This window comes from Brienomyrus brachyistius, unplaced genomic scaffold (genome assembly GCF_023856365.1).
Source record: "Brienomyrus brachyistius isolate T26 unplaced genomic scaffold, BBRACH_0.4 scaffold46, whole genome shotgun sequence".
Taxonomy (NCBI): domain Eukaryota; kingdom Metazoa; phylum Chordata; class Actinopteri; order Osteoglossiformes; family Mormyridae; genus Brienomyrus; species Brienomyrus brachyistius.
In genome coordinates this window covers 2,609,717-2,742,066 of record NW_026042321.1, presented here as the reverse complement: position 1 = coordinate 2,742,066, position 132,350 = coordinate 2,609,717, and the positions used below count along the sequence as shown (strand labels likewise).

At 43.5% G+C, this 132,350-nt stretch overlaps 3 protein-coding genes and 2 pseudogenes across 6 annotated transcripts; 2 read left to right on the top strand and 3 right to left on the bottom strand.

Annotated features, from left to right (window-relative positions):
- Positions 1–18,655: 18,655 nt before the first annotated feature.
- LOC125723239 (pantothenate kinase 3-like) lies at positions 18,656–132,095 on the bottom strand. 4 transcript variants are annotated; one of them, XM_048999654.1, is made up of 9 exons: positions 131,900–132,095; positions 131,625–131,699; positions 21,257–21,594; positions 20,887–21,131; positions 20,630–20,806; positions 19,962–20,085; positions 19,430–19,555; positions 19,055–19,189; positions 18,656–18,974 (listed from the first exon to the last, which is right to left on the bottom strand). In XM_048999654.1, exons 1-8 carry the CDS (start codon positions 132,021–132,023, stop codon positions 19,139–19,141), a joined length of 1,260 nt encoding a protein of 419 aa, XP_048855611.1. In that variant the 5' UTR covers positions 132,024–132,095; the 3' UTR covers positions 18,656–18,974; positions 19,055–19,138. The 4 variants fall into 4 exon arrangements, with proteins under 4 accessions (XP_048855611.1, XP_048855614.1, XP_048855613.1 ...); XM_048999657.1 differs by lacking the exon at positions 131,625–131,699 and adding an exon at positions 22,183–22,257; XM_048999656.1 differs by lacking the exons at positions 131,625–131,699; positions 131,900–132,095 and adding exons at positions 22,183–22,257; positions 22,463–22,596.
- Positions 40,676–41,765, top strand: LOC125723211 (uncharacterized protein C18orf19 homolog A-like). Its single transcript, XM_048999620.1, has 3 exons — positions 40,676–41,004; positions 41,372–41,483; positions 41,595–41,765. The coding sequence occupies exons 1-3, from the start codon at positions 40,676–40,678 to the stop codon at positions 41,763–41,765; spliced, it is 612 nt and encodes a 203-aa protein (XP_048855577.1).
- LOC125723209 (uncharacterized protein C18orf19 homolog A-like) lies at positions 45,907–46,996 on the bottom strand. Its single transcript, XM_048999619.1, has 3 exons — positions 46,668–46,996; positions 46,189–46,300; positions 45,907–46,077 (listed from the first exon to the last, which is right to left on the bottom strand). Exons 1-3 carry the CDS (start codon positions 46,994–46,996, stop codon positions 45,907–45,909), a joined length of 612 nt encoding a protein of 203 aa, XP_048855576.1.
- Positions 64,921–72,808, top strand: LOC125723242 (pantothenate kinase 3-like; annotated as a pseudogene).
- On the bottom strand, positions 96,417–107,353 carry LOC125723208 (pantothenate kinase 2, mitochondrial-like; annotated as a pseudogene).
- Positions 132,096–132,350: the final 255 nt, after the last annotated feature.

Here is a 132,350-nt window from a genome sequence, read left to right as displayed (position 1 = left end):
GCCGTGGTCCCCTCCGACTCCCTCCTTGCCTCTCCTGGTGCCTCCTCTGACTCCCTCCTTGCCTGCTCCATCTGTCCCTCCACCTACTTCCTCACCCTCTGTGAGGTCTCCTTTGGCTCCAGCCTCACAGTCGCCTGCAGCCACTCCTCGCCCGCTGCGGTTGCCTCAGGCTTCTCTTTGTCCGCCAGCCTTTGTTACTTTCTCCAGCCCCTCCTTTCGTCCCTCCTGTGTCTGCTCCTCGTCCCTCGGTGTCTCCTCTGTTCTCTACTTGTCCTTTTGTTCCTCCATTCATGGTGCCCTTTGTGTCTCCTTTCCTGGTCAGTCTGTCTCCATTCCCTGTTTTGTGTCAGGTCCTGTCTTACTTCCTGTCCCTGTTCTGTGTTCTGTTCTGTTCCCGGTCTCCCATTGATGGTTGTAGGAATTATTAGCTCAGGCAAATTTTAATATCTCCACCAATATGTTTTGAAAATAATTAAATTTTAATTAAGTATTATTTAATGCTGATTAATTATTAACCAATTGTTATGCTGAACGGTTGGCTTCTCCAAACTCAATTGTGGTATCCCCGTGAGTCGGTTAATGTGAGACTTTAATGGGATTTACTAATTACCAATATCACTTAGTAACCTGGGTTAAAAGGCTCGTGCACCGAGCTGCATCACCAGGTAATGTAAATGATCAGTAGCGAAGCTCCACTCTCGGCCGATGAGAGAGAGTCTCATGATATTTCAGGCGAGTTTGAGGTTTCAGAGGATGTAGCCAGATCGCACATAGGCAGGGACTATTGTGAGCACTCAATGAACGGAGGCTGAAGTTGTGTAAAAGATATGCATTTATTCCTAACTAACATAAGACTGACACTATACTTAACACAAACAACAAACACAAAATAACGGAATAGAAACAAACAATGTAATTATGGAAATACAATGACCGGATTTCAATGAGTAACCTTCAAAGCTTTGTCTTGGTTGCAGTTCTCTGTCCAGCTGGGCCTTCATTGACAGGCTTCAGGAGGGTTTCTTCTGGGCTTCTCTTCTCCTGGGCTGATGTTCTCTGTCTCTCTTTGGGCTGATGTTTTTCTGCTACTCCTCAGGCTTTGTTCTGAGGTGCCAGGTTTTTATGGTCTAAAGTTCATGAATAAGGATGACCAGGAATTCGACTCCTGGACCAAAGGCTGACCATCCATTTGGTGGGCTTTCGGAAGGGGGTCTTTATCAGTCTTTTTGGGATTTATGACCAGACTGATTCCCCTTTACTGATGATTTTCATTAAGCTGGTGTAACTTTTGATACATACACTTTTATGGTAACCAAGAGTGAATTTCCATCAGTTTGATACCAAACATGCCATACCAGCCTAGCTGTTCACACCTCATACCATCTGTATCAATTAATTAACAATTACTTATATCATGTACGTTACTGACTCACATCAGTATATGGTATAGGTTTTTTGGGTTACACCTCAACAGATGTTACACTTTATACAGGCATTACATGACATATTCACATTCAAACAGCACATCTTACCCTTAGATAGGCATGGATAATGTATACATTGATTCAATTCTGTTAATATACTGTAGCATGGTGGAACACAAAGAGCTTACTATCGGCCACAAAGATAAGATAAGGTCCACAGAGCACTATGGAAGAGATGGGGGGGGGGGGGGTTGTTAAACAAAGAAAGAAGAATCTCTGAAAGTTAGGACATACTGGTTACACTATTTTGATTTTCAAGATTCTTCTGGTATAACCCTGTGAACATATATGCAGTAGTAGCTATACATGTTTGTTTATTGAAATTTGTATAAGTGTTAAAGTGTGAGGGGTAAAATAGTTGATACTCCGTGAAGATGGTTATAAGGGTGGTACACAAAACACTAAGACTGTCTAAGGACACATACTGTACAAACCTAACCTGTATATTGAGATTAGCAATCATAAGCAAAGAAATATACAGGGCATACAAAAGCCGACGTAGAAGGAACTTTCTTTAGGGTGTTGGTCTGTTGGGTGAGTGGTATGTAAGGCAGGATGTCTGGGGAGGGGGTTGTGTGCCAAGTCGAGGGACCCCTGTCCTTGAGGTCCTTGTCCTTGAGGTCCCTGTCTATAGGTCCCTAAATCTTTGGGCAATAAAAGTTGGAGTGCTGGCCTCCCTTGTTATCTGTGTGTTTAAGTGTGTTTGTGTGTGTGGGGTCACTTACCCAATGTGTACCTGTCGTACCAGGCTAGGCCTTGTCTCAGGCCACCTGGGATTTAAGCTCTGTGATATGTGCATGTGTGATCCTACATGGTCTTGCTTTTGTCTTCCAGGTCCCGTGTCCTCGGTTTCGTCTCGTCCTTCACTTCCCCTGAGACGCGTAGGGAGTGTGCCCCTTGGGGGGGGGGGGGGGGGGGGGTTCTGTTATGACCTGCTCATCCAATCCTCCTGTGTGCCACACCCCCCAGAGTCATGTATATTTAGTCTGCGTTCAAGTCAATTTACCCAAGTCTGGTCATTGAAGTATTGTGAAATATTGAGAAGTGTTTCACCATGTTGTGCTCTACCAGCATTAAAATCCATTGTTTTGGATCTCCGTGTGCCTGACCCTGATTCCCCGCTTCCTGTTCGCTCGCCCTGCACACGATCATCACACACGCCATAAGAGCAATGCACTAAATGGTTAATAGCTCTGAAACCAATTGAGACAGCCATACGAAGGTGTGCTTTCATCAGTGGACTCTGGGGGACAATGCACACCCCTTGGATTTTCAAGATCACGTTCTGTCTAATAGTTATTAATTATTACATTGTATCCATATTGACAGTTAACTTATGACAGTTAAACATTTGAATCCTAGCTTCTTATATGCAAACATAATTACTTTACTTATAAAAATTAATCTGGAATAATGAAGACATCAAATTTAAGAATTAATAACCCTTTTGTGTAAAAAAAAAAAAAGATAACTGTAACGACCGTGTGCGGGTCAAGCGAGTGGGAAAATCAGGATTGGGCAGACGGAAATCGAAAAAGACAGGGTTTATTCAGGCAAAACACAAACATACGGTGAACTACATCAATGACAGACCTAGTCAAACAGACTTGAATGCGGACTGAAATACACAAGCCGAAATAACAGGAAACAGGTGATCACAATCGGGGCAGCACACGCGGTTAATAAGGGGGCGTGGCACACACGAGGATCAGACGAGCAGGTCATGACAATAACATTCTATTAATCTCCCAGCTGATCAATCGAGAGGGCATTTGCTCACATAGTCTGAATTTTTAACTAAATTTAGTGCTCCAATGTCTCCTACAGAGTACTCTTTTGTTTTTGACACAATTCTTTTACGTCTTCTTAAACTAATGCAAGATAGCAGCACACCTGACAGGATGCCAGCATGTTGAAAAGATGTCACAATAAATTTAATTAACAAAAGATTAAAAGTGGAATAATAAACACGCCAGAATCCTGATGCATAAAGTTGCCACTTTGTGGAACATTATAAATATGAAAATTACTAAAAAAATATCAATTGCAATATAGCCTTTACTTTAAGTAACAAATATTGTATAACTAACAAAGTAAAAGTATTTATCCCTTATAATTTTTATAATAACTACACATATACTTTTAAAAAACATATATTATTTATTTAAAATGGCTTCTCAAATGTTGACATTTAGTCATACACTGAGCTGTTTTACTAGTGAAGAGCAACTTTTAAACATAAAAATTGAAAGAAGAAAAAACAAATCATGAGGGAAATTAGCATATATGAATATATGAAAGTACATGCTCACATTTGGAGATGTGCTTAATTGTTAAGCATGTTTTTAAACCCTGCAATTTCTGTAACATGGGTCTAATTGATAGTTATAATGTTCCAAATGAACTCGGATAGGTTCCGATATGTCCGGGATTCTCTTAACAATTCAAATCATTCACAGCTTTTCTGAAAGCGGCATTTATTTATGTCCTTAACATAATTGATTTTGAATGATGGATGAAATAACTTGACGGTTGTAACAGTCACATATGCAGCACTGACCCTTCACAAAGCAAAAGCTTCCATGTCCAAAATAAGCGCGTTTTTCAAATACAAATTACGCTACGGCGATCTGTGCTGACTCATGTTGCTTGATATCATTTAGGTAGTTTTTCCCAAGAAAAGGTCTGATTATTTATATTGATGTATAATAAAACCCACTTTAGTCAACTGTCACGATCGCCGTAACACGGGTGATCGCTCGGGCAGGCGAGCGGGCGGAAAAGCAGGCAGGCAGGCAGGCAGGATCGGGGGGAAAACGAGGGTTTAATCAGGAACGGGGAGCAGGAAACACCAGACATCGACTAACATGAATGACAGACAATGAACTCTGGCACGACATGGACTCAAATAGACAGAACTGGGCGAAAATAAGTGGACACAGCTGGGCACGATCGGGGAAGCACACGTAAATAATCAGGGGGGCGTGGCACACACGAGGATCGTAGGAGCTGGGCGTGAAACCAACTTTATGTTTAAAAGATTAAAACAATTGTGTGACATTGGATGTTCTTTGTTTCATTTACAGTTTTGGTAATGTGGGTGTGTAAGGCTTGCACAGAAAGCTTGCCAAGTAGGTCCAAACTTTACAGAGACAGAGGACATTACATTATTTAAATGCATTATTATACAGTTATGCAGCATTATAATGAACTAATATGTTTCATTGTGCACAGTAAACCCCAACAGTTCTACCAACTCATAAACATTATGGGTATAGCAATCAAAACCTGTCTTTTAGTTAACCCAACAATAAACGTTTGCATGTTTATAGTAAGCCATACTGTATTCATTTTACCTGAATATATGTTTTTGAGTTAACATTTCTCACTACTATTTTTTATAAAGTATTTAACATGTGGCCCATGTCTGTTTTGTGACATGTGGGCCACATTTGTCTAATCACAAGTGGTCCACTTTCGGCATGTATCCATTTGCCGATGCCGGAACCGGGCCAGCAATGCCACACATTTGCCAGAAGTGGCCCACATCCGCATGGTATCTGGGTTTGGTGCTATTCCATCAGGGATATGTGCATTATATAAACAGCAGCCACAATTAAATAACACACAACTTCCATCCCTTACTCCAATACACCCTTCTGTTGGTAAGATTTGTTTCTCCTCCTATCCTTTTAAAACTAATAAATCTGTTAAATCTGTATTTCAAAATCATGTGGTCACAGTGCCGTATGTAATATCAGACTGGAACAGATTAGTAGATAATATTGAATGTAAGAAAGTTTTGCGTATTCCTGATCGTTATTTAATTGCAAATAAAGTAAATGAAGTGTCACTTAAGCTTATACATAAAATGTACCCAGTAAAATTTATTTTTCTAGATTTAAAAAAAAAAAAACATTGATATAGATTGTACATTTTGCAACAATTATCCAGACTGTTATTCATTTATTTTAGGAAATGTCCTTATATAATTTCTTTTGTACCTTACAAATTATAGTTCATTGTTGTGATTTTACATAAATTTGTACGTAATCTGAGAAAGTGGGAAACATACACTATAAATTAAACAGAATTTTTCCTTTTAAAAATGTGAAATACATGTAATTTTTCATTACTGGAGTTATGCGCAAAATGAAAGTTGGTTTATTAATTTAGGGATAATTTCTGTAATTTTACAGAGTTTTGCAGGCAGCTTTTAAAAAAAAGAAATTACTGTAAAAAATGACAATTATTTTTTGTAAAAAAAAATTTTTGTGTTGAAAAAACGACCCAAATATCTTTTTCTGTGTATAGAGGGTGGATGTAATGAATTAGAACTACTCACATTACTGGAATTAAGCATACAGTATTTCAGATACTTGCATTTTAAGTATATTTTTAAGTAACTTAACCTGTTTGAGTCATGTAAGCAATATGCTTCAAAGTTTAGTTAACTTCACTGTCATGAATAGTAATGTTATAAAACCATATATGGTACAACTGAATACTCAAATGAAATCTGGAAACCAGGGGCCGGTTGCACAAAACACCTTAAGTTTCCCCCTTAAGTATGACGCTTATGGTTTAATATCTCCTTAGCTAAGGGATTTATTTAAGGGTGTTCCAGAGAACCCCTCAAAAGGTTTCCTTAGTTAAGGAAAATCATTAAGGGATTTACAACATTGAAAGACGTTTTACAGCAATAAAATTGTCCCATTTCCATGGAGACATGCTTGCACTTGCAACTGCTTGTGACACCTGTTATTGCCTCACAAAGTAAAAAAAAAATTGGGGAAAAGAAGACAAGAAAACCAAATTGGTCAGAGGAAGAAAATATTATACTTTTTGAGGAATACAATAAAACAAAGAACATACTGAAAAGTACATTTGATCCACAAAAAACATAAAACAACAAATGTGGGAGGAAATTGCAATGAAAATTAATTCAAAAAGTCTATTGAAAAGGTGGGTGGGGCGTTATGGTGGTGCAGTGGTTGGCACTGTTGCCTCACACCCCTGGGACCCGGGTTCGAGTCTCCGCCTGGGTCACGTGTGCGGAGTTTGCCCCATGTCCCCGTATGTTCCTCCAGGTACTCCGGTTTCCCCCCACAGTTCAAAAACATGCTGAGGCTAACTGGAGTTGCTAAATTGCCCATAGGTGTGCATGTGTGAGTGAATGATGTGTGAGTGTGCCCTGCGATGGGCTGGCCCCCCATCCTGCGTTGTTCCCTGCCTCGTGCCCATTGCTTCCGGGATAGGCTCTGGACCCCCCGCGACCCAGTAGGATAAGCGGTTTGGAAAATGGATGGATAGTGAAAAGGTCCATCCAAGAGGTCCAAAAAAATACAAGTTATCTCTTCTGGCCAAAGAAGAGATCACTAATTACAGGAGAGATTGTGACAAAGCTGGCAGGATAACTCTTACCAGTTGACCTTCACTTACAACTTCAGATAGGTTAAATGACTAACATGACTTGAGGGAACTGTTAACATTAGTCTGTGTTGCTGACAGTGAAATGGATCTCTGTACATAAGTTGCTCATTTTCTTTAAACAAGTTGTTATTACACATTAAAGTATTTAAGGTATAGATATAATGTAGACTGTAAGGGTGGGTAACGTTATAGGCCATGGTTAGTTAGTGAGCTCGGCTGAACGTGAAACAGGCTTAACGTTCTATGACACTCACGTATAGACCGCAACCTAATGTGCTAGAAAATAAATAATTGATTATCAGAATTAATTCTATACAAAATGTGATTTTCAAGGTGGAGGTCCACCTCCAAACCCTCTTTTTCGAATGAGGCAGCGATGGTAGCGGACTTGAATGACGCAGCACACTGTTGACTTGTGGACAGGAAATACATCCCTTATTACAGCCTGGAAGGAGCCCATAGCATAAACCCGCAAAGCAAACATTAACTGCAATGCAGCCGGGGGAGCACAGCTTCAGATTGGGGGGATTGATCCAACTGCAGACGGTCGGACAAATTTATAAAGCAAAGTCAATTGCTCATCATTAAGCGTATCTAAGGGGTTCTCCCGGTCACTCTTTTGGGGATGCGTTCATTTTTATTTGTTCTCATAACTTTGGCCATGTTGCAGTTAAGGTACGGTTAGAGGTACCTTATTTTTTTCCCTTAGTATGGTTGCTAAGGACTTTTGTGCAACCATTAAGGGATTCCTTAAGTATAAGAGCAAGACAAGGAGAAAAACTTAAATACTTAGAAAATTATAAGGAAACCTTAAGGAGGAGACTTAAGGGTGTTTTGTGCAACCGACTTTATTTTAAAGAGACCTTAACTCGGAGTTTTAGGAACATCTTTACTGAAAGTGTTTTGTGCAACCGGCCCCTGGCTTCTCATTCACACCTTTGTGCACTATAGTATGACATGCCTTGTTTCCATCTGATTTTTAGAACATTAAATAAGTCTGGGCCAGGACAATGTCACCTTTTCTATATAATGAGGTACCTGACCTGTACCGCGAAATTGATATTAGCCTGGCACAGAGAGGTTTAAGGTACTAAAATGGTCCCCCTACAGGCAGAATCGCATCATTGTATTGGGCTGTGAAGCATTTAAGATGGACCGGAAAATCCGGATAAGGAGCTGCGAATAAGGAGCCAACTTCAGCCTCGTGTTTATACTCCACCCCTGCAGCCGCCTGCAGATCTCGCTCCACATCATGTCAGCTGCAGACAGACCTAAGCCCAAGTCGAAGGCACCCCGCTTTTCTGAGTGTAAGCATCCAAGATGTAGTTCAGTGTGCAAACTGTTTAAGGCGTCGCTCCATCACCAAATATGACGTCAGCATCACAGAGACCATCTATGAATGAAGGACATTTAAAATATTTTGCGAGAAATTTAGCAGATAACCTTTAAAACACAAATGGACAATTCCTAGTTTAAAAAAATCTAAAATTTAATACCTCGTAATACCTTTTAATACTTTTTAATGGCCTTAATTTTTGCTTATGTGATTTACTACCTTTTAGCACCCTGGAATTCCATGGAAGATTGGAGCCCAGGTCATCTTAACTGGCATTAGAAGTTCTTCCAATTTGTATGTCAGAGTTCACTAGATGCCCATGGACAGTAAGTGAATGAGGTGAACTAAACTCCTCATGCAAATATCCAGAATGGTGTGTGCCTGTGAGAGCAGGTCTGGCTGCATCATTTTCACCTTCAGAATATTGTCTGGTCAATGTGCTCACGAGTTCCGTCTGCATTTTCTTCAGAGGGTTTTGAATAATGGACGATAGCAACACCTATTGTTTTAGGAGAAGACTTTTCTGGTTTTCTGCTTCTTTTCCTAGCCTGTTGAGAGAATCACAATATGTATTCTTCTGTTATGAAAAGCAACACTGATATCCTGAAAACAAGGTTTTAATGCATGCACTACTATAAAAAAGTGCTGAGTGCTTTGAGTCTTCAAATGTGAAACAGAAATGTGAAACAGTCTAAGTTTTATTCATATAAAATAAAGCAAAATAAATTATATAACATTCTTTAAAAGTTCTATTTTTGAAAAATAAAAATTACACATAATGAAAGTGAAAGTACGAAAATTAGACTAGAGAAGTGTAATTTACAGGAGAAAACAAAATATAGTGCAGTCGACGGTAGTAACTGCTGGTTTGGATATTTGAAAAAATAGCATTGTTGCAGATAGTGTATTATGACACATACTGTATTTTAGCAGCAAGACAGCAATAAATAGTAAATAAAGTGCAAACAATACTAGCCGCAGGACCGAGTATGTAGTATATAATAAATGGCATGAAATACAGTTCATGATTCACTTCTGATTCAGTCTAATGGCCTGAGGGAAAAAATTCTTTGCCATCCTGGCAGCGAAGGTTTGTGTGCTACGGAACCTTTTACCAGATGGAAGGAGAGAGAAGAGGGTGTGGGATGGGTGTGTGGGGTCATCCACAATGCCGGTGGCTTTGCAGATGGACCTCACGTCCGTCGACCAACCTGGGAGGAGGAGGAGGCAACGCAGGAGAACCCAGGGGACTGACTACATGGGGTTTCAGTATGGAAACATGGAATGTAGGATGGACTCGCCACACGGTCACCAGAAGACAAAGACGAACTGCCAAGGGACTTATCACCTCGATGATGGGAACTCATAGAGGAACCCATAGAGGAAGGTTACTAGTATCCAACCACACCTTCTGTCCCACATGGAGAGTGGGAGGCCGGCAGTTGGAGTATTTCTCCATGCGTTTAGGGACACATAGCAGGAAAGACCTGGCCACATTCCAGGTCCGTTGACAATGACGAAGAAAGCGGTGGACAGACGGGACCAGGACCTCTTACTCCACTGTTGGAAATAAGGGAGGTTGATGACCAACACAACACTGAAATGGGGACATCCCCGCAGAGGATACAGGCAGATAATTATGGCCGTATTACATCCAAGAAAGGAAACCACTCCACTATTGGGGCAGCATGTGGAATGAGGCAGCGTGTGGCTCAGTGGGCTAAGCCTGAGTCCTTGTAATCAGAAGGTCACAGGTTCGAACCCAGCCTCAGCACGTCTGCGGCTCCTTGAGCAAGACCCTTAATCCCCAGCTCCCTGGGTGCCACTATGGGACTACTTAGAGTAGCTCTCCACTATTGTGAGAAGGCCTGTCACAAAATCCTAGGATATATAAGACCAGGGAACAGCAAGAGGTTGCAATAGGCTTGCTGGAGCACGGGAGGGATTATTATTACATGCACACACCAGGCAGGCTGTGACGTAACCATGGATGTCCTGCAGCATGGTAGGCCGCCAGAAGCGCTGTCCAAGAAGTGCTCGGGTGCGATGCCCAATGGAGGCAGACTACGTGAACGGAAAATCTGTCCATAGCCTAAGTATGTAGAGTATGTACAGGTATGTAGGTTTGGAGAAACTCTATACAATATCAGGTGAAGGGATTTAGCACTGAATAGGATTTAACATTTTATACAGAACAATGAATGCTCTGACAGGCAAAGTGTGCTGTATAACTGAATCCACTCTCTGTGTTTAGATGATCTCTGATGGGAATTGCCTCATTTCTAATGCTGAGGCAAAATGGCCAGGCTCTGTCCATGACTCCAGGATCTTTAAAGCATCCTCACTGGCACACAAGTTTGCAGAAGGCAAGAGAATATATCAACCACGTTCACTGAACATGTACATTTCATGGAAACTAATGAGAGATGTAGTCATCTTACAATCCAAACAAATAGTTTTTAAACTTTTTTTGTACACATTGCTTTCATGTTGGGGGTGGGGGGTATTTTGAAGGGTAGGAATGTCATACACAGCATTTCCTTCTTCTACAGGGAAGTTTAATGGAGTCCTGCTTGGGGATAGGAGTTATGCCTGCCTGCCGTACCTTTTAACCCCTTACCCATAACCTCAAACTGAGGCAGAGAAGGCATTTAACAATGCCCACAATAGAACAAGGACACGAATCCTTTGGCCAGCTAAATTCATATACACCACATTTCTTGTAGACCAACTTTTCAGGCTGACATATTTCTCCCTGTAGATTTAGATGCAGGAAAGGCCTCAGAGTAAGGCCAGACTGTGCATGTAACATTGTGGTTGCCTGTGCAGTCCTACACAACATCGCAAATTTACGCCAAGAGAGACTGTCCACGCTGATGGCAGAGGAGCAGTGGGAGGACATTCCTGCTCCTGAAGAGGGAATACATGGAAGGAGTGTGAGGAACCTTTATAGAGAAACCTACTTCACATAGCCATTGGTAAAGGTCATGCCCCCACCTTCCTGATTTAAACAAACCCCACATAAGCTGAGAATTGAGATTCTTTATTCAGAAGATATTTGATTCAATTAGACATTGTTTGAAGCTGTGGAGGGAGGGAGAGAACAGAAAATCAAACTCAAACCATATAACTTTGCGCCTTTAGTATGTACTTACATCCTTCTCTAGATTATTGATCTGCAACTTTGTTTTCTTTATCAGAAGTCTTTTGTATTCTATGCCTAGCTTTTCCCTTTCAACAGATAAAATAGGAGCGGCCTCCTTTTAGAAATAGCACGTATATCCTGTAACAAAAGATAATGGGTCACAAAGAAGTTTAGCATTTTGTTAGTAATAAGTAGTTACTCAATTCGCTCCTTGCTGAAAGGGACCGTGGTCTGATTAAATCCTGCAGTAAAGTATATTGTTAATAAAAATTTCATTCTTCAGACTGCAAACGCATGCAAAGCATTTCATATGTGGTCGTACCTCTGGCATGTCCGTGTCTGCTGACACCGTTTCTTCATCAGTAGCCCTAGATGTACTAGATGTACCTAGATGCCATCAAACTGCAAAATGAGGAACCCTAAATTTGTTGAAGAAACAGAAAATTGCATGGTACTATATCCTTTAATTAAAAGAACATTACATACTTAAATATGGGTCAAGAGTGATATGCACTGATGTGACTGTGGGATCAGCGAGAAATATTACATCCCCTCTCACTGCAGAGACAGGCATACCAACAGTTATCAGACATCAGTATTAAGGGATGGACACTGTAGGATCACACATGCACATATCACAAAGCTTAAATTCCAGGTGGCCTGAGACAAGGCCTACCCTGGTACGAGAAGGCACACATCGACCTAGGCCCCAAAGGGGGGTTTGTGACCCCACACACATAGATAATCAGGGAGGCCAGCACTCCAACTTTTATTGCTCAAAGTTTTAATGACCTACAGATAGCAGAGTGGATCCCCAGGGACAGGGGCCCCTCGACTTGGCACACAACCCCATCCCCCGACATCCTGCCTTACATACCACTCACCCAGCACCCCACAGAAAGTTTCTGTTAAGTTTGGTTTTGTATACCCTGTGTAGTATGATGCTTATGTCTCAATATGCAAATCATGTTTGTGTGTGTGTCCTTAGACAGTCTCAGTTTTGTGTGCCACCCTTATAACCATGTTCACAGAGTATCAATTATTTTACCCCTCACACTTAAACACTTGTATAAATTTGGATAAATAAATAGGTATAGCTACCACTGCATATATGTTATACCAGAATAATCTTGGAAATTGAATAGTCTAACCAGGGACCTTAGTGTGCCCTTACTTTTGAAGATTCGTTTCCTTTGTCTGACAAACCTTCCCCCCCCCCCCCCCCTTTTTTTTGCTTTGCCACATTCCTCGGCAACCCTTATCTGATCTTTGTATTTCACCATGCCTATCCAAGGGTAAGATGTGCTGATGACAAGAGAATGTCATATAATGTCTGTATAAAAGGGTATACATCTGTTGAGGTGTAACCTATACTGTATACCATATATACCACATACTGGTGTGAGTAATAGAACATAACATAATAGCATAATATAAGTAATCATTAATTAATCATCACAGATGGTATTTGGTGTGAACCGCTAGGCTGGTACGGCATGTTTGGTATCAAACCGAAGGAAAATCACTCCAGTTTCCAAATCTGGTCAATGGTTACCACAAAAGTGGACATATCAAAAGTTACACCAGCCTAATGAAAATCACCATTACCAGAGAAGTCAGTCTGGTCATAAATCCCAAAAGGACTGATACCGACCCCCTTCTGAAAGCCCGCCAAATGGATGGTCAGCCATTGGTCCAGGACTCGAATTCCTGGTCACTCCTAATCACGAACCTTATGCTATAAAACCTGGCACCTCAGAACAAAGAGCGAAGAAAAAGGGAAGAAAAAGGAGAAACAAGCAGCGTTCTTGAAGCCCGTCGGTGAAGACCCAAAGAACTGCAACTCAGCCCAAGCTTCACCAGAAGAAAGAACCGGAGGGACTCCACTCCAACAACCGCTGCAAACACCGCGCCTCCCTGAGAGCCATCACCCATCAGCTCATCAGCCACTGCAACCAACTGCAAAGACCTCCCTCTTTCCTGCATCCAAGTAAACCAACTTCCTTTCCTTTCTAACAACCTAAACTGTCCTATTCACCTGCTATATTCCTTTAGGTTTATATTCCTACAAACTGCTTGCTTTGCAGAACAGTTTTTCCCTTTTCAGGTTAATCATTTTAAATCTGGTCACTGCATTTTCATGATTACATCGTTTGTGTCTTTTCCGTTATTTCATGTTTATTGTTTGTTAGGTGTAATGTCTGTCTTATGTTAGTTGTAGGAATGAATGCATGTCTTTTTACACAACTTCAGCCTCCGTCATTGAGTGCTCACAATAGTCCCTGCCTCTGTGCGATCTGGCTACTACGCTCTGAAACCTCTAAACTCGCCTGAAATATCGCGAGACTCTCTCTCATCACCGTGAGGGGAGCTTCGCTACCGATCGTTACCTACACGGGTTCTTGAGACCCGCCGTGGTTTCAGCACCATTTGCGACGAGATATAGTGCACTCACTATTTAGATCCGTCGCCGTAACGCGAGCGCTGCCTCGCTCCAGTAATTGTCTTAAGGGGTTAAACTGCGCAAGGCGCAGAAGGCCGCAAGCGGCATGTGCATGCATTAAACGTGTGTGGCACTCATCGATCGTCGGCAATCGCCTAGCTATCTCTTTGGTTACGAGTGCAGTCTGCGAACGCCACTCTAACCACTTAGAGGTCAGAGCCCTGAGGGCCTGCCTGACGCCAATTTTTTTTTTGGGTCACCAGTGACCCTACCCCTTAGGCTCACTTGCCTGGGACCCCCCACAAAGGGAGCAACGCCCCATTGAGCCTCTAGTGGTCAGTCATAGAACTACCACTCCATTTCGAAATTGCGCCTCTAGTGGTCAGGCCTAGAACTACCACTCAATTTTGAGATTGAGCTTCTAGTGGCAAGCCATAGCAGTGCCATTCCATTGAAATTGCACCTCTAGTGGTCAGCCATAGTAGGTTAATAACATCTGAGTTGGGTCTCTGGTGGTCATCTGCGGTAATACCAACACGCATAATCGGACACACAGGTTCTTGCCTGAAAGCCTTAATCAACTTTTTAATCAACTTGATTACAACACATTAACATCTAATTAGGTTATTGCTGCATAACTAATTGATGTTTTCAATTGAATAAGAAACACAACTCATTGGGTTTGATTTCTGTTTTACCTTTTTGATTTATTTTAGGTTTTATTTCACTTTATGCTTTTATTCACTCCCTCTCCCCCAACAAGGGTACTTGCATAGAAGTTCAACCATTATTAACAACAGTCAACATACACAATCACATCGAAGAGTCGTTTGGGTGTGATCAGTTGAGCTCTTCCTGTGCTAGGTGCTTACCATTCGCTCTCTGTTGGTTGAGCTTGTCTGTGGCTCTGCTGTTACTGCTTACGATCATACAGTTTGTCTCTCAACAATTGGACGCCCAAAAGCGTGCCAGCCCGGCTGCACCCACTGACTCATTAAGGGCAAGGCTGACAGGTACCTCAGGCGGTCATTACAACTTTTGAGCAGGACCTCGTCTAGGGTGAGTTCTGAGAACGGCCCTAGCTTGGACTCTCACTAGGGTGGGTGATACCTGAAGCCTATTTTGCCAGCCTTGGTCAAGTCAGGTCTCAGGTAGTGCAGCCGATAAGCTGAGCCCCACCTGGGTTGTCTCAGTTGTGCGTACAGAACACTCCCTTCCAAGTTGACATTGCTGGGGATCGGGGGAGTGGGAGCCGGACTCAGGCCTGCTTGGCTGGGATTGAGCTAGTGGGATGTGCCCTGTTCAGGAGGGACACCTGACAGCGTTCAAACCTCTCCACCTGCATCACTAGCTTAACACCACAACAATTCGGATAGGGACAAGTAAAGCAGAACCTGCTTCTGGTCCCCCTTCTGGTCAAAGCGGAGTTGTTCAACAGAGCCCAACCCAGGGGTAATCTGATCTGCAACAGCAAGCTAAGTTTGAATGCAGTCCCATTGCTTTTGAAGCTCTTGTTTTCCACTTTCTATTCCCAACTTCTCCTGTCATCTTCTGACACTGTCAGTAGTCACAGACCAACAATTTCCAGGATAAGGTTTTATCCTTTATCCCTGACTAGGGCATCTCTCAAGCCCTAGAGTAACTCACACTGTTCTAACCTGCAACAACTTTTCCCAGGGAACAATTTTTGTTTGTTTATTTTGTCGTGGGTAACTATTCCCATGGTTCACTACACCCTTCCCGTTACCCATTGACAGGCCCCAGTTCTACTTTATTTTATTTTGTTGGTTTTATTTGTTCACCTAGATTTAGGTGTCAGGCCACCCACATAGGCAACACCCAGCCTGAGTGTAACAGATTTCTGCGGCCACCCTGCAGTTGACCGAGTCACAATGATCCACATGGAAAGCCCCCTCAACAAGTGGGAAGATTTGGGTACCTGGCCTGATGTTGTGACTTCCGACTTCCTGCCCAGTCATGCCGATCTCATACGGTCCAAAGCAGCTGACCAAATTGAGGACGACATCGCTGAACTAATGGCCATGCCACCCACTCAGAAATGCGGGAGTAAAAGGCTAACCAAAGTACTCGGCTCCCTCGCACACAAACTTCTAGCCAGGCTGAAGACAAATGAAGAGGAAACGTCCTGTCTCCAGCAAAGGGTGCAAGCACTCCAACAGCAGGAGAGAGACACCCAACAACCTCTGGCAGAGACACAGGGAGATGCAGTCCAGGCCCAACATCACATTGAGAACCTCGAGCAAGAACTCCAACAAAGAAGGTCTCCGTCCCATGAGGAAGAGGATTACCTGGTGACGCAGCTCGCTGGACGAGCCTACTAACCCAGGTTATTAAGCGATACTGGTTATTAATGAATCCCATTTAAGTCTCACATTAACAGATAGCGGGGATTCGCAATTGAGTTTGGAGGAGCCGACCATTCGGCATAACAATTGGTTAATAATCAGCATTAAATAATAATTAATTAAAAGTTAATTAATTTCAAAACATATTGGTGGAGATATTAAAATTTACCTGAGCTAATAATTCCTACAACACCTAGAGAGAAAGAAGTGGACAGTACCTTCTACATATTTCTCCCGGGCACCTGGGAGGATGATCTCTGACAATATCCCCCCTTCTATTCTTTCCACCTGAGGCCGTCCTCGATTGACGCTCAGTGCCAGCTGCTCTGCTGGTGTGAGGCCCTCAAGTGGAGGCCCCCCACCAGTAGCAGTGGCCTGGCTCTTTTTCTTCGTGGCTACAGTTACATTTATGAATTTTGTAAACTATTGTTATCAAACTGATATTTCTTCGTAAGATATTTTTATATTTTGTTTTACTTGCTGCCAGGTTCTTCGCTCTCCACTGAGAGTGCTTCTGTTGAGATATAATAGTGAAGGATGGATATGCAAGTCAAGGGTTAGACAAGTGGGTCAGTGGAGCTCACACACACATCTAAGTCAGTAGAGCTGTAATTAACAACCTAAAGTCTTTGTAGTTATGGGGATTACACATAGGCTTAAATTGTATTTACTAGACCACTGCCAAGTCACATAGATCAACAATCTAAGTTTATTACGAGCAGTTTATTTTTTATTGTTTTATTTTTTTAATTATTTTTATTATTAATATTATTTTATTATTTTAAGTTTATTACGAACAGCCTCCATCACTCTCAGCACTGGAGCCCCCCAGGGGTGTGTTCTGAGCCCCCCGCTTTACTCTTTGTACACATATGACTGTGTGATCACTACCAGCTCCACCACCATCATTAAGTTTGCTGACGACACCGTCGTGGTGGGCCTGAGCCCTGATAACAATGAGACGGCCTACCTGAAGGAGATTAGGAATCTGGAGAACTGGTGCCAGAGGAACAACCTCCTTCTAAACGTCAGTAAGACAAAGGAGTTGATAGTGGACTGCAGCACTAAGCAGGAGAGGAACTACCAGACCCCCGTCATCAACGAGAGCCCAGTGGAGAGAGTGGACAGCTTCAAATACCTCGGTGTTCACATCACGCAGGACCTCTCATGGTCCTGTCACATCAACACCGTGGTGAAAAAGGCCCAACAGCGTCTCTACCACCTCAGACGATTGAGAGACTTCTGACTGCCCTCCAAGGTGCTCAGGAACTTTTACTCCTGCACCATAGAGAGTATCCTGACAGGAAACATCTCAACCTGGTTCGGGAACAGCACCATGCAGGACAGACGAGCTCTACAGAGGGTTGTGCGATCAGCTGAGCGCACCATCCGCATCGAGCTCCCTGACCTGCACTCAGTCTACAGCAGGCGGTGCTGGACCAAGGCCAGGAAGATCGTGAAGGACTTCAGCCATCCCAAAAATGGACTGTTCTCTCTGTTGAGGTCAGGAAAGCAATTCCGCTCCCTGAAGGCCAACACAGAGAGACTGAGGAGGAGCTTCTTCCCGCAGGCAATACGGTCTCTTAATCACACCACCAATTTTATTCTTTCCTAGTTAAATTTACCTTTTATTTTAATTTTCATATTTATTTCCTATTCCTATTCATAGTCTTTTATTTTTAGGTCAGGAGCAGTTATCTAAGCATTTCACTGCATATCGTACTGTGTATGACTACGTATGTGACAAATAAAATTTGAATTTATTAGTAACATGGAAAGATGAGATAGTTATTTGTACAATTTCAATGCAATTTAAAGTACTTCATGGAGATCAAAGAATAAAGAATTACACAATAAAGTAAAACGAACATATAAAACCAAAAGAGAGAGGAGTCTGTTGGCCAGGAGGTTCAAACTAGGAACCTTCTTGTTGCGAGGCAAGTGTTAATCACTGTATCACCGAATCACTAGTCACACATACTGGTAACATGTACATGACTTACGCATTTAGTCTGTCTGCAATATTCTGCCAAGCCATCACTCTGGCTTTATTGATAGCTACAGTATTGCCTTTTTTTGTTATAATATTTTTGTATTTTTCATATAGCTCCTTCAGAAGTATTCGTTCTGCTGCGAAAAAAAAGCTGCTCTCGGTTTGCTCTTGTTCTGCGTCATTTTATCTACCACCTAAATATCTCGGGTACGTGCACTAAGTGAGACTATGCAAGTCTGTCTGAAGTAGCCTTGATTAGAAAAGTCTCGTTCTGCGTTAATGGAATGACTTCAGGCTTAATTGGGAGATGGGGCTAGTTTGAGTCTCACTTTTTCAGTGGAGTCTGACCTTCTTTAGCTACTTTCATAGAATACCCCCCTGAACTAGCTCTAATCTTCCTTCAGGAAATAAGCTTAGTTTATTCAGGAATAAGTGGTACAACACACTCTCAGAAATATTTTTAAAGGTTTTTATTATAAAACAAACTTTTTGGATCTGTTTCTCTTCTTCTCCATCAGCTCCTCCAAACTCGATTGTGAATCCCCGTGAGTCTGTTAATGTGAGACTTAAATGGGATTCACTAATAACAAGTATCGCATAGTAACCTGGGTTAGAAGGCTCGTCCAGCGAGCTGCATCACCAGGTAACGTAAACGATCAGTAGCGAAGCTCCTCTCACCGCCGACGAGGGAGAGTCTTGCGATATTTCAGGTGAGTTTGAGGTTTCAGAGCTTGTACCTGGAAATTAAGCTCTGTGATATGTGCATGTGTGATCCTACAAAAGAAAAGCTTAGTTAGAAGACAAAAATGAAAACAGAATGCATAGTATCTAAATTAGACCATAGAGTACACTACCTGATCACATGGCAAAGATGTAGTTACAGAGGTACAGGAGGGCGGTTGAATTTCATGTGACCCTGGTTATTTAAACTTCTGGGCTCAGGAGGATTTTAATAGTTCCAGAAGTGACCCGACAGCGCCAAAGTAGCCCTGTAAAAAAATAAAAACCATTATGCACATTATAAACAGTATACATTCATTTTGTGGTGCTCATAGCAAATAAATAACTGTTTTATGAGAAAAAAAATAATAAATAACGGAAATAAAAATCGCATCAACAAAATGGCTGATTCTTTAGCAGCTTATAGGAAAAGTTCATAAGCTAGCAGCCATTAACATTCATTAACATTCAAGACGTCAAGGGAGGCTTGAGGTTAAAATGACTCATACCTCATGCTGAAGAAACAGCGCTTTCATTTGTCCAGCAGACCAGTACTCCATTGAGTAGGCCAGGAGCTTCATGGACAGCATGTTACCCCTCAGGAAGTTGCCCACAAACACCACTCTCTCTATATTCTTCAAAGAATAAAGAAAGCAGTAAGCAAGCAGTTTTAAACAAATACCCCCGTTTAAAACAAAAATATACTTGTTGCCCGGGTGGTTACTGAACAGCATGAAGGAAAGGCTTTTACTACTATTGGAATTTGGGTTTTATATCATGGGAGACACTAGAGAGTAACTGCATTCTGATGCTTGTTAGACATAAAAACTGTAAGAAACTTTTAATATCTTGACAGAATAGAGGGCAACATTGTTTATTAGGGAAAAGCCAGAATTCTGTCTTTGTTCTGGATATGGATTTGCTCAACATAATGGCAAACTCCTTTAGTAATGTGGTTCGTCCCATTCTGCATCACGTATGTGAATCATATATGAACAGAGCACACAGGCACGATGTGTGTAAGTCCTGATAAATGTTTACCTCATTCCGGGCACACATCCTGGTGATGGAGCCGATGTTATTAGTGACGGCAACTAATGCTGCTCTGGCCAGATCTTCTTTGGACACCGAATCGCGCTGCTCCTTGGAAATCATGTTTCCAAAACTGAAACAAAGAGTACACATCTATAAATAAACCCTATTTTTTTCTTCTCTGACATGTCTTGGTTATTCCTGCAGCATCAGGTATCATGCAGATTATTGCTGACACCTCTGGGCAGTGGTGGCTTAATGGTTAGGGAAGTGCACTTGTAATTGAAAGATTGCAGGTTTGAATCCCCGACCAACAAGGCACCACTTTGGTACCCTGAGCAAGGTACCGTCCCCAAGCACTGCTCCCCGGGCACTGAGTTAGCTGCCCCCTGCTATGTCACATTGTCACATATGGGTTAAATGCAGAGGACACATCCCGTTGTTGTGCAGTGGTGTGTCAACACTGATCATTAAATTCTAGGTTTAAACATGACTGAGGGTTACTGCATGCCAGCTGATTTTCAGATTACTCAGCATCCACCACCTCCAGACATCCTTCCTTGCTGTAGTGACTTTTTACAGTATTATATTGTTTAAGCACAATTTTAAGCCTTGATTCAGGACCGGGGATGCAGCTCATTCTAGGCTGACTTAAATATTATATGACTACATCCTACCTGGAGGCCACAGTCCAGCCTGGGAGACCAAACCTGTCATAGTCTCCCCCATAAATGTCCTGCACAAGCTTGTCCACCCGTGTGCTGTCCCCATGTGAGGCCATCTCCAGTGCTTCCTCAAACGTGGAGCAACCCGTCAGCAGACAGCACAGTCCATGGAACGTTCCTCCACCAAGACTGAAAGCCAGACAGTTTCAAACTGTTATATCAATATTAGCTTTAGAAGATTTGAAAATTATCACCAGAGGCTAGCTCACCTTGTTCCAGTGACACGTCTAAAATTGTCTCTGCCATGGACTGCCAGAATGCTGACCCCAGATCCGATGTTGACTAGTAGGAATGGGAAAGGGTTCTCCAGTTGGAATGGTTTGAGGAAGCACTGCTCTGGATGGTTAGGATTTTCCAAATAGAAACACTCGGAGGGTCCACTGGAGCTCATGAAAAGGACCCCCCGGATGACACAATCCAACTCATCCAGTTGCACGAGCTGTAGACCAGCAATCTGAAGGGGTTACGGGGAAAAAAAAGTCATAATAGGATTTGTGATTTCCTCTGGAAATTTCACATTTTCAAAGACAAAGTGAATTGCATTATATTGTAATGAAATGTAACATCAACAGAACTCACCGTTCGGAAATCAGCCTCAAACTTGTGGGCTCCACCACCTGTGGCACAGAGTGTGGTATGGAGCCCGGAGAACTGCTTGTCACGGGTCATTTGCAGGAAGGTAGTCAGGTCTTGGGTGGGGAAACGAATGAAATGCAGGTTCCCCATTCGGCCACACAGCTCCAGACCCTTCACTTCCAGCTGCACATCTCGAATGCCAGTGGAGCCATAAGCCACATTAGAGGTCAGACAGGAGCGGATGTTTTTCAGGTTCTCCGCTTCTGCCTGTTCCTCCTCTGGTTCGAAGTAGACTAATTTTACAAGGGTCCCACCAATGTCTATTCCGAACCAGGGAAATGCTTTAGCAAGAAAAAAAGGAAAGTAATTACAATCCTGTTTGATATGTACAAATCTCATGAATAGAATAACTAAAGACGATTAAACAATTTATCCATCCATCCATTTTCCTGCTTATTCAGCACACTGCTTATTCAGTACCAACTGCAGAGACCACAGCACTTCAAATGACAATAGGAAACGTCACAACATGAACATGAAACACCTAAAAATCATCAGGTAAAGTTAGGCCGGTAACTGATGATATGAAAACAGCAGTAATCAGGGCAAATGTGGTGTTACTGATTACCTGGCAGTTTAAGTTTCTCTAGGTAATAAACAGCACTTACCCAAGTCAAAGTATCATCACAAATATAAGCAGATGCGATAGATAAATAAACCAATCTTAAGTCGGTCCGGCTGCCTCGTGCCCATTGCTTCCGGGATAGGCTCCGGACGCCCCACGAGCCAGTAGGATAAGCGGTTTGGAAAATGGATGGATGGATGGATGGAAATTGGTCCGGACCAGCATCTCTTATGTTACATTAAAACGGGAAGCCTGGCAAATAACATGACAAAGGTCTTTGGACGGGAGTGGCGGGGACACTTACAAGGCGGCTCCACGGTGCGTACGGCAGGGCTGGGCGATGTGCAGGGGTTGGTTGGCTCCTCTGGTTCTCTGGGCACTGCCATTGTTAAGTGTAAGTGATACATTACTACACATATATTTAATCAAAACGAATTATTATTGTTTGAAGTGTTAATCCGTGAAAACAGTATTACTCTTTCAAGTGTGTAGCACAGCACATACGTGTGTAATTTTAAAATGTGTTTTTATCTAAATGTGAAATGCATATATGTTACACATATAGACGATAATTATCCAGGTACCTTCCTGGAGCTCCGCCCTTTTACGGAGTCGCCGCACAAGGTACGCTGTACCGGCTGCTGCAACCACCAGTCCGGTTGCGCAGAGCAAATGGCGCGGCTGGAAATAGCGAAATAAACTGGCCATGGCTATCACCTGATGCGTCCTCCAATAACTACTAAGACGAAATGAGAATCGTTTGCCCGGCTGCGGTATTTATTCTCTCCCACGTCACACTGGTATTCTAGAACGTATTTTATGTTAACGTCACTGCAACGTAGAGGGGGAAAATGCGTCATCGGGGGCGGAGCTTATGGAAGGGCCAAAGCGTCTTAAACCTTTCATCTAGAAACGGATTATTTCAAGTCTGCAGACTTAGGAAAAGTATGTATAAAGACGGCGATAATTCACACGATAATATTTCAGCCTGTCGACGTTACATTTTAAACAAAGTACGTGATCCTTCAAAATAAAAGGACAATCTTCCACAGTAATTTGTAAATTCTTTCATACCTTCCCACAATGAAGATAACTGACAGAACTGTGTTTTTGCCTGGACACACTGCACTTTGATGTGCTTAGTGAAGCTGCAGTTATATATCTTAGCCTATATACCGTCCGTTGGGAATGGATTTTTGCCACTGCTTAGAAATTTTAATCACTTCTTGTTATCTACTTAATTGTAATCTTTCCACAATTTCCCTAAATTGACTGGCAACCACCAATACATTGTGCGGTGTATACACCCATGATTTCCTTATATTTCTTATCCAGCGTTTAATATTTCAGTGCAAAATACTCTGTATTTGTGCAAAATATTTGTTCTTTGGCGCCTTAGCATTTAACATTGTCTGAGCGATCTTAAAGTTATCATGGACTTGGTTACAAAGAAAACGGAATTTTCTTCTATAGAACATTTAATTATCAATGTGCGCGTCAAAAATCCCGTTACGCAATTCGCGCACGGGTGAACCATTAATTAACGTACTAACATGTTCACCGTTTTAATCTGGCTTAGATGTAAGTTATAAAAGCCAACATATAAACACATAACCAACGTGTGCTGTTATTTTGTATTACAGAAAATATGTAATCAAGAGTTTCAACCTACATCTCTGTAATGTACTTTACTCTTACTGCATCGTTCCTCGTGTGTTCAAGTCCTAGGAACAAAATAACATTATACAAACATGAAGTATTACGAAATTTTGCGTATTATAAAGTAATGAATAATGTGTTATTAGCTAACAAAGCTAGTTGCAATCTGCCAAAATAAATAATGTTTATAAAAATTGATCGACGTGAGACGATGAAATGCAATTTCACACGGTCTTTTATTGATTAACTGTTGGTTTTTGTTTGTTTTTATTCAACCCTTTATTGCTGTTGCAATATACCATATTGGTTGCCATAGGTCTTCAATGTATTACAGTATGTTCACGTTAAAGCCACATTCTGCCGATCGCTGGCCGCTCCCTTGTCCATTTGCTCACAGGTGTGGAAGTGAACGTCAGCCGGAATGGGAGTTTAGACTAAACCATTTTAATGGAGGGTAGGGGTTCTCTAGGTAAAAACTGTCAGGAAAAAAACGTTAAATTTAAAAATGTGATGAGAAACATTAATCATTAGTGTTTTTGTCAACTATACATTATAGTTTATATGATATTATTGAGGGGAACGATTCCGCATCTCAACAATGGAGGGGATGTGTCCCTCCGCCCCCCCTCCAAATCTATGAGTGTTCATCACTTAAGAAAAAGAGGATGTTTAATTTTGACTGTATTTTCCTGTTATCATGATAAAAAAATAAAAATCATATCATTCGATGTCGATAATTCTCGCAGTGAATGTGAGATTATTTCCAGTTTAAAGACTGCTTTTGCTCCTGAGTGAAAGTCGAAGAAACCAGATGGTTAATTACCAAGCTGAAGCTGGCTTCTTTATTGTCAGAATAGTCAGTGTGACATGCACTTGCCACACAGTGTTTCACAAAGACAGAAGTTGAACAGGATATTTTAGTCAGCGCTGACTAAACACACCGCTGGCATACTTCCTAGCTTCTCCAAATTCTCTGTTCATTATATTACTGTCTAGATTTTTCCATGCTGGAATTATGGAATATTATTTAGCACTATATAACGTAGAATACAAGTACTGTGATATTATTAAAAAGTATGCCAAATATCCATGATGTAATCATTACAATGTAAACATACTGTAATGTAATCAACACAATGTAATCAACTGAGTATCTATTTGCACCTTTTGTTAGTCTGAGTGTCTGTTAGCTACTTTATGTTAGTCCTGAATCTATGAATACTCACTTTTATTGACATATATTTTATCACTATGTTAAAGGACAAATATATTATCAACCTTTTAGTTAGACAATGTGTAAAAGGCTGAAACTGCCTAGGTTTTCTACTCAGGGATTCGCCTGAGTTCACCAGAAGTTCACGGCTGAGCATTTAAAAAAAAAAACGAAGTGGAGCTGCTCGTGCCACCATTATGTTCAGCCGAGAGACCAAACGGTAAAAGAAATGATGGACAAACTTATCACCTAGGGGTGTGGATTAAGGGAAAACAATTATTGTGAATGGCTGAAGGAATGATGATGCTTAAGTGACGAGATATTGTTAAATGATAAGAACTTGTATAAAACAGTACTGGACACACTTTTCCGTGCCCGGCCTTGGTTGTAACTTCATTGTTGCAATAAAGACTGAATTCTGGATACTACACAAATGGACCTCTGACTTCTGATTTGGCGGGGAAGGAGAAAAAAAAACCACGACATAAATTGGCGTCACGAACAGGATCGGAGAAGAGACCTGGGGAGGCGACCACCTGGCGGAGAACAGGGAGACACCCGTCTGCATTTAAGCGGCGCGCCCTAAACATAGGTAACGAAAGGTTTTTATTATTGTTTAATAGAATAGGGAAATAGAATAGGGAGACGGAGACGGGGGTGTCTCGGGGACATACGCCGCCAGGCAGGGCATCCCGGTAAGGGTACTCACCGATTAAAAGAACTAAAGATAAGAGAGCTGTTTGTGCAGTGTCCAGTGGGCCCAGTGTGTGTGTGATGTGAGAGAAATCCCTAAAGGAAGGGTCACGTGTGGATATTCCCTCAGAGACAAGCCTTGAAGAAGGGGAAAGTTGACCCTGAGGGCTTGATATACTGTTGCGAGGCGTAGAAGCCTTGAAGGTTTAATAGTGATTTAAAGGTATTGCCCTGAGAGAGGGCCAGTGTTTGTGCTGTATGTTCTTGGATTAGTGTGAGTCGGAGACATCGCCCTAAGAGAAGGGGGTCTTCTTGTTCTGATAAAGTAAAAGTTGGGTTGCCCTAAGGGAGGGGCCCGTGTGTTTCAAGTTGTGGGGGAAGAATGCTGTTATGTCGTGATGCAAAGATATTGCTAAGTTGCTAAGGAATTGTTTTAAGCAAAGGTTATATTGTGTTGCAAATAAAATATTGGTAAAGTAATAAGGCCAGAAAGAGCCTAAGTATTAGAAGTTGTGTGGATTTTAAAGGTCTGCTGGACCAGACTGGTTTTGTTATGCAGAAGTGGGGGAAATGATCATATATGCAATTTTGGGTTAAATCAGAGAAAAAGCACATATATTTTTGACGGATAAGTTGAGTGATAAGGTGCATAAAGCAGAAATAAGTACCCCAGAGGTAAAACCGCTTAGGAGACTAAAATTAAAAAGGGATCAATCAAGCAGGGGACTGGATAGAGCATTTGTGCATTTTTATAAAAAATCATTTATAGTAGTGGAAGTGCAGGTAGGTGAGTCTAGAATTTTGACAAATCTCAAAATAAAGTTTTTGAATAAAATGTGATTAGAAGATTCTACGGACTATAGAGACTAAGTTTAGAGATAAAGGGTATTAAAGCACATCTTTGTGAGAGAACAACAGGTCATAGACAAGAGGTTTCATGACTTCCCATGGAATTAGGGAGTTTAACAGAGAAAGCGTGAGGAGGCTCGTGTGCACGGTGAACAGACAAATGTAAAATCAGGCTGAAAAAAGAGAGACGGGAGGCTTTGGTATATGTGTGCTCATAGATAATTGGGTGCAACATTAAGAGTAAGTAGAAAATAATTTAGAGTCAGTGACACTTTAAGGTGAAGTAGGTTCAGTCAGGGAGAAAATTCTTATTAAGGAAAAGAAAGGAAAACAATAGAACACGGGTTGGCTGTGAGGAAATTTGTTAATTTTTATATCAGATAGGAAAACAGCCCAAGTGACAGTAGAGTGGAGGAAAGCAGTAAAATGAAGGGCCCAGTAAAGGCAGCAGACACACCAGTACAGCAGTTGGGGAGGGAGCACCCCCTGCTTAAAACAAAGATAGAAAAGATGTCTAAAAAGTGGGAGAATAGAACAAAGGCTCTGGTAACTAAGTGGCCTAAAGGGGGCACATGGGATGTAGCAGTGAGGAGATGGAGACTCTGATAAAGTATCATAAGGCTAATAAGAACACAGAAAGGCGTAAAAAAAGGCATAAGGAACTGGAGGTTTTGAGGTTGTTTAAAGTAAAGGGAGAAACCTGGAGAAGGGACCAGAAAGCAATGAAAAAGGCATTAAGCGAGAAAGAAGAGATGAGGCAGGAAGGAATATGGCCACCGTCTTATCAAAGGCAGTACCCGTTAGTGGAAGCCCCACCTCCTTCATACAAGAGTCAGTTTCCAGTAATAGAGGGGAAGGTAGAATTCAAAGGCGACACAGAAGGATGAAGGAAGGGAGCAGAAAGGAACGGCAAGTTGTCTAGATGGATACAGGGAAGTGAGTGCATTGCTGCGGCAGGCCGTGGAAGAAGGACTGCGAGGAAGTGAGCTAATAACAGAAGGCCAGGTATGTGGGTCTGAGAAAAAAGGAAGTGCTAAAAAGGTGGGGTATGGAGTAAGTAGTTGTAGTGATGCAGAAGGGCTGATGCACCTGCTGGACACCCCTAACCCTCCATTTAAAGGATGGAGTCAGTTTCAGGAGAAGGAGATAGAAACGGAGAGTGAGGAAGGAGTAGAGGATAGAGTAGTGAGAAGCAGGAGGGCTGTAAGGCCCCCCCCCCCCCAAGGTACACCAGGTACTCCGATGCTTCCGTTAATGGTGAAAGGAGCACAGACACAGTATGTGCCGTGGGCAGGACAGGATCTGGAGGGCCTGCTTCTCAGACTCCCAGTTCTGGCAGAATGGGCCGGAAAGTAGATAAAAGCATTAGAGGAGGTAACTATGGGTCGGCTCCTGGCTATAGGGGACATAAAGGCAGTTATGGCTCGCGCTTTGGGGGTGGATGCAATGGAGAGACTGCTGCGAAGCAGTGGCCTGGCAGTGGCGACAGGGACTCCTGTGAATGATGCATGTCCCTTTGATGGTTACCGCGCTAACCTCTGGCACCAGCTGCGATGTTTCCTCCACGGCTGAGTGTGGTTGAAATGAAGGTGGAGCCCATAAAGGAGGGGGAGAGCCCTGCTGCCTATCTGCAAGCTCAAGAAAAGCGGTGGCGCACTGAGACAGAGCAGGACCTGCAGAATCCGGCATTCAGAGGTCTGTACCGGAGGGCACTGCAGGACGCGCTCCCTAAGCCAGTGAGAAGCAGGCTAAGGCAAGTTGTGGGACTTATTACTATGCCTGAGCAGCAGTACCGTGAGCAGCTGATTCACGCTATTGACTTGTGCAGAGAGGAGGAGGACTCTGCTAAAGAGCGTGAGAGGGAACTGACAAAGAAACTGAATCAGATGCAGCTGGAGGAGCTGACCGCTAAAAAGAAAAAAGTCCAGGCACCAGTGGTCTCTCCGGACCCCAGCCCCCGGGGGCAGCCTGTGGACAGCCGGCAGTCTCCTGTCGCTGGGGCCCCTCAGAACACTAATTGGCCTTCTCTCCCTGATTGGAATAGAGCGAATAGATATGATAGGTGGGGGGGTGACCAGAGAGCACCTGATTTCCCACAAATTAGATGATCCCAGTCTATGGGAACACTGGGGAACAGGCCACTTCAGCTAGTGTGCTGGAACTGTAACCAGCCCGGACACACCACTAGAGTCCGCCCAATTCTACCCTTTCAGGGGGTGAACCCAAGACGCCCTATGGGCCCGGTTAATCCAGGAGGCTCTGTAGGTCCAATGCCAAATAGAGGCAGGGGTGGCAATCTGCAGTTGCAGAATAACAGACCACGGGGTCCGATCAACCCGTGGGCCCAGGGACGTTTATTCTAGGGGTGCCCAGAGAATCCTAAAGGGGGACCTCAGATGCCAATGTTGAGTAAGGGGTCTGAGGCTGAGCCGATGCTGCAGGTTCAAATAAATGGCAAAGTAATACCAATGATGATAGACACTGGAGCCACCTACACTTGTGTAGGACTAAAAGATGCCAGTCATATCCCCCAGTCCGCTGAGAAGGTTAGGACCATAGGATTCTCGGGACAAGTGCAGCATATTCCTAAATCTGCTCCAGTGGAGATTAAGATAGGGGACAAAAATGTAAATATGCCCATACTAATATCAGAGCACACCCCAGTGAATGTTAGGCAGAGATGCTTTGTGTCAGCTGCAGATAGAAATAAAATGTACAGAGGGGGGTGTAGAGGTGCTCAGTGGACAGTACAGCCTTATGCGACGAAATTTGTTGTTCCATAGAGGGCAGTGTAGTTTATATGGGATTGACGATATTACTGGAAAAATTTGGGAAATTTTAGAACAGTGGGGCCCATTTATATAGGAACAATATAGCAATAGGTTAAATTGGACACAGGAAAAACATATTTGTTTATTGCGATGGAGAAAAGTCTGTGATCCTGAAGTAAAGGGTGAGTAGGATCAGCTGATAGAGTCTCTGCCTGGCCGGGAGAAAGAAAGGATGTGCATGATAACAGACGGGATAATATTAGGCCCTGAGGGAGTAGCCATCCCGATACGGAAAACGGGAATAGTGGGAGAATGGTACAACATACCAGACACAGAGCCCCACATAGCGGTGGCTTTTAATCAGTCTATGCTGGATCTGGGAAAAATGATGCGGCGAGCAAAGCAGGTGGTTTGGGTGCCGACGGTGCATGAAGGCGTGCAGGCAGCGGCAGGGGAAAAGCTGTTGAGGATTCAGGGGAGTGCAAAGGTTGTAGGTGATTTGAAGTTAGACAACAGAGATTCATGGCTGTGGAGCATGATAGGAGTACAGTGTGATGCAAAAGAAAGTACAGAGGAATGCTGGCAGGAAATGGAAAGAGAAGTGCCTGAGCAGGTGTGGACTGCTCATTATACAGATGTAGGCCTAGTAAATTCAGCTAGCCCAGTGGAAATTTATCTTAAACCAGGGTGCACACCACCCTGGAAAAACCAGTACCCCTTGAAACCTGAGGCCGAGGAAGGTATAAGGGAAACAATAAAGGGATTACTGGATTCAGGGGTGTTGTTGCCTACCATTAGCTGCTGCAACACCCCCCTCTTGCCTGTGCCAAAGGCAGGAGGTGAAAAGTGGAGGCTGGTACATGATTTGCGTGCAGTAAATGAGGTAGTGGAGGATCAGACAGCAGAAGTTCCCAATCCACACACACTGTTGACAAATGTGCCCCCCAATGCAAAATGGTTTACAGTTGTGGATTTGTGTTCAGTGTTTTTCAGTGTGCCCCTTGCAGAACAGTCACAGTTTCTGTTCGCTTTCACCTACAGGGGTCAGCAGTATACTTACACGAGGATGCCACGGGGATTTAAGCATTCGCTGCATGTTTTTAATCAGGTGCTTAAGGCAGACTTAGATGGACTGAATTTAAAAAGTACAGTGATACAGTATGTGGATGATCTATTGTTGTGTGCTGAAACGCTGGCAGACTGCCACCAAGACTCAGTGCAGTTGCTGAAGGTCTTGGCGAAAGGGGGGCATAAGGTGTCCAAGGCCAAATTGCAGTACTGCCAAGAGCAGGTTACGTACTTGGGGCGTGAGGAAAGCTATAGCAGCAGAACAGCTAAAGGGGATCACTAAGGCTCTGTTAGCCTATGACTGTGTCACAGATGCTGACTTTTTTAGGGATGACAGGATTCAGCATGGACTGGATTGAGGACTATGCTGTGAAGGTGGCACCATTGTGGGCACTGATAAGAGGAGGGCCACACTAATTTGAAGGCCTCCTTAATTTGGACAAATGAGGCCTCAGTATCATTTGAATCTATCAAGCAGGAGCTACAGAATGCACCTGCTCTGGGCCTCCCAGACTACAGCAAGCCATTTTATCTGTATGTCGGGAACAGGAAGGACAGCTTTGGGACAGCCCTGCTGACTCAGGACTTGTGTCCTGGCAGACGGAAAAGTGATGGGTCCCCCATTCAGCATTATAATCAGATTTTGGAGTTGCTACACGCAATGATGCGTCCTAAGCGTTTGGCTATTGTTAAGTGTCAGGCCCACCGCAGAGGTCGTGATTTTGTTATTCAAGGAAATGCGGCCGCTGATGTGGCAGCCAGGGCAGCTGCCCAGGTCAGGACTGCTCATCTTTTGCCTATGGTGACTGTAGAGCCGGACCTTACTGTTTCTGATCTGGTGGCCCTGCAGGAGTGTGCGGGCCCCTATGAGGCCTCTGTGTGGCTAAAAAGGGGGGCCTCTAAGGATGCTAATGGTCTGTATTGCAACCATGAGGGACTTTTGGCTGCACCTCTGTCTCTGGTGAACATTTTGATAACAGATGCGCATGGTCTTGACCATTGCGCAAGGGGGGAGGTGTTACGGAAAATTACACGACAAGGTTTCTGGGCACCTCAGATGCAAGCAATGGTGGATGCAAGGTTGTCAGAATGTGAGGTGTGCATTAAGAACAAGGTATGCAAAGCACCGGAGGGGGGAGCGAGGCTGGGCGACGAGGCCGCGGAGGGGGACCCGCAGGCGATGTCCGACCCGGAGGGCCTGGACCCGCAGGCGCCCCCTGAGCCCCAGCGCAGGCGACGGACGGCGAGCCAGGGGGCAGGGCGGGAGGGATCCTAGCCCGGCGTCTGTGTCCCCTCCCCTCATGGGACACGGACAGGAAGCCCCGGGGCCGGGCTCGCCGGGGTGAGGGCACCAGAGTCACCAGCAGGGTCCCCGAGGGGTCCCACTCAAGCTCCTCCACCTCCGAAGAGGGAGGAGCTTCGGTGGAGTCCTCAGGGACCACCTCGGGAACTAGGGCCGAAGGGATTGGAGGGGGATCGGGAGCTGGAGTCACAAAGGAAAGGGGATTAGGAACGGGGCCAGGGACCGGAGCTGCAGGCTGCTGCAGCGGGGGCACCTGCCCGGGAGCTGCAGGCTGGGGGAGCGCCTCGGGCGTGGGCGCTGTAGCTGCAGGATGGGGGAGTGCCTCGGGCGTGGGCGCTGGAGCTGCTGCAGGCGGAGGGGGCGCCGCTGGAACTGCTGCAGGCGGAGGGGGCGCCTCGGAAGCTGCTGCAGGCGGAGGGGGCGCTGCAGGATCCGCTGCAGGCTGAGGGAGTTGAGCTGTCTGCGCAGTGGACAACAGAGGCGGCTGCTCCGGTTGCGCAGGAGGCTGCGTAGGAGGCTGCGCAGGCGGCTGTGCAGGCGGCTGTTCCGGTTGCACAGGGGGCAGCGAAGGCGGCTGCCCGGGCTGCCCTGGAGGCAGTAGAGGCAGCTGCTCGGGTGGTGCAGGCGGCGGGACCGGCAGGTCCCGTGAGGGCAGCATGGGTACGGGCCCTTTAAGACGTCGGGGCACTCACGGAATCGCGTCTCGTACAGGACCGGCCCCCTTATTGGCCAGCCGCTCAGGCCGGAAGTTATACCGCTCCAAGGGAGGCGGTAGCTCCGTGGCGGCGAGGAGCTGAGCTGCGATGGTGACTTCCAGGTCGGCCAGGGAGTCCTCTCGTTCCCTGGTCGGAAGAGAAGCGGGGAGGAGCGTATATGCTCCCAGAGCGATCATGGGGGCGGTCGCTGGCTTCCTTTTCTTCTTCCTCCTGGCCGTCACGGCGTTCGCGGAGGGTTGCTCCCTCTCCGCTAGATCGGAAGGCGGGGGAGCCACCTCCGCAATGCTGGGTGCGTCCAATCCCAACCTCTTTACCGTCAGTCTTTGGACGAGCTGGTAGAGGTGGGAACGCACTTCCTCCAGGCATTTCCCGTCCCCCGCAGGGGACATAGTCAGCAGGAGGTCGCAGCTATGGGTGGCTAGGTCCATCGCGACGGGGTCCTCCATCACGTCGGGCTGGCTAAGCCAATAGTGGGTCTCATGCAGCAGACCGAGCCGATCGTTCGTGGTCTGCCGCTCTGCCTCTTTGGTTAGTTCTGCCATTCTGTCACGCGACGTGTGTGCAGGTAAGGCTCACGGACAGGCAGGCAGGCAAGGAAGCAGGCAAGACAGGCAAGGTACGGGGAAAACGGGGATTTAATAATACTACGGGGAGCAGGAAACATCAGACGCCAACTAACATCAATGACAGACAATGGGAACAGGTCAGACCAGGACTTAAATACACAGGACTTAATCAAAATAACTAGATACAGCTGGGTACAATAGGGAACGAACACGTGGGTAAGCAGGGGGGCGTAGCACACACGAGGAGCGGACGGGCCGGGCATCACAGAAGGATCCAATGTATACAGTATATAGATGCGACTGGCCAGCCGAGGGGCATTCCAGAGAAATATAAGGCGAGAAGTGAGATAGCTGCTGATTTCGAATGAATATTTATTTGGCCTACTCCTAACAAAAATGTGGAATGGATAAATTATTTGTACTATAATCAGCAGAGGTTTACCAACTATACTCAGGAGGCACTCGCATCTCTGGGGGAGCAGCTTCAGGCCACCAGTCTGATGACCTGTCAGAACAGGATGGCCCTGGATTGGCTCCTGGCAGAAAAAGGGGGAGTGTGTGTGCTGTTTGGGGATCAGTGCTGTACGTTTATTCCTAATAATACAGCCCCGGATGGTTCCTTTACTGAGGCTATGAGAAAGTTGCAGGGGTTACAGGATGAGATGGCAAGTAATGCAGGACAACATGACGGGTTGTTTGACTGGTGGTATGATATGTGGGGAAATTGGCAGCAAGCCCTTATGAAAGCACTCTGTGTGGGTGCTGTGCTCATTTTTGCTCTGCTACTAATCTTTTGTTGTGTAGTTCCTCTTGTTCGCTCCCTAGTGGGGAGAGCACTGTCCCGGCAGGTGACTATAGCTGCAATGTCTAGAGTGGTGGGAGGACCGTTTGGAGCGGCATCCTCCTGGACCAACACGGAAACGGATGGCGACATAGACACCTTGGATGCAGTCCTGTCCATAGCTGAAGTTCCGCCGTTCCGTGTGTGAATACTCCGAGCAGGAGACGTGCAGCATGCCTGCCTCCCACGACATCTGGGATTTTTTCTGATTAGGACAGACTGTCCGTTATAATTGTCTGCAATGTTATTAGTTAACCTTTTACTTATCTTTGTATTACATATATCTGTTTTTGTATTGGGTTTGTAATAGATTTTGTAGTCCTGCTGTATATGCAATATATCCAGGGGAGGTCATTGTATGGCGATCCTCCCCTCCCTTCTTGATGTACCCCCAGTGCTGCTGTTGGTTGATTCTCAGTGTTAGTAGTTTGTGAGCCATGCCTGCCATGGACCCCGAAGGGGGGCCGTGCCTGTGGCGGACTGGGAGTGGAATTTCCCTAGGCTGGATGGACAGGATTGTGTGTGGGACCCCTTGGAGTCACAAAGGGGGGAAATATCCATCCATCCATCCATCATCTCCCGCTTAATCCGGAGTCGGGTCGCGGGGGCAGCAGCCTCAGCAGGGAGACCCAGACTTCCCTCTCCCCGGCCACTTCGTCTAGCTCCTCTGGGGGGACCCCGAGGCGTTCCCAGGCCAGCCGAGAGACATAGTCTCTCCAGCGTGTCCTGGGTCTTCCCCGGGGCCTCCTCCCAGTGGGACATGCCCGGAATACCTCCCCAGGGAGGCGTCCCGGAGGCATCCTGATCAGATGCCCGAGCCACCTCATCCGGTTCCTCTCGATGCGGAGGAGCAGCGGCTCTACTCTGAGTCCCTCCCGAATGACTGAGCTCCTCACCCTATCTCTAAGGGATAGCCCAGCCACCCTGCGGAGGAAACTCATTTCGGCCGCTTGTACCCGCGATCTCGTTCTTTCGGTCACTACCCAAAGCTCATGACCATAGGTGAGGGTAGGAACGTAGATCGACTGGTAAATCGAGAGCTTCGCCTTTTGGCTCAGCTCTCTCTTCACCATGACAGACCGATGCAGCGCCCGCATGACTGCTGACGCCGCACCGATCCGCCTGTCGATCTCCCGCTCCATCGTTCCCCCACTTGTGAACATGATCCCGAGATACTTAAACTCCTCCACTTGGGGGAGGACCCCATCCCCAACCCGGAGAGAGCACTCTACCCTTTTCCGGCTGAGAACCATGGTCTCGGATTTGGAGGTGCTGATTCTCATCCCAGCCGCTTCGCACTCGGCTGCGAACTGCTCCAGTGAGAGCTGAAGGTCACGGCTCGATGAGGCCAACAGAACCACATCATCCGCAAAAAGCAGAGACCTAATCCTGAGGTCACCGAACCGGACGCCCTCAACGCCCTGGCTGCGCCTAGAAATTCTGTCCATAAAAACTATGAACAGAATCGGTGACAAAGGGCAGCCCTGACGGAGTCCAACCCTCACCGCAAACATTCGACACGGTCGAATGCCTTTTCCAAGTCCACAAAACACATGTAGACTGGTCGGGCAAACTCCCATGAACCCTCCAGAACCCTGCTGAGAGTATAGAGCTGGTCCACTGTTCCATGGCCAGGGCGAAAACCACACTGCTCCTCCTGAATCCGAGGTTCGACAATCCGGCGGACCCTCCTTTCCAGGACCCCCGAATAGACCTTACCAGGGAGGCTGAGGAGTGTGATCCCCCTGTAGTTGGAGCACACCCTCTGGTCCCCCTTCTTAAAGAGGGGGACCACCACCCCGGTCTGCCAGTCCAGAGGTACTGCCCCCGATGTCCACGCGATGCTGCAGATGCGTGTCAACCAGGACAGCCCCGCAGCATCCAGAGCCTTGAGGAACTCTGGGCGAATCTCGTCCACCCCCGGGGCCCGGCCACCGAGGAGCTTTTTGACCACCTCAGCGACCTCCACCCCCGAGATAGGCGAGTCCACCCCCAAGTCCCCACACTCTGCTTCCATATCGGAAGGCGTGTCGGTGGGATTGAGGAGGTCTTCGAAGTACTCCCTCCACCGACCCAAAACGTCCCGAGCTGAGGTCAGCAGCGCACCATCCCCACCATAAATAGTGTTGATGCTGCACCGCTTTCCCGCCCGGAGCCGCCGGATGGTGGACCAGAATCTCCTCGAAGCCGTCCGGAAGTCGTTCTCCATGGCCTCACCAAACTCCTCCCACACCCGAGTTTTTGCCTCAGCGACCGCCAAAGCCGCATTCCGCTTGGCCTGCCGGTAGCCGTCAGCTGCGTCTGGAGTCCCACAGGCCAGAAAGGCCCGATAAGACTCCTTCTTCAGCTTGACGGCATCCCTTACCACCGGTGTCCACCAGCGGGTTCGGGGATTACCGCCGCGACAGGCACCGACCACCTTGCGGCCGCAGCTCCGGTCAGCCGCCTCCACAATGGAGGCACGGAACATGGCCCATTCGGACTCAATGTCCCCCGCCTCCCCCGGGATATGGGAGAAGTTCTGCCGGAGGTAGGAGTTGAAACTTTCCCTGACAGGGGATTCCGCCAGACGTTCCCAGCAGACCCTCACTATACGCTTGGGCCTGCCAGGGGTCGGGTGCGAGGTGATGTGGGCGGCGGCCAAAGGCGGGGACCTTGGCCGTCCGATCCTCGGCTGCAGAAGCTAGCTCTAGGGACATGGAATGTCACCTCTCTGATGGGGAAAGAGCCTGAGCTGGTGCGCGAGGTTGTGAAGTTCCGGCTAGATATAGTCGGACTCACCTCGACGCACGGCTTGGGCTCTGGAACCAGTCTCCTTGAGGGGGGTTGGACCCTTTTCCACTCTGGAGTTGCCCGCGGGAGGCGCCGAGCGGGCGTGGGCATACTTATTGCCCCCAGGCTGGGCGCCTGTACATTGGGGTTTACCGCAGTAGACGAGAGGGTAGCCTCCCTCCGCCTTCGGGTGGGGGGACGGGTCCTGACTGTTGTTTGCGCTTATGCGCCAAACAGCAGTTCGGAATACCCACCCTTTTTGGAGTCCTTGGAAGGGGTGTTGGAGAGCGCTCCTCCTGGGGACTCCCTTGTTCTGCTGGGGGACTTCAATGCTCACGTGGGCAGCGACAGTGAGACCTGGAGGGGCGTGATTGGGAGGAACGGCCCCCCCGATCTGAACCCGAGCGGTGTTTTGTTATTGGACTTCTGTGCTCGTCACGGACTGTCCATAATGAACACCATGTTCAAGCATAAGGGTGTCCATATGTGCACTTGGCACCAGGACACCCTAGGCCGCAGTTCGATGATCGACTTTGTAGTCGTGTCGTCGGACTTGCGGCCGCATGTTTTGGACACTCGGGTGAAGAGAAGGGCGGAGCTGTCAACCGATCACTACCTGGTGGTGGCTTGGCTCCGCTGGTGGGGGAGGAAGCCGAGGGGAAATATATGGAATATTATTTAGCACTATACAACGTAGAATACAAGTATTATGATATTATTAAAAAGTATGCCAAATATCCATGGTGTAATCATTACAATGTAAACATTATAATGTAATCAACACAATGTAATCAACTGAGTATCTATTTGCACCTTTTGTTAGTCTGAGTTTCTGTTAGCTACTTTATGTTAGTCCTGAACCTATGAATATTCACTTTTATTAACGTATATTTTAACACTATGTTAAAGGACAAATACACTGCGTTCCAAATTATTATGCAAAAAGTGTTTAGGAGTGATAAGGTAAGATTTTTTTTGTTTGTCAGTTGAACTCATGGATGGTGATATGTGTCGGAGCTCTTTATATCACTGAAAGCAGTTGCAGACACCTGTGCTAATTAGTTTGGCAGGTGTGTCCAATTAAAGGCAACACTACTTAAGAAGGCTGTCCCACATTATTAAGCAGCCTACATTTTCAACCAAAATGGGAAAGAAAAAGGACCTGTCGGCTGCTGAGAAGCAACAAATTGTTGAGTGTTTAGGTCAAGGCATGACAACAATCAACATTGCCAAGACATTTCATCGCGATCATCGCACAATCAAGAAGTATGTAGCTGATTCAGAGCACACACGTGTGTGTGCTGATAAGGGAAAAGAGCAGCTGCAAAAATGCCTTGTCTTAGCAGCAGACAAGTTTTTGAAGCTGCTGGTGCCTCCAACGTGCCCCGAACAACAAGATGCAGGGTCCTCCAGAGGTTTGCAGCTGTGTGCATAAGCCATCCTTTCTACCTCCCCTATCCACTGCACACAAGCAGAAACGGCTTCAGTGGGCCAAACAATACATGAAGACTGACTTCAAAACTGTTTTGTTCACCGATGAGTGCCATGCAACCCTCGATGGCCCAGATGGATGGAGTGGTGGATGGCTGGTTGATGGCCACCCCATGCAAACAAGGCTACGGCGCCAACAAGGAGGAGGTGGAGTAATGTTTTGGGCTGGAATCATGGGGAGAGAGATTGTCGGCCCCTTTAGGATCCCTGACGGGGTAAAAATGACATCCATAAAGTATGTGGAGTTTCTCAAAGCGCAGTTCCTGCCATGGTTCAAAAAGAAGAACCGTGCATTCCGCAGCAAGATCATTTTCATGCATGATAATGCACCGTCTCATGCTGCAAAGAACACATCTGCATCTCTGGCTGCTATGGGCATAAAAGGGGACAAACTTATGGCGTGGCCCTCATCCTCCCCTGACCTCAACCCTATTGTGAACCTCTGGAGCATCATCAAAAGGAGGGTCTATGATGGTGGGAGGCAGTTCACATCTAAGCAACAGCTCTGGAAGGCTATTCTGTCCTCATGCAAACCAATTGAAGCAGATACCATCCAAAACCTGACAAATTCAATGGATGGGAGAGTTCAGAAGCTCCTTTCTAACAAGGGGTCCTATGTGCAAATGCAACATCACCTATAATAAAGTTTTGACTTGAATACTGTTTGATTTCAGTTTGTAATAACCTGCTAATGCTTATAATTTCACAACTGACCATTTTTTGTTCTTTATAAAAATGAAAAGTTTGGAAACTCTGTTGTGCATAATAATTTGGAACGTGCATTTTGAGTGTTTTATTTTTTAAAAAATATACTGTTATCGTTGGGCAGTTTGTTCAAAAACCTTTCAATTGTACTCTAATAGTTGATGACTGAAATTACAATGACTGCAATTCATATAGGTAATTTGGAAAATTTAAGAAAAACATGTTTTGCATAGGGGCGGCATGGTGGTGCAGTGGTTAGCACTGTTGCCTCACACCTCTGGGACCCGGGTTCAAATCTCCACCTGGGTCACATGTGTGCGGAGTTTGCATGTTCTCCCCATGTCGTCGTGGGGTTTCCTCCGGGTACTCCGGTTTCCCCCCACAGTCCAAAAACATGCTGAGGCTAATTGGACTTGCTAACTTGCCCGTAGGAATGCATGTGAGAGTGAATGGTGTGTGAGTGTGCCCTGCGATGGGCTGGCCCCCCATCCTTGGTTGTTCCCAGCCTCGTGCCCATTGCTTCCGGGATAGGCTCCGGGCCCCCCGCGACCCAATAGGATAAGCGGTTTGGAAAATGGATGGATGGATGGATGTTTTGCATAATAATTTGGAACGCAATGTATATTATCAACCTTTTAGTTAGACAATGTGTAAAAGGCTGAAACTGCCAAGGTTTACTACTGAAGGAAGGGATTCGCCTGAGTTCACCAGAAGTTCACGGCTGAGCATTTTTAAAAAACCAAGTGGAGCTGCTCACGCCACCATTATGTTCAGCCGAGAGACCAAACGGTAAAAGAAATGATGGATAAATTTATCACCTAGGGGTGTGGATTAAGGGAAAAAACAATTATTGTGAATGGCTGAAGGAATGATGATGCTTAAGTGACGAGATATTGTTAAATGATAAGAACTTGTATAAAAATTGGTGTAAAACAGTACTGGACACACTTTTACGTGTCCGGCCTTGATTGTAACTTCATTGTTGCAATAAAGACTGAATTTTGGATACTGCACAAGCGGACCTCTGACTTCTGATTTGGCGGGGAAGGAGAAAAAAAACCACGACAGAATTTTCCTGTGGACTCTCCTTTTGGATTTCGCTAGATTACACTTACTGGACTGGTTGCTTTGGATTTACCTGCTCTCCCGGTGAGTTGCCCTGTTTTAACTGTTATCTTTTGTCTGCCTGTTTGATTTTGCTTATTTGTTCAGTAAATGCCCCGTTTGTGTTTTTATGGATGTGTCTGTACTTGTGCACCGTTGCCTGTCCTGACAAACGGTAAAGATGTATCATCATGATACAAACATGAGATCAGTATTTAACTTGTGTGTTTCATTACTTGTTCCGTCAGTAGTTCTTTCATTAATTCACAAAGATTTACTGAATTAGCAGTTATAGTGACAAATACAGTAACTCGATTCATTAATGATGAACGAATGTGAGATTAGTATGAAGGCCTACTTAGACTTAGGTTGTGTTTAATTAATACATGAGTAATAGCATAATACTACATTTTTTATGCCCCCTCAACTAAAGTGCTTTGTTCCGTAATGCAGAGGAGGTAATCAGACTACCAGGTAATGATTACTATTTACTAGATCTCTACTAGATAGTCAACGGAAGTAATGGATTGAAACAAAACATTTTGCGTAAGACTGATTATTACCCTTCCTTATACAGTTCAAATAAGGGATTTATTCGACAGCATCGTCCTGAGTGCTGATGTTTGGGGCACAAGGTGAAGCAGGCAGTTACAGCAGTCATCTACGACACCAGATCAGGAAAAGAAAAATGAAATTCATGATTTCGAGATGACTCTGATATCGACTATCGAAGTTAATTTTCTATTTATCGTATTGGCTAAGATTGTCACGCGTCACGCTGTCCCGCTGAGGTGCGTTTCCAAGCAGATGACATAAATTGCCCCAATTTACGTAGTCAGTAGCGCTATATAAGTTGAGGCACAGTTCTAGAACTCGGATATTTCATCTTCACGCCCATTTAAACCGACGTTTTCTGCAACACGGATCAATTGTGCACTGGCTAGAACTTAAATTCGACATATCTCTCTAGTCTGTCATTTGTACAGTGGAAGAGATTTTTTTGTGACAGTTCCTGCAGGCTTTTGGGTGCAAGTCAGAAAAGCAAAATGCATAAGTTCGTTCGCAACTTAACCCGGCTGCAACAAGTTTCTCTGCGACCCTTGTTTCAGGGCCTATCCCACAGCCCGGTAGCACCCGGACCCTGGACTGGGAAGGGGAGTCCTAGCCTGTGTCATGTGAGCACATCAGCAGTGGCCAGGCAGGACAATGCAGTGCGTCCACAGCAGCCCGAAAACTCAGATCCTTTCCAAGACAAGTCCATCGGGCTGGTCCAACGCTTTAAGAAAACCCTGAAGCAGTATGGGCCAGTCATGATACCTGTGCACCTGGTGACGTCCTCCATCTGGTTCGGGGCGTTTTACTATGCAGCCATGAAGTAAGTGAACCGCAGTTGTGAGGAGGACTTGGAGTCAGTGTCATAGGTTAGAGACAGCACTAGAGGTTTGCATTTGGCTTAACATCAGAGGGCAGGTGGGGCTTCTGGGTTGAGGTCTGACTGTCGTACCTTAAAAAAAGCAGCACAATAGCGATGTGATACCAAGTATGAATGGTTTTGTGTTCTGGAGAGAATGTCTCACAGAAAATAAAGTGTGTTCATGTGTTGTGAGATGGGTAATATGAGTGACTTTGCCATTGGGCCCCAACCCCCAATTGCTTGAGGGACTTGCTTTCTCTCAAAAATATATCTTGTTTGGATAAGAAGCATCTGCTAAGTAAGTAAATGTTTCTGTCTTGATCTGCAGGGGTGTGAATGTGGTCCCCCTACTTGAGCACGTCGGCCTCCCAGAGAAGGTCGTCAAGCTCATGGAGGAATCCCAGAGTGGACATGCCATCACCGCCTTAACCCTATACAAGGTGAGGGTCCCAGCATGCCTGGATGGGGGCTGTTTGTAAGAAGCCCCCAGGTTCTGCGCGAGTGTTTAGGTAAGTGAGCACTTACTGATGTATTCTCTAATAATCTTGTAGATTGCCACTCCAGCCAGGTACACTGCCACACTGGCAGGGACATCCATCGCTGTGAGATATCTGCAGAAACTTGGCTTCATGTCAACTGTGCCCCCAGCCAAGAACAACATGCAGGACAAAGTGGAAGACCCTATGGATCGTGGGTCAGGGAAAATGGATAAAACTAAATAAAGGCTGCAGCAGATCAATGCACACAAATATGTAGGCCTACTATACAATAGTAAAAAAAGACTTTTTGATAACATTTTTGTTTTTTTGTATTGCTTTAAATTAACATGACATGCCAACAAATGAACATACTGCATCTTTAATATTGTGATCATAAATGCATATGATAATTAATAAGCTAATGTCCCCCCTCCCCACACACACACACTCTGGCTTTGTACCTGACAGGGCTCCCCATCTACTCTGATTCTGATTTAACCCCTGCCTGAAGTTTAAACTTTAATTGTATTGTATGCATTTAAAGTATACCTATGTCCTACTTACCCACTAAAATACAATAAAACTAATCTCTTTTCAAGGTTAACATGCATTGCACACATTGTTACAGCAAGATTGCAGAGGAGAGCCAAATTAGTAAAAATAATAATATGAAAGATTCGCATTGATAAAATACAAGACACTTCTGTCGCAATATTCTTACTATGCAGGCGCTCCTCTACTTACGAACCTTTAACTTTTGAAATTTCAGACATATCAACGAAGAGGACTGTAAATCCAAATCTTGTTCGTTGGGCACCCGATTCCTCTCCGCAACATCAAAGTTTGTTCTGCACACCAATTCCGCCTAGCATGCCTTCTGGCCACTACTCAGCGTAGCGTCCGTACTCCCAGCATCCTAGTTCTTTGTACTTGTGTATTGGTAAGATGTGCTCTCGAGATCAAAGTTTACTTCGTTTTTGTTGTGAAATATTCTGTGCATCAATTATCCATTTTTGCTTTATGTATCATTAGTAATATGTTTTAGGGTAAGTAAACATGTATTGACTTTATATCATACTGTCATACCCCGGTCGTCCGATCCTCTCATGTATTTAAGTCTGCATTAAAGTATGTTTCTCCAGTCTGATCATTAACATCTTGATGTTGTTTTCATGTTCCTGAGTATGATTACCTAAAATAAACCCCATGTTCACCTGATTTTGCCAGCTCCTGTGCTGCTCCTGTGCTGCTTCCCCGCATCGAATGCGTGACAGAATGCTCAGAAATATCCTGTCACACTGACTTAAATACACAAGACTAATTAACACAACTAGAAACAGCTGATGATACGGGGAATCCACACGAGTTAGTGAGGGGGGCGTGGCACACAGGAAGATCAGCATGACCCATACTTACTTATGCATGTAGATTTGAGTACCCTTAAAATGATGTTGAATAAAGACTTATGAACATTTCAAGTTAGGAATGGCTGTTCGGAACGTATCGCGGTCGTAAGGAGAGGAGTGTCTGTATTTCCACTCAAAATCTTAGAGTAAACATAATGCAAATAAAATAGTCAGCAGTTTTAACCCAGACAAAGCAGTGGATTCTGAAAATATTCAAAATTTCAAAACATAAAACACTACAATGCACAACTTAAAAACTGAGTACAGGAATATGTATAAAAAAACTTTGTGACGTACCTCAAAGGTATAGCGGAGGTCAGTAGGGTAACTAAGGTTCAGCGCATACGAGAGCAAACAGCATAGCCACACCAAAAGCTACACTTCCAAGGTCTTCCAACACTTTGATGCCTTCAAGGACAATTCCAATTTCATCTGGTTGATCATCTGAAGCATATGTATCTGCATATCTGGCATGATATATGTTACCCTGGTACCTTGGGCGGAGCTTAATTCTCCCCCTCTGACGTCATAAGAGGAAGTGGCGTATCCTAGATTCTGATTGGTCAAGGGTTTATGTCCATATATAGTATCAATACATGCTTATACCACGTGCAAATACACCCAGCGCATTATTAATTTAATAGCTGCAGGAACTAGTGAGCGGTATTTAGCTACGTACTTCAAAAACATTTTAAAAACTTTTAAAAAGTGCTTTCTTCTTTAAAATATTTGGGTGCTTTCTTCTTTAAAACATTTGTGTGCTTTCTTTTAAAATACGCCGCGGCGCTTACTAACAACACGCGGCTATGGGCCGGACGGACGCCCCCGCTGAACGTGTATGCACTAGCTTGCCAACATCCTAATAATAATAATTGACACCTTTATCGATCCCTGTAGGGAAATTGTCTTTATGCCTCCCACAACTTGCTCTTTTTTCGTAGAGGAAGTTGTCTGCGAAGGGCTGCCACCTGTAGCACCGCCCAGGGAGCTGGGGGTTAAGGGCCTTGCTCAAGGACCCACAGGCTGAGGCTGGGTTTGAACCTGCGACCTTCTGATTACAGGCGCACAGGCTTAGCCCACTGAGCCACACCCTGCCCCTGCTCTATGTTTTATTATACCTTAAAAACGTAACATAAAAAAGCACATTAATAAATACATGTAATGTATTTCTATTCTATTAAAGTTTAATCTCCCAAACCCCCCTTTCGGCAACACGTGGCATAAGCATGTATTGATACCATATATGGACATAAACCCTTGACCAATCAGAATCTAGGATACGCCACTTCCTCTTATGACGTCAGAGGGGGAGAATTAAGCTCCGCCCAAGGTACCAGGGTAACATATATCATGCCAGATATGCAGATACATATGCTTCAGATGATCAACCAGATGAAATTGGAATTGTCCTTGAAGGCATCAAAGTGTTGGAAGACCTGGGAAATGTAGCCTTTGGTGTGGCTATGCTGTTTGCTCTCATGTATGCGCTGAACCTTAGTTACCCTGCTGACCTCCGCTATACCTTTGAGGTACGTCACAAAGTTTTTTTATACATATTCCTGTACTCAGTTTTTAAGTTGTGCATTGTAGTGTTTTATGTTTTGAAATTTTGAATATTTTCAGAATCCACTGCTTTGTCTGGGTTAAAACTGCTGACTATTTTATTTGCATTATGTTTACTCTAAGATTTTGAGTGGAAATACAGACGCTCCTCTCCTTACGACCGCGATACTTTCCGAACAGCCATTCCTAACTTGAAATGTTCATAAGTCTTTATTCAACATCATTTTAAGGGTACTCAAATCTACATGCATAAGTAAGTATGGGTCATGCCGATCTTCCTGTGTGCCACGCCCCCCTCACTAACTCGTGTGGATTCCCCGTATCATCAGCTGTTTCTAGTTGTGTTAATTAGTCTTGTGTATTTAAGTCAGTGTGACAGGATATTTCTGAGCATTCTGTCACGCATTCGATGCGGGGAAGCAGCACAGGAGCTGGCAAAATCAGGTGAACATGGGGTTTATTTCAGGTAATCATACTCAGGAACATGAAAACAACATCAAGATGTTAATGATCAGACTGGAGAAACATACTTTAATGCAGACTTAAATACACGAGAGGATCGGACGACCAGGGTATGACAGTATGATATAAAGTCAATACATGTTTACTTACCCTAAAACATATTACTAATGATACATAAAACAAAAATGGATAATTGATGCACAGAATATTTCACAACAAAAACGAAGTAAACTTTGATCTCGAGAGCACATTTTACCAATACACAAGTACAAAGAACTAGGATGCTGGGAGTACGGACGCTACGCTGAGTAGTGGCCAGAAGGCATGCTAGGCGGAATTGGTGTGCAGAACAAACTTTGATGTTGCGGAGAGGAATCGGGTGCCCAACGAACAAGATTTGGATTTACAGTCCTCTTCGTTGATATGTCTGAAATTTCAAAAGTTAAAGGTTCGTAAGTAGAGGAGCGCCTGCATAGTAAGAATATTGCGACAGAAGTGTCTTGTATTTTATCAATGCGAATCTTTCATATTATTATTTTTACTAATTTGGCTCTCCTCTGCAATCTTGCTGTAACAATGTGTGCAATGCATGTTAACCTTGAAAAGAGATTAGTTTTATTGTATTTTAGTGGGTAAGTAGGACATAGGTATACTTTAAATGCATACAATACAATTAAAGTTTAAACTTCAGGCAGGGGTTAAATCAGAATCAGAGTAGATGGGGAGCCCTGTCAGGTACAAAGTCAGAGTGTGTGTGTGTGGGGAGGGGGGACATTAGCTTATTAATTATCATATGCATTTATGATCACAATATTAAAGATGCAGTATGTTAATTTGTTGGCATGTCATGTTAATTTAAAGCAATACAAAAAAACAAAAATGTTATCAAAAAGTCTTTTTTTACTATTGTATAGTAGGCCTACATATTTGTGTGCATTGATCTGCTGCAGCCTTTATTTAGTTTTATCCATTTTCCCTGACCCACGATCCATAGGGTCTTCCACTTTGTCCTGCATGTTGTTCTTGGCTGGGGGCACAGTTGACATGAAGCCAAGTTTCTGCAGATATCTCACAGCGATGGATGTCCCTGCCAGTGTGGCAGTGTACCTGGCTGGAGTGGCAATCTACAAGATTATTAGAGAATACATCAGTAAGTGCTCACTTACCTAAACACTCGCGCAGAACCTGGGGGCTTCTTACAAACAGCCCCCATCCAGGCATGCTGGGACCCTCACCTTGTATAGGGTTAAGGCGGTGATGGCATGTCCACTCTGGGATTCCTCCATGAGCTTGACGACCTTCTCTGGGAGGCCGACGTGCTCAAGTAGGGGGACCACATTCACACCCCTGCAGATCAAGACAGAAACATTTACTTACTTAGCAGATGCTTCTTATCCAAACAAGATATATTTTTGAGAGAAAGCAAGTCCCTCAAGCAATTGGGGGTTGGGGCCCAATGGCAAAGTCACTCATATTACCCATCTCACAACACATGAACACACTTTATTTTCTGTGAGACATTCTCTCCAGAACACAAAACCATTCATACTTGGTATCACATCGCTATTGTGCTGCTTTTTTTAAGGTACGACAGTCAGACCTCAACCCAGAAGCCCCACCTGCCCTCTGATGTTAAGCCAAATGCAAACCTCTAGTGCTGTCTCTAACCTATGACACTGACTCCAAGTCCTCCTCACAACTGCGGTTCACTTACTTCATGGCTGCATAGTAAAACGCCCCGAACCAGATGGAGGACGTCACCAGGTGCACAGGTATCATGACTGGCCCATACTGCTTCAGGGTTTTCTTAAAGCGTTGGACCAGCCCGATGGACTTGTCTTGGAAAGGATCTGAGTTTTCGGGCTGCTGTGGACGCACTGCATTGTCCTGCCTGGCCACTGCTGATGTGCTCACATGACACAGGCTAGGACTCCCCTTCCCAGTCCAGGGTCCGGGTGCTACCGGGCTGTGGGATAGGCCCTGAAACAAGGGTCGCAGAGAAACTTGTTGCAGCCGGGTTAAGTTGCGAACGAACTTATGCATTTTGCTTTTCTGACTTGCACCCAAAAGCCTGCAGGAACTGTCACAAAAAAATCTCTTCCACTGTACAAATGACAGACTAGAGAGATATGTCGAATTTAAGTTCTAGCCAGTGCACAATTGATCCGTGTTGCAGAAAACGTCGGTTTAAATGGGCGTGAAGATGAAATATCCGAGTTCTAGAACTGTGCCTCAACTTATATAGCGCTACTGACTACGTAAATTGGGGCAATTTATGTCATCTGCTTGGAAACGCACCTCAGCGGGACAGCGTGACGCGTGACAATCTTAGCCAATACGATAAATAGAAAATTAACTTCGATAGTCGATATCAGAGTCATCTCGAAATCATGAATTTCATTTTTCTTTTCCTGATCTGGTGTCGTAGATGACTGCTGTAACTGCCTGCTTCACCTTGTGCCCCAAACATCAGCACTCAGGACGATGCTGTCGAATAAATCCCTTATTTGAACTGTATAAGGAAGGGTAATAATCAGTCTTACGCAAAATGTTTTGTTTCAATCCATTACTTCCGTTGACTATCTAGTAGAGATCTAGTAAATAGTAATCATTACCTGGTAGTCTGATTACCTCCTCTGCATTACGGAACAAAGCACTTTAGTTGAGGGGGCATAAAAAATGTAGTATTATGCTATTACTCATGTATTAATTAAACACAACCTAAGTCTAAGTAGGCCTTCATACTAATCTCACATTCGTTCATCATTAATGAATCGAGTTACTGTATTTGTCACTATAACTGCTAATTCAGTAAATCTTTGTGAATTAATGAAAGAACTACTGACGGAACAAGTAATGAAATACACAAGAACTACTGACGGAACAAGTAATGAAACACACAAGTTAAATACTGATCTCATGTTTGTATCATGATGATACACCTTTACCGTTTGTCAGGACAGGCAATGGTGCACAAGTACAGACACATCCATAAAAACACAAACGGGGCATTTACTGAACAAATAAGCAAAATCAAACAGGCAGACAAAAGATAACAGTCAAAACAGGGCAACTCACCGGGAGAGCAGGTAAATCCAAAGCAACCAGTCCAGTAAGGGTAATCTAGCGAAATCCAAAAGGAGAGTCCACAGGAAAATTCTGTCGTGGTTTTTTTTCTCCTTCCCCGCCAAATCAGAAGTCAGAGGTCCGCTTGTGCAGTATCCAAAATTCAGTCTTTATTGCAACAATGAAGTTACAATCGGGGCGGCATGGTGGCGCAGTGGTTAGCACTGTTGCCTCACACCTCTGGTACCTGGGTTTGAATATCCGCCTGGGTCACATGTGTGTGGAGTTTGCATGTTCTCCCCATGTCGTCGTGGGGTTTCCTCCGGGTACTCCGGTTTCCCCCCACAGTCCAAAAACATACTGAGGCTAATTGGAGTTGCTAAATTGCCCGTATGTGTGAGTGAATGGTGTGTGAGTGTGCCCTGCGATGGGCTGGCCCCCCATCCTGGGTTGTTCCCAGCCTCGTGCCCATTGCTTCCTGGATAGGCTCCGGACCCCCCGCGACCCAATAGGATAAGCGGTTTGGAAAATGGATGGATGGATGGATGAAGTTACAATCAAGGCCAGACACGTAAAAGTGTGTCCAGTACTGTTTTACACCAATCTTTATACAAGTTCTTATCATTTAACAATATCTCGTCACTTAAGCATCATCATTCCTTCAGCCATTCACAATAATTGTTTTTTCCCTTAATCCACACCCCTAGGTGATAAATTTGTCCATCATTTCTTTTACCGTTTGGTCTCTCGGCTGAACATAATGGTGGTGTGAGCAGCTCCACTTGGTATTTTAAAAATGCTCAGCCGTGAACTTCTGGTGAACTCAGGCGAATCCCTTCCTTCAGTAGTAAACCTTGGCAGTTTCAGCCTTTTACACATTGTCTAACTAAAAGGTTGATAATATACATTGCGTTCCAAATTATTATGCAAAACATGTTTTTCTTAAATTTTCCAAATTACCTATATGAATTGCAGTCATTGTAATTTCAGTCATCAACTATTAGAGTACAATTGAAAGGTTTTTGAACAAACTGCCCAACGATAACAGTATATTTTTTAAAAAATAAAACACTCAAAATGCACGTTCCAAATTATTATGCACAACAGAGTTTCCAAACTTTTCATTTTTATAAAGAACAAAAAATGGTCAGTTGTGAAATTATAAGCATTAGCAGGTTATTACAAACTGAAATCAAACAGTATTCAAGTCAAAACTTTATTATAGGTGATGTTGCATTTGCACATAGGACCCCTTGTTAGAAAGGAGCTTCTGAACTCTCCCATCCATTGAATTTGTCAGGTTTTGGATGGTATCTGCTTCAATTGGTTTGCATGAGGACAGAATAGCCTTCCAGAGCTGTTGCTTAGATGTGAACTGCCTCCCACCATCATAGACCCTCCTTTTGATGATGCTCCAGAGGTTCACAATAGGGTTGAGGTCAGGGGAGGATGAGGGCCACGCCATAAGTTTGTCCCCTTTTATGCCCATAGCAGCCAGAGATGCAGATGTGTTCTTTGCAGCATGAGACGGTGCATTATCATGCATGAAAATGATCTTGCTGCGGAATGCACGGTTCTTCTTTTTGAACCATGGCAGGAACTGCGCTTTGAGAAACTCCACATACTTTATGGATGTCATTTTTACCCCGTCAGGGATCCTAAAGGGGCCGACAATCTCTCTCCCCATGATTCCAGCCCAAAACATTACTCCACCTCCTCCTTGTTGGCGCCGTAGCCTTGTTTGCATGGGGTGGCCATCAACCAGCCATCCACCACTCCATCCATCTGGACCATCGAGGGTTGCATGGCACTCATCGGTGAACAAAACAGTTTTGAAGTCAGTCTTCATGTATTGTTTGGCCCACTGAAGCCGTTTCTGCTTGTGTGCAGTGGATAGGGGAGGTAGAAAGGATGGCTTACGCACACAGCTGCAAACCTCTGGAGGACCCTGCATCTTGTTGTTCGGGGCACGTTGGAGGCACCAGCAGCTTCAAAAACTTGTCTGCTGCTAAGACAAGGCATTTTTGCAGCTGCTCTTTTCCCTTATCAGCACACACACGTGTGTGCTCTGAATCAGCTACATACTTCTTGATTGTGCGATGATCGCGATGAAATGTCTTGGCAATGTTGATTGTTGTCATGCCTTGACCTAAACACTCAACAATTTGTTGCTTCTCAGCAGCCGACAGGTCCTTTTTCTTTCCCATTTTGGTTGAAAATGTAGGCTGCTTAATAATGTGGGACAGCCTTCTTAAGTAGTGTTGCCTTTAATTGGACACACCTGCCAAACTAATTAGCACAGGTGTCTGCAACTGCTTTCAGTGATATAAAGAGCTCCGACACATATCACCATCCATGAGTTCAACTGACAAACAAAAAAAATCTTACCTTATCACTCCTAAACACTTTTTGCATAATAATTTGGAACGCAGTGTATTTGTCCTTTAACATAGTGTTAAAATATACGTTAATAAAAGTGAATATTCATAGGTTCAGGACTAACATAAAGTAGCTAACAGAAACAAAAGGTGCAATACATACTCAGTTGATTACATTGTGTTGATTACATTATAATGTTTACATTGTAATGATTACACCATGGATATTTGGCATACTTTTTAATAATATCATAATACTTGTATTCTACGTTATATAGTGCTAAATAATATTCCATATATTTCCCCCCTTTGTGACTCCAAGGAGTCCCACACATAATCCTGTCCATCCAGGCTAGGGAAATTCCACTCCCAGTCCGCCACAGGCACGGCCCCCCTTCGGGGTCCATGGCAGGCATGGCTCACAAACTACTAACACTGAGAATCAACCAACAGCAGCACAGGGGGTACATCAGGAAGGGAGGGGAGGATCGCCATACAATGACCTCCCCTGGATATATTGCATATACAGCAGGACTACAAAGTCTATTACAAACCCAATACAAAAACAGATATATGTAATACAAAGATAAGTAAAAGGTTAACTAATAACATTGCAGACAATTATAACGGACAGTCTGTCCTAATCAGAAAAAATCCCAGATGTCGTGGGAGGCAGGCATGCTGCAGGTATTCACACACAGAACGGCCGAACTTCAGCTATGGACAGGACTGCATCCAAGGTGTCTATGTCGCCATCCGTTTCCGTGTTGGTCCAGGAGGATGCCGCTCCAAACGGTCCTCCTACCACTCTAGACATTGCAGCTATAGTCACCTGCCGGGACAGTGCTCTCCCCACTAGGGAGCGAACAAGAGGAACTACACAACAAAAGATTAGTAGCAGAGCAAAAATGAGCACAGCACCCACACAGAGTGCTTTCATAAGGGCTTGCTGCCAATTTCCCCACATATCATACCACCAGTCAAACAACCCGTCATGTTGTCCTGCATTACTTGCCATCTCATCCTGTAACCCCTGCAACTTTCTCATAGCCTCAGTAAAGGAACCATCCGGGGCTGTATTATTAGGAATAAACGTACAGCACTGATCCCCAAACAGCACACACACTCCCCCTTTTTCTGCCAGGAGCCAATCCAGGGCCATCCTGTTCTGACAGGTCATCAGACTGGTGGCCTGAAGCTGCTCCCCCAGAGATGCGAGTGCCTCCTGAGTATAGTTGGTAAACCTCTGCTGATTATAGTACAAATAATTTATCCATTCCACATTTTTGTTAGGAGTAGGCCAAATAAATATTCATTCGAAATCAGCAGCTATCTCACTTCTCGCCTTATATTTCTCTGGAATGCCCCTCGGCTGGCCAATCGCATCTATATACTGTATACATTGGATCCTTCTGTGATGCCCGGCCCGTCCGCTCCTCGTGTGTGCTACGCCCCCCTGCTTACCCACGTGTTCGTTCCCTATTGTACCCAGCTGTGTCTAGTTATTTTGATTAAGTCCTGTGTATTTAAGTCCTGGTCTGACCTGTTCCCATTGTCTGTCATTGATGTTAGTTGGCGTCTGATGTTTCCTGCTCCCCGTAGTATTATTAAATCCCCGTTTTCCCCGTACCTTGCCTGTCTTGCCTGCTTCCTTGCCTGCCTGCCTGTCCGTGAGCCTTACCTGCACACACGTCGCGTGACAGAATGACAGAACTAACCAAAGAGGCAGAGCGGCAGACCACGAACGATCGGCTCGGTCTGCTGCATGAGACCCACTATTGGCTTAGCCAGCCCGACGTGATGGAGGACCCCGTCGCGATGGACCTAGCCACCCATAGCTGCGACCTCCTGCTGACTATGTCCCCTGCGGGGGACGGGAAATGCCTGGAGGAAGTGCGTTCCCACCTCTACCAGCTCGTCCAAAGACTGACGGTAAAGAGGTTGGGATTGGACGCACCCAGCGTTGCGGAGGTGGCTCCCCCGCCTTCCGTTCTAGCGGAGAGGGAGCAACCCTCCGCGAACGCCGTGATGGCCAGGAGGAAGAAGAAAAGGAAGCCAGCGACCGCCCCCATGATCGCTCTGGGAGCATGTACGCTCCTCCCCGCTTCTCTTCCGACCAGGGAACGAGAGGACTCCCTGGCCGACCTGGAAGTCACCATCGCAGCTCAGCTCCTCGCCGCCACGGAGCTACCGCCTCCCTTGGAGCGGTATAACTTCCGGCCTGAGCGGCTGGCCAATAAGGGGGGCGGTCCTGTACGAGACGCGATTCCGTGAGTGCCCCGACATCTTAAAGGGGCCGTACCCAAACTGCCCTCACGGGACCTACCGGTCCCGCCGCCTGCACCACCCGAGCAGCTGCCTCTACTGCCTCCAGGGCAGCCCGGGCAGCCGCCTTCGCTGCCCCCTGTGCAACCGGAACAGCCGCCTGCACAGCCGCCTGCGCAGCCTCCTACGCAGCCTCCTGCGCAACCGGAGCAGCCGCCTCTGCTGTCCACTGCGCAGACAGCTCAACTCCCTCAGCCTGCAGCGGATCCTGCAGCGCCCCCTCCGCCTGCAGCAGCTTCCGAGGCGCCCCCTCCGCCTGCAGCAGCTCCAGCGGCGCCCCCTCCGCCTGCAGCAGCTCCAGCGCCCACGCCCGAGGCACTCCCCCAGCCTGCAGCTACAGCGCCCACGCCCGAGGCGCTCCCCCAGCCTGCAGCTCCCGGGCAGGTGCCCCCGCTGCAGCAGCCTGCAGCTCCGGTCCCTGGCCCCGTTCCTAATCCCCTTTCCTTTGTGACTCCAGCTCCCGATCCCTCTCCAATCCCTTCGGCCCTAGTTCCCGAGGTAGTCCCTGAGGACTCCACCGAAGCTCCTCCCTCTTCGGAGGTGGAGGAGCTTGAGTGGGACCCCTCGGGGACCCTGCTGGTGACTCTGGTGCCCTCACCCCGGCGAGCCCGGCCCCGGCCGCGAGGCTTCCTGTCCGTGTCCCATAAGGGGAGGGGACACAGACGCCGGGCTAGGATCCCTCCCGCCCTGCCCCCTGGCTCGCCGTCCGTCGCCTGCGCTGGGGCTCGGGGGGCGCCTGCGGGTCCTGGCCCTCCGGGTCGGACATCGCCTGCGGGTCCCCCTCCGCGGCCTCGTCGCCCAGCCTCGCTCCCCCCTCCGGTGCTTTGCATACATTGTTCTTAATGCACACCTCACATTCTGACAACCTTGCATCCACCATTGCTTGCATCTGAGGTGCCCAGAAACCTTGTCGTGTAATTTTCCGTAACACCTCCCTCCTTGCGCAATGGTCAAGACCATGCGCATCTGTTATCAAAATGTTCACCAGAGACAGAGGTGCAGCCAAAAGTCCCTCATGGTTGCAATACAGACCATTAGCATCCTTAGAGGCCCCCCTTTTTAGCCACACAGAGGCCTCATAGGGGCCCGCACACTCCTGCAGGGCCACCAGATCAGAAACAGTAAGGTCCGGCTCTACAGTCACCATAGGCAAAAGATGAGCAGTCCTGACCTGGGCAGCTGCCCTGGCTGCCACATCAGCGGCCGCATTTCCTTGAATAACAAAATCACGACCTCTGCGGTGGGCCTGACACTTAACAATAGCCAAACGCTTAGGACGCATCATTGCGTGTAGCAACTCCAAAATCTGATTATAATGCTGAATGGGGGACCCATCACTTTTGCGAAACCCCCTTTGCTTCCAGACTGCTCCAAACAGATGGCATACACCGTGTGCGTATGCAGAGTCTGTGTAGATTGTAACCGTCTTATGTTGTCCTCGCCGGCACGCCTCAGCCAAAGCCCCTAGCTCCGCCAATTGAGTGGAACATGGCTGTGCCGCTGGCCCTGAAACGAGAGTGTAAAAATCATCACCCTGTGCCTGAACTACAGCAAACCCAGCCTTCAAGGCGTCCCCATCTCTCCAACATGAGCCGTCCACAAACAACACCATCTCGCTATTTTCAATGGGAGAACTCTCCAAGTCTGGTCTCAGTTTAGTGTAAACCAAAGACTCTGCCACACACTCATGTGGCTGCCCCTCATCCTCCAGGGGAATGCTGTCTGCAGGGTTTACTGTAGTGCAGCGCTTTATTGTCACATTCGGGTAAGAGAGAAATGCAAAGTACGCTAGCTGCCTTGCTGGGGTCAACACAAATTTGCCTTTGTCATTAAGGTCCACCACCTTATGTGAAGTATAAATTGTCAATGGATAACCCATTGTGATGGCAGTGGCCTTTTCATAGCCTAAACAGGCAGCCACCACTCCCTGGAAACAGGGTGGGTATCCCTGAGCCACATTGTCCAGCTTCATGCTGTAGTATGCCAATGGCTGCTTCCGTCTGCCAGGACACAAGTCCTGAGTCAGCAGGGCTGTCCCAAAGCTGTCCTTCCTGTTCCCGACATACAGATAAAATGGCTTGCTGTAGTCTGGGAGGCCCAGAGCAGGTGCATTCTGTAGCTCCTGCTTGATAGATTCAAATGATACTGAGGCCTCATTTGTCCAAATTAAGGAGGCCTTCAAATTAGTGTGGCCCTCCTCTTATCAGTGCCCACAATGGTGCCACCTTCACAGCATAGTCCTCAATCCAGTCCATGCTGAATCCTGTCATCCCTAAAAAAGTCAGCATCTGTGACACAGTCATAGGCTACAGAGCCTTAGTGATCCCCTTTAGCTGTTCTGCTGCTATAGCTTTCCTCACGCCCCAAGTACGTAACCTGCTCTTGGCAGTACTGCAATTTGGCCTTGGACACCTTATGCCCCCCTTTCGCCAAGACCTTCAGCAACTGCACTGAGTCTTGGTGGCAGTCTGCCAGCGTTTCAGCACACAACAATAGATCATCCACATACTGTATCACTGTACTTTTTAAATTCAGTCCATCTAAGTCTGCCTTAAGCACCTGATTAAAAACATGCAGCGAATGCTTAAATCCCCGTGGCATCCTCATGTAGGTATACTGCTGACCCCTGTAGGTGAAAGCGAACAGAAACTGTGACTGTTCTGCAAGGGGCACACTGAAAAACACTGAACACAAATCCACAACTGTAAACCATTTTGCATTGGGGGGCACATTTGTCAGCAGTGTGTGTGGATTGGGAACTTCTGCTGTCTGATCCTCCACTACCTCATTTACTGCACGCAAATCATGTACCAGCCTCCACTTTTCACCTCCTGCCTTTGGCACAGGCAAGAGGGGGGTGTTGCAGCAGCTAATGGTAGGCAACAACACCCCTGAATCCAGTAATCCCTTTATTGTTTCCCTTATACCTTCCTCGGCCTCAGGTTTCAAGGGGTACTGGTTTTTCCAGGGTGGTGTGCACCCTGGTTTAAGATAAATTTCCACTGGGCTAGCTGAATTTACTAGGCCTACATCTGTATAATGAGCAGTCCACACCTGCTCAGGCACTTCTCTTTCCATTTCCTGCCAGCATTCCTCTGTACTTTCTTTTGCATCACACTGTACTCCTATCATGCTCCACAGCCACGAATCTCTGTTGTCTAACTTCAAATCACCTACAACCTTTGCACTCCCCTGAATCCTCAACAGCTTTTCTCCTGCCGCTGCCTGCACGCCTTCATGCACCGTCGGCGCCCAAACCACCGGCTTTGCTCGCCGCATCATTTTTCCCAGATCCAGCATAGACTGATTAAAAGCCACCGCTATGTGGGGCTCTGTGTCTGGTATGTTGTACCATTCTCCCACTATTCCCGTTTTCAGTATCGGGATGGCTACTCCCTCAGGGCCTAATATTATCCCGTCTGTTATCATGCACATCCTTTCTTTCTCCCGGCCAGGCAGAGACTCTATCAGCTGATCCTACTCACCCTTTACTTCAGGATCACAGACTTTTCTCCATCGCAATAAACAAATATGTTTTTCCTGTGTCCAATTTAACCTATTGCTATATTGTTCCTATATAAATGGGCCCCACTGTTCTAAAATTTCCCAAATTTTTCCAGTAATATCGTCAATCCCATATAAACTACACTGCCCTCTATGGAACAACAAATTTCGTCGCATAAGGCTGTACTGTCCACTGAGCACCTCTACACCCCCCTCTGTACATTTTATTTCTATCTGCAGCTGACACAAAGCATCTCTGCCTAACATTCACTGGGGTGTGCTCTGATATTAGTATGGGCATATTTACATTTTTGTCCCCTATCTTAATCTCCACTGGAGCAGATTTAGGAATATGCTGCACTTGTCCCGAGAATCCTATGGTCCTAACCTTCTCAGCGGACTGGGGGATATGACTGGCATCTTTTAGTCCTACACAAGTGTAGGTGGCTCCAGTGTCTATCATCATTGGTATTACTTTGCCATTTATTTGAACCTGCAGCATCGGCTCAGCCTCAGACCCCTTACTCAACATTGGCATCTGAGGTCCCCCTTTAGGATTCTCTGGGCACCCCTAGAATAAACGTCCCTGGGCCCACGGGTTGATCGGACCCCGTGGTCTGTTATTCTGCAACTGCAGATTGCCACCCCTGCCTCTATTTGGCATTGGACCTACAGAGCCTCCTGGATTAACCGGGCCCATAGGGCGTCTCGGGTTCACCCCCTGAAAGGGTAGAATTGGGCGGACTCTAGTGGTGTGTCCGGGCTGGTTACAGTTCCAGCACACTAGCTGAAGTGGCCTGTTCCCCAGTGTTCCCATAGACTGGGATCATCTAATTTGTGGGAAATCAGGTGCTCTCTGGTCACCCCCCCACCTATCATATCTATTCGCTCTATTCCAATCAGGGAGAGAAGGCCAATTAGTGTTCTGAGGGGCCCCAGCGACAGGAGACTGCCAGCTGCCCGGGGGCTGGGGTCCGGAGAGACCACTGGTGCCTGGACTTTTTTCTTTTTAGCGGTCAGCTCCTCCAGCTGCATCTGATTCAGTTTCTTTGTCAGTTCCCTCTCACGCTCTTTAGCAGAGTCCTCCTCCACTCTGCACAAGTCAATAGCGTGAATCAGCTGCTCACGGTACTGCTGCTCAGGCATAGTAATAAGTCCCACAACTTGCCTTAGCCTGCTTCTCACTGGCTTAGGGAGCGCGTCCTGCAGTGCCCTCCGGTACAGACCTCTGAATGCCGGATTCTGCAGGTCCTGCTCTGTCTCAGTGCGCCACCGCTTTTCTTGAGCTTGCAGATAGGCAGCAGGGCTCTCCCCCTCCTTTATGGGCTCCACCTTCATTTCAACCACACTCAGCCGTGGAGGAAACATCGCAGCTGGTGCCAGAGGTTAGCGCGGTAACCATCAAAGGGACATGCATCATTCACAGGAGTCCCTGTCGCCACTGCCAGGCCACTGCTTCGCAGCAGTCTCTCCATTGCATCCACCCCCAAAGCGCGAGCCATAACTGCCTTTATGTCCCCTATCGCCAGGAGCCGACCCATAGTTACCTCCTCTAATGCTTTTATCTACTTTCCGGCCCATTCTGCCAGAACTGGGAGTCTGAGAAGCAGGCCCTCCAGATCCTGTCCTGCCCACGGCACATACTGTGTCTGTGCTCCTTTCACCATTAACGGAAGCATCGGAGTACCTGGTGTACCTTGGGGGGGGGGGGGGGGGGGGCCTTACAGCCCTCCTGCTTCTCACTACTCTATCCTCTACTCCTTCCTCACTCTCCGTTTCTATCTCCTTCTCCTGAAACTGACTCCATCCTTTAAATGGAGGGTTAGGGGTGTCCAGCAGGTGCATCAGCCCTTCTGCATCACTACCACTACTTACTCCATTCCCCACCTTTTTAGCACTTCCTTTTTTCTCAGACCCACATACCTGGCCTTCTGTTATAGGCTCATTTCCTCACAGTCCTTCTTCCACGGCCTGCCGCAGCAATGCACTCACTTCCCTGTATCCATCTAGACAACTTGCCGTTCCTTTCTGCTCCCTTCCTTCATCCTTCTGTGTCACCTCACCTTTGAATTCTACCTTCCCCTCTATTACTGGAAACTGACTCTTGTATGAAGGAGGTGGGGCTTCCACTAACGGGTACTGCCTTTGATAAGACGGTGGCCATATTCCTTCCTGCCTCATCTCTTCTTTCTCGCTTAGTGCCTTTCTCATTGCTTTCTGGTCCCTTCTCCAGGTTTCTCCCTTTACTTTAAACAACCTCAAAACCTCCAGTTCCTTATGCCTTTTCTTTTTACGCCTTTCTGTGCTCTTATTAGCCTTATGATACTTTATCAGAGTCTCCATCTCCTCACTGCTACATCCCATGTGCCCCCTTTAGGCTACTTAGTTACCAGAGCCTTTGTTCTATTCTCCCACTTTTTAGACATCTTTTCTATCTTTGTTTTAAGCAGGGGGTGCTCCCTCCCCAACTGCTGTACTGGTGTGTCTGCTGCCTTTACTGGGCCCTTCGTTTTACTGCTTTCCTCCACTCTACTGTCACGTAGGCTGTTTTCCTGTCTGATATAAAAATTAACAAATTTCCTCACAGCCAACCCGTGTTCTATTGTTTTCCTTTCTTTTCCTTAATAAGAATTTTCTCCCTGACTGAACCTACTTCACCTTAAAGTGTCACTGACTCTAAATTATTTTCTACTTACTCTTAATGTTGCACCCAATTATCTATGAGCACACATATACCAAAGCCTCCCTTCTCTCTTTTTTTCAGCCTGATTTTACGTTTGTCTGTTCACCGTGCACACGAGCCTCCTCACGCTTTCTCTGTTAAACTCCCTAATTCCATGGGAAGTCATAAAACCTCTTGTCTATGACCTGTTGTTCTCTCACAAAGATGTGCTTTAATACCCTTTATCTCTAAACTTAGTCTCTATAGTCCGTAGAATCTTCTAATCACATTTGATTCAAAAACTTTATTTTGAGATTTGTCAAAATTCTAGACTCACCTACCTGCACTTCCACTACTATAAATGATTTTTTATAAAAATGCACAAATGCTCTATCCAGTCCCCTGCTTGATTGATCCCTTTTTAATTTTAGTCTCCTAAGCGGTTTTACCTCTGGGGTACTTATTTCTTCTTTATGCACCTTATCACTCAACTTATCCGTCAAAAATATATGTGCTTTTTCTCTGATTTAACCCAAAATTGCATATATGACCATTTTCCCCACTTCTGCATAACAAAACCAGTCTGATCCAGCAGACCTTTAAAATCCCCACAACTTCTAATACTTAGGCTCTTTCTGGCCTTATTACTTTACCAATATTTTATTTGCAACACAATATAACCTTTGCTTAAAACAATTCCTTAGCAACTTAGCAATATCTTTGCATCACGACATAACAGCATTCTTCCCCCACAACTTGAAACACATGGGCCCCTCCCTTAGGGCAACCCAACCTTTACTTTATCAGAACAAGAAGACCCCCTTCTCTTAGGGCGATGTCTCCGACTCACACTAATCCAAGAACCTGCAGCACAAACACTGGCCCTCTCTCAGGGCAATACCTTTAAATCACTATTAAACCTTCAAGGCTTCTACGCCTCGCAACAGTATATCAAGCCCTCAGGGTCAACTTTCCCCTTCTTCAAGGCTTGTCTCTGAGGGAATATCCACACGTGACCCTTCCTTTAGGGATTTCTCTCACATCACACACACACTGGGCCCACTGGACACTGCACAAACAGCTCTCTTATCTTTAGTTCTTTTAATCGGCGAGTACCCTTACCGGGATGCCCTGCCTGGCGGCGTATGTCCCCGAGACACCCCCGTCTCCATCTCCCTATTCTATTTCCCTATTCTATTAAACAATAATAAAAACCTTTCGTTACCTATGTTTAGGGCGCGCCGCTTAAATGCAGACGGGTGTCTCCCTGTTCTCCGCCAGGTGGTCGCCTCCCCAGGTCTCTTCTCCGATCCTGTTCGTGACGCCAATTTATGTCGTGGTTTTTTTCTCCTTCCCCGCCAAATCAGAAGTCAGAGGTCCGTTTGTGCAGTATCCAGAATTCAGTCTTTATTACAACAATGAAGTTACAACCAAGGCTGGGCACGTAAAAGTGTGTCCAGTACTGTTTTATACAAGTTCTTATCATTTAACAATATCTCGTCACTTAAGCATCATCATTCCTTCAGCCATTCACAATAATTGTTTTCCCTTAATCCACACCCCTAGGTGATAAGTTTGTCCATCATTTCTTTTACCGTTTGGTCTCTCGGCTGAACATAATGGTGACGCGAGCAGCTCCACTTCGTTTTTTTTTAAATGCTCAGCCGTGAACTTCTGGTGAACTCAGGCGAATCCCTGAGTAGAAAACCTAGGCAGTTTCAGCCTTTTACACATTGTCTAACTAAAAGGTTGATAATATATTTGTCCTTTAACATAGTAATAAAATATACGTCAATAAAAGTGAATATTCATAGATTCAGGACTAACATAAAGTAGCTAACAGAAACTCAGACTAACAAAAGGTGCAAATAGATACTCAGTTGATTACATTGTGTTGATTACATTACAGTATGTTTACATTGTAATGATTACATTGATTACATGATTACAAAACTGGGCATAATTGAGCCAGTGAAGTTTTCAGAGTGGGCAGCACCAATAGTGCCAGTGTTGAAACCAGATAAGTCTGTGCGCATCTGTGGAGACTACAAGCTCACCGTGAACCTAGTCTCCAAGCTTGAACAGTATCCGATACCAAAATTGGAAGACTTATTTGAGAAGTTGACAGGAGGTGGAAAGTTTAGTAAACTCGACCTGAGTCATGCATATCAACAAGTCACTCTGGATGAGGGGTCCAAGCCATATGTCACTATTAACACGCACAAATGGCTTTTCCAGGTGAATCGCCTTCCATTCGGCGTTTCCTCCAGTCCAGCAATTTTCCAACGAATGATGGAGAGTCTGGTTGCAGGAATCCCTAATGTCGCTGTTTATTTAGATGACATTATGCTGACAGGACAGAGTGACCGGGAGCATCTGGAAACGTTGAACGAGGTCTTGAGACGGCTACGAGAGGCAGGCCTTCATTTAAAGCGTAACAAGTGTGCCTTCATGGAACAGAAGGCAGAGTTCCTAGGACACCAGGTGGATGCCTCGGGGCTCCACCCCATCCCAGACAAGGTATTGGCAATACAGAAGGCCCCAGCACCAGCAAATGTATCAGAACTCAGAGCGTACCTGGGCCTGCTGAATTATTACAATAGGTTTTTGCCAAACTTGTCAACCTTGCTCTTTCCCTTGCACAAACTGTTAAGGAAAGACAGCAAATGGGAATGGACGGAGGAGCAAGAGAGAGCTTTTGAAGAGTCTAAAAGACTCATGCAGTCGTCGGATGTGTTAGTGCATTACGACAGCCAGAAACCACTAATTCTGTCCTGTGATGCATCACCTTATGGAGTGGGGGCTGTGCTATCACAATGCATGTCAGATGGGCAGGAGAGACCCATCGGTTTCATGTCGCGGACGCTTACATCAGCGGAAGCCAATTATTCACAACTAGACAAGGAAGGTCTGGCAGTAATGTTCGGCATTCAGCGCTTCCATAAATATTTATATGGAAGGAAGTTTGTAATTTGTACAGACCATAAACCTCTACTGTCTCTCTTCAATGAGATGAAGGCAGTGCCTCAAATGGCATCTCCTCGTATTCAACGATGGGCGGTGACCTTGAGAGCATATGAGTACGAGATAGTGTATAAACCTGGGAAAGACCAGGCTCATGTTCTTTGAGTGCAGAATTCAAAGAATTCATGGAGAAGAACGGTACTGATCACATCACCTCGGCACCTTACCATGCTTCTTCGAACGGCTGTGCGGAGAGGGCTGTCCAAACATTTAAGTCATTGATGAGGAAGGCAGGTGAAGGGAACATCACTACCAAAATATCTAGAATGTTGTTTAATTACCGCATTACCCCTCACTCCACCACGGGGTTATCACCTGCTGAACTGTTACAAGGCAGGAGATTACGATCCACACTAGACTTAGTGCATCCTGACCTTAGAACTAAGATACAACGGAAGCAGGGTGTACAAAAGAGACATCATGACAAGCAAAGATCAGAGAGAAGTTTTCAAGGGGGGGATGCAGTACTTATAGGGAATTTCAGTCATGGACCAAAGTGGATACCAGGTTTTATTGTGAAAGTCACTGGTCCAGTGTCTTACAGAGTCATGTTGGGCGATGGTAGCATTGTGCGTAGACATGTAGACCAGGTACTGGCTAGACCGGAAGTCAGAGACGTCATAGCTCCTAGAGTTACAGAACCACCGGTCTGGCCTACGCCACCAGCTGAAACAGTGACATGCTCTGGGAATCCGGCTGCAGTGGGGAATGGATGTCTTCCAGAAGAACATCTTGAACACAACATGGAAGCAGCGGCGACAAACATTCCAACCCAAGGGACAGCAATGGAGGCACCACCGAATAAATCAGTTACTGTGACTAAACCTAGTTATTTGAAGGACTATGATTGTTAACTACAATTGTGTTTGTCTTGGTTAACCTAAGGTGGTGGTACGGTTCAGTATTGTGATGTCTAGTTTTTATTCTGTTTTATATGTTCATATATCTTTATAAAAAAAAAAAAAACTGTTAAGGGGGATATGTTAGCTTAAGGGGGGAGGAATGTAGTAGATGATGGAATGTTATATTAAGAATCAGCCCAGACTGTAGGGGGCAACATTAATATATTGAGCAAAGGTAAACACGGGTGAGTGAATCTATGGCTGTTAAAAAGTGTATTCATTAGGTGACAACGTGTTCTCGAGATAAAGTTGGATATACCTCCATAGTCTGGGGTCCACCTTATTCTTGAATGAAAGAATATTACAACACCACACGTTGGTTATGTGTTTATATGTTGGCTTTTATAACTTATATTTAAGCCAGATTAAAACGATGAACATGTTAGTACGTTAATTAATGGTTCACCCGTGCGCGAATTGCGTAGCGGGATTTTTGATGCACACATTGATAATTAAATGTTCTATAGAAGAATATTCCGTTTTCTTTGTAACCAAGTCCATGTTAACTTTAAGATCTCTCAGACAATGTTAAATGCTAAGGCGCCAAAGAACAAATATTTTGCACAAGTACAGAGTATTTTGCACTGAAATATTAAACGCTGGATAAGAAATATAAGGAAATCATGGGTGTATACACCACACAATGTATTGGTGGTTGCCAGTCAATTTAGGGAAATTGTGGAAAGATTACAATTAAGTAGATAACAAGAAGTGATTAAAATTTCTAAGCAGTGGCAAAAATCCATTCCCAACGGACGGTATATAGGCTAAGATATATAACTGCAGCTTCACTAAGTACATCAAAGTGCAGTGTGACCAGACAAAAACACAGTTCTGTCAGTTATCTTCATTTTGGAAAGGTATGAAAGAATTTACAAATTACTGTGGAAGATTGTCCTTTTATTTTGAAGGATCACGTACTTTGTTTACATCAAGACACGTTACAAAATGTCGCCATGTTTGTAGAGCTAAAAATGTAACGTCGTCAGGCTGAAATATTATCGTGTGAATTATCGCCGTCTTTACGCATACTTTTCTTAAGTCTCCAGACTTGAAATAATCCGTTTCTAGACGAAAGGTTTAAGACGCTTTGGCCCTTCCATAAGCTCCGCCCCCGATGACGCATTTTCCCCCTCTACATTGCAGTGACGTTAACATAAAATACGTTCTAGAATACCAGTGTGATGTGGAAGAGAATAAATACCGCAGCCGGGCAAACGATTCTCATTTCGTCTTAGTAGTTATTGGAGGAAGCATCAGGTGATAGCCATGGCCAGTTTATTTCGCTATTTCCAGCCGCGCCATTTGCTCTGCGCAACCGGACTGGTGGTTGCAGCTGCCGGTACAGCGTACCTTGTGCGGCGACTCCGTAAAAGGGCGGAGCTCCAGGAAGGTACCTGGATAATTATCGTCTATATGTGTAACATATATGCATTTCACATTTAGATAAAAACACATTTTTAAATTACACACGTATTTGCTACACACTTGAAAGAGTAATACTGTTTTCATGGATTAACACTTCAAACAATAATAATTCGTTTTGATTAAATATATGTGTAGTAATGTATCACTTACACTTAACAATGGCAGTGCCCAGAGAACCAGAGGAGCCAACCAACCCCTGCACATCGCCCAGCCCTGCCGTACACCGTGGAGCCGCCATGTAAGTGTCCCCGCCACTCCCGTCCAAAGACCTTTGTCATGTTATTTGCCAGGCTTCCCGTTTTAATGTAACATAAGAGATGCTGGTCCGGACCAATTTCCATCCATCCATCCATTTTCCAAACCGCTTATCCTACTGGCTCGTGGGGGGTCCGGAGCCTATCCCGGAAGCAATGGGCACGAGGCAGCCGGACCGACTTAAGATAGATAAATAAACCATTCGCATCTGCTTATATTTGTGATGATACTTTGACTTGGGTAAGTGCTGTTTATTACCTAGAGAAACTTAAACCGCCGGGTAATCAGTAACACCACATTTGCCCTGATTACTGCTGTTTTCATATCATCAGTTACCGGCCTAACTTTACCTGATGACTTTTAGGTGTTTCATGTTCATGTTGTGACGTTTCCTATTGTCATTTGAAGTGCTGTGGTCTCTGCAGTTGGTACTGAATAAGCAGTGTGCTGAATAAGCAGGAAAATGGATGGATGGATAAATTGTTTAATCGTCTTTAGTTATTCTATTCATGAGATTTGTACATATCAAACAGGATTGTAATTACTTTAGTTTTTTTCTTGCTAAAGCATTTCCCTGGTTCGGAATAGACATTGGTGGGACCCTTGTGAAACTAGTGTACTTCGAACCAGAGGAGGAACAGGCAGAAGCGGAGAACCTGAAGAACATCCGCTCCTGTCTGACCTCTAATGTGGCTTATGGCTCCACCGGCATCCGGGATGTGCAGCTGGAAATGAAGGGTCTGTAGCTGTGTGGCCGAATGGGGAACCTCCATTTTATTCGTTTCCCCACCCAAGACCTGACTACCTTCCTGAAAATGACCCGTGACAAGCAGTTCTCCGGGCTCCATACCACACTCTGTGCCACAGGTGGTGGGGCCCACAAGTTTGAGGCTGATTTCCGAACGGTGAGTTCTGTTGATGTTACATTTCATTACAATATAATGCAATTCACTTTGTCTTTGAAAATGTGAAATTTCCAGAGGAAATCACAAATCCTATTATGACTTTTTTTTCCCCGTAACCCCTTCAGATTGCTGGTCTACAGCTCGTGCAACTGGATGAGTTGGATTGTGTCATCCGTGGGGTCCTTTTCATGAACTCCAGTGGACCCTCCGAGTGTTTCTATTTGGTTCCTCAAACCATTCCAACTGGAGAACCCTTTCCCATTCCTTCTTGTAAATATTGGATCTGGAGTCAGCATTCTGGCAGTCCATGGCAGAGACAATTTTGGACGTGTCACTGGAACAAGGTGAGCTAGGCTCTGATGATAATTTTCAAATCTTCTAAAGCTAATATTGATATAACAGTTTGAAACTGTCTGGCTTTCAGTCTTGGTGGAGGAACGTACCATGGACTGTGCTGCCTGCTGACGGGTTGCTCCACGTTTGAGGAAGCACTGGAGATGGCCTCACATGGGGACAGCACACGGGTGGACAAGCTTGTGCAGGACATTTATGGGGGAGACTATGAGAGGTTTGGTCTCCCAGGCTGGACTGTGGCCTCCAGGTAGGATGTAGTCATATAATATTTAAGTCAGCCTAGAATGACCTGCATCCCCGGTCCTGAATCAAGGCTTAAAATTGTGCTTAAAAAATGTAATACTGTAAAAAGTCACTACAGCAAGGAAGGATGTCTGGAGGTGGTGGGTGCTGAGTAATCTGAAAAGCAGCTGGCATGCAGTAACCCTCAGTCATGTTTAAACCTAGAATTTAATGATCAGTGTTGACACACCACTGCACAACAACGGGATGTGTCCTCTGCATTTAACTCATATATATGTGACAATGTGACATAGCAGGGGGCAGCTAACTCAGTGCCCGGGGAGCAGTGCTTGGGGACGGTACCTTGCTCAGGGTACCTCAGTGGTGCCTTGTTGGTCGGGGATTCAAACCTGCAATCTTTCAATTACAAGTGCACTTCCCTAACCATTAAGCCACCACTGCCCAGAGGTGTCAGCAATAATCTGTATGACACCTGATGCTGCAGGAATAACCAAGACATGTCAGAGAAGAAAAAAATAGGGTTTATTTATTATGGATAAATTATTTATCTTTGTTTCAGTTTTGGAAACATGATTTCGAAGGAGCAGCGTGATTCAGTATCAAAAGAAGATCTGGCCAGAGCAGCATTAGTTGCCGTCACCAATAACAATGGCTCCATCACCAGGATGTGTGCCCGGAATGAGGTAAACATTTGTCAGGACTTACACACACCGTGCCTGTGTGCTCTGTTCATATATGATTCACATACGTGATGCAGAATGGGACGAACCACATTACTAAAGGAATTTGCCATTATGTTGAGCAAATCCATATCCAGAACAAAGACAGAATTCTGGCTTTTCCCTAATAAACAGCGTTGCCCTCTATTCTGTCAAGATATTAAAAGTTTCTTACAGTTTTTTATGTCTAACAAGCATCAGAATGCAGTTACTCTCTAGTGTCTCCCATGATTTAAAACCCAAATTCCAATAGTAGTAAAAGCTTTTCCTTCATGCTGTTCAGTGACCACCGGGGCAACAAGTATATTTTTGTTTTAAACGGGGGTATTTGTTTAAAACTGCTTGCTTACTGCTTTCTTTATTCTTTGAAGAACATAGAGAGAGTGGTGTTCGTGGGCAACTTCCTGTGGGGTAACATGCTGTCCATGAAGCTCCTGGCCTACTCAATGGAGTACTGGTCTGCTGGAAAGGTTAAAGCGCTGTTTCTTCAACATGAGGTATGAGTCATTTTAACCTCAAGCCTCCCTTGACGTCTTGAATGTTAATGAATGTTAATGGCTGCTAGCTTATGAACTTTTCCTATAAGCTGCTAAAGAATCAGCCATTTTGTTGATGCGATTTTTATTTCCGTTATTTATGATTTTTTTTCTCATAAAGCAGTTATTTATTTGCTATGAGCACCTGTTGGGGAAAGCGCCCGGCGTTTCCACCCCAACTCCACATTTATGAGACACACACAGGTTACAGTTTTACTTGCAAGGGTACCCACACTCTCTGCAATGCAAACTACAGCAGAATGTGTTACAAAGGGTGGTTCCCCTTGACTCCTTTATTTATAGTCAGTGGGAGGCGCAAGAGTCATGCAGAATAGGGAGGTGAGAGAAAGTTCTGGTTTTGCTAAGGTGGGAATGCTATTATTAATATAATCTAAAGTATGAGGCTAGGGGAAAACAAAATAATATATATACATATTTACATTCATTGCTGATCATACAGGAGTGATAACAAAATGATTAATAACAGTTTCTTCAACCTAACAGTCCCTCCTGTTTATCATGACAGTATGATCAAAAACATCAGTATTGTACAAGTTGCAAAAGCATTTCCAGTACAACTGTCATTTAGATCACATCATCATCATCCTAACTGTGGAGTACAGAAAACCATCAGGAGTCGTTCCTCCTGTTTATCATAGAAAAACATCTAATTCCGTTACTTCAGGTCCGAGCCCTGCACGGGTGCTTTCGGCTCAGCCGTCATTATGAATTACATGTCTTCTTCATCGCTATCGCTGGAAACAGGCTCTGTCTCCATATTCTGAGTAAGGGAGAGAAACATTGTACTGTGTGTCCGAAAAGCAGCATTAAGAGCTTGATTAATAAACATTTTCAAACATGGTATAACAGTTATAAAACAACAGAAAAACAAAATAAAAAACAAAACAAAAGAAAATATAAGTGAAACAATACTTTGGTACCCTATACCTGCAAAAGATGCGGCACATTTGGCCTGTGACATATTCATGGGTTTTCCATATACAGTGGGTCGTTCACTATGAGTAGGCATCACAGAACAAACATAGCAATTCGTCACATTTTTTGCTGTTACAGTGTCATGTACATATCGATACCAGTAGTTCTTCATGAACGGGTGTGAATGGTCAGCAGGCAACGGGCGCAGATGGAAGTCGTCATGGGTCCATCGCCGTAGGTGTTGCAATGGAGCTAGTGGGAGCAAGGACAACCATACAAGTCCAACAACAAGAATGACCCCTAGAGTCACCTTACCACATCCCCACCCTATCAGAGCCATCCTAATAGAGTGCAGTTCAGTTGTTTTCTTCACCGGGTTGAGACAGCAGCACCCTATTGGTTACTGTGCCTTTGTAGCGGACTTCCACTGCTACTCTGTCGCTGAGGCCTCTGATAAGGGCTTGATGGGTTTACAGTGACTTTTGTGTATCCAGGAAGGTCGTTCTGCTATTTTCACAGCTGTTGGTGTTGTGAGGAGGACTTGATAAGGACCGTCCCACCGGGGTGTGCTCCACTCCTTCCGCAACAGGACCTTGACCAGGATCCAATCCCCTGGCTGCAAGTTATCCTGTTGGTTAGAAACAGAATTTACTGGCAGACTACTGGGGCTATGTTTTTGTTGTGATGATAGCAACTTTCGCATCCAATTAGCCAATGTATTTTCTCTGTCCGCTTTCCCTATATCACTCATTTCGGTTGCTAGAGGAAACGGCCTTCCGTACACTATCTCAAAAGGTGTTAATCCTGCAGGAATGGGAGTTATTCTCATCCACAATTTTACTAGAGACAAACATTCTGGCCACGGCCTTTTTGTCTCTTCCATTGTTTTTCTGAGCCTTGTTTTAATAGTGCCGTTAGTTCTCTCCACTAAGCCTGCACTCTGAGGGTGATAAGCACAATGATTCTTAAGCGTAAAACCTAATGCTTGTGAACAAAGGGACATGGTCTGATTTACAAAATGAGTCCCATTGTCTGATCTTATAATATGAGGTATGCCATAAGTAGGGAAATAATGGCCTACCAAACATTTTGCAACAGTCATTGCATCACAGTGCTTTACAGGGTATATTTCTACCCACTTAGAAAAGGTGTCTATAATGACTAGACAGTACTTCTTCCCTTGTGACCAAGATAATTCAATAAAATCCATATGTACAACTTGAAACGGGTACTCAGCTACAGGGAACTGGCCACGTTTTGGTCTCATGTTACCCTGTGCATTATGTTTACAGCAAATTAAGCATGTTCTACAAAATTGCTTTGCATAATCAGAAAAATTTATAGCATAAAAGTATTGCTGGATAATATGTACCATCCCTCCTGTTGAGACATGAGTATTTCCATGGCTCACTAAGGCAGCTGTTTTGTATAAGTTTTTTGGTAGGATGGGCTTGTCATTCATATAGTAAACTTTCCCTTGCTGTATTGCTCCTCTCTTGATCCAACTCTGTATTTCTGTTTTAGGAGCATGAATCTGTGCATCACACAGCACATCACTATCTATGAAAAGAATGTCTGCCACTGATAAGGTGGGCTGTTTCAGGGCCGCTTCTTTGGCAGTTTTATCTGCAAAGTTGTTTCCTTTAGCTATTGTGGAAGCATCGGTTTGGTGTGCTTTACATTTGCACAGTGCAAGGCGAGTCGGTAATTGTACAACATCTAATAATCTAAGTAGTAAGTTTGTGTGAGTTAGAGACGTTCCCTGCGATGTTTTAAAACCTCTATTTTTCCACACTCTTGCATGGTGATGAACAGCTCCAAACACATATTGACTATCAGTGTATATAGTAAGTGACTTATTTTTGAACAGCTCGCATGCCCTAATTGCTGTTTCTGCGCTTTCTGTGCGTGTTGGGCATATTCTAAGGCTTGTTGGACTGAGCCAGTATTCTGATGTACCCAATGTTTGTCGAGATATTTTCGCAATTCAGGCTTTAGGCCTGCGACAAAAGCTCGTTTTAATTGTTGCTGATACACTCCTCCATCTTCCTCGTCGTGAGGAATTCCTGAATTTCCCCTGAACACCACTCGCATCCTATCCATAAAATCCTCAGGTTCCTCTCCATCTTTTTGTTTGCACTGCGCTATTCGCCCATAATCTGCACGTCTCACGAAGACTGTGTCTATCCTCTCTCGCAGGTGTTGTAATGCTTGAATGAGTTCCTGTGAGTTATGTGCTAAGACTTCATCATTATTACCATGTCCTGTGAAGTCTCCCGCTACACGTCCCCATTTATGGGTAAACAACTGTCTTAGGCATCGGTACATTTCCCTGCCGTTCAAATGAAAACTACTTTGTAATTCTAGGATGGCAGTCCAAAACTCGGGTACCCCTTCTTCAACCGGGGGTATTCCTTTTAAAGCCGCTGTTCTATCCTCAGCGGTCCAGGGTCTATATACTAACATAGTTTCGGGTCCTGCATTATTTGGCCCTCGATTTGGGTTTGCCACTTCTACGAGGGGACACTGCCATTCTACCTCCTCTTGTTCTGTGTTATTTTTTGGATGCCATTGTACTTTAGCTGTGGCCAAATCTTTTACAGGATATAGAGAGGGATCAGACCCTCGAGTTAACATGCGAGATGGTTCCACCCCCCCCCTTGCTTCTTGTCTATCTGTGGCTGGAACCAGCGCCGGTGCAGGCACCGGAATTTGTGGGGGCGGTGGAGGAGCTGGAGGGGCAGAAGGTCTTGCTGCCGTTTCTTCGTCTAGTGTGATTAAAGCCACCTGCAGTTTTTTCTCCGTATTTCTCTTTTTCTGTTGTCTCTTATTATCTCTTAGTTTATTCTGTTCTAACCATGCATCAGAGAAAACGTATTCCTTTTTTCTATCTTGGCCTTTTTTATTATTGGTAGTCTGTAACATCTCCAGTTTTAAGTTTCCCTGTAACTTTAATATGTCTGGAGTATGGAGTTTTCCTTCAAACCCATGTTTTTTCCTCCATCTCTGACTACTTATTTGTCCTGATCCTGGTTTATATCCTTCCATAAACTTCTCATCTCCCTCTAATTTGATTTGTTTACTCAGATTTTTTCCCATTGTTACCTTTTATTGAATACACTACAAAACATAAAAAATCCTAAAAGCAAGTCCCTGGCATGAGACCTCAGGAGGACACCAACACGGCCTTCTACTGCTCACTATTAGAGCAGCGGTGTTAGTTTTCAGGGATGAAACCCGTCCTTTATCCTTCAGTCACCAGTATGTTGTTGCTTTTAGGGTGGATCGTGTAGGTTAATCTAAAACCTATAAAAACACATCCACATACATCAATATATATATTTCCAATAACGCCTACTTTCTCTCCCGGTTAATTTCGGCTAACCTCAACCACATGCATGTCTTGGCCACCTACTTATTTAGGTGCCGTATGTCTCACTTGGCCACCTACTCACTTAGGTGCCATATCTCTCACCTGTATAGTGTGCTCTCTGTTCCGTCACCGAGGTCCTTCAGACATCACCAGACGTCGAGCGCAGTTCTAACCACTGGCCTGATGATGAATTCACATCACAGGTCTTTCTTGCACCCGTCTTCGAGTGACTGCCGGCAGTTTTCGGTGTCGCTTCTCTCGGCGTACTGGAGACGTCTTCGGGATTCCTCGGATCCGGCTCGAAGGACCAAATTCTATGTTGGGGAAAGCGCCCGGCGTTTCCACCCCAACTCCACATTTATGAGACACACACAGGTTACAGTTTTACTTGCAAGGGTACCCACACTCTCTGCAATGCAAACTACAGCAGAATGTGTTACAAAGGGTGGTTCCCCTTGACTCCTTTATTTATAGTCAGTGGGAGGCGCAAGAGTCATGCAGAATAGGGAGGTGAGAGAAAGTTCTGGTTTTGCTAAGGTGGGAATGCTATTATTAATATAATCTAAAGTATGAGGCTAGGGGAAAACAAAATAATATATATACATATTTACATTCATTGCTGATCATACAGGAGTGATAACAAAATGATTAATAACAGTTTCTTCAACCTAACAGCACCACAAAATGAATGTATACTGTTTATAATGTGCATAATGGTTTTTATTTTTTTACAGGGCTACTTTGGCGCTGTCGGGTCACTTCTGGAACTATTAAATTCCTCCTGAGCCCAGAAGTTTAAATAACCAGAGTCACATGAAATTCAACCGCCCTCCTGTACCTCTGTAACTACATCTTTGCCATGTGATCAGGTAGTGTACTCTATGGTCTAATTCAGATACTATGCATTCTGTTTTCATTTTTGTCTTCTATCTAAGCTTTTCTTTTGTAGGATCACACATGCACATATCACAGAGCTTAATTTCCAGGTACAAGCTCTGAAACCTCAAACTCACCTGAAATATCGCAAGACTCTCCCTCGTCGGCGGTGAGAGGAGCTTCGCTACTGATCGTTTATGTTACCTGGTGATGCAGCTCGCTGGACGAGCCTTCTAACCCAGGTTACTATGCGATACTTGTTATTAGTGAATCCCATTTAAGTCTCACATTAACAGACTCACGGGGATTCACAATCGAGTTTGGAGGAGCTGATGGAGAAGAAGAGAAACAGATCCAAAAAGTTTGTTTTATAATAAAAACCTTTAAAAATATTTCTGAGAGTGTGTTGTACCACTTATTCCTGAATAAACTAAGCTTATTTCCTGAAGGAAGATTAGAGCTAGTTCAGGGGGGTATTCTATGAAAGTAGCTAAAGAAGGTCAGACTCCACTGAAAAAGTGAGACTCAAACTAGCGCCATCTCCCAATTAAGCCTGAAGTCGTTCCACTAACGCAGAACGAGACTTTTCTAATCAAGGCTACTTCAGACAGACTTGCATAGTCTCACTTAGTGCACGTACCCGAGATATTTAGGTGGTAGATAAAATGACGCAGAACAAGAGCAAACCGAGAGCAGCTTTTTTTCGCAGCAGAACAAATACTTCTGAAGGAGCTATATGAAAAATACAAAAATATTATAACAAAAAAAAAGGCAATACTGTAGCTATCAATAAAGCCAGAGTGATGGCTTGGCAGAATATTGCAGACAGACTAAATGCGTAAGTCATGTACATGTTACCAGTATGTGTGACTAGTGATTCGGTGATACAGTGATTAACACTGTTGCCTCGCAACAAGAAGGTTCCTAGTTTGAACCTCCTGGCCAACAGACTCCTCTCTCTTTTGGTTTTATATGTTCGTTTTACTTTATTGTGTAATTCTTTATTCTTTGATCTCCATAAAGTACTTTAAATTGCATTGAAATTGCACAAATAACTATCTCATCTTTCCATGTTACTAATAAATTCAAATTTTATTTGTCACATACACAGTACGATATGCAGTGAAATGCTTATATAACTGCTCCTGACATAAAAATAAAAGACTATGAATAGGAATAGGAAATAAATATGAAAATTAAAATAAAAGGTAAATTTAACTAGGAAAGAATAAAATAAAATATAAAAATTAAAGTTAAAAATAAAATAACTGTACAACAAAAACACACAATATAGAAAATATATGAAGAATATATGAAGAAATATAGAACAATAAGAGCAGCTGTATGAGTAGGTATATATTTATGTAATTTTTGTGTGGAATGGAGTTAGAATAAATGGTAATAAAGGAATGGTAATGTCCAGGATTATGCAATCCACATATTTAAAGTGTCTTGTGCAGTGCAAATATGCTTAAGAGTGATTTATTTAAAGTGACTTGTGATAGAGTGATTTGATGACCACGAAGTGTAGTTGTGCAGTGGCCACTCATGTAAACGAATGTCCAGAATGTCCAGAGTGTGTGTAAAAACCATATGTGTGGGTCAGTACTGTGTGGTGGTGTGATTAAGAGACCGTATCGCATGCGGGAAGAAGCTCCTCCTCAGTCTCTCTGTGTTGGCCTTCAGGGAGCGGAATTGCTTTCCTGACCTCAACAGAGAGAACAGTCCATTTTTGGGATGGCTGAAGTCCTTCACGATCTTCCTGGCCTTGGTCCAGCACCGCCTGCTGTAGACTGAGTGCAGGTCAGGGAGCTCGATGCGGATGGTGCGCTCAGCTGATCGCACAACCCTCTGTAGAGCTCGTCTGTCCTGCATGGTGCTGTTCCCGAACCAGGTTGAGATGTTTCCTGTCAGGATACTCTCTATGGTGCAGGAGTAAAAGTTCCTGAGCACCTTGGAGGGCAGTCAGAAGTCTCTCAATCGTCTGAGGTGGTAGAGACGCTGTTGGGCCTTTTTCACCACGGTGTTGATGTGACAGGACCATGAGAGGTCCTGCGTGATGTGAACACCGAGGTATTTGAAGCTGTCCACTCTCTCCACTGGGCTCTCGTTGATGACGGGGGTCTGGTAGTTCCTCTCCTGCTTAGTGCTGCAGTCCACTATCAACTCCTTTGTCTTACTGACGTTTAGAAGGAGGTTGTTCCTCTGGCACCAGTTCTCCAGATTCCTAATCTCCTTCAGGTAGGCCGTCTCATTGTTATCAGGGCTCAGGCCCACCACGACGGTGTCGTCAGCAAACTTAATGATGATGGTGGAGCTGGTAGTGATCACACAGTCATATGTGTACAAAGAGTACAGCGGGGGGCTCAGAACACACCCCTGGGGGGCTCCAGTGCTGAGAGTGATGGAGGCTGTTCGTAATAAACTTAAAATAATAAAATAATATTAATAATAAAAATAATTAAAAAATAAAACAATAAAAAATAAACTGCTCGTAATAAACTTAGATTGTTGATCTATGTGACTTGGCAGTGGTCTAGAAAATACAATTTAAGCCTATGTGTAATCCCCATAACTACAAAGACTTTAGGTTGTTAATTACAGCTCTACTGACTTAGATGTGTGTGTGAGCTCCACTGACCCACTTGTCTAACCCTTGACTTGCATATCCATCCTTCACTATTATATCTCAACAGAAGCACTCTCAGTGGAGAACGAAGAACCTGGCAGCAAGTAAAACAAAATATAAAAATATCATGTCAGTTTGAGAACAATAGTTTACAAAATTCATAAATGTAACTGTAGCCACGAAGAAAAAGAGCCAGGCCACTGCTACTGGTGGGGGGCCTCCACTTGAGGGACTCACACTAGCAGAGCAGCTGGCACTGAGCGTCAATCGAGGACGGCCTCAGGTGGAAAGAATAGAAGGGGGGATATTGTCAGAGATCATCCCCCCAGGTGCCCGGGAGAAATATGTAGAAGGTACTGTCCACTTCTTTCTCTCTAGGTGTCCATCCCTTAATACTGATGTCTGATAACTGTTGGTATGCCTGTCTCTGCAGTGAGAGGGGATGTAATATTTCTCGCTGATCCCACAGTCACATCAGTGCATATCACTCTTGACCCATGTGTATGTATGTAATGTTCTTTTAATTAAAGGATATAGTACCATGCAATTTTCTGTTTCTTCAACAACTTTAGGGTTCCTCATTTTGCAGTTTGATGGCATCTAGGTACATCTAGTACATCTAGGGCTATTGATGAAGAAACAGTGTCAGCAGACACGGACATGCCAGAGGTACGACCACATATGAAATGCTTTAGATGTGTTTGCAGTCTGAAGAATGAAATTTTTATTAACAATATACTTTACTGCAGGATTTAATCAGACCACGGTCCCTTTCAGCAAGGAGCGAATTGAGTAACTACTTATTACTAACAAAATGCTAAACTTTGTGACCCATTATCTTTTGTTACAGGATATACGTGCTATTTCTAAAAGGAGGCCGCTCCTATTTTATCTGTTGAAAGGGAAAAGCTAGACATAGAATACAAAAGACTTCTGATAAAGAAAACAAAGTTGCAGATCAATAATCTAGAGAAGGATGTAAGTACATACTAAAGGCGCAAAGTTATATGGTTTGAGTTTGATTTTCTGTTCTCTCCCTCCCTCCACAGCTTCAAACAATGTCTAATTGAATCAAATATCTTCTGAATAAAGAATCTCAATTCTCAGCTTATGTGGGGTTTGTTTAAATCAGGAAGGTGGGGGCATGACCTTTACCAATGGCTATGTGAAGTAGGTTTCTCTATAAAGGTTCCTCACACTCCTTCCATGTATTCCCTCTTCAGGAGCAGGAATGTCCTCCCACTGCTCCTCTGCCATCAGCGTGGACAGTCTCTCTTGGCGTAAATTTGCGATGTTGTGTAGGACTGCACAGGCAACCACAATGTTACATGCACAGTCTGGCCTTACTCTGAGGCCTTTCCTGCATCTAAATCTACAGGGAGAAATATGTCAGCCTGAAAAGTTGGTCTACAAGAAATGTGGTGTATATGAATTTAGCTGGCCAAAGGATTCGTGTCCTTGTTCTATTGTGGGCATTGTTAAATGCCTTCTCTGCCTCAGTTTGAGGTTATGGGTAAGGGGTTAAAAGGTACGGCAGGCAGGCATAACTCCTATCCCCAAGCAGGACTCCATTAAACTTCCCTGTAGAAGAAGGAAATGCTGTGTATGACATTCCTACCCTTCAAAATACCCCCCACCCCCAACATGAAAGCAATGTGTACAAAAAAAGTTTAAAAACTATTTGTTTGGATTGTAAGATGACTACATCTCTCATTAGTTTCCATGAAATGTACATGTTCAGTGAACGTGGTTGATATATTCTCTTGCCTTCTGCAAACTTGTGTGCCAGTGAGGATGCTTTAAAGATCCTGGAGTCATGGACAGAGCCTGGCCATTTTGCCTCAGCATTAGAAATGAGGCAATTCCCATCAGAGATCATCTAAACACAGAGAGTGGATTCAGTTATACAGCACACTTTGCCTGTCAGAGCATTCATTGTTCTGTATAAAATGTTAAATCCTATTCAGTGCTAAATCCCTTCACCTGATATTGTATAGAGTTTCTCCAAACCTACATACCTGAATACTTAGGCTATGGACAGATTTTCCGTTCACGTAGTCTGCCTCCATTGGGCATCGCACCCGAGCACTTCTTGGACAGCGCTTCTGGCGGCCTACCATGCTGCAGGACATCCATGGTTACGTCACAGCCTGCCTGGTGTGTGCATGTAATAATAATCCCTCCCGTGCTCCAGCAAGCCTATTGCAACCTCTTGCTGTTCCCTGGTCTTATATATCCTAGGATTTTGTGACAGGCCTTCTCACAATAGTGGAGAGCTACTCTAAGTAGTCCCATAGTGGCACCCAGGGAGCTGGGGATTAAGGGTCTTGCTCAAGGAGCCGCAGACGTTCTGAGGCTGGGTTCGAACCTGTGACCTTCTGATTACAAGGACGCAGGCTTAGCCCACTGAGCCACACGCTGCCTCATTCCACATGCTGCCCCAATAGTGGAGTGGTTTCCTTTCTTGGATGTAATACGGCCATAATTATCTGCCTGTATCCTCTGCGGGGATGTCCCCATTTCAGTGTTGTGTTGGTCATCAACCTCCCTTATTTCCAACAGTGGAGTAAGAGGTCCTGGTCCCGTCTGTCCACCGCTTTCTTCGTCATTGTCAACGGACCTGGAATGTGGCCAGGTCTTTCCTGCTATGTGTCCCTAAACGCATGGAGAAATACTCCAACTGCCGGCCTCCCACTGTCCATGTGGGACAGAAGGTGTGGTTGGATACTAGTAACCTTCCTCTATGGGTTCCTCTATGAGTTCCCATCATCGAGGTGATAAGTCCCTTGGCAGTTCGTCTTTGTCTTCTGGTGACCGTGTGGCGAGTCCATCCTACATTCCATGTTTCCATACTGAAACCCCATGTAGTCAGTCCCCTGGGTTCTCCTGCGTTGCCTCCTCCTCCTCCCAGGTTGGTCGACGGACGTGAGGTGCATCTGCAAAGCCACCGGCATTGTGGATGACCCCACACACCCATCCCACACCCTCTTCTCTCTCCTTCCATCTGGTAAAAGGTTCCGTAGCACACAAACCTTCGCTGCCAGGATGGCAAAGAATTTTTTCCCTCAGGCCATTAGACTGAATCAGAAGTGAATCATGAACTGTATTTCATGCCATTTATTATATACTACATACTCGGTCCTGCGGCTAGTATTGTTTGCACTTTATTTACTATTTATTGCTGTCTTGCTGCTAAAATACAGTATGTGTCATAATACACTATCTGCAACAATGCTATTTTTTCAAATATCCAAACCAGCAGTTACTACCGTCGACTGCATTATATTTTGTTTTCTCCTGTAAATTACACTTCTCTAGTCTAATTTTCGTACTTTCACTTTCATTATGTGTAATTTTTCTTTTTCAAAAATAGAACTTTTAAAGAATGTTATATAATTTATTTTGCTTTATTTTATATGAATAAAACTTAGACTGTTTCACATTTCTGTTTCACATTTGAAGACTCAAAGAACTCAGCACTTTTTTATAGTAGTGCATGCATTAAAACCTTGTTTTCAGGATATCAGTGTTGCTTTTCATAACAGAAGAATACATATTGTGATTCTCTCAACAGGCTAGGAAAAGAAGCAGAAAACCAGAAAAGTCTTCTCCTAAAACAATAGGTGTTGCTATCGTCCATTATTCAAAACCCTCTGAAGAAAATGCAGACGGAACGTGTGAGCACATTGACCAGACAATATTCTGAAGGTGAAAATGATGCAGCCAGACCTGCTCTCACAGGCACACACCATTCTGGATATTTGCATGAGGAGTTTAGTTCAGGACTAGAAGGGGATAGAAGTAATTTGTCTAACTATAGGCCAATCAGTCTAACTTGTATAACTGGTAAAGTTATGGAGGCTATAATCAAAGAGAAAATGGTAGATTACCTGGACTCCAATAACATTTTGCGGGATAGCCAGCATGGATTTAGAAGAGGTAGATCCTGTTTAACAAATCTGTTGGAGTTTTTTGAGGAAGCTACTCAGGAAGTTGATGATAAGAAGGCCTATGATGTCATCTACTTAGATTTCCAAAAGGCTTTTGATGTTGTCCCCCACAAGAGGCTCCTACTTAAACTCAAAGCGACTGGTATTTTAGGTACCGTAGCGACCTGGATTGATAACTGGTTAACAGATAGGAAACAGCGAGTAGTTATAAGAGGCACAATGTCACAGTGGGCTTGCGTTCATAGTGGGGTACCGCAGGGTTCGATTTTAGGACCACTATTGTTCCTAATTTACATAAATGATATGGATACCAATATATACAGTAAACTGGTGAAATTTGCAGATGACACCAAGGTGGGTGGTGTAGCAGATACTGAATTAGTGGCTCAGCAGCTACAGCGGGATCTTGATTTAATTAGTGACTGGGCCGATACCTGGCAGATGAAATTTAACGTCTATAAATGTAAGGTACTCCATCTAGGGAGCAGAAATATAAAGTACAGGTATTTCATGGGTGTCACTGAAATAAAGGTAGCTGATCATGAGAAAGACCTTGGTGTGTATGTTGATGCTTCCATGTCCCATTCTCGCCAGTGTGGGGAAGCAATAAAAAAGGCCAATAGGATGTTGGGGTATATCTCCAGGTATGTGGAGTTTAAGTCAAGGGAGGTAATGCTAAGATTATACAATTCCTTGGTGAGACCTCACCTAGAATATTGTGTGCAGGTTTGGTCACCATATCTTAAAAAGGACATTGTGGCCTTAGAAAAGGTGCAGCGTAGGGCCACAAAAATGATTCCTGGTCTTAGAGGAATGTCATACGAGGAACGGTTACTTGAGCTAAATCTGTTCAGTCTCAAGCAAAGGAGATTGAGGGGGGACATGATCCAGGTATATAAGATTCTAACAGGTTTGGATGCTGTTCAACCAAATAGTTACTTCAGCATTAGTTTAAATACACGAACTCGTGGCCATAGGTGGAAATTAGCGGGAGAACATTTCAAGCTGGATTTAAGGAAGCACTTCTTTACGCAGCGTGTAGTCAGAGTATGGAATAGCCTTCCTGATAATGTAGTGCAAGCTGAATCCTTGGGTTCCTTTAAATCAGAGCTAGATAAGATTTTAACGACTCTGAGCTATTAGTTTAGTTCTCCCAAAGCGAGCTTGATGGGCCGAATGGCCTCCTCTCGTTTGTATAGTTCTTATGTTCACCTCATTCACTTACTGTCCATGGGCATCTAGTGAACTCTGACATACAAATTGGAAGAACTTCTAATGCCAGTTAAGATGACCTGGGCTCCAATCTTCCATGGAATTCCAGGGTGCTAAAAGGTAGTAAATCACATAAGCAAAAATTAAGGCCATTAAAAAGTATTAAAAGGTATTACGAGGTATTAAATTTTAGATTTTTTTTAACTAGGAATTGTCCATTTGTGTTTTAAAGGTTATCTGCTAAATTTCTCGCAAAATATTTTAAATGTCCTTCATTCATAGATGGTCTCTGTGATGCTGACGTCATATTTGGTGATGGAGCGACGCCTTAAACAGTTTGCACACTGAACTACATCTTGGATGCTTACACTCAGAAAAGCGGGGTGCCTTCGACTTGGGCTTAGGTCTGTCTGCAGCTGACATGATGTGGAGCGAGATCTGCAGGCGGCTGCAGGGGTGGAGTATAAACACGAGGCTGAAGTTGGCTCCTTATTCGCAGCTCCTTATCCGGATTTTCCGGTCCATCTTAAATGCTTCACAGCCCAATACAATGATGCGATTCTGCCTGTAGGGGGACCATTTTAGTACCTTAAACCTCTCTGTGCCAGGCTAATATCAATTTCGCGGTACAGGTCAGGTACCTCATTATATAGAAAAGGTGACATTGTCCTGGCCCAGACTTATTTAATGTTCTAAAAATCAGATGGAAACAAGGCATGTCATACTATAGTGCACAAAGGTGTGAATGAGAAGCCAGGGGCCGGTTGCACAAAACACTTTCAGTAAAGATGTTCCTAAAACTCCGAGTTAAGGTCTCTTTAAAATAAAGTCGGTTGCACAAAACACCCTTAAGTCTCCTCCTTAAGGTTTCCTTATAATTTTCTAAGTATTTAAGTTTTTCTCCTTGTCTTGCTCTTATACTTAAGGAATCCCTTAATGGTTGCACAAAAGTCCTTAGCAACCATACTAAGGGAAAAAAATAAGGTACCTCTAACCGTACCTTAACTGCAACATGGCCAAAGTTATGAGAACAAATAAAAATGAACGCATCCCCAAAAGAGTGACCGGGAGAACCCCTTAGATACGCTTAATGATGAGCAATTGACTTTGCTTTATAAATTTGTCCGACCGTCTGCAGTTGGATCAATCCCCCCAATCTGAAGCTGTGCTCCCCCGGCTGCGTTGCAGTTAATGTTTGCTTTGCGGGTTTATGCTATGGGCTCCTTCCAGGCTGTAATAAGGGATGTATTTCCTGTCCACAAGTCAACAGTGTGCTGCGTCATTCAAGTCCGCTACCATCGCTGCCTCATTCGAAAAAGAGGGTTTGGAGGTGGACCTCCACCTTGAAAATCACATTTTGTATAGAATTAATTCTGATAATCAATTATTTATTTTCTAGCACATTAGGTTGCGGTCTATACGTGAGTGTCATAGAACGTTAAGCCTGTTTCACGTTCAGCCGAGCTCACTAACTAACCATGGCCTATAACGTTACCCACCCTTACAGTCTACATTATATCTATACCTTAAATACTTTAATGTGTAATAACAACTTGTTTAAAGAAAATGAGCAACTTATGTACAGAGATCCCTTTCACTGTCAGCAACACAGACTAATGTTAACAGTTCCCTCAAGTCATGTTAGTCATTTAACCTATCTGAAGTTGTAAGTGAAGGTCAACTGGTAAGAGTTATCCTGCCAGCTTTGTCACAATCTCTCCTGTAATTAGTGATCTCTTCTTTGGCCAGAAGAGATAACTTGTATTTTTTTGGACCTCTTGGATGGACCTTTTCACTATCCATCCATTTTCCAAACCGCTTATCCTACTGGGTCGCGGGGGGTCCAGAGCCTATCCCGGAAGCAATGGGCACGAGGCAGGGAACAACGCAGGATGGGGGGCCAGCCCATCGCAGGGCACACTCACACATCATTCACTCACACATGCACACCTATGGGCAATTTAGCAACTCCAGTTAGCCTCAGCATGTTTTTGAACTGTGGGGGGAAACCGGAGTACCTGGAGGAACATACGGGGACATGGGGCAAACTCCGCACACATGACCCAGGCGGAGACTCGAACCCGGGTCCCAGGGGTGTGAGGCAACAGTGCCAACCACTGCACCACCATAACGCCCCACCCACCTTTTCAATAGACTTTTTGAATTAATTTTCATTGCAATTTCCTCCCACATTTGTTGTTTTATGTTTTTTGTGGATCAAATGTACTTTTCAGTATGTTCTTTGTTTTATTGTATTCCTCAAAAAGTATAATATTTTCTTCCTCTGACCAATTTGGTTTTCTTGTCTTCTTTTCCCCAATTTTTTTTTTACTTTGTGAGGCAATAACAGGTGTCACAAGCAGTTGCAAGTGCAAGCATGTCTCCATGGAAATGGGACAATTTTATTGCTGTAAAACGTCTTTCAATGTTGTAAATCCCTTAATGATTTTCCTTAACTAAGGAAACCTTTTGAGGGGTTCTCTGGAACACCCTTAAATAAATCCCTTAGCTAAGGAGATATTAAACCATAAGCGTCATACTTAAGGGGGAAACTTAAGGTGTTTTGTGCAACCGGCCCCTGGTTTCCAGATTTCATTTGAGTATTCAGTTGTACCATATATGGTTTTATAACATTACTATTCATGACAGTGAAGTTAACTAAACTTTGAAGCATATTGCTTACATGACTCAAACAGGTTAAGTTACTTAAAAATATACTTAAAATGCAAGTATCTGAAATACTGTATGCTTAATTCCAGTAATGTGAGTAGTTCTAATTCATTACATCCACCCCCTATACACAGAAAAAGATATTTGGGTCGTTTTTTCAACACAAAAATTTTTTTTTACAAAAAATAATTGTCATTTTTTACAGTAATTTCTTTTTTTTAAAAGCTGCCTGCAAAACTCTGTAAAATTACAGAAATTATCCCTAAATTAATAAACCAACTTTCATTTTGCGCATAACTCCAGTAATGAAAAATTACATGTATTTCACATTTTTAAAAGGAAAAATTCTGTTTAATTTATAGTGTATGTTTCCCACTTTCTCAGATTACGTACAAATTTATGTAAAATCACAACAATGAACTATAATTTGTAAGGTACAAAAGAAATTATATAAGGACATTTCCTAAAATAAATGAATAACAGTCTGGATAATTGTTGCAAAATGTACAATCTATATCAATGTTTTTTTTTTTTAAATCTAGAAAAATAAATTTTACTGGGTACATTTTATGTATAAGCTTAAGTGACACTTCATTTACTTTATTTGCAATTAAATAACGATCAGGAATACGCAAAACTTTCTTACATTCAATATTATCTACTAATCTGTTCCAGTCTGATATTACATACGGCACTGTGACCACATGATTTTGAAATACAGATTTAACAGATTTATTAGTTTTAAAAGGATAGGAGGAGAAACAAATCTTACCAACAGAAGGGTGTATTGGAGTAAGGGATGGAAGTTGTGTGTTATTTAATTGTGGCTGCTGTTTATATAATGCACATATCCCTGATGGAATAGCACCAAACCCAGATACCATGCGGATGTGGGCCACTTCTGGCAAATGTGTGGCATTGCTGGCCCGGTTCCGGCATCGGCAAATGGATACATGCCGAAAGTGGACCACTTGTGATTAGACAAATGTGGCCCACATGTCACAAAACAGACATGGGCCACATGTTAAATACTTTATAAAAAATAGTAGTGAGAAATGTTAACTCAAAAACATATATTCAGGTAAAATGAATACAGTATGGCTTACTATAAACATGCAAACGTTTATTGTTGGGTTAACTAAAAGACAGGTTTTGATTGCTATACCCATAATGTTTATGAGTTGGTAGAACTGTTGGGGTTTACTGTGCACAATGAAACATATTAGTTCATTATAATGCTGCATAACTGTATAATAATGCATTTAAATAATGTAATGTCCTCTGTCTCTGTAAAGTTTGGACCTACTTGGCAAGCTTTCTGTGCAAGCCTTACACACCCACATTACCAAAACTGTAAATGAAACAAAGAACATCCAATGTCACACAATTGTTTTAATCTTTTAAACATAAAGTTGGTTTCACGCCCAGCTCCTACGATCCTCGTGTGTGCCACGCCCCCCTGATTATTTACGTGTGCTTCCCCGATCGTGCCCAGCTGTGTCCACTTATTTTCGCCCAGTTCTGTCTATTTGAGTCCATGTCGTGCCAGAGTTCATTGTCTGTCATTCATGTTAGTCGATGTCTGGTGTTTCCTGCTCCCCGTTCCTGATTAAACCCTCGTTTTCCCCCGATCCTGCCTGCCTGCCTGCCTGCTTTTCCGCCCGCTCGCCTGCCCGAGCGATCACCCGTGTTACGGCGATCGTGACAGTTGACTAAAGTGGGTTTTATTATACATCAATATAAATAATCAGACCTTTTCTTGGGAAAAACTACCTAAATGATATCAAGCAACATGAGTCAGCACAGATCGCCGTAGCGTAATTTGTATTTGAAAAACGCGCTTATTTTGGACATGGAAGCTTTTGCTTTGTGAAGGGTCAGTGCTGCATATGTGGCTGTTACAACCGTCAAGTTATTTCATCCATCATTCAAAATCAATTATGTTAAGGACATAAATAAATGCCGCTTTCAGAAAAGCTACGAATGATTTGAATTAAGACAATCCCGGATATATCGGAACTTGAACGGGTCAGTTATAGCAAACTAATTTAAACCTTTATGGCAACTAGGTAACATTAATTTGGTAGCAGTGTGAAAAACAAAACCCGCCGAGTTTTAATGGATTTATTAATGCAACGTAAGAAACTGAGAACTACGCTTAATTTACCGTTTTGTGTAAATTTAGAACGTTTAATGCTGCACTTAGCAGATCTATTTGAACTCCATGTGAAAACCAAACCAAATAAATGCAAACCATTTACTGATTTAGTTAAGTGTTACACGTACCATAATAAATAATTTCTCAAAAATGCAGCCTCACTTCAAAAAAGGGACGAGTTTCTTTGGAAAAATCCCTTGAGTCTTTGCGGTCAGCAATGCTTTTTCGCGCCCTGTTGCGTGAACTTTTTTTTTATTATTATTTATGATCAACGACATGAAACCTTACAACGGAGTTTTAGGGCCACTATTAATAGCTGCTGTATAATAACATAAAACCTGGAGAATAAAGTTGGAACTTTCAAGATTAATGTTGTAATTCGCCAGAATAAAGTAATAAAAATTCGAGAATAAAGTCGTAATTTACTAAAGAAAAAAAACTCATAATAATTCGAGAATAAAGTCATAAATTTACGACTAAAAAAACCTGCAATTTTTCAAGAATAAAGTCTAAACTAATCGAAAAGGTTCAAAATTGTGTACGGACTTTGCGTGGCAAAATGAGGTAATCTCAAACCGTTGTTAAGTTAGCCTCACATGTGATATTCAGTTTTAACGGAAGTAATGTGGGGCGTTTTTAATCACAGAATTGTGATGTCCAGCACACAGACAACGATGCACACCGATTATTTTTGCGCTTCAAACCATTTCGTGATTTGAGCAAAATCGTGTGAATAACTAATATAATAGGTCCTTTCAAGCTGTAATGATCGACATGGAGGGTTAGCATTTTGTGCTCATGGCGACTGTTGCACACCCCTTTGTTTCCCAGATTGCTTTACGTACGAATTTTAATTAATTTTTGAATGTTGGAATGTACCCGTATAATGTGTAATGGGACAAGACAGGCATATCTAGTGAAGTGTGCTTTAATCAGTGTACTACAGGGAACATTGGATTTTCAAATTGTTTTTGTCTGTAATAGTTATTAATTATTATATTGCATCCACAAAGTGTTATCCATCCATCCATTTTCCAAACCACTTATCCTACTGGGTCGCGGGGGGTCTGGAGCCTATCCTGGAAGCAATGGGCACGAGGCAGGGAACAACCCAGGACGGGGGGTCAGCCCATCGCAGGACTTAAAGTGTTATGAGTAACAAAAATGATGGGTTATGGGTGGTTTTAATTTACCTGGGATACAGTGGGACACAGTCTCTGGCTCTTCTGTAAATGAACTTGAGATGCTGGAATTAGTACAGCATTGTTCTTTAATACTCCTACCAGGGGAGAAGCCCTTCTTGATCTTGTTTTCTCTAATAACCAGGATAGGATTGGAAAATGAGAGGTTTTAGAACCAGTGGATGGTAGTGATCATAGCATGGTTAAATTCAAGGTTAATTTTACTGTCCAAAGCCCCAAAACAAAAGTATACAATGTTAGGAAGGCTAACTTTAATGGTATGAGACTGAAAGTAGAAACTGTAAACTGAATGGAGTTAAATAGCAAAACGGTTGAAGAGGCATGGGATTTTTTTTTTTTAAGTTTCTTCCAATATTTTAACTCCAAAAGAGCTCTAAAAGCTGAAATCACTCATTTCCAGGATAGTAAGGACCTTATAATTGATTAAAACGTCATCTTGTTTCAGAGTGCTTTCATTTATAAATAACTTACAAAGTTTGGTCTTCGCGATCTCCCTGTCCAATAACAGGCACACCTATAACCCAACCCACCTCCAGTCCAATACTAGGCATTTTCTGACTCCTTTGACAGACAACAATAAAGCTCAAAACTGAGCTCAGGTGCATCCTGTTTCCACTGATCATCCTTGAGATGTTTCTGCAGCTGTGGTAAATTTGGTTGATTGGACATGATTTGGAAAGGCACACACCTGTCTATATAAGGTCCCACAATTGACAGCGCATGTCAGAGCACAAACCAAGCATGAAGTCAAAGGAATCACCTGTAGACCTCTGAGACAGGATTGTCTCGAGGCACAAATCTGGGGAAGGTTACAGAAAAATTTCTGCTGCTTTGAAGGTCCCAAAGAGCACAGTGGCCTCCATCATCCATAAGTGGAAGAAGTTTGAAACCACAAGGACTCTTCCAAGGGCTGGCCAGCCATCTAAACTGAGCTATCGGGGAGAAGGGCCTTAGTCAGGGAGGTGACCAAAAACCTGATGGTCACTCTGTCAGAGCTCCAGAGGTCCTCTGTGGAGAGAGAACCTTCCAGAAGGACAACCATCTCTGCAGCAATCCACCAATCAGGCCTGAATGGTAGAGTGGCCAGATGGAAGCCACTCCTTAGTAAAAGGCACATGGCAGCCAGTCTGGAGTAAAAGACACCTGAAGGACTCTCAAACCAAATTCTCTGGTCTGATGACCTTGAAAGGTGCTGCAAAGAGGAATGGGCGACACTGGCCAAGGATAGTTATGCCAAGCTTGTGATATCATATTCAAAAAGACTTGAGGAATGGTGCCCGATAAATGGTGTGGGTTATATAGACCATTGGCGGACGTTCTGGGGTAGGCCTTGGCTTTTGAAGAGGGATGGTATTCACCCTTCGTGGGCTGGCGCCGATCTCCTGTCAAAAAGCATAGCTCATAGTCTTAAGGCAGATCGCTGACTAACCAGAGCCAAGCCAAGGCGGCAGGCAAACCGGCTTAACCGACCGCCTGCTAGTCGCTTAAAATCGTCACCCAGGGTTCATATTATTGAGACTGTGTCTGTTCCCCGCGGTTTTAATCGTGGGGGTTCATTCCACCGTAGTGCATGTCTTAAAAACCTTAGAGAAATTAGACCTAATTCACTTCTGGATAGTAGGTGTAATGTAAACCTAAAACTTGGACTCCTGAACATTAGATCGCTGGCTCCTAAGACATTGCTCGTAAATGAAATCATTACTGATTTTAATCTTGGTGCCCTATGTCTTACTGAGACTTGGCTTAAACCAAACGAGTTCTTGGCACTAAATGAATCCACTCCAGCTGAATATAGCTATAAGCATAATCCTCGACCCAATCGCAAAGGTGGCGGGGTTGCTGCAATATTTAAGACCGACCTAGGAGTGCATGAACATAGTGGTTATAGCTTTAGCACGTTTGAAATTATTATTCTTAGTCTTGCTAGCATATCTAAGTGTAGTTCTACACCTCCAATCATCATTGCTATTGTGTATAGACCGCCTTGCCCATATAGCAATTTTCTTAAGGAATTTGCAGATTCCCTAACAAACTTGGTGGTTACTACCGACAAGGCCGTGATTGTTGGTGATTTTAATATTCATATGGAAAATGATAGTGATCCATTAACAAAAGCATTTACTACCATTCTTGACTCTGCCGGTGTACATCAGAATGTAACTGGGCCGACTCATGCCTGTAACCACACCCTGGACTTGATCCTTAGTCATGGTGTCATGGTAGAACACATATCAATTATCCCTCAGAATCCTCTACTTTCGGATCATTACCTTTTAACATTTCAAATACAACATAACCCCCCTAAGGCCCCAGGTCAGAGGTACAATACTAGACGTTCCATAGCCTCATTATCCGCCGCAACTTTTCTCGATCAGCTCCCACAGTCCTTCAACCTTACCTCTGAAGCGTCAAGTGTAAATGAACTTGAACAGGTAACCGTGAACATGGTGGAATCATTTCGTACCACTCTTGATCATGTAGCGCCACTCAAGAAAATAAAACATAGAGATAAGAAACCTGCCCCCTGGTACTCTGACCGTACACGGGAACTTAAACGAGCTTCACGCAAGCTAGAACGCAAATGGCGGTCAACAAAACTAGAACTTTTTAGATCTGCCTGGAAAGAGAGCCTGTCTAAGTATAGACAAGCACTAGTGACTGCTAGGTCTATGTATCTCTCTAAACTAATAGAAGAGAACAAAACCAATCCTAAATTTCTGTTTGAATCTGTATCTAGGTTAACAAAGAATCCTTCAATGTTAAACTCACAAGTCCCAGAAGCTCTTAGGAGTGATGACTTTATTGCGTTTTTTTAATAATAAAATAACTACTATTAGACATACCATCACTAGCACGCCCACAGCTGCACACAACCACCAATCTTCTGTTAGTGCTAGTGCTATTAGTACTAATGATAACACCTTTGAATGTTTCTCTCCTGTAGTGCGGACAGAACTCCTTAAGTTAATTTCCTCTGGCAAACCCACTACTAGCCTTGTTGACCCAATACCCACCAGTCTACTTAAGGAAATCGCACCACTGATTAGCACTACATTGTTAAACTTGTTAAACTCATCTCTTAGGCTTGGATATGTTCCTATATCTTTTAAAATGGCTGTTATTAGACCTATCCTAAAGAAGCCAAATGTTGAACCTAGTGACTTAGGACACTATAGACCCATCTCAAATCTTCCCTTCATTTCTAAAATTATGGAGAAAGTTGTTGCTCACCAGATGTCTTCTTTTCTTCAAAAAAATAATGCTAACGAACTATACTGAACAAAAATATAAACGCAACACTCTTGTTTCTGCTCCCATTTTTCATGAGATGGACTTAAAGATCTACAATTCATTCCAGATACACAATATTACCATTTCTCTCAAACATTTCTCACAAATCAGTCTAAATGTGTGATAGTGAGCACTTCTGCTTTGCTGAGATAATCCATCCCACCTCACAGGTGTGCCACATCAAGATGCTGATCTGACATCATGGGTAGTGCACAGGTGTACCTTATACTGCCCACAATAAAAGGCCACCCTGGAATGTGCAGTTTTTTGCTTTATTGGGGGTCTGGGGACTCAGAACCGGTCAGTATCTGGTGTGACCACCATTTGCCTCATGCAATGCAACACATCTTCTTCGCATAGAGTTTATCAGATTGTCAATTGTGGCCTGTGGAATGTTGGTCCACTCCTCTTCAATGGCTGTGCGAAGTTGTTGGATATTAGTGGGAACTGGTACACGCTGTCGCATACGCCGGTCAAGCACATCCCAAACATGCTCAACGGGTGACATGTCCGTGCCATGCAAGAACTGGGACATTTTCAGCTTCCAAGAACTGTGTACAGATCCTTGCAACATGGGGCCGTGCATTATCTGTCTGAGTGGCTGGTCTCAGACGATCTTGGAGGTGAACCTGCTGGATGTGGAGGTCCTGGGCTGGTGTGGTTACACGTGGTCTGCGGTTGTGAGGCCGGTTGGATGTACTGCCATATTCTCTGAAACGCCTTTGGAGACGGCTTATGGTTGAGAAATGAACATTCAATGCACGAGCAACAGATCTGGTTGACATTCCTGCTGTCCGCATGCCAATTGCACGCTCCCTCAATGCTTGTGGCATCTGTGGCATTTTGCTGTGAGACAAAACTGCACATTCCAGGGTGGCCTTTTATTGTGGGCAGTATAAGGTACACCTGTGCACTACCCATGATGTCAGATCAGCATCTTGATGTGGCACACCTGTGAGGTGGGATGGATTATCTCAGCAAAGCAGAAGTGCTCACTATCACACATTTAGACTGATTTGTGAGAAATGTTTGAGAGAAATGGTAATATTGTGTATCTGGAATGAATTGTAGATCTTTAAGTCCATCTCATGAAAAATGGGAGCAAAAACAAAAGTGTTGCGTTTATATTTTTGTTCAGTGTATATCAGTCTGGTTTCAGACCCAATCATAGCACAGAAACGGCCTTAGTCAAAGTCATGAACGACTTGCTTATGGCTTCCAACCGTGGCTGTATATCGCTATTATTCTTACTGGATTTAACTGCAGCATTCGATATTGTAGACCATAATATTCTTCTAGACCGGCTGGAAACATTGATTGGCATTAAAGGGACAGCACTCCTGTGGTTTCGTTCCTATTTAACTGATCGTTACCAGTTTGTCCATGTAAACAATGAGTCATCCAAAGCCACTAAAGTAAGATATGGTGTCCCACAGGGATCAGTGTTGGGCCCACTACTGTTCAATCTATATATGCTACCACTTGGTAACATTATTAGAAATTACGGTATTAATTTTCATTGTTATGCTGATGATACACAATTGTATCTATCTGTCAAACCTAGCGACGCATCCCAGCTCTCTTCTTTAGCCGACTGTCTGCTAGACATTCGTTGTTGGATGGCAAGGAATTTCCTCATGTTAAATACAGAAAAAACTGAGGTTCTTTTAATCGGTCCTAAGGATGTTCGTAATAAGTTTGTAAACCCCAACCCTAGCGGCCTCCCTACTCAGCTTAAAACAGTGGTCAGAGATCTTGGTGTCCTGGTAGACTCCGACCTCTGCTTCAGTGCTCACATAAATGGCATTACCAGTACAGCATTCTACCATCTACGGAACATAGCCAAGCTTCGGAAGATGCTTTCCTTTCAAGATGCAGAGAAACTAATACATGCCTTTATAACTTCCAGATTGGACTACTGTAATGCCCTCCTTTCGGGTTGTCCATCTGGATCCCTACATAAACTTCAGTTAGTACAAAATGCAGCAGCCAGAGTTCTCACAAAAACTAAAAAATTTGATCACATTAGCCCTATCCTGTCCTCCCTGCACTGGCTACCAGTCAAATCTAGGATTGACTACAAAATACTGCTATTAACCTACAAAGCTCTGAATGGCCTTGCACCACAATATCTTAATGATCTTCTGGTCCCTTACAACCCTTCTCGCCTGCTTCGATCACAAGGAGCAGGATATCTATTAGTTCCTAGAGTAGACAGGACTACGGCAGGCTGCAGAGCATTCTCTTACAGAGCTCCGCAGCTGTGGAATGGTCTCCCGGCGGATGTGCGGGATTCAGGCACACTCTCGCTATTCAAGTCTAGATTAAAAATGCACTTGTATAGTTTAGCGTATAGGAAACCTAGTTCTAGTTCCAGCTAGTCGCTCACTCCCAGTTAGACTAACAGTATGAGGTGAAGAGCTGGGTGGGGATCGGTGTCCTTGGCTTTGGATAAACTGATGCGTCAGTGCTGTCACTCTAGCCTTACACTAGAGTGCTGATGTTCAGGGAGTCCCCATGCCTGTGTTCCCGCCTGTCTCTCCCTCTTTCTCATGCTGCTATAGCCAGATCTGCCGGAGCCTAGATGAATATTGCACTCAATCATTTTGCTTGCACTGCCTCTAGTTTCCTCAACTCTGGCTAATACACTATTTTCTTACTTCCTCCCCCACCCCTTCTGGGGTGTGCTGCCTGGAGAACCATAACATCGAGGAATTTATGCTTCTGCTGCCTGCAAGACCACTACCTCCACTTCTGGCAACTACCCTCCAGCCTGCCTGCCCTTGGCTCACGGATGCCTCTCCTTCCTCCCCTGCTGCTGTGCCACTGTTGATCTTGCCATCATGCATTAAGCACCCCGTGCCTGCACCGGTCTACCCCTGCATCGAGACTGAAATTTCAACCCCTGTATTAGCTTAAATTATATAATCTTGTTTTGTTTGACTCTTCTGCCGGCCCCTGGAGGATGGGCCCCCTCTTTGGGTCTGGTTCCTCCCAAGGTTTCTTCCTCTTAGGGAGTTTTTCCTTGCCACCGTTGCCTTTGGCTTACTCACTGGGGGGTCTTTACGTGGCAGAAATGTAAAGCGCATTGAGACAATGTAATGTTGTGATAATGCGCTATATAAATAAAATTGCATTGCATTGCATTGAGGCTGTAATTGCTGCCAAAGGTGCATCAACAAAGTATTGAGCAAAGGCTGTGAATACTTGTGTACATAATGTGATTTTTCAGATTTTTTTTTATTTTTAATTTGCAAAAATCTCACTTTTTTCATTATGGGGTGTTGTGTGTACAATTTTGGGGAATAAATTAATCCGTTTTGGAATAAGGCTGTAACATAAAATGTGGAAAAAGTGATGTGTTGTGAATACTTTCTGGTTGCGTTGTGCTGTACGTAAAGGATTAGAAACTTAGGCAATATAAATTTAGGTTGTGTGTATATACTGTGTCAACTGAGTGTATATGCCCCTCTTTTTTGTCTTTGAGAGTTCTGTTTCTGTGGGAGATCTGCCAGAATGTACTGTAAGACACAGCAATGTTAGACAGCTGGTAGTCTAAGATATGCGGCTACAATTAAAAAGAATAGTTGAATCAGTCTATCTCCGATGCTGTATTATCGACCGCAACTCATGTGTAATTGTCAGGTAATGTCTTAATTTTACATTTTTTTTGTAAGGTGCTTTTATTATATTGTCCATATGCATACAGTATGATACTGGCACAATATAGTAGTGTAACTGTTTGTACTCTTCAGATTTAAAGGTGGTCTTTCAGCCCTTTAGTTTTTGACTGCACTGTAGCAGGATGCTACTTTGCGGGTCCCTGTCCTGTGCCCATTCTGAAAAGAAGCTCACTGCTCTGGAACTTGAGACTTTTCAAACCCGACCTTAGTCCATCAAGGTGTGTGCCTTAGACCACTGCAACACTGCCTTGGTGAGCAATGTACATGCATTCACTTGCACTGGGTGTGGATAGTTGTGGGCCTTAGGCCACTGCAGCACTGCATAAAACAGCAGTATGCACACATTCATCTGTACTGGGTATGAAGAGGTGTGTGCCTTAGATCACTGTAGCACTGCCTAGATCAGCAGAGTGCATGCATTCAGGTGTACCGGTGGACCCATTGATGGTATACTTATGCTACGCATCTACACACACTCATATTGTAATATAACGCAGGCCCATTCATAAATTTGAGAACCACATGTTTAGTTTCTGTCTTATTGTATGGAGACGCAACACGCATTTGAACAGTTTCATTAAATCTTGAGATGTGAAAAAGGTATTTCATGAAAATTAAAAAAAAAATCCAAATGAAGAGTACTTGAAATTTAGAATGTTTGTTTATTTTCCATACTAAAAAAGTATATTTTTTCCTATGTATTATATTACATTTCAACTTCACTTTCTTTGTGACAATTTAGGTCAGATATGAGTTTATCCAGCAAAACCTAAATCGTGGATTGCACAAGTTAATCTCCATACTCGAGACACTATTTCATTCACTTATGTACAATTTTAGATTTTTCAGCAATCAGGACAATTACAGCCGAGCAATTTCTTTTGCAACGTATGTACAGTTCTGATACAGACTGACAATTCCCTGGCTTCTGTAGTTGACTCTGCTGCATAACAAAGTCTAAGTACTCCTGGATGTTTATATCACCACATCCATTCATTTACTGGTTTAACTAAGAGAAAGTACCCAGTTCTGTACATCCAATGGTAAATTCAGTCTATGGAGCCAAATATAGAATGAAGAATTGATTTGTATAATAGCATTCATTTACATTTAAATTACAAATAAAATAAAAATGGCTACAGGAAAATGATCCATCACCCATCTGTTATGAACTGTGGGTAAGGACGGGCAGGCAGGAAGCGGGGAAGGATGAGGCAGACAGGCACAATACGGGGAAAACCGGGGATTTCTTAAAGGGGAGATGGCTACGACCATAACAGGACATCACAACGTTAATGACGGACACTCAACTGAGGAAGACACGGACTGATATACACAAGACAGGGCGAAAATAATAGGAAACAGCTGGGCACAATCGGGGAAGCACACATGGATAATCAGGGGGCGTGGCACACACGAGGATCGGACGAGCCGGGCGTGACACATCTATTACCTGTGACTGTTCCATAGAATCACACATTCATGCAGGTCCTTCAGTATGACATCACTGAAGCAAAATCTTAACACCGATGGTCATGACTTCCATTAAAGGGTCCTGCATCTCAAAGGTCAACAAATAACTCCATCTCAAACTGAGACCTAATTGGTTTCAAATAAATAATTATTCTGATGGTCTACAGTGAGTTTTAATATAAAGGCAGTCTCTAGGTTATGAACGACATCCATTAAGTCAGTCTTTAAGTCGAATTAATAGGTAAGTTGGAAAAATAACAGTACATTATACAGTTATACAGTATAGTTTGCCAAGTGGCAAAGTATAATTATACAGTAATAACTACATACTGTAGTGGTCCTCTTGCCGCTGAACTACTGAACCCATGCAATGTTTTCTTGATCGACAAAAAGCAGTGCATGCATTCGTTATTACGAACCATTGTGTTTAACCCGAATTTTGAATGCAGTAGGCTTTATGGCAGTCCGTTTGTATCAACAAGTCGTCTGTAAGTCGGACATTCTAACCTGGGGATTTCCTGTATTTTACAACAAAAGTATTATTTCTAAGTACTTAACTAATTAATTTAGGAACTTAATGGTGATGTTCCAGGCAGTCAATCTATGTGATTAAAACTTTAACCACCAAAGAGGTAAAATATTAAGGATAACCATTTGCAGCTTTGTAGCAGTGAATACACATTTCAATTCAAGAAAGCAGTAACCAAATAATTATTCTTAGTAACAGTGCTTACCAGTACATTTCAGCATAGCTAGTCATGATAATATTTTAGTGTCATATTAATATTTACTGTCGTAACTACTTTTGAATTTGATGAATACATTTAAAGCCACCATATATTACAACAGATTAACATATAGTTGTTTGTTAAGCTTTGCTATTGTATCTGACTAATCCTAACCCTGAATTAAGAAATGTTTGATAAACTAGTTTAAGTATTTAAGCAATCCTGATTGCTAAGCTCATTACCAAAAGTTGTGTGTTTTCCATTTTATATTATTTTGCATAACATAGAAGCAGAACATCAGGAGTGGAAACTAGTTAAAACAGTAAGCAACACAAGGAGAATAAGAATTTAGAAAAAGACGGGTAAATTAATCAAATTAATTATCAAACAGTACATTCTTAAAGTGAGTTGCTGCCATTCTTTAAAATAACTAAAATAATACAGTGCAGTCGACGGTAGCAACTGTGCTGGTTTGGATACTTCACCACATACGGTGTTCACCAGCTGTGAATGGCACAAGAAATGGCAATCAAGAAAAAAAAAAACATGCCTTTCTCAAGAGGAGCTTTTTGTAATGTTTCACCAAACATTCAAGGAACAATTTAAAATATTTGCAAATACTTAAAATCTACAGAATAACAAAAAGCAAAGCACACGTAAAACAAAAAAAAGTTAACCTACAGTCTTTGAAGATATGGGAATTACACACAGGCTTAAATTGTATTTTCTAGACCACTGCCAAGTCACATAGATAAGCAATCTAAGTTTATTAGAAAAGTCTCGTTCTACGTTAATGGAACGACATCAGGCTTTAACTGGGAGATGGCGCTAGTTTGAGTCTCACTTTTTCAGTGGAGTCTGGCCTTCTTTAGCTACTTTCATAGAATACCCCCCTGAACTAGCACTAATCTTCCTTCAAGAAATAAGCTTAGTTTATTCAGGAATAAGTGGTACAACACACTCTCATAAATATTTTTAAAAGTTTTTATTATAAAACAAAATTCTTGGATCTGATTCTCTTCTTCTCCATTACCAACGCTAGAAAGAAAAGCTTAGTTAGAAGACAAAAATGAAAGCAGAATGCATAGTATCTGAATTAGACCATAGAGTACACTACCTGATCACATGGCAAAGATGTAGTTACCGAAGTACAGGAGGGCGGTAGAATTTCATGTGACTCTGGTTAAACTTCTGGGCTCAGGAGGATTTTAACAGTTCCAGCAGTGAACCAACAGCGCCACAGTAGCCCTGTAAAAAAATTAAAACCATTATGCACATTATAAACAGTATACATTCATTTTGTGGTGCTCATAGCAAATAAATAACTGCTTTATGAGAAAAATCATAAATAACGGAAATAAAAACTGTGCATCAACCACATCAACAAAATGGCTGATTCTTTAGCAGCTTATAGGAAAAGTTCATAAGCTAGCAGCCATTAACATTCATTACCTATTACAAGACGTCAAGGGAGGCTTGAGGTTAAAATGACTCATACCTCATGCTGAAGAAACAGCGCTTTAACTTGTCCAGCAGACCAGTACTCCATAGAGTATGTCAGCAGCTTCATGGACAGCATGTTGCCTCTCAGGAAGTTGCCCACGAACACCACTCTCTCTATGTTCTTTAAAGAATAAAGAAAGCAGTTAGCAAACAGTTTCAAACAAATTCTCCCGTTTAAAACAAAAATATACTTGTTGCCCCGGTGGTCACTGAACAGCATGAAGGAAAAGCTTTTACTACTATTGGAATTTGGGTTTTAAATCATGGGAGACACTAGAGAGTAACTGCATTCTGATGCTTGTTAGACATAAAAAACTAAGAAACTTTTAATATCTTGACAGAATAGAGGGCAACGCTGTTTATTAGGGAAAAGCCAGAATTCTGTCTTTGTTCTGGATATGGATTTGCTCAACATAATGGCAAATTCCTTTAGTAATGTGGTTCGTCCCATTCTGCATCACGTATGTGAATCATATATGAACAGAGCACACAGGCACGGTGTGTGTAAGTCCTGACAAATGTTTACCTCATTCCGGGCACACATCCTGGTGATGGAGCCAATGTTATTGGTGACGGCAACTAATGCTGCTCTGGCCAGATCTTCTTTTGATACTGAATCACGCTGCTCCTTCGAAATCATGTTTCCAAAACTGAAACAAAGATAAATAATTTATCCATAATAAATAAACCCTATTTTTTTCTTCTCTGACATGTCTTGGTTATTCCTGCAGCATCAGGTATCATGCAGATTATGGCTGACACCTCTGGGCAGTGGTGGCTTAATGGTTAGGGAAGTGCACTTGTAATTGAAAGATTGCAGGTTTGAATCCCCGACCAACAAGGCACCACTGAGGTACCCTGAGCAAGGTACCGCCCCCAAGCACTGCTCCCCGGGCACTGAATTAACTGCCCCCTGCTATGTCACATTGTCACATATGGGTTAAATGAAGAGGACACATCCCGTTGTTGTGCAGTGGTGTGTCAACACTGATCATTAAATTCTAGATTTAAACATGACTGAGGGTTACTGCATGCCAGCTGCTTTTCAGATTACTCAGCACCCACCACCTCCAGACATTCTTCCTTGCTATTGACTTTTTACAGTATTACATTTTTTAAGCACAATTTTAAGCCTTGATTCAGGACCGGGGATGCAGGTCATTCTAGGCTGACTTAAATATTATATGACTACATCCTACCTGGAGGCCACAGTCCAGCCTGGGAGACCAAACCTCTCATAGTCTCCCCCATAAATGTCCTGCACAAGCTGGTCCACCCGTGTGCTGCCATCTCCAGTGCTTCCTCAAATGTGGAGCAACCCGTTAGCAGACAGCAGAGTCCATGGAACGTTCCTCTACCAAGACTGAAAGCCAGACAGTTTCAAACTGTTAATCAATATTATCAATATTAGCTTTAGAAGATTTGAAAATTATCACCAGAGGCTAGCTCACCTTGTTCCAGTGACACGTCTAAAATTGTCTCTGCAATGGACTGCCAGAATGCTGACCCCAGATCCAATATTAACAAGTAGGAATGGGAAAGGGTTCTCCAGTTGGAAAGGAGGGGGATCAGCCCTGATCAGTCCCTAACAGCCAGCTCTTGCAGCGTTGCTTTCCGTCCGCCTTCCTTGTACTGGCTCTCACACACGATCCGGGTCACGGCACCAGATGTAACCGGTCAGTCCCTGCCCACATTCTGCGTTGTTTTAGGGTGTTATCAGGTGTGTGTGTGGGGTGCAGGAGGAAGGGATATTAAAGACGCCGTTGTCGTTCCCGAATATTCCTGTTGGGAACAATAAGGAAAGGGGTAAACTTCATATGCTCTGGCCCTCTCGCTCTCTCTCTTCCCGCGTGTGCAATACACCAAAGGGCCGCCAGCGCGCCAGAGGAAAAACGCGCAAATTATTCAAACTAAACATAAATCGGAAATGATACAGAAAATAATGCCAATCTAATACAAATGAAAACATACCTGTTGGGAACAATAAGGATAGGGGTAAACTTCATATGCTCTGGCCCTCTCGTTCTCTCTGCAGAAAGTAAAACAATGTATATACTTATGTATAGACATGTTTTCTATCCCGTACTTGATGAATGATAAATCAAATAATTATACAACAACTGATTTATTAACTCGGGGGACCCCGCCACTAGATACTCAACTCCTCCCGCGTGTGCAATACACCAAAAGGAAGAGGAAATGAGGTCGAGACCCTTATAAAGGGGAAAAGACAGAGGGCGGGGCGATGCAGGACAAGTGCATCATGGGAAGGTTTAAAGGATATTGTACCCATCAGGTTAAACAGAAAAAGGAAAACAGAATCTTGTATAATTATGAATTAAAAGTAAAATAATAACCTGTTACATTAGCATATATAACGTCCGTTGGGAATGAATTTTTGCCACTGCTTAGAAATTTTAATCACTTCTTGTTATCTGTTATTTAATTGTAACCTTTCCACAATTTCCCTAAATTGACTGGCAACCACCAATACATTGTGCAGTGTATACACCCATGATTTCCTTATATTTCCTATCCAGCGTTTAATATTTCAGTGCAAAATACTCTGTACTCGTGCAAAATATTTGTTCTTTGGCGCCTTAGCATTTAACATTGTCTGAGCGATCTTAAAGTTAACATGGACTTGGTTACAAAGAAAGCAGAATACTCTTCTATAGAACATTTATTTATCAATGTGCGCATCAAAATTCACGTTACGCAATTCGGGCATGGGTGAACCGTTAATTAACGTACTAACATGTTCACCATTTTAATGTCTTAGATTTAAATTATAAAAACCAACATATAAACACATAACCAACGTGTGCTGTTGTTTTGTATTACAGAAAATATGAAATCAACAGTTTCAGCCTACATCTCTATAATGTATTTTACTCTTACTGCGTCAAGTTCTCGGAAAAAAATAACATTATATAAATATGAAGTATTACGAAATTTTACGTATTGTGTCGCAGTAGTGAATAATGTGCTATTAGCTAACAAAGCTAATTGCAATCTGCACAAATGACAAGATTATCTTTATGAAAATTGATCGACATGAGACGATTAAATTCAATTTCACACGGTCTTTTATTGATTAACTGTTGGTTGTGATAGGTCTTCAATGTATTATGTTCACATTATTGCAGTCCGCTCCCTTGTTGTCCCTTTGCTCACAGGTCTGGAAGTGAGCGTCAGCCGGCATGGGAGTTTAGACTAAACAATTTTAATGGAGGGTAGGCGTTCTGAAGGTAAAAACTGTCAGGAAATAGAAACGTTAAATTTTGTAATGAGTTACATTAATCATAAGTGTTTTTGTCAACATTACATTATAGTATATATGATATTATTGAGGGGAACTATTCCACATCTCAACAATGGAGGGGTCCTGTCCTTCCGCCCCCCCTCCTCCAAATCTATGAGTGTTCATCACTTAAGAAAAAGAGGACGTTTAAATAACAGCTTTAACTGTATTTTCCAATAAAACTGAACGTTAGGTTGAGATGAAGTTGAGCTAAGGCTGGGTGATACGACCAAAAATGATTTTATCACGATAACAAAAATAAAAATCATATCAGTCGATGGCGATAATTCTCGAAGTGAATGTGAGATTATTTCCAGATTAAAGACTGCTTTTCTCCTGAGTGAAAGTCGAAGAAACCAGATGGTTAATTACCAAGATGAAGTTGGCTTCTTTATTGTCAGAATAGTCAGTGTGACATGCACTTGCCACACAGCATTTCACAAATCTGAGGCAGAAGTTGAACAGGATATTTTAGTCAGCGCTGACTAAACGCACCGCTGGCATACTTCCTAGCTTCTCCAAATTCTCTGTTCATTATATTACTGTCTAGATTTCTCTTTGCTGGAATTTTCCTGTGGACTCTCCTTTTGGATTTTGCTAGATTACCCTTACTGGACTGGTTGCTTTGGATTTACCTGCTCTCCCGGTGAGTTGCCCTGTTTTGACTGTTATCTTTTGTCTGCCTGTTTGTCATGTTTGATTTTGCTTATTTGTTCAGTAAATGCCCCGTTTGTGTTTTTATGGATGTGTCTGTACTTGTACACTGTTGCCTGTCCTGACAAACGGTAAAGGTGTATCATTATGATACAAGCATGAGATCAGTATTTATCTTGTGTGATTCATTACTTGTTCTTTCACTACTTCACAAAGATTGACTGAATTAGCAGATAGAGTAACAAATACAGTAACTCGATTCATTAATGATGAACGAATGTGATATTGGTATGTAGGCCTACTTAGACTTAGGTTGTGTTTAATTAATACATGAGTAATATCATAATACTACATTTTTTATGCCCCCTCAAGTAAAGTGCTTTGTTCCGTATTGGAGAGGAGGTAATCAGACTACCAGGTAATGATTACTATTTACTAGATCTCTACCAGATAGTCAACGGAAGTAATGGATTGAAACAAAACATTTTGCGTAAGATTGATTATTACCCTTCCTTATACGGTTCAAATAAGGGATTTATTCGACAGCATCGTCCTGAGTGCTGATGTTTGGGGCACAAGGTGAAGTGTAGGCGGGGATTTTGATGGTGATAAGGGTTAATAGGAAACACCTGTGAGGCGGAAGTATGAACAACATAAATTGTCAGCGAAGGAGTAAGGAGCCCCTCTCTCATACTCGGTGGTGCTTGGAGTCCATGATGCAGCTGCCAGATGTGAAAGCGTGTGCGCTGGGGGAAAATTATTGCGTTGTGAGACAAACTGGTGGGGTGCGCCGAGTTGGGAAACTAACGACGCTGGTCCGCGATTGGTGGCAGCAGCGTGGATTCCAGGCGCCACAGGAGAGGTTTGTGGTTCCTTCTAGGAGTTGGATTATTGTTTGTGTTGTGGGTTTTGTTTTCGGGGGATTGTGCTGTCTTCCTCCGACTAGTTAATTTAAAATTGTTTGATATGAATTGATTTTTTTTTCTTGTGTGTTTGTGTCATTTAGGAGGAATCGCATGTGATTTTGGTGTTCATGGCCCTTGTGTTGATGTGAGCTGCCCAGGCATTTTTATTGTTCACGTGTGAACTCTAGCCGGGTGTTTTAGCTGAGTGTGAAATGTTTTCCCAAGTGTTTTAGCAGTCATAGGAGCTCCCTCAAATCTGCACTTGGCATCTGTGATTATTAAAAATAATAGATTTCAATGTTGCTAGAAGGGGAAATAATCTGAACATCAACTCTAAAGTGAGTGGGATCATTTTATCCTCAGTCGTGCTTCTTCGGGGTTCTGTGCTTCCTAAGGTGGTGTAAAGCCTAAAGCTCCCTAATCACAGACTCCCACTCAGCTGTTTGACCTTTTTAGGTTTTGTCGCATCCTTAGTGTCCTTCAGTCTATATCTGAAGTGGACTGTACTTCTATTCATCGTACGGCAGCTTTCAAATCAGTTAGCGGTGTCAGTTTGTAACCTATGTTAATAAATATACACTGAAAGAAAAGCTCTTTGAATTTACTTGATTATAATATGTACATCGATTCCACTTGAACAAAATATGGAATTCTAACGATTTTTATCCTTTGCTTTACCTACTGCTTGCAGGTCAAGCTAAAATGTTTCTTTCACATCAGTACTGCTTAATAAATTAACTTTGATCCAGCATGATGTTTAGAATTATTGCAATATAAATTTAGTGTGTAACGGTGAAGTAATTCCATCACGTCCACAATAGCTGATTAATAACTGTAAATCTAACTTTTTTTAATGCAAACGTTTCCAAACTTATTCTGTACCTTTAAAGTAAATCCATCATGCCCTTCATACCCAGTAGAATATGGTGAAACTAACTTGATTTTAAAGGCTAACATTAAGCAAATGTATTGTATGCATTTAAAGTATACTTATGTCCTACTTACCCTGCGATGGGCTGGCCCCCATCCTGGGTTGTTCCCTGCCTCGTGCCCATTGCTTCCAGGATAGGCTCCGGACCCCCCGCGACCCAGTAGGATAAGCGGTTTGGATAATGGATTGATGGATGGATGTCCTACTTACCCACTAAAATACAGTAAAACTAATCTCTTTTCAAGGTTAACATGCATTGCACACATTGTTACAGCAAGATTGCAGAGGAGAGCCAAATTAGTAAAAAATAGTAATATGAAAGATTTGCATTGACAAAATACAAGACAATTCTGTCGCAATATTCTTACTATGCTTGACGCTCCTCTACTTACGAACCTTTAACTTCCAATTTCAGACATACCTACGAAGAGGACTGTAAATCCAAATCTTGTTCGTTGGGCACACGATTCCTCCCCGCAACAAAAATATATAAAAAAAGACAAACGGTTAAAAGAAGGTATATTCAGCGCAAAAAAATTCAGTGACTGCTTCACCTACTGTAAGGCGGAAAACACATTGACCCCTACATCATACACACAATACGGTCACCTGTAAGCTATTTGACAGACACATCCAAAGCCACATTAATCACATTTTAATCTTTTAAAGATAAAGTTGGCTAAAGTTGGTTATATGGTAAATCAATAAAACTAATCAGACCTTTTCTTGGGAAAAACTACCTAAATGATATAAAGCAACAGTACCACAGTCAGCACAGATGTAGTGTAATTTTTATGAGAAAAATGCGCTCATTTTGGACATGGAAGATATAAAACTGGTTTCTGTCCGCTTTTGCTTTGTGAAGTGTCAGTGCTGCATATAAGACTGTTACGACCATCAATTTATTTCATCCATCATTTACATTCAAATTCAATTATGTTAAGGACATAAATGAATGCCGCTTTCAGAAAAGCTGTGAATGATTTGAATTGTTTAGAGAATCCTGGACCTATCGGAACTTGAACTGGTCAGTTATAGTAAACTAATTTAAACCGTTACGGCAACTGGGTAACATTAATTTGGTAGCTGTGTGCAATGGGACAATACATCCATCCACCCATTTTCCAAACCGCTTATCCTATTGGGTCGCGGGGGGTCCGGAGCGTATCCCTGAAGCAATGGGCACGAGGCAGGGAACAACCCAGAATGGGGGGCCAGCCCATTCCAGAGCACGCTCACACACCATTCACTCACACATGCCTACGTATGGGCAATTTAGCAACTCCAGTTAGCCCCAGCATGTTTTTGGAATGTGGGGGGAAGCCAGATTACCCGGAGGAAACCCCACGACGACATGGGGAGGACATGCAAACTCCACACACATGTAACCCAGGCGGACACTTGAATCTGGGTCAGCCACCGGAGGTTTTTGCCCACCTCCACGAGGTGCGCGTCCTCCTCGAGGGATATACCCTCTAGGATGTCCTAGCTCTGGCTCACCAGGTCCCACGCCGGGGGATCTTCTCGGATGCCGGGCTGGGCAATCCAATATAGCACCTGGTCAACAAGACTGAGGTACTTCTCCTTGGTCACGGTAGGTGCTCTCTTCGCTTTTGGGTCCGTCATTCTATCAGAGTTGCACAGGTTTCAGTGGGCAAGCAGGCGGGCAGGAGGCAGGGAAGGACGAGGCAGGGAGGCAAAAGTCAGAAAAACGGGGATTTATTACTGGGAAGACGGCTATGGGCAGGGCAGGACGGAACAACAGCACTCATATCGAATAACATTGACTAACAGCAGGCTAACATCAATGACGGACAAAAAGCAGGGCAAGACGTGGACTGAAATAGACAAGACATGGCAAAACAACAGAGTACAGCTGGGTACAATTAGGGAAGCACACATGGATAATCAGGGGGACGTGGCACAGACGAGGATCGTACAAGCCGGGCATTACAATTTAAAAAAAAAAAAAAAAATTATTTGGTCATGTTCTTAGGATAATTGTTCTGCTGGAAGATCCAGTGACGGCCCAGTTTCCTGGCGCAGGCAGCAAAATTTTGATTTCAAATATCCTGGCATTTCATAGAACCCATAATGCCATGTACCATAACAAGGTTTCCAGGGTTTTTGAAGGAAAAACAGCCTCACAACATCACAGAACCTCCACCAAATTTTAGTAGGGATAAGGTTCTTTTTACTACATCCATCCTTCTTTTTACACCAAACCCACCTTGAATGTTTGTTACCAAAAAGCTCCATTTTTGTTTCATTAGACCATTGAATTTTGGTTCCAGTCAAAGTTGTAATAGTCTTTCACAAACTCCAGGTGTTTGCGTTTGTGGTTGACTGACAAAAAACTTTATTTTTTTCTAGCATACAATCCAAATAATACGTTAGAATAAATGTGGTGTCTGATGGTTTTTTTGGAGACCCCGAGATTTTACTTTGTCTTGTAATTCAGCACCAGTGATCCTTGGGGGAATTTTTGCCTCTCTTACAATATTCCTTACTGTTTGTGGAGGAAAAATAAACCTCTTCCAGGCAGGTTTGTAACAGTTTCAGTTGTTGTCCATGTTTTTATTTCCCTAACAGTAGAAATGGGCATTTTCAGGCGAGTAGCAATTTTTCATACCCATTCCCTGACTTATGAAGGTCAACACACTTCTCCCTCATTAGTTTCATATGTTCTCTTTTCTTTGCCATGTTGAAGGATGACTAAAGGAATTTGTGATCTATGTCACCCATGTTTGTACCCCAGTTAATCAGGAAGTCATGGATGACAGCTTGAAGGTTCCTTTTCACTTCAACCAACCCAAAGATGTACAATTTACAGGGGAAACATGCTTCAGTTACATTGTGTTCACTAAAATTCCCAGGGGTGCCAATATATTGTGGAACATGAATTTTTGTTAAAAATAATTATTTCTTGATGAAGAATTTGTTTTTCTTTGAATAAATTTGTTTCAAAGAAAGGTTGAATGTATCTCTTTTTTTCGGTGTGAGATGAAGCTACTTCACTGAAAGATCGATTTTTTTTGTAACCCTTTTTACAAGTTTTTACAAGGAGTGCCAATAATTGTGGAGGGAGCTGTAGGTGGAGGAACAGGTGGAGTAGGCGAGGAAGGAGGCAGGAGGGGCACCGGGAGAGGCGAGGAGGGAGTCGAAGGGGACCACGGCGCAGATGAGGAGGGAGGAGCAGCCGCAGCAGACGACTACACAGCCACAGCTGGAAAAGGCGTAGCCGACCGCCCCCCAAGGGGCAGGGATCCCCTGTAGGGGTCCATTAGGGCCATCAGGTAAATGAAAGAACTCCAAAAGAAGACGTCTCCATTGACGGAGGCGGAATACAGTAAGCGAAGGCTGTATACTGGATGCAACAGCCAGACATCCAGGAGGACCCTGCAGCTCGTGCCTTGGCTATGCATATGTGGGACGTCCTGCGAGGGATTTCCCCGTTAAAAAGAGGTGAAGCTAAATTTATGGTAGGTCTGGAGTCCAACAGAGATAAACAGGCAGCAGATCGGCCTAGACTGCAGTATGTCCATAGACCCGCTGGCTGATCAGCCCGATGTGTCCCCGAGCATAAGCTGTAAGAAGAAGCGGAGAAACCGGAGGCCCCCAGAAAAGTCGACAATAGTTCTGGGAGCCATCTCTCTCTCCCTGCCATTACTCCCCCCGCGGATAATCAGTAGGAACCCCTCCCGATCCTGAGCCCAGCGGCGTTCGCTCCCGACATCACCACTACCGGGTTGACGCACAAGCGTGTGTCTGATGCAGCCGTTATGCGGCCAACATTGGCAGCTCACTCCTTCCGGGAATCGTGCCTGGCTCTTAAAGAGGCCAGGGCAATTTGGGATGCCATCCCGCAAGTCCCACGGTCCCTGCTCTTGAGGCGGAAACCCTGACGGCTACACCTGATGTTTCCGACCCACTGGCACCTGATGTTCCCGACCCGCCTATTCTTGTGCTGTCTAACCAGCCTGTTCTGTCCATCGAGCCTGACCTGCCTGTGCTGCCCAAGCCTGAACTGGTCTCAAAGGTCCTTAAAGGGGCTATGTCCCAGCCCAGGCTACGTCCACACCTGGTGTCCTGGTTCCGCCTGTCCTGTTTCCAGTCCCAACTCTGCGCCACCAGTCCCTGTCCCTGTGGAGGTCCTAGACTGTCAGAACACCGCTTCTTTCCCCTTGGGGGGAGGAGGAGCTTGAATGGGATCCCTCAGAGATTTCACTAATGGCCCCAGTGGACCCCTACAGGGGACTGACTCCCCCTCCATCGCCTCAGCGTGGTGGATCCTGGCCAGGTCCTCGCCTTTCAGTGTCCCAAAAGAGAAGAGGACACATACGTAGGGACCGGGCCGCACCCGCCCTGCCCCCTGGCTCACCCTCGGTGTCCCTGGCTGTGGCTCGGGGGGCGTCTGTGGGTCCTCTGGCTTGGCTCGTCATTCGCCTGCGGATCCCCTTACTACATCGGTCGGCTACACCTTTTCCAGCTGTGGCTGCACAGTCACCTGCTGCGGTTGCTCTTCCCTCCTCACCTGCGCCGTGGTCCCCTCCGACTCCGTCCTTGCTTCTCCTGGTGCCTCCTCTGACTCCCTCCTTGCCTGCTCCACCTGTCCCTCCATCTACTTCCTCACCCTCTGTGAGGTCTCCTTTGGCTCCAGCCTCACAGTCGCCTGCAGCCACTCCTCGCCCGCTGCGGTTCCCTCAGGCTTCTCTTTGTCCGCCAGCCTTTGTTACTCCTTCTTCTCCTTTCGTCCCTCCTGTGTCTGCTTCTCGTCCCTCGGTGTCTCCTCTGTTCTCTACTTGTCCTTTTGTTCCTCCATTCATGGTGCCCTTTGTGTCTCCTTTCCTGGTCAGTTTGTCTGCATTCCCTGTTTTGTGTCAGGTCCTGTCTTACTTCCTGTCCCTGTTCTGTGTTCTGTTCTGTTCCCGGTCTCCCATTGATGGTTGTAGGAATTATTAGCTCAGGCAAATTTTAATGTCTCCACCAATATGTTTTGAAAATAATTAAATTTTAATTAAGTATTATTTAATGCTGATTAATTATTAACCAATTGTTATGCTGAATGGTTGGCTCCTCCAAACTCAATTGTGGTATCCCCGTGAGTCGGTTAATGTGAGACTTTAATGGGATTTACTAATTACCAATATCACTTAGTAACCTGAGTTAAAAGGCTCGTCCACCGAGCTGCATCACCAGGTAATGTAAATGATCAGTAGCGAAGCTCCACTCTCGGCCGATGAGAGAGAGTCTCATGATATTTCAGGCGAGTTTGAGGTTTCAGAGGATGTAGCCAGATCGCACATAGGCAGGGACTATTGTGAGCACTCAATGAACGGAGGCTGAAGTTGTGTAAAAGATATGCATTTATTCCTAACTAACATAAGACTGACACTATACTTAACACAAACAACAAACACAAAATAACGGAATAGAAACAAACAATGTAATTATGGAAATACAATGACCGGATTTCAATGAGTAACCTTCAAAGCTTTGTCTTGGTTGCAGTTCTCTGTCCAGCTGGGCCTTCATTGGCAGGCTTCAGGAGGGTTTCTTATGGGCTTCTCTTCTCCTGGGCTGATGTTCTCTGTCTCTCTTTGGACTGATGTTTTTCTGCTACTCCTCAGGCTTTGTTCTGAGGTGCCAGGTTTTTATGGTCTAAAGTTCATGAATAAGGATGACCAGGACTTCGACTCCTGGACCAAAGGCTGACCATCCATTCGGTGGGCTTTCGGAAGGGGGTCTGTATCAGTCTTTTTGGGATTTATGACCAGAATGATTCCCCTTTACTGATGATTTTCATTAAGCTGGTGTAACTTTTGATACATACACTTTTATGGTAACCAGGAGTGAATTTCCATCAGTTTGATACCAAACATGCCATACTAGCCTAGCTGTTCACACCTCATACCATCTGTATTAATTAATTAACAATTACTTATCATGTATGTTACTGACTCACATCAGTATATGGTATAGGTTTTTTGGGTTACACCTCAACAGATGTTACACTTTATACAGACATTACATGACATATTCACATTCAAACAGCACATCTTACCCTTAGATAGGCATGGATAATGTATACATTGATTCAATTCTGTTAATATACTGTAGCATGGTGGAACACAAAGAGCTTACTATCGGCCACAAAGATAAGATAAGGTCCACAGAGCACTATGGAAGAGATGGGGGGGGGGTTGTTAAACAAAGAAAGAAGAATCTCTGAAAGTTAGGACATACTGGTTACACTATTTTGATTTTCAAGATTCTTCTGGTATAACCCTGTGAACATATATGCAGTAGTAGCTATAAAGTATTATGAAGTATAAAGTAGCTATGAAGTATTGTGAAATATTGAGAAGTGTTTCACCATGTTGTGCTCTACCAGCATTAAAATCCCTTGTTTTGGATCTCCGTGTGCCTGACCCTGATTCCCCGCTTCCTGTTCGCTCGCCCTGCACACGATCATCACACACGCCATAAGAGCAATGCACTAAATGGTTAATAGCTCTGAAACCAATTGAGACAGCCATACGAAGGTGTGCTTTCATCAGTGGACTCTGGGGGACAATGCACACCCCTTGGATTTTCAAGATCACGTTCTGTCTAATAGTTATTAATTATTACATTGTATCCATATTACATTCCATTGCTCTATTTCATACATATTGACAGTTAACTTATGACAGTTAAACATTTGAATCCTAGCTTCTTATATGCAAACATAATTACTTTCCTTATAAAAATTAATCTGGAATAATGAAGACATCAAATTTAAGAATTAATAACCCTTTTGTGTAAAAAAAAAAAAAAAAAAGTAAGAATAACTGTAACGACCGTGTGCGGGTCAAGCCAGTGGGAAAATCAGGATTGGGCAGACGGAAATCGAAAAAGACAGGGTTTTTTCAGGCAAAACACAAACATACGGTGAACTACATCAATGACAGACCTAGTCAAACAGACTTGAATGCGGACTGAAATACACAAGACAAGCCGAAATAACAGGAAACAGATGATCACAATCGGGGCAGCACACGCGGTTAATAAGGGGGCGTGGCACGCACGAGGATCGGAGGAGCAGGTCATGACAATAACATTCTATTAATCTCCCAGCTGATCAATCGAGAGGGCATTTGCTCACATAGTCTGAATTTTTAACTAAATTTAGTGCTCCAATGTCTCCTACAGAGTACTCTTTTGTTTTTGACACAATTCTTTTACGTCTTCTTAAACTAATGCAAGATAGCAGCACACCTGACAGGATGCCAGCATGTTGAAAAGATGTCACAATAAATTTAATTAACAAAAGATTAAAAGTGGAATAATAAACACACCAGAATCCTGATGCATAAAGTTGCCACTTTGTGGAACATTATAAATATGAAAATTACTAAAAAAAATATCAATTGCAATATAGCCTTTACTTTAAGTAACAAATATTGTATAACTAACAAAGTAAAAGTATTTATCCCTTATAATTTTTATAATAATAACTACCCATATACTTTTAAAAAACATATTATTTATTTAAAATGGCTTCTCAAATGTTGACATTTAGTCATACACTGAGCTGTTTTACTAGTGAAGAGCAACTTTTAAACATAAAAATTGAAAGAAGAAAAAACAAATCATGAGGGAAATTAGCATGTATGAATATATGAAAGTACATGCTCACATTTGGAGATGTGCTTAATTGTTAAGCATGTTTTTAAACCCTGCAATTTCTGTAACATGGGTCTAATTGATAGTTGTAATGTTCCAAATGAACTCGGATAGGTTCCGATATGTCCGGGATTCTCTTAACAATTCAAATCATTCACAGCTTTTCTGAAAGCGGCATTTATTTATGTCCTTAACATAATTGATTTTGAATGATGGATGAAATAACTTGACGGTCGTAACAGTCACATATGCAGCACTGACCCTTCACAAAGCAAAAGCTTCCATGTCCAAAATAAGCGCGTTTTTCAAATACAAATTACGCTACAGCGATCTGTGCTGACTCATGTTGCTTTATATCATTTAGGTAGTTTTTCCCAAGAAAAGGTCTGATTATTTATATTGATTTATAATAAAACCCACTTTAGCCAACTGTCACTATCGCCGTAACATGGGTGATCGCTCGGGCAGGCGAGCGGGCAGAAAAGCAGGCAGGCAGGATCGGGGGAAAACGAGGGTTTAATCAGGAACGGGAAGCAGGAAACACCAGACATCGACTAACATCAATGACAGACAATGAACTCTGGCACGACATGGACTCAAATAGACAGAACTGAGCGAAAATAAGTGGACACAGCTGGGCACGATCGGGGAAGCACACGTAAATAATCAGGGGGGCGTGGCACACACGAGGATCGTAGGAGCTGGGCGTGACACCAACTTTATGTTTAAAAGATTAAAACAATTGTGTGACATTGGATGTTCTTTGTTTCATTTACAGTTTTGGTAATGTGGGTGTGTAAGGCTTGCACAGAAAGCTTGCCAAGTAGGTCCAAACTTTACAGAGACAGAGGACATTACATTATTTAAATGCATTATTAAACAGTTATGCAGCATTATAATGAACTAATATGTTTCATTGTGCACAGTAAACCCCAACAGTTCTACAAACTCATAAAAATTATGGGTATAGCAATCAAAACCTGTCTTTTAGTTAACCCAACAATAAACTTTTGCATGTTTATAGTAAGCCATACTGTATTCATTTTACCTGAATATATGTTTTTGAGTTAACATTTCTCACTACTATTTTTTTTTTTTATAAAGTATTTAACATGTGGCCCATGTCTGTTTTGTGACATGTGGGCCACATTTGTCTAATCACAAGTGGTCCACTTTCGGCATGTATCTATTTGCCGATGCCGGAACCGGGCCAGCAATGCCACACATTTGCCAGAAGTGGCCCACATCCGCATGGTATCTGGGTTTGGTGCTATTCCATCAGGGATATGTGCATTATATAAACAGCAGCCACAATTAAATAACACACAACTTCCATCCCTTATTCCAATACACCCTTCTGTTGGTAAGATTTGTTTCTCCTCCTATCCTTTTAAAACTAATAAATCTGTTAAATCTGTATTTCAAAATCATGTGGTCACAGTGCCGTATGTAATATCAGACTGGAACAGATTAGTAGATAATATTGAATGGAAGAAAGTTTTGCATATTCCTGATCGTCATTTAATTGCAAATAAAGTAAATGAAGTGTCACTTAAGCTTATACATAAAATGTACCCAGTAAAATATATTTTTCTAGATTTAAAAAAAAAAAACATTGATATAGATTGTACATTTTGCAACAATTATCCAGACTGTTGTTCATTTATTTTGGAAATGTCCTTATATAATTTCTTTTGTACCTTACAAATTATAGTTCATTGTTGTGATTTTACATAAATTTGTACGTAATCTGAGAAAGTGGGAAACATACACTATAAATTAAACAGAATTTTTCCTTTTAAAAATGTGAAATACATGTAATTTTTCATTACTGGAGTTATGCGCAAAATGAAAGTTGGTTTATTATTTTAGGGATAATTTCTGTAATTTTACAGAGTTTTGCAGGCAGCTTTTTAAAAAAAGAAATTACTGTAAAAAATGACAATTATTTTTTGTAATTTTTTTTTTTGTGTTGAAAAAACGACCCAAATATCTTTTTCTGTGTATAGGGGGTGGATGTAATGAATTAGATCTACTCACATTACTGAAATTAAGCATACAGTGTTTCAGATACTTGCATTTTAAGTATATTTTTAAGTTGTAACTTAACCTGTTTGAGTCATGTAAGCAATATGCTTCAAAGTTTAGTTAACTTCACTGTCATGAATAGTAATGTTATAAAACCATATATGGTACAACTGAATACTCAAATGAAATCTGGAAACCAGGGGCCGGTTGCACAAAACACCTTAAGTTTCCCCCTTAAGTATGACGCTTATGGTTTAATATCTCCTTAGCTAAGGGATTTATTTAAGGGTGTTCCAGAGAACCCCTCAAAAGGTTTCCTTAGTTAAGGAAAATCATTAAGGGATTTACAACATTGAAAGACGTTTTACAGCAATAAAATTGTCCTATTTCCATGGAGACATGCTTGCACTTGCAACTGCTTGTGACACCTGTTATTGCCTCACAAAGTAAAAAAAAAAATGGGGAAAAGAAGACAAGAAAACCAAATTGGTCAGAGGACGAAAAGATTATACTTTTTGAGGAATACAATAAAACAAAGAACATACTGAAAAGTACATTTGATCCACAAAAAACATAAAACAACAAATGTGGGAGGAAATTGCAATGAAAATTAATTTAAAAAGTCTATTGAAAAGGTGGGTGGGGCGTTATGGTGGTGCAGTGGTTGGCACTGTTGCCTCACACCCCTGGGACCCGGGTTCGAGTCTCCGCCTGGGTCACGTGTGCGGAGTTTGCCCCATGTCCCCGTATGTTCCTCCAGGTACTCCGGTTTCCCCCCACAGTTCAAAAACATGCTGAGGCTAACTGGAGTTGCTAAATTGCCCATAGGTGTGCATGTGTGAGTGAATGGTGTGTGAGTGTGCCCTGCGATGGGCTGGCCCCCCATCCTGCGTTGTTCCCTGCCTCGTGCCCATTGCTTCTGGGATAGGCTCCGGACCCCCGCGACCCAGTAGGATGAGCGGTTTGGAAAATAGATGGATAGTGAAAAGGTCCATCCAAGAGGTCCAAAAAAATACAAGTTATCTCTTCTGGCCAAAGAAGAGATCACTAATTACAGGAGAGATTGTGACAAAGCTGGCAGGATAACTCTTACCAGTTGACCTTCACTTACAACTTCAGATAGGTTAAATGACTAACATGACTTGAGGGAACTGTTAACATTAGTCTGTGTTGCTGACAGTGAAATGGATCTCTGTACATAAGTTGCTCATTTTCTTTAAACAAGTTGTTATTACACATTAAAGTATTTAAGGTATAGATATAATGTAGACTGTAAGGGTGGGTAACGTTATACGCCATGGTTAGTTAGTGAGCTCGGCTGAACGTGAAACAGGCTTAACGTTCTATGACACTCACGTATAGACCGCAACCTAATGTGCTAGAAAATAAATAATTGATTATCAGAATTAATTCTATACAAAATGTGATTTTCAAGGTGGTGGTCCACCTCCAAACCCTCTTTTTCGAATGAGGCAGCGATGGTAGCGGACTTGAATGACGCAGCACACTGTTGACTTGTGGACAGGAAATACATCCCTTATTACAGCCTGGAAGGAGCCCATAGCATAAACCCGCAAAGCAAACATTAACTGCAACGCAGCCGGGGGAGCACAGCTTCAGATTGGGGGGATTGATCCAACTGCAGACGGTCGGACAAATTTATAAAGCAAAGTCAATTGCTCATCATTAAGCGTATCTAAGGGGTTCTCCCGGTCACTCTTTTGGGGATGCGTTCATTTTTATTTGTTCTCATAACTTTGGCCATGTTGCAGTTAAGATACGGTTAGAGGTACCTTATTTTTTTCCCTTAGTATGGTTGCTAAGGACTTTTGTGCAACCATTAAGGGATTCCTTAAGTATAAGAGCAAGACAAGGAGAAAAACTTAAATACTTAGAAAATTATAAGGAAACCTTAAGGAGGAGACTTAAGGGTGTTTTGTGCAACCGACTTTATTTTAAAGAGACCTTAACTCGGAGTTTTAGGAACATCTTTACTGAAAGTGTTTTGTGCAACCGGCCCCTGGCTTCTCATTCACACCTTTGTGCACTATAGTATGACATGCCTTGTTTCCATCTGATTTTTAGAACATTAAATAAGTCTGGGCCAGGACAATGTCACCTTTTCTATATAATGAGGTACCTGACCTGTACCGCGAAATTGATATTAGCCTGGCACAGAGAGGTTTAAGGTACTAAAATGGTCCCCCTACAGGCAGAATCGCATCATTGTATTGGGCTGTGAAGCATTTAAGATGGACCGGAAAATCCGGATAAGGAGCTGCGAATAAGTAGCCAACTTCAGCCTCGTGTTTATACTCCACCCCTGCAGCCGCCTGCAGATCTCGCTCCACATCATGTCAGCTGCAGACAGACCTAAGCCCAAGTCGAAGGCACCCCGCTTTTCTGAGTGTAAGCATTCAAGATGTAGTTCATAGTGCAAACTGTTTAAGGCGTCGCTCCATCACCAAATATGACGTCAGCATCACAGAGACCATCTATGAATGAAGGACATTTAAAATATTTTGCGAGAAATTTAGCAGATAACCTTTAAAACACAAATGGACAATTCCTAGTTTAAAAAAATCTAAAATTTAGTACCTCGTAATACCTTTTAATACTTTTTAATGGCCTTAATTTTTGCTTATGTGATTTACTACCTTTTAGCACCCTGGAATTCCATGGAAGATTGGAGCCCAGGTCATCTTAACTGGCATTAGAAGTTCTTCCAATTTGTATGTCAGAGTTCACTAGATGCCCATGGACAGTAAGTGAATGAGGTGAACTAAACTCCTCATGCAAATATCCAGAATGGTGTGTGCCTGTGAGAGCAGGTCTGGCTGCGTCATTTTCACCTTCAGAATATTGTCTGGTCAATGTGCTCACGAGTTCCGTCTGCATTTTCTTCAGAGGGTTTTGAATAATGGACGATAGCAACACCTATTGTTTTAGGAGAAGACTTTTCTGGTTTTCTGCTTCTTTTCCTAGCCTGTTGAGAGAATCACAATATGTATTCTTCTGTTATGAAAAGCAACACTGATATCCTGAAAACAAGGTTTTAATGCATGCACTACTATAAAAAAGTGCTGAGTGCTTTGAGTCTTCAAATGTGAAACAGAAATGTGAAACAGTCTAAGTTTTATACATATAAAATAAAGCAAAATAAATTATATAACATTCTTTAAAAGTTCTATTTTTGAAAAATAAAAATTACACACAATGAAAGTGAAAGTACGAAAATTAGACTAGAGAAGTGTAATTTACAGGAGAAAACAAAATATAGTGCAGTCGACGGTAGTAACTGCTGGTTTGGATATTTGAAAAAATAGCATTGTTGCAGATAGTGTATTATGACACATACTGTATTTTAGCAGCAAGACAGCAATAAATAGTAAATAAAGTGTAAACAATACTAGCCGCAGGACCGAGTATGTAGTATATAATAAATGGCATGAAATACAGTTCATGATTCACTTCTGATTCAGTCTAATGGCCTGAGGGAAAAAATTCTTTGCCATCCTGGCAGCGAAGGTTTGTGTGCTACGGAACCTTTTACCAGATGGAAGGAGAGAGAAGAGGGTGTGGGATGGGTGTGTGGGGTCATCCACAATGCCGGTGGCTTTGCAGATGCACCTCACGTCCGTCGACCAACCTGGGAGGAGGAGGAGGCAACGCCGGAGAACCCAGGGGACTGACTACATGGGGTTTCAGTATGGAAACATGGAATGTAGGATGGACTCGCCACACGGTCACCAGAAGACAAAGACGAACTGCCAAGGGACTTATCACCTTGATGATGGGAACTCATAGAGGAACCCATAGAGGAAGGTTACTAGTATCCAACCACACCTTCTGTCCCACATGGAGAGTGGGAGGCCGGCAGTTGGAGTATTTCTCCATGCGTTTAGGGACACATAGCAGGAAAGTCCTGGCCACATTCCAGGTCCGTTGACAATGACGAAGAAAGCGGTGGACAGACGGGACCAGGACCTCTTACTCCACTGTTGGAAATAAGGGAGGTTGATGACCAACACAACACTGAAATGGGGACATCCCCGCAGAGGATACAGGCAGATAATTATGGCCGTATTACATCCAAGAAAGGAAACCACTCCACTATTGGGGCAGCATGTGGAATGAGGCAGCGTGTGGCTCAGTGGGCTAAGCCTGTGTCCTTGTAATCAGAAGGTCACAGGTTCGAACCCAGCCTGTCTGTGGCTACACGTCTGTGGCTCCTTGAGCAAGACCCTTAATCCCCAGCTCCCTGGGTGCCACTATGGGACTACTTAGAGTAGCTCTCCACTATTGTGAGAAGGCCTGTCACAAAATCCTAGGATATATAAGACCAGGGAACAGCAAGAGGTTGCAATAGGCTTGCTGGAGCACGGGAGGGATTATTATTACATGCACACACCAGGCAGGCTGTGACGTAACCATGGATGTCCTGCAGCATGGTAGGCCGCCAGAAGCGCTGTCCAAGAAGTGCTCGGGTGCGATGCCCAATGGAGGCAGACTACGTGAACGGAAAATCTGTCCATAGCCTAAGTATACAGGTATGTAGGTTTGGAGAAACTCTATACAATATCAGGTGAAGGGATTTAGCACTGTATAGGATTTAACATTTTATACAGAACAATGAATGCTCTGACAGGCAAAGTGTGCTGTATAACTGAATCCACTCTCTGAATCCACTCTCCACTCTCTGTGTTTAGATGATCTCTGATGGGAACTGCCTCATTTCTAATGCTGAGGCAAAATGGCCAGGCTCTGTCCATGACTCCAGGATCTTTAAAGCATCCTCACTGGCACACAAGTTTGCAGAAGGCAAGAGAATATATCAACCACGTTCACTGAACATGTACATTTCATGGAAACTAATGAGAGATGTAGTCATCTTACAATCCAAACAAATAGTTTTTAAACTTTTTTTGTACACATTGCTTTCATGTTGGGGGTGGGGGGTATTTTGAAGGGTAGGAATGTCATACACAGCATTTCCTTCTTCTACAGGGAAGTTTAATGGAGTCCTGCTTGGGGACAGGAGTTATGCCTGCCTGCCGTACCTTTTAACCCCTTACCCATAACCTCAAACTGAGGCAGAGAAGGCATTTAACAATGCCCACAATAGAACAAGGACACGAATCCTTTGTCCAGCTAAATTCATATACACCACATTTCTTGTAGACCAACTTTTCAGGCTGACATATTTCTCCCTGTAGATTTAGATGCAGGAAAGGCCTCAGAGTAAGGCCAGACTGTGCATGTAACATTGTGGTTGCCTGTGCAGTCCTACACAACATCGCAAATTTACGCCAAGAGAGACTGTCCACGCTGATGGCAGAGGAGCAGTGGGAGGACATTCCTGCTCCTGAAGAGGGAATACATGGAAGGAGTGTGAGGAACCTTTATAGAGAAACCTACTTCACATAGCCATTGGTAAAGGTCATGCCCCCACCTTCCTGATTTAAACAAACCCCACATAAGCTGAGAATTGAGATTCTTTATTCAGAAGATATTTGATTCAATTAGACATTGTTTGAAGCTGTGGAGGGAGGGAGAGAACAGAAAATCAAACTCAAACCATATAACTTTTTATATAAATTTGCGCCTTTAGTATGTACTTACATCCTTCTCTAGATTATTGATCTGCAACTTTGTTTTCTTTATCAGAAGTCTTTTGTATTCTATGTCTAGCTTTTCCCTTTCAACAGATAAAATAGGAGCGGCCTCCTTTTAGAAATAGCACGTATATCCTGTAACAAAAGATAATGGGTCACAAAGAAGTTTAGCATTTTGTTAGTAATAAGTAGTTACTCAATTCGCTCCTTGCTGAAAGGGACCGTGGTCTGATTAAATCCTGCAGTAAAGTATATTGTTAATAAAAATTTCATTCTTCAGACTGCAAACGCATGCAAAGCATTTCATATGTGGTCGTACCTCTGGCATGTCCGTGTCTGCTGACACCGTTTCTTCATCAATAGCCCTAGATGTACTAGATGTACCTAGATGCCATCAAACTGCAAAATGAGGAACCCTAAATTTGTTGAAGAAACAGAAAATTGCATGGTACTATATCCTTTAATTAAAATAACATTACATACTTAAATATGGGTCAAGAGTGATATGCACTGATGTGACTGTGGGATCAGCGAGAAATATTACATCCGCTCTCACTGCAGAGACAGGCATACCAACAGTTATCAGACATCAGTATTAAGGGATGGACACTGTAGGATCACACATGCACATATCACAAAGCTTAAACTCCAGGTGGCCTGAGACAAGGCCTACCCTGGTACGAGAAGGCACACATCGACCTAGGCCCCAAAGGGGGGTTTGTGACCCCACACACATAGATAATCAGGGAGGCCAGCACTCCAACTTTTATTGCTCAAAGTTTTAATGACCTACAGATAGCAGAGTGGATCCCCAGGGACAGGGGCCCCTCGACTTGGCACACAACCCCATCCCCCGACATCCTGCCTTACATACCACTCACCCAGCACCCCACAGAAAGTTTCTGTTAAGTTTGGTTTTGTATACCCTGTGTAGCATGATGCTTATGTCTCAATATGCAAATCATGTGTGTGTGTGTGTCCTTAGACAGTCTCAGTTTTGTGTGCCACCCTTATAACCATGTTCACAGAGTATCAATTATTTTACCCCTCACACTTAAACACTTGTATAAATTTGAATAAATAAATAGGTATAGCTACCACTGCATATATGTTATACCAGAATAATCTTGGAAATTGAATAGTCTAACCAGGGACCTTAGTGTGCCCTAACTTTTGAAGATTCGTTTCCTTTGTCTGACAAACCTTCCCCCCCCCCCCCTTTTTCTTTGCCACATTCCTCGGCAACCCTTATCTGATCTTTGTATTTCACCATGCCTATCCAAGGGTAAGATGTGCTGATGACAAGAGAATGTCATATAATGTCTGTATAAAAGGGTATACATCTGTTGAGGTGTAACCTATACTGTATACCATATATACCACATACTGGTGTGAGTAATAGAACATAACATAATAGCATAATATAAGTAATCATTAATTAATCATCACAGATGGTATTTGGTGTGAACCGCTAGGCTGGTACGGCATGTTTGGTATCAAACCGAAGGAAAATCACTCCAGTTTCCAAATCTGGTCAATGGTTACCACAAAAGTGGACATATCAAAAGTTACACCAGCCTAATGAAAATCACCATTACCAGAGAAGTCAGTCTGGTCATAAATCCCAAAAGGACTGATACCGACCCCTTTCCGAAGCCCGCCAAATGGATGGTCAGCCATTGGTCCAGGACTCGAATTCCTGGTCACTCCTAATCACGAACCTTATGCTATAAAACCTGGCACCTCAGAACAAAGAGCGAAGAAAAAGGGAAGAAAAATGAGAAACAAGCAGCGTTCTTGAAGCCCGTCGGTGAAGACCCAAAGAACTGCAACTCAGCCCAAGCTTCACCAGAAGAAAGAACCGGAGGGACTACACTCCAACAACCGCTGCAAACACCGCGCCTCCCTGAGAGCCATCACCCATCAGCTCATCAGCCACTGCAACCAACTGCAAAGACCTCCCTCTTTCATGCATCCAAGTAAACCAACTTCCTTTCCTTTCTAACAACCTAAACTGTCCTATTCACCTGCTATATTCCTTTAGGTTTATATTCCTACAAACTGCTTGCTTTGCAGAACAGTTTTTCCCTTTTCAGGTTAATCATTTTAAATCTGGTCACTGCATTTTCATGATTACATCGTTTGTGTCTTTTCCGTTATTTCATGTTTATTGTTTGTTAGGTGTAATGTTTGTCTTATGTTAGTTGTAGGAATAAATGCATGTCTTTTTACACAACTTCAGCCTCCGTCATTGAGTGCTCACAATAGTCCCTGCCTCTGTGCGATCTGGCTACTACGCTCTGAAACCTCTAAACTCGCCTGAAATATCGCGAGACTCTCTCTCATCGGCCGTGAGGGGAGCTTCGCTACCAATCGTTTACATTACCTGGTGACGCAGCTCGCTGGACGAGCCTACTAACCCAGGTTATTAAGCGATACTGGTTATTAATGAATCCCATTTAAGTCTCACATTAACAGATATCGGGGATTCGCAATTGAGTTTGGAGAAGCCGACCATTCGGCATAACAATTGGTTAATAATCAGCATTAAATAATAATTAATTAAAAGTTAATTAATTTCAAAACATATTGGTGGAGATATTAAAATTTACCTGAGCTAATAATTCCTACATAATTGGTGGAGAACGCGGGCACAAGGTTTAAACTTATTGTGAGCACACAATTTAAACTTTTTATGACCGAACGTACAGTTGATTAAGCGCTACAGTGAACTGATTGCAAAAAGTTGAGGATCGATCGCACTCAGGGCAATCTGAAGGCATATAAGCGGGAACATACGGGCTTAATATAGTTATTTTTATTTCTGTTATTAGTAGTTATATTATTTTGTTTTATTTTTGGTTATTTTATTTTAGTTTATTTCGTTTAAAACTGCAGTAAACCTTAACCCTATGTCTGACGAGATTCTCAGATATAGCGCGTTGTTTCCAGGATCGATTCGGACGAGTTTCTCCGTTTCCATATATCCTGGCAGAGATCTCTCTATTAGCGAACAGGAATTCTTGTTACGAGGTTCTAACCTGAATTCTGTTGCGCTTGGACTCCCTGAGATAAGACCGATAGCTTAGCTACCTATCAGGATCTTACTCATATGTGTGTGCCTGCTTTAGACAAAGCAAGTTTAACACCACTTTGCGCTGCGAGCCAAGTGTGTGTGTAATTTGGAAATTGGGAGTCTCCAGTTCTTGAGACCCGCCGTGGTTTCAGCACCATTTGCGACGAGATATAGTGCACTCACTATTTAGATCCGTCGCCGTAACGCGAGCGCTGCCTCGCTCCAGTAATTGTTTTAAGGGGTTAAACTGCGCAAGGCGCAGAAGGCCGCAAGCGGCATGTGCATGCATTAAACGTGTGTGGCACTCATCGATCGTCGGCAATCGCCTAGCTATCTCTTTGGTTACGAGTGAAGTCTGCGAACGCCACTCTAACCACTTAGAGGTCAGAGCCCTGAGGGCCTGCCTGACGCCAATTTTTTTTTTGGGTCACCAGTGACCCTACCCCTTAGGCTCACTTGCCTGGGACCCCCCACAAAGGGAGCAACGCCCCATTGAGCCTCTAGTGGTCAGTCATAGAACTACCACTCCATTTCGAAATTGCGCCTCTAGTGGTCAGGCCTAGAACTATCACTCAATTTTGAGATTGAGCTTCTAGTGGCAAGCCATAGCAGTGCCATTCCATTGAAATTGCACCTCTAGTGGTCAGCCATAGTAGGTTAATAATATCTGAGTTGGGTCTCGTGGTCATCTGCGGTAATACCAACACGCATAATCGGACACACAGGTTCTTGCCTGAAAGCCTTAATCAACTTTTTAATCAACTTGATTACAACACATTAACATCTAATTAGGTTATTGCTGCATAACTAATTGATGTTTTCAATTGAATAAGAAACACAACTCATTGGGTTTGATTTCTGTTTTACCTTTTTGATTTATTTTAGGTTTTATTTCACTTTATGCTTTTATTCACTCCCTCTCCCCCAACAAGGGTACTTGCATAGAAGTTCAACCATTATTAACAACAGTCAACATACACAATCACATCGAAGAGTCGTTTGGGTGTGATCAGTTGAGCTCTTCCTGTGCTAGGTGCTTACCATTCGCTCTCTGTTGGTTGAGCTTGTCTGTGGCTCTGCTGTTACTGCTTACGATCATACAGTTTGTCAGAACCGAAGGGGAGTTCTCAGCAATTAGACGCCCAAAAGCGTGCCAGCCCGGCTGCACCCACTGACTCATTAAGGGCAAGGCTGACAGGTACCTCAGGCGGTCATTACAACTTTTGAGCAGGACCTCGTCTAGGGTGAGTTCTGAGAACGGCCCTAGCTTGGACTCTCACTAGGGTGGGTGATACCTGAAGGCTATTTTGCCAGCCTTGGTCAAGTCAGGTCTCAGGTAGTGCAGCCGATAAGCTGAGCCCCACCTGGGTTGTCTCAGTTGTGCGTACAGAACACTCCCTTCCAAGTTGACATTGCTGGGGATCGGGGGAGTGGGAGCCGGACTCAGGCCTGCTTGGCTGGGATTGAGCTTGTGGGACGTGCCCTGTTCAGGAGGGACACCTGACAGCGTTCAAACCTCTCCACCTGCATCACTAGCTTAACACCGCAACAATTCGGATAGGGACAAGTAAAGCAGAACCTGCTAGTGGTCCCCCTTCTGGTCAAAGCGGAGTTGTTCAACAGAGCCCAACCCAGGGGTAATCTGATCTGCAACAGCAAGCTAAGTTTGAATGCAGTCCCATTGCTTTTGAAGCTCTTGTTTTCCACTTTCTATTCCCAACTTCTCCTGTCATCTTCTGACACTGTCAGTAGTCACAGACCAACAATTTCCAGGATAAGGTTTTATCCTTTATCCCTGACTAGGGCATCTCTCAAGCCCTAGAGTAACTCACACTGTTCTAACCTGCAACAACTTTTCCCAGGGAACAATTTTTGTTTGTTTATTTTGTCGTGGGTAACTATTCCCATGGTTCACTACACCCTTCCCGTTACCCATTGACAGGCCCCAGTTCTACTTTATTTTATTTTGTTGGTTTTATTTGTTCACCTAGATTTAGGTGTCAGGCCACCCACATAGGCAACACCCAGCCTGAGTGTAACAGATTTCTGCGGCCACCCTGCAGTTGACTGAGTCACAATGATCCACATGGAAAGCCCCCTCAACAAGTGGGAAGATTTGGGTACCTGGCCTGATGTTGTGACTTCCGACTTCCTGCCCAGTCATGCCGATCTCATACGGTCCAAAGCAGCTGACCAAATTGAGGACGACATCGCTGAACTAATGGCCATGCCACCCACTCAGAAATGCGGGAGTAAAAGGCTAACCAAAGTACTCGGCTCCCTCGCACACAAACTTCTAGCCAGGCTGAAGACAAATGAAGAGGAAACGTCCTGTCTCCAGCAAAGGGTGCAAGCACTCCAACAGCAGGAGAGAGACACCCAACAACCTCTGGCAGAGACACAGGGAGATGCAGTCCAGGCCCAACATCACATTGAGAACCTCGAGCAAGAACTCCAACAAAGAAGGTCTCCGTCCCATGAGGAAGGATTACCTGGTGACGCAGCTCGCTGGACGAGCCTACTAACCCAGGTTATTAAGCGATACTGGTTATTAATGAATCCCATTTAAGTCTCACATTAACAGATATCGGGGATTCGCAATTGAGTTTGGAGGAGCCGACCATTCGGCATAACAATTGGTTAATAATCAGCATTAAATAATAATTAATTAAAAGTTAATTAATTTCAAAACATATTGGTGGAGATATTAAAATTTACCTGAGCTAATAATTCCTACAACACCTAGAGAGAAAGAAGTGGACAGTACCTTCTACAGTGGGGCAAAAAAGTATTTGGTCAGCCACCGATTGTGCAAGTTCTCCCACTGAAAATGATGGCAGAGGTCAGTAATTTTCATCATAGGTACACTTCAACTGTGAGAGACAGAATGTGAAAAAAAAAATCCATGAATTCACATGGTAGGATTTTTAAAGAATTTATTTGTAAATTAGGGTGGAAAATAAGTATTTGGTCAATAACAAAAATTCAACTCAATACTTTGTAACATAACCTTTGTTGGCAATAACAGAGGTCAAACGATTACTATAGGTCTTTACCAGGTTTGCACACACAGTAGCTGGTATTTTGGCCCATTCCTCCATGCAGATCTTCGAGAGCAGTGATGTTTTGGGGCTGTCGCCGAGCAACACGGACTTTCAACTCCCTCCACAGATTTTCTATGGGGTTGAGGTCTGGAGACTGGCTAGGCCACTCCAGGACTTTCAAATGCTTCTTACGGAGCCACTCCTTTGTTGCCCGGGCAGTGTGTTTGGGATCATTGTCATGTTGGAAGACCCAGCCACGTTTCATCTTCAAAGCTCTCACTGATGGAAGGAGGTTTTGGCTCAAGATCTCACAATACATGGCCCCATTCATTCTTTCCTTAACACGGATCAGTCGTCCTGTCCCCTTAGCAGAAAAACAGCCCCAAAGCATGATGTTTCCCCCCCCATGCTTCACAGTAGGTATGGTGTTCTTGGGATGCAACTCAGTATTCTTCTTCCTCCAAACACGACGAGTTGAGTTTAGACCAAAAAGTTCTACTTTGGTTTCATCTGACCACATGACATTCTCCCAATCCTCTGCTGTATCATCCATGTGCTCTCTGGCAAACTTCAGACGGGCCTGGACATGCACTGGCTTCAGCAGCGGAACACGTCTGGCACTGCAGGATTTGATTCCCTGCCGTTGTAGTGTGTTACTGATGGTGACCTTTGTTACTTTGGTCCCAGCTCTCTGCAGGTCATTCACCAGGTCCCCCCGTGTGGTTCTGGGATTTTTGCTCACCGTTCTCATGATCATTTTGACCCCACGGGATGAGATCTTGCGTGGAGCCCCAGATCGAGGGAGATTATAAGTGGTCTTGTATGTCTTCCATTTTCTGATAATTGCTCCCACAGTTGATTTTTTCACACCAAGCTGCTTGCCTATTGTAGATTCACTCTTCCCAGTCTGGTGCAGGTCTACAATTCTTTTCCTGGTGTCCTTCGAAAGCTCTTTGGTCTTGGCCATAGTGGAGTTTGGAGTCTGACTGTTTGAGGCTGTGGACAGGTGTCTTTTATACAGATAATGAGTTCGAACAGGTGCCATTAAGACAGGTAACGAGTGGAGGACAGAAAAGCTTCTTAAAGAAGACGTTACAGGTCTGTGAGAGCCAGAGATTTTCCTTGTTTGAATTGACCAAATACTTATTTTCCACCCTAATTTACAAATAAATTCTTTAAAAATCCTACCATGTGAATTCATGGATTTTTTTTTCACATTCTGTCTCTCACAGTTGAAGTGTACCTATGATGAAAATTACTGACCTCTGCCATCATTTTCAGTGGGAGAACTTGCACAATCGGTGGCTGACCAAATACTTTTTTGCCCCACTGTACATATTTCTCCCGGGCACCTGGGAGGATGATGTCTGACAATATCCCCCCTTCTATTCTTTCCACCTGAGGCCGTCCTCGATTGACGCTCAGTGCCAGCTGCTCTGCTGGTGTGAGGCCCTCAAGTGGAGGCCCCCCACCAGTAGCAGTGGCCTGGCTCTTTTTCTTCGTGGCTACAGTTACATTTATGAATTTTGTAAACTATTGTTATCAAACTGATATTTCTTCGTAAGATATTTTTACATTTTGTTTTACTTGCTGCCAGGTTCTTCGCTCTCCACTGAGAGTGCTTCTGTTGAGATATAATAGTGAAGGATGGATATGCAAGTCAAGGGTTAGACAAATGGGTCAGTGGAGCTCACACACACATCTAAGTCAGTAGAGCTGCAATTAACAACCTAAAGTCTTTGTAGTTATGGGGATTACACATAGGCTTAAATTGTATTTACTAGACCACTGCCAAGTCACATAGATCAACAATCTAAGTTTATTACGAGCAGTTTATTTTTTATTGTTTTATTTTTTTATTTTTTTTATTATTAATATTATTTTATTATTTTAAGTTTATTACGAACAGCCTCCATCACTCTCAGCACTGGAGCCCCCCAGGGGTGTGTTCTGAGCCCCCCGCTGTACTCTTTGTACACATATGACTGTGTGATCACTACCAGCTCCACCACCATCATTAAGTTTGCTGACGACACCGTCGTGGTGGGCCTGAGCCCTGATAACAATGAGACGGCCTACCTGAAGGAGATTAGGAATCTGGAGAACTGGTGCCAGAGGAACAACCTCCTTCTAAACGTCAGTAAGACAAAGGAGTTGATAGTGGACTGCAGCACTAAGCAGGAGAGGAACTACCAGACCCCCGTCATCAACGAGAGCCCAGTGGAGAGAGTGGACAGCTTCAAATACCTCGGTGTTCACATCACGCAGGACCTCTCATGGTCCTGTCACATCAACACCGTGGTGAAAAAGGCCCAACAGCGTCTCTACCACCTCAGACGATTGAGAGACTTCTGACTGCCCTCCAAGGTGCTCAGGAACTTTTACTCCTGCACCATAGAGAGTATCCTGACAGGAAACATCTCAACCTGGTTCGGGAACAGCACCATGCAGGACAGACGAGCTCTACAGAGGGTTGTGCGATCAGCTGAGCGCACCATCCGCATCGAGCTCCCTGACCTGCACTCAGTCTACAGCAGGCGGTGCTGGACCAAGGCCAGGAAGATCGTGAAGGACTTCAGCCATCCCAAAAATGGACTGTTCTCTCTGTTGAGGTCAGGAAAGCAATTCCACTCCCTGAAGGCCAACACAGAGAGACTGAGGAGGAGCTTCTTCCCGCATGCGATACGGTCTCTTAATCACACCACCACACAGTACTGACCCACACATATGGTTTTTACATACACTCTGGACATTCGTTTACACTAGTGGCCACTGCACAACTACACTTCGTGGTCATCAAATCACTCTATCACAAGTCACTTTAAATAAATCACTCTTAAGCATATTTGCACTGCACAAGACACTTTAAATATGTGGATTGCATAATCCTGGACATTACCATTCCTTTATTACCATTTATTCTAACTCCATTCCACACAAAAATTACATAAATATATACCTACTCATACAGCTGCTCTTATTGTTCTATATTTCTTCATATATTCTTCATATATTTTCTATATTGTGTGTTTTTGTTGTACAGTTATTTTATTTTTAACTTTAATTTTTATATTTTATTTTATTCTTTCCTAGTTTAATTTACCTTTTATTTTAATTTTCATATTTATTTCCTATTCCTATTCATAGTCTTTTATTTTTAGGTCAGGAGCAGTTATCTAAGCATTTCACTGCATATCGTACTGTGTATGACTACGTATGTGACAAATAAAATTTGAATTTATTAGTAACATGGAAAGATGAGATAGTTATTTGTGCAATTTCAATGCAATTTAAAGTACTTTATGGAGATCAAAGAATAAAGAATTACACAATAAAGTAAAACGAACATATAAAACCAAAAGAGAGAGGAGTCTGTTGGCCAGGAGGTTCAAACTAGGAACCTTCTTGTTGCGAGGCAACAGTGTTAATCACTGTATCACCGAATCACTAGTCACACATACTGGTAACATGTACATGACTTACGCATTTAGTCTGTCTGCAATATTCTGCCAAGCCATCACTCTGGCTTTATTGATAGCTACAGTATTGCCTTTTTTTTTGTTATAATATTTTTGTATTTTTCATATAGCTCCTTCAGAAGTATTTGTTCTGCTGCGAAAAAAAGCTGCTCTCGGTTTGCTCTTGTTCTGCGTCATTTTATCTACCACCTAAATATCTCGGGTACGTGCACTAAGTGAGACTATGCAAGTCTGTCTGAAGTAGCCTTGATTAGAAAAGTCTCGTTCTGCGTTAGTGGAACGACTTCAGGCTTAATTGGGAGATGGCGCTAGTTTGAGTCTCACTTTTTCAGTGGAGTCTGACCTTCTTTAGCTACTTTCATAGAATACCCCCCTGAACTAGCTCTAATCTTCCTTCAGGAAATAAGCTTAGTTTATTCAGGAATAAGTGGTACAACACACTCTCAGAAATATTTTTAAAGGTTTTTATTATAAAACAAACTTTTTGGATCTGTTTCTCTTCTTCTCCATCAGCTCCTCCAAACTCGATTGTGAATCCCCGTGAGTCTGTTAATGTGAGACTTAAATGGGATTCACTAATAACAAGTATCGCATAGTAACCTGGGTTAGAAGGCTCGTCCAGCGAGCTGCATCACCAGGTAACGTAAACGATCAGTAGCGAAGCTCCTCTCACCGCCGACGAGGGAGAGTTTTGCGATATTTCAGGTGAGTTTGAGGTTTCAGAGCTTGTACCTGGAAATTAAGCTCTGTGATATGTGCATGTGTGATCCTACAAAAGAAAAGCTTAGTTAGAAGACAAAAATGAAAACAGAATGCATAGTATTTAAATTAGACCATAGAGTACACTACCTGATCACATGGCAAAGATGTAGTTACAGAGGTACAGGAGGGCGGTTGAATTTCATGTGACCCTGGTTATTTAAACTTCTGGGCTCAGGAGGATTTTAATAGTTCCAGAAGTGACCCGACAGCGCCAAAGTAGCCCTGTAAAATAATAAAAACCATTATGCACATTATAAACAGTATACATTCATTTTGTGGTGCTCATAGCAAATAAATAACTGCTTTATGAGAAAAAAAATCATAAATAACGGAAATAAAAATCGCATCAACAAAATGGCTGATTCTTTAGCAGCTTATAGGAAAAGTTCATAAGCTAGCAGCCATTAACATTCATTAACATTCAAGACGTCAAGGGAGGCTTGAGGTTAAAATGACTCATACCTCATGCTGAAGAAACAGCGCTTTCATTTGTCCAGCAGACCAGTACTCCATTGAGTAGGCCAAGAGCTTCATGGACAGCATGTTACCCCTCAGGAAGTTGCCCACAAACACAACTCTCTCTATATTCTTCAAAGAATAAAGAAAGCAGTAAGCAAGCAGTTTTAAACAAATACCCCCGTTTAAAACAAAAATATACTTGTTGCCCCGGTGGTTACTGAACAGCATGAAGGAAAGGCTTTTACTACTATTGGAATTTGGGTTTTAAATCATGGGAGACACTAGAGAGTAACTGCATTCTGATGCTTGTTAGACATAAAAAACTGTAAGAAACTTTTAATATCTTGACAGAATAGAGGGCAACGTTGTTTATTAGGGAAAAGCTAGAATTCTGTCTTTGTTCTGGATATGGATTTGCTCAACATAATGGCAAATTCCTTTAGTAATGTGGTTCGTCCCATTCTGCATCACGTATGTGAATCATATATGAACAGAGCACACAGGCACGATGTGTGTAAGTCCTGATAAATGTTTACCTCATTCCGGGCACACATCCTGGTGATGGAGCCAATGTTATTAGTGACGGCAACTAATGCTGCTCTGGCCAGATCTTCTTTGGACACCAAATCGCGCTGCTCCTTGGAAATCATGTTTCCAAAACTGAAACAAAGAGTACACAACTATAAATAAACCCTATTTTTTTCTTCTCTGACATGTCTTGGTTATTCCTGCAGCATCAGGTATCATGCAGATTATTGCTGACACCTCTGGGCAGTGGTGGCTTAATGGTTAGGGAAGTGCACTTGTAATTGAAAGATTGCAGGTTTGAATCCCCGACCAACAAGGCACCACTTTGGTACCCTGAGCAAGGTACCGTCCCCAAGCACTGCTCCCCGGGCACTGAGTTAGCTGCCCCCTGCTATGTCACATTGTCACATATGGGTTAAATGCAGAGGACACATCCCGTTGTTGTGCAGTGGTGTGTCAACACTGATCATTAAATTCTAGGTTTAAACATGACTGAGGGTTACTGCATGCCAGCTGCTTTTCAGATTACTCAGCATCCACCACCTCCAGACATCCTTCCTTGCTGTAGTGACTTTTTACAGTATTACATTTTTTAAGCACAATTTTAAGCCTTGATTCAGGACCGGGGATGCAGGTCATTCTAGGCTGACTTAAATATTATATGACTACATCCTACCTGGAGGCCACAGTCCAGCCTGGGAGACCAAACCTGTCATAGTCTCCCCCATAAATGTCCTGCACAAGCTTGTCCACCCGTGTGCTGTCCCCATGTGAGGCCATCTCCAGTGCTTCCTCAAACGTGGAGCAACCCGTCAGCAGGCAGCACAGTCCATGGAACGTTCCTCCACCAAGACTGAAAGCCAGACAGTTTCAAACTGTTATATCAATATTAGCTTTAGAAGATTTGAAAATTATCACCAGAGGCTAGCTCACCTTGTTCCAGTGACACGTCTAAAATTGTCTCTGCCATGGACTGCCAGAATGCTGACCCCAGATCCGATGTTGACTAGTAGGAATGGGAAAGGGTTCTCCAGTTGGAATGGTTTGAGGAAGCACTGCTCTGGATGGTTAGGATTTTCCAAGTAGAAACACTCAGAGGGTCCACTGGAGCTCATGAAAAGGACCCCCCGGATGACACAATCCAACTCATCCAGTTGCACGAGCTGTAGACCAGCAATCTGAAGGGGTTACGGGGAAAAAAAAGTCATAATAGGATTTGTGATTTCCTCTGGAAATTTCACATTTTCAAAGAGAAAGTGAATTGCATTATATTGTAATGAAATGTAACATCAACAGAACTCACCGTTCGGAAATCAGCCTCAAACTTGTGGGCCCCACCACCTGTGGCACAGAGTGTGGTATGGAGCCCGGAGAACTGCTTGTCACGGGTCATTTGCAGGAAGGTAGTCAGGTCTTGGGTGGGGAAACGAATGAAATGCAGGTTCCCCATTCGGCCACACAGCTCCAGATCCTTCACTTCCAGCTGCACATCTCGAATGCCGGTGGAGCCATAAGCCACATTAGAGGTCAGACAGGAGCGGATGTTTTTCAGGTTCTCCGCTTCTGCCTGTTCCTCCTCTGGTTCGAAGTAGACTAATTTTACAAGGGTCCCACCAATGTCTATTCCGAACCAGGGAAATGCTTTAGCAAGAAAAAAAGGAAAGTAATTACAATCCTGTTTGATATGTACAAATCTCATGAATAGAATAACTAAAGACGATTAAACAATTTATCCATCCATCCATTTTCCTGCTTATTCAGCACACTGCTTATTCAGTACCAACTGCAGAGACCACAGCACTTCAAATGACAATAGGAAACGTCACAACATGAACATGAAACACCTAAAAATCATCAGGTAAAGTTAGGCCGGTAACTGATGATATGAAAACAGCAGTAATCAGGGCAAATGTGGTGTTACTGATTACCTGGCAGTTTAAGTTTCTCTAGGTAATAAACAGCACTTACCCAAGTCAAAGTATCATCACAAATATAAGCAGATGCGATAGATAAATAAACCAATCTTAAGTCGGTCCGGCTGCCTCGTGCCCATTGCTTCCGGGATAGGCTCCGGACCCCCCACGAGCCAGTAGGATAAGCGGTTTGGAAAATGGATGGATGGATGGATGGATGGAAATTGGTCCGGACCAGCATCTCTTATGTTACATTAAAACGGGAAGCCTGGCAAATAACATGACAAAGGTCTTTGGACGGGAGTGGCGGGCACACTTACAAGGTGGCTCCACGGTGTGTACGGCAGGGATGGGCGATGTGCAGGGGTTGGTCGGCTCCTCTGGTTCTCTGGGCACTGCCATTGTTAAGTGTAAGTGATACATTACTACACATATATTTAATCAAAACGAATTATTATTGTTTGAAGTGTTAATCCGTGAAAACAGTATTACTCTTTCAAGTGTGTAGCACATACGTGTGTAATTTAAAAATGTGTTTTTATCTAAATGTGAAATGCATATATGTTACACATATAGACGATAATTATCCAGGTACCTTCCTGGAGCTCCGCCCTTTTACGGAGTCGCCGCACAAGGTACGCTGTACCGGCTGCTGCAACCACCAGTCCGGTTGCGCAGAGCAAATGGCGCGGCTGGAAATAGCGAAATAAACTGGCCATGGCTATCACCTGATGCTTCCTCCAATAACTACTAAGACGAAATGAGAATCGTTTGCCCGGCTGCGGTATTTATTCTCTTCCACGTCACACTGGTATTCTAGAACGTATTTTATGTTAACGTCACTGCAACGTAGAGGGGGAAAATGCGTCATCGGGGGCGGAGCTTATGGAAGGGCCAAAGCGTCTTAAACCTTTCATCTAGAAACGGATTATTTCAAGTCTGCAGACTTAGGAAAAGTATGTATAAAGACGGCGATAATTCACACGATAATATTTCAGCCTGTCGACGTTACATTTTAAACAAAGTACGTGATCCTTCAAAATAAA

What these genes read in the sequence shown, in the direction of transcription:
- LOC125723211 (XM_048999620.1), top strand. Translation starts at nt 40,676, where the DNA reads ATGCATAAGTTCGTTCGCAACTTAACCCGGCTGCAACAAGTTTCTCTG. An exon ending in TTTTACTATGCAGCCATGAA is followed by an intron (nt 41,005 to 41,371) that starts GTAAGTGAACCG and finishes CTTGATCTGCAG; the next exon opens with GGGTGTGAATGTGGTCCCCC. An exon ending in CCGCCTTAACCCTATACAAG is followed by an intron (nt 41,484 to 41,594) that starts GTGAGGGTCCCA and finishes ATAATCTTGTAG; the next exon opens with ATTGCCACTCCAGCCAGGTA.
- LOC125723239 (XM_048999654.1), bottom strand. Translation starts at nt 132,023, where the DNA reads ATGGCCAGTTTATTTCGCTATTTCCAGCCGCGCCATTTGCTCTGCGCA. An exon ending in GGCTGGACTGTGGCCTCCAG is followed by an intron (nt 20,086 to 20,629) that starts GTAGGATGTAGT and finishes TCTTTGTTTCAG; the next exon opens with TTTTGGAAACATGATTTCCA. An exon ending in GGATGTGTGCCCGGAATGAG is followed by an intron (nt 19,556 to 19,961) that starts GTAAACATTTAT and finishes TATTCTTTGAAG; the next exon opens with AATATAGAGAGAGTGGTGTT.
- LOC125723209 (XM_048999619.1), bottom strand. Translation starts at nt 46,996, where the DNA reads ATGCATAAGTTCGTTCGCAACTTAACCCGGCTGCAACAAGTTTCTCTG. An exon ending in TTTTACTATGCAGCCATGAA is followed by an intron (nt 46,301 to 46,667) that starts GTAAGTGAACCG and finishes CTTGATCTGCAG; the next exon opens with GGGTGTGAATGTGGTCCCCC. An exon ending in CCGCCTTAACCCTATACAAG is followed by an intron (nt 46,078 to 46,188) that starts GTGAGGGTCCCA and finishes ATAATCTTGTAG; the next exon opens with ATTGCCACTCCAGCCAGGTA.